The 121,500-nt window shown below is 55.1% G+C and overlaps 4 protein-coding genes across 14 annotated transcripts; 1 reads left to right on the top strand and 3 right to left on the bottom strand.

Moving 5' to 3' along the window:
- The first annotated feature begins 5,601 nt into the window (after positions 1-5,601).
- PICK1 (protein interacting with PRKCA 1) lies at positions 5,602-26,787 on the top strand. Of its 3 annotated transcripts, none has more exons than XM_047066184.1 (13): positions 5,602-5,796; positions 6,054-6,151; positions 6,847-6,958; positions 16,811-16,939; positions 18,440-18,506; positions 19,639-19,728; positions 21,621-21,674; positions 22,179-22,241; positions 23,026-23,159; positions 23,528-23,620; positions 24,456-24,506; positions 25,348-25,492; positions 25,956-26,787. In XM_047066184.1, exons 2-13 carry the CDS (start codon positions 6,111-6,113, stop codon positions 26,228-26,230), a joined length of 1,254 nt encoding a protein of 417 aa, XP_046922140.1. In that variant the 5' UTR covers positions 5,602-5,796; positions 6,054-6,110; the 3' UTR covers positions 26,231-26,787. The 3 variants fall into 3 exon arrangements, with proteins under 3 accessions (XP_046922140.1, XP_046922142.1, XP_046922141.1); XM_047066186.1 differs by having other exon boundaries at positions 5,602-5,743; XM_047066185.1 differs by lacking the exon at positions 5,602-5,796 and adding an exon at positions 5,804-5,894.
- A 1,832-nt stretch (positions 26,788-28,619) lies between these two features.
- Positions 28,620-33,130, bottom strand: SLC16A8 (solute carrier family 16 member 8). The gene is made up of 4 exons (XM_047066947.1): positions 32,917-33,130; positions 32,033-32,176; positions 30,919-31,746; positions 28,620-28,936 (listed from the first exon to the last, which is right to left on the bottom strand). Exons 1-4 carry the CDS (start codon positions 33,128-33,130, stop codon positions 28,620-28,622), a joined length of 1,503 nt encoding a protein of 500 aa, XP_046922903.1.
- Positions 33,131-35,477: 2,347 nt separating this feature from the next.
- BAIAP2L2 (BAR/IMD domain containing adaptor protein 2 like 2) lies at positions 35,478-61,947 on the bottom strand. The gene is made up of 14 exons (XM_047066288.1): positions 61,613-61,947; positions 60,337-60,412; positions 59,491-59,577; positions 58,974-59,035; positions 49,396-49,467; positions 49,107-49,223; positions 47,927-48,073; positions 39,263-39,415; positions 38,814-38,961; positions 38,455-38,689; positions 37,313-37,435; positions 36,772-36,979; positions 36,151-36,194; positions 35,478-35,919 (listed from the first exon to the last, which is right to left on the bottom strand). The coding sequence occupies exons 1-14, from the start codon at positions 61,661-61,663 to the stop codon at positions 35,844-35,846; spliced, it is 1,599 nt and encodes a 532-aa protein (XP_046922244.1). The 5' UTR covers positions 61,664-61,947; the 3' UTR covers positions 35,478-35,843.
- Positions 61,948-62,644: 697 nt separating this feature from the next.
- Positions 62,645-120,644, bottom strand: PLA2G6 (phospholipase A2 group VI). 9 transcript variants are annotated; one of them, XM_047064959.1, is made up of 18 exons: positions 113,626-113,926; positions 111,245-111,338; positions 109,694-110,077; positions 94,336-94,551; positions 93,221-93,404; positions 92,171-92,358; positions 89,730-89,826; positions 88,289-88,471; positions 83,963-84,071; positions 82,598-82,762; positions 80,639-80,717; positions 78,042-78,205; positions 76,311-76,461; positions 65,981-66,117; positions 65,436-65,590; positions 64,130-64,297; positions 63,630-63,703; positions 62,645-63,419 (listed from the first exon to the last, which is right to left on the bottom strand). In XM_047064959.1, exons 3-18 carry the CDS (start codon positions 109,900-109,902, stop codon positions 63,275-63,277), a joined length of 2,424 nt encoding a protein of 807 aa, XP_046920915.1. In that variant the 5' UTR covers positions 109,903-110,077; positions 111,245-111,338; positions 113,626-113,926; the 3' UTR covers positions 62,645-63,274. The 9 variants fall into 9 exon arrangements, with proteins under 9 accessions (XP_046920915.1, XP_046920916.1, XP_046920914.1 ...); XM_047064960.1 differs by having other exon boundaries at positions 109,694-109,947; positions 111,245-112,375; XM_047064958.1 differs by having other exon boundaries at positions 111,245-112,375.
- Positions 120,645-121,500: the final 856 nt, after the last annotated feature.

Consider the following 121,500-nt stretch of genomic DNA (forward strand, 5'->3'; position numbering starts at 1 on the left):
CCGGGGAAGAATGCTCCAGACAGAGGGAGCTGTAAGGGCAAAGGCCCTGAGGTGGAACCATTCCAACACGTCCCAGGAACAGCAAGAGGCGCTGGAACAGAATGCGGACGGAGAGGAAAGCTGGGCCATGTGCCGGAGAAGCAGTCAGGCCCAGATCTGGGAGGAGACCGCGTGTGTTGGAAAGATGGCGGAGGGGTTCGGGCGGGGGATTGTCCTGGTCCGACTTAGAACCAACACTCAGGTTCTCATGGTACCCATTTTACCCACGGAGACCAGGGCTCAGAGAGGTCAAGTGAGGTTTCCAGGGTCACATGGCCACCACTGAGCCAATGGTCTGTCCAGCCCCCCTCACCAGCTCCCTACAAATCTACGATCACGCCCCTTCCCACTGGGCTCCCCTTTTGACTCGGGGCCTCGCTCGACGCCCCGAAGTCGGAGGTGTTACCCTCCTTGTGCAGCTGAGGAGGCTGAGTTCGGAGAGGCCAGGTCACCCGTCCACACCCACACAGCCCGATCACAGAGCCGCTCCGGGTCAGACGCATCTGGCTTCAAACCCCGGCCTTACCCGCGATGACCTGAGAGGTGTCTAACCCTTCAGAGCCTTGTCCGGGAAACAGGGGTGCCAATAACATTGGCTCTGACCCCCCGCTGACCTCACTGACCGATTCCTGCGCTCCGCCCTACCCCTTCCAGCCACGCTGGCCTTTCTGTTCCTCGAAGATGTCCGCTCACATCTGCCACAGGAACATCCTGCCCCTCGGCTCCCTCTCGGGCGTCTCCGGCCGCCTCCGAGGACTGTAGTGACCTTACCTGGGCTAACGTACGGGGACTGTTTGGCACAGGGCCCGACGCAAAGGCCCAATGAGTGTCAGCTGCCAGGACTACTGTTATTATGTTCGATTCTCCAACCCACGCTCCAAATCTCTGTGCTGCTGCTCAACTGAACCAAAGTTCATCCCCTCACCCCCAGTTTCTTGGCCTCCACGGGGGTCTTTGAAGCCAGCGGTCGGTGAGGCGTCAGGCCTTGTGCTGGGGCCACAGTGGCGCTGAGGGGAGGGCACCTTGGTCACAGCCCGGCGTATGACCCTTCTCACTCAGGGCCCACAGGGTACAGGGCCTCCTGGTCTCCCCAGCCAGACCAGAGCCCGGCGGCGGGTGGTGGCAGCGACTGGATTGGAGAGGTGGGGACTCCCGCTAGGGCCCTGGCGCCCCAGGAGGTGTTTTTCCCCCATGGCCACTGGGTGGCAGCACTTCTCCAGGAATATGGGGGCAAGAGAGGCGCTTTTCCTAAGCGTTGGGAACACAGGGCGGGAATCTTGGGAGGGGACCCAGGCCCAGAGAGGAGTTGGGACTTTCCCAGGGTCACACAGCATTCAGGGGCAGGGCCTGGCCAGGTGAGGGGTCACCCGCCTGCCTGGAGGAAGCAGAGGGAAGGAAAAGGAGGAGGAGGAAGCTGGAGAGTGAGGGCCAGCCCGCACAGACACTGTACATCCTGAGCCTGTGACCCGGTGGTCCTCAAACTGCAGTAGGCTTCGAAGGGATGGGCGGAGCTTTGCCGAAGGGTAGCCTCCAAGATCCGCCCTCCCTCGGAGACTCTGATTGAATAGGTCTGAGACCGGGCCCCGGAATCTGCACGTAAGACACTTCCCGGATGAGGCCGGAGCATCCTAAGGCCCTTTAGTGTGCCCTTGGCTCTGCCCGCTGAGGCAGTTGGGCAAAATGATTGCAATGAGGCGCGATAAAAACCCCTGACATCTGAGTCACTTGCGAGGTACTTGCACACCGGCTTCTCCTCTTATTTATTTAGTTTTTAATAATTCTTTTAAGCTTATTGATTTTGAGAGAGAGGGAATGAGTGGGGGAGGGGCAGAGAGAAGGGGACAGAGGATCCAACGTGGGTTCTGTGCCGACAGCAGAGAGCCTGACCGCAGGGCTCCAACTCACCAACCAGAGCCGAAATGGACTGAGCCACCCACGCACCACCCCCCCCCACTCCCCACCCCCACCCCGCCCTGCTTCTCCTTTTAATCTTCATCTTTTTAACTACTCTCTTGGGAGGGATCATCATCCCCAATTCTAAAGACACCCGAGGCTCAGAGGCAAAGGGTGATGTGTCCAGGATCCCCCCCCCCCCCCCCTTCAAACAGCAGGGCTGAGCTCAGATCGGAGCTGGGACCGTCCTCGGGTGGGAGTCGGCAGTCTAATGGTCAAACCTCTGGGTTTGGAGGTTGCTCCGAACGTGCTCGTTTTTGCTAAAGACCAAAATTCCAAACTTCAGGACCTACAACTTGCTGTGCTGATCCCAGCCCCGTGGAGGAAGCTCGGGGCCACTGCCACTGTTCAGGTCCAGGTTCAGGCCCTCGTCATCGCTTCTCTCCACCTATCCGCATCCTCTCCTCCGGGGCCCAGAAAATGCCCCATCTCAGAAAAAGTCACAGCCATTTCTAGGGCATTTCATCCGCAGCCGGGTACCACGCCCGGCTCTGTGGGAGATGCGGGCAACCCCCCCCCCCCCCCGCCTTTACTGCACTTTGTAGATACCCGCGTCTCTTACAAATCGAAGGTCAATGGCAGTTGAGTCTGTCGGCGCCATTTTTCCAACAGCATTGGCTGACTTCGTGTCTCTGGGTCACGTGTTGGCAATTCTCACAATATTTCAGAATTTTTGATTATTATTATATTTTTTGCAGCGATCTGTGATGAAGGATGATGTCTCAGTGAAAGCTCGGATAATGGTCAGCATTTTTTTGTTAGCAATAGCGTATGTTTTAATTACGGTATTTACTTTGCTTTTTCAGATGTATGCTATTGCACACTTACTAGACTACACTGCCGTGTAAACATAACTTTTTTTTAAGGTATCTATTTTTTGTTTTGTTTTTTATTTTATATTTGAGAGGGAGAAACAGAGAGACGGAACACGAGCAGGGGAGAGGCAGAGAGATGGAGACAGAATCGGAAGCAGACTCCAGGCTCTGAGCTGTCAGCCCAGAGCCTGACGCTCAAACCCACCCACCCACCCACCGTGGGGCTCAAACCCACCCACCGTGAGATCGTGACCTGAGCCGAAGTCGGACGCTTCACCGACTGAGCCACGCAGGCGCCCCCCATAACTTGAAATTTTTTTTTAATTTAATTTATTTTTTAAATTTACATCCAAGTTAGTTAGCATCTAGTGCAACAATGATTTCAGGAGTAGATTCCTTAATGCCTTCAGGAGTAGATTCCTTAATGCCCCTTAATGCCCAGTTAGCCCATTTCCCCCTCCCACAACCCTTCCAGGGACCCTCTGTTTGTTTTCCATATTTAAGAGCTTATGTTTTGTCCCCCTCCCTGTTTTTATGTTATTTTTGCTTCCCTTCCCTTACGTTCATCTGTTTTGCCTCTTAAAGTCCTCATAGGAGTGAAGTCATATAAACATAACTTTTATAGGCACTAGGAAATCAGAAAGTTCATTTGACCTGCCTTATTGCTGTATTTGCTTTGTTGTGGTCCAGAATTGAGCCGGCAATATCTCTGAGTTATGCCTGTGCAGAGGACAAGATCTGCCCCCAGGGGCTTTCCGTCTGGCTGGGAAGACAAGAGGTGCTTACTTTGGTGATGGGACAAGTTACTTGAACTTTTTTTTCCCTTCAAATTCATGGTCCCAACCTTACTCCCTTACTGGAACAGGTTTCCCTGCTGCGTGGGCTGACCCAGGAGACCCCCCCTCACTGATAAAGTGGTTCATAGTATTTTCACACTACTAGGCATTACAGAGCAATCCGATTTTCTTTTTCTTGTTTGTCACGGTAATACCACCCATCGATGGATTCCTAGCGTCCTCTGGAAGGTGGGAATGCCAAGGATTATAACGTTGGTACAGAAAAGGAAATCAGGGAGAGGCAGTTCGCAATTTATCAAGATATGAGCTCTGAAGCCCCAATTTTAAAGGAGGAAAAACTTCCTCAGACAAAGCACCAGCACGATCTGAAGCCAGCTTGGTGCTGAGAGGAGAGAGCCCAGAGTGGGGCTCAAACTCACAAACTGAGAGATCACGAACTGACCCAAAGTCAGACGCTTAACCCACTGAGCCACCCAGGTGCTCCTGAAGGCTGTTGCTTTTTAAAAAAAAAATTTGGGGGCACCTGGGTGGCTCAGTGCGTTAAGCGTCCGACTTCGGCTCAGGTCACGATCTCACAGTTTGTGAGTTGGAGCCCCGCGTCGGGCTCCGTGCTGACAGCTCAGAGCCTGGAGCCTGCTTCCGATTCTGTGTCTCCCTCTCCCTCTGCCCCTCCCCTGCTCACGCTCTGACTCCCTCTGTCTTCCAATAATAAATAAACGCTAAAAAAATTAAAAAAAATTTTTTTTAATGATTTATTTATTTTTGAGAGAGACGCAGTGGGGGAGGGGCAGAGAGAGAGGGAGTCACAGAATCCGAAGCAGGCTCCAGGCTCTGAACTGTCGGCACCGAGCCTGATACAGGGCTCGAACTCACAAACAGTGAGATCGGGACTGAAGTCAGACACTTAACTGACTGAGCCACCCAGGCGCCCCATGGGGCTGCTGCTGCTTTTTAAAATTAAATCCTGGCCTGAACAGGGCTTGGAAGTTCCGGCCCTAGATCTGCCACCGACCATCTGTGAGGCCGAGAGAAGCTGCTTCTCTGAGCCTCAGTTTCCTTACTTGCACAGTTGTGGCTGACAATCCTTGTCCTCTTCCCACAGGGTCGTGCTGAACTTGGAAATCCCGTGAGTAACCTGAACTGCAGAGCAGTGGGAACACGGGGAGGTCGCCCCGTGTGGCATTCTGCACATTTGCTGAGGCTCAGATTATCTTCCTAAGGAGGGGGTGGCGTGGGGATCCCATCGGATGGTGGGATATTCGGATAATCATCCTTCTGTGTCTCTCCTTCCTCCGCTGCCCCTGGGAGGAAGCTGTGACCCTCCATGGGGCCCCAGCGGGGCTGCTCCTCAGGACTAAAGAGGGAGGTGAGGTGTGAGGAGCCTTTCGCCAAATACCGCAGAAGCATGTGCCTCAATGCTCTTAGTTTGCATATGGGGAAAGGGGCACACAAAAGCAAAGGAAGGTAACTTGTCCAATCTGTGGTCAATAACTGAGCCACTGAATACAAGTGTGCAAGCCTTAAAAGGGCGCTGAACCCGGTGGCAGGAATCTCAGGGTCAAGATCTACATCTTAATACCACCTGGGGGGGGTGGCTCCGGACCAAAAATCCCTTGCCTTCTCTGGCATTGAGTTTCCTGGTCGCAGAACTGGGATTAGGCTCCAGGGGTCCTAAAAGCTCGGAGACTGTCATTCTAGCACAGGAGAAACAAACAGCGCCCTAAGACGGGGTGCTGAAAATCTGAGAGGGTTTGTATTCCACTGAACTTCGCCGGAAGCCTCCGCGCCCAAGGATGCTTCCGTTGCCAGGCAACCGCCCGGCCGGCGTGGTCCCCCGCGTCCCGCTGAGGAAGCCGGGAAGAACCCTACCCTTATCAAGATGGCGGCGGCCACAGGGCGGGGGGCGGGGTCGGGCGCTGTCGGCCTGTCCAGACCTTTCCTGTGTTTCCGCTGTTTCATGCTAAGGGCGAGCTTCCGCCAATACTTGTTCTCTTTTCTGGTTCTCGGAGCCCAGGGAGCCCGGGAGGAAGGCTTGTCTGCAGGGATCGGGGCAGATACCCGGGTGGTGGAGAAGGCGGGACTTCCGCGTCTCGCCGGAAGTGACGCGACAGTCGCGGCCGCAGACAGGTGGAACGGCAGGTGGGTTCAGGTGCCAGCCTGGCCTGGACCCGGCGGAGGGACTGACGCTTCCGGTGAGCGACCGCGGTAGTTCCCAAGGGCCTGGAGACCCGTGGGGCGGCCTCTGGGGTCTGAGTCCACCGCCCTGGCCTGGACTTCCCCCCTGTACCTAGTAAGAACCCTTTACCTTCCCGCCCCCAAACCCCGGGGACTCCCCCCACCGGCCAGGGGGAAGGGGGAGGGTCCGGCTCTCCCGGATCGCCGCGGTGGAGGTTGACATCTGGGCACTGCGGGTCCCTAAACCCTACGCTCTTTTCTCTCCCTGATCCAGTTCCCCATTCCTCTGCCGAGCTGGGCACTTAGCCAGCCCCCCTCAACTCTCGGAACCATGTTTGCAGACTTGGATTATGACATCGAGGAGGACAAACTGTGAGTATTTTGTTCCCTTCAGGTCCCAGGGATGCACGAGCCCCAAGGGCCTCCAGATCCCCAGACTTCCCAGGTCCAGAGACCCTTGCCTCTCAGCCGGGGGTGGGGTGGGGGGGGGATTGGGTCTTGTCCTGTAGCAGAAATGGACCCTGCCCTAACAGGAGCTCACCCTCTGTAGGGGGCTGTGGACACATTAGCAGATGATATTCCAGGGCCACATGGGCACTAATGGAGAATGGCCTGGCGACAAGGAGAGATCAGATGGGCCAGGGCTTTTGCTGGGATGTTCAGGGAAGACTTCGAAAAGAGGTGGCCACTGAGCCAGGTTTTGAAGGTGAACAGGAATCTCGTAAACGTAGCTTGCTCCCCGGCACAGATGATGAGTGGGACAGATTTTTAAAAATTGTTCGCCTCCTTACCAAAATGTATCCCCCATCACTCCGCTGCCCGTGTCCTTAGTGCTTCGTATGGTGTTCGACGTCAATAGGTTGTTAGCCAACGTTTGCTGAACGAGGAAGTGAGCGAAGGCAAATATTTTTCCACAAAACATAAATAAGCCCAACCTTGTAGTGAAAGCTGAGAGGTAATTGAGCAGAGCGATTGAGAGATGGGTGACGGATAGTTTAACAGGAGCCTTCCCTGTGCCCTCGGTCATCCCTCCTCCGGGGAAGCAGTCTCATGTCTTTTCTTTCTAGCGGAATCCCTACTGTGCCTGGGAAGGTGACCCTCCAGAAGGATGCTCAGAACCTGATCGGGATCAGCATAGGAGGAGGGGCCCAGTACTGTCCCTGCCTCTACATCGTCCAGGTACTGGCTGCCTTGCAGGTGGGGGTGAGGTCCTGGAAGGGGCGAGCCACCTCCCTACTGGGGCATGACCAGGGCAGGTTCATCCTTCACTCTGCAGAGCTGATGGCTCCCCGTCGCTGAGGTCTGACCTCGTCAGAGAGGCCTTCCTGACCCCTCCCCCTCCAGCCAGCGTGCCCTGGTTTTCTTGTCATTTCAGCGTGTTCTTTTCCTTCTTAGCACTTGTCACCGTCTCTAATCACGGGTTTGCCCGTTAGTCGTTCTCTACCTAGCCGCTTCCCAGACTCCGCGCGTTGAGGACGGGAGCCGAGTTTGCTTTGTTACCGCAGTCAGCACCCAGTGGCGTTCCTGGTGCGGGGTCGACCTTCGGTAAAAATGCCTCTCATGAATCCACGAACCGAGTCCGCCCCGAGTCCTGGTGCAAGTCGAGTGTAGGGGGGAGTGTGCAAGTCCGTGAAGTAATAACGGTCTGAGTTCAAGTGTCACCTTCCCTGCTTAGCAGCCAGTTACGTAAGCTCTCTGGGCCTCAGTTTCCTCACCTGGAAGGTGATGGTGTAAAATGTGAAGGTCACGGTGGCGGTTAAACAGAATGCCCCAAACAGTGCCTGGCATTCAGTAAACACTCATGAAGTAGTAGCTGTTACTATGTTTATGGTGGCCATTCGTTTTCCCAGACGATCTCCCGGAGGTGCTGAACGATTTCGTGGTTCTTGTCAAAGAGACTGCCCTGGTGATACTCTGTCAGCCGTGACTCAGGAGTGGGGACGGTTTCCTTCACCCCGTGGCTGGTCAGGAGTGACTGGTTTTTCGGTAGCCTCGGGAGGAAACTTGCCACCTCAGACGTAAACTTGACCTGGCTTCTACCCTGATCTAACTTTCTCAGCTAGGTAGTCATTGATGGCAGATGGGAGACCGTAGTCTCCCAGGATCTTGCAAGAGTCGCTTCTGGGCCTTGGAGACCGAGATTCCCGGGATCTGGCCCGGCCTGCTCAGGCTCAGGGTGCTGCCTTCACGAGCAGTTTGGTCTCCTGTGACCCAGGAGGTGTTAGGGAGGCCTGGTCCAGGCCTGGCCTCCTTGCTATGTGCCTTTTGGGCCCCTGCCCCCTCCCCCTCCTCACCTGTTTGGAGTCAGGTTTGCTTAAAAGAAACTGGGATTATATACTCATAGACTTTGGTTTTTTAAAAATCGAATTGTGTTGGGTGCCTGCGTGGCTCAGTCGTTGAGCATCTGACTTCGGTTCAGGTCATGATCTCACGGTTTGTGAGTTCGAGTCCTACATCGGGTGAACGGGAGCCCCCACTGCAGGTAAAAAAAAAAAACAACAACAAAAATGAAAACAAAAACGTAAACCCCACTTTGGGTGAGACCTGCTTCTCTGTCTGTCTGTCTGTCTGTCTCTCTCTCTCTGCCCCTTGCTCACTTGTGCCCCCGCCCCCCACTCTCAACAGAAATTGAATTGTATTTTTATCAAAGCTTATCCGATTTGCTCTGGATAAGTCAAGAGCACCAGAAGGCCTGTGTCAAATAACAGCCCACCTCTTCCACCCCTTCTTACCACCCTTCCCCACCCCCACCCGCCCTTCCCCCACCCCATCCGGCAGCAGCACCGCTTTTTCTCCCTTGTAGCTGTTTCTTCCGGTGCGTTTCCATTTTTCTCACTTAGATGCTTATCTTGTTACTTCTTGGTCTGTCCCTTGTAAATATCTGTCACCTTTTCCCAGTCCCGTGGATGGGCACGTTAGCTGTCTTCCAGAACCACTCTGCTTTCTCTCACCCCAGCCCCCCAGCATAGTGATTTTGCAGTTTCTGCGAACCCACTGTCACCACCGTCAGCGCGGCGGGCCTGGCTCCAGGGTGGGCGCTAGGGATCGGGACGTGAAGAAAATAAAGAGCCCGTCCTCCCTAGCTCGTGTTGTAGGAGGACAGTAACGCGCTGTTCTGCATACTGAGCTTAGGGATCCTCCGTGGTTGTGCCTTTTAAAAAGATTATTTAAGGGGCGTCTGGATGGCTCAGTCAGTTCAGCGGCCAGCTCTTGATTTCGGCTCAGGTCACCATCTCACGGTTCACGAGTTCAAGCCCTACACTGGGCTCTGCCCAGACGCAGACGCACAAATTAGTGTCTGTGCTGGTTATTTTATTTTATTTAATTTTTTACAGTTTATTTATTTATTTTGAGAGAGAGCAAGCATTAGTGGGGTCGGGGGGGGCAGAGAGAGGGGGAGAGAGGGAATCCCGAACAGGCCCTGGGCTGTCAGTGCAGAGGCCGACGCGGGGCTGGATCTCACGAACCACGAGATCGTGACCCGAGCTGAAATCAGGAGCCGGACGCTTAACCAGCTGAGCTACCCAGGCACCCCATGTGCCGGTTATTTTCGATTGGTTGGCCATCTGGTTATTATAGAGGTTGTTTTTTTCTGGATATTTTATATAAAAAGAATCTGCACATGTCACCTTTCGTATCTTGCTTCTTTCACGTAGCATAATGTTTTTGAAATTCAGTCAAGCTGTGGCATATTTCAGTATTTCATTCTTTTCCCGGCTAATCTTCCATTTTGTGGATACCCCACAGTTTGTTTACCCGTTTGGTGGACATTTGGGTTGTCTGCACCTTCCGGCTGTTACGAACGACACCACCGCAAACATGCACGCGCAGTTTCTGTGGGGACACGCGCTTTCCTTTTTAGGGGGTGCGTACCTGGGAGTGGCAGCGGGATTGCTGGGCCCCCCGGTGCCTCTGTGTTTAACTTTTTGAGGAACCTCTGTCTCCATTCTTAACTCAGCTTTCTTTTTTGAAGTCGTTTCTTGGGGGGGCACCTGGGTGGCTCGGTCAGTTCAGTGCGCAACTCTTGATTTCAGCTCAGGTTGGGATCTCATGGTTTGTGAGTTCAAGCCCTCGTGCTGACAGCTCAGAGCCAGCTTGGGATTCTCTCTCTCCCTCTCCCTCTGCCCCTCCCCCGCTCATGCTCTCTCCGTCTCAAAATAAATAAACTTAAAAAAAATTAAAAAATGAAGTCATTTCCTGGGTTTTCTCCCTTCGCACTCTCCTCGCACATTCAGGGCCCTTTCCTCAGGCGGACTTTGCCCATCGTCTTTCTGTTCCCCCCACCTGCGCTGCAGCCGGTCCTCGCTGACCCTCCCCTTCCCTCCCCTGTGTTGGACTCCCCCGCCTCCAGGAGCCCCCTTTCTTTTCTAAAGTCTTTATTTTATTTTATGTATTTATTTTGAAGTTCATTTATTTAAGCGGTCTCTACACCCGGCATGGGGCCAAACGCTCAACCGCGAGATCGAGGGTTGTTTGCTCCTCCGACAGAGCCAGCCAGGCGCCCCTAAAGTGTTTATTTTAATTTTTTTTAATGTTTATTTATTTTTGAGACAGAGAGAGACAGAGCATGAATGGGGGAGGGTCAGAGAGAGAGGGAGACACAGAATCGGAAGCAGGCTCCAGGCTCTGAGCTGTCAGCACAGAGCCTGATGTGGGGCTCGAACTCACGGACCGCGAGATCATGACCTGAGCCGAAGTCGGCCGCTCAACCGACTGAGCCACCCAGGCGCCCCCTAAAGTGTTTATTTTAAATGCAGTTAGTTAACATGCGGTGTAATGCTCGTTGCAGGCGTACAATGTGGTGACACGGCACCTCCACGCCTCACCCAGTGCTCAAAACGGCAAGTGCCCTCCCTCGTCCCCATGCCTGTTTCACCCATCTGCCCCACCAGTGACCATCAAGGTGTTCTCTGTAGTTAAGAGTCTGTTTCTTTCTCTTTTCTTTTTTTTTTTTTTTTTGGCTCGGTCGGTTGAACATCTCTCTCTCTCTTTTTTTTTTTTTTTTATAATTTTTTAAAAAAATTTACATCCAAATGAATTTACATCCAAATATGTTAGTGGCTATGTATTCGTTAGCGTATGGCAACAATGAATTCAGGAGTAGATTCCTTAGTGCCCCTTCCCCATGTAGCCCCTCCCCCCCTCCCACAGCCCCTCCCGCAACCCTCAGTCTGTTCTCCATATTTAAGAGTCTCTTCTGTGTTGTCCCCCTCCCTGTTTTTGTATTATTTTTGCTTCCCTTCCCTTATGTGCATCTGTTTTGTCTCTTAAAGTCCTCATAGGAGTGAAGTCATAGGATGTTTGTCTTTCTCTGACTAATTTCGCTTAGCATAATACCCTCCGCTTCTAGCCACGTAGTTGCGAATGGCAAGATTTCATTCTTTTTGATTGCCCAGTAATACCCCATTGTCTAGATACACCACATCTTTATCCATTCGTCCGTCGATGGACTTTTGGGCTCTTTCCATACTTTGGCTATTGTTGATAGGGCTGCTGTAGACCTGGGGGTGCATGTGTCCCTTCGAAACAGCACCCCTGTATCCCGTGGATAAATGCCTAGTCGTGCGATTGCTGGGTCGTAGGGTAGTTCTATTTTTAATTTTTTGAGGAACCTCCATACTGTTTTCCAGAGTGGCTGCACCAGTTTGCATTCCCACCAACAATGCAAAAGACATCCTCTTTCTCCGCATCCTCGCCAACGTCTGTTGTTGCCTGAGTTGTTGATGTTAGCTGTTCTGACGGGTGTGAGGTGGTATCCATTGTTTTGATTTGTGTTTCCCTGATGATGAGTGATGTGGAGCATTTTTTCATGTGCCGGTTGGCCATCTGGATGCCTTCTTTGGAGAAGTGTCTATTCATGTCTTTTGCCCATTTCTTCACTGGATTATTTGGGTTTTGGGTGTTGAGTTTGATAAGTTCTTTATAGATTTTGGATACTAACCCTTTATCCGATATGTCATTTGCAAGTATCTACTCCCATTCTGTCGGTTGCCTTTTAGTTTTGCTGATTGTTTCCTTCGCTGTGCAGAAGCTTTTTATTTTGATGAGGTCCCAGTAGTTCATTTTTGCTTTTGTTTCCCTTGCCTCCGGAGACGTGTTGAGTAAGAAGTTGCTGCGGCCAAGATCGAAGAGGTTTTTGCCTGCTTTCTCCTCGAGGATTTTGATGGTTTCCTGTCTTACATTTAGGTCTTTCATCCATTTTGAGTTCGTTTTTGTGGATGGTGTAAGAAAGTGGTCCAGGTTCATTCTTCTGCATGTCGCTGTCCAGTTTTCCCAACACCACTTGCTGAAGAGACTGTCTTTATTCCATTGAATATTCTTTCCTGCTTTGTCAAAGAGTAGTTGCCCATACATTTGTGGGTCCATTTCTGGGTTCTCTGTTCTGTTCCATTGATCTGAGTGTCTTTTTGTGCCAGTGCCATACTGTCTTGATGATGACAGCTTTGTAGTATAGCTTGAAGTCTGGGATTGTGATGCCTCCTGCTTTGGTTTTCTTTTTCGAGATTGCTTTGGCTATTCGGGGTCTTTTCTGGTTCCATACAAACTTCAGGATTATTTGTTCTGGCTCTGTGAAGAATGCTGGTGTTATTTTGATAGGGAATGCATTGAACACGTAGATTACTTTGGGTAGTATCGACATTCTAACAATATTTGTTCTTCCTATCCGGGAGCATGGAATCTTTTTCCATTTTTTTGTGTCTTCAATTTCTTTCATAAGCTTTCTATAGTTTTCAGTGTATAGATTTTTCACCTCTTTGGTTAGATTTATTCCTAGGTATTTTATGGGTTTTGGTGCAACTGTAAATGGGATCAATTCCTTGATTTCTCTTTCTGTTGCTTCATTATTGGGGTCTAGGAATGCAACCAATTTCTGTGCATTGATTTTATATCCTGCAACTTTGCTGAATTCATGAATCAGTTCTAGCAGTTTTTTGGTAGAATCTTTTGGGTTTTCAATATAGAGTATCATGTCGCTGCAAAGAGTGAAAGCTTGACCTCCTCCTGGCTGATTTGGATGCCTTTTATTTCTTTGTGTTTTCTGATTACAGAAGCTAAGATTTCCAGGACTATGTTGAATAACAGTGGCAAGAGTGGACATCCCTGTCTTATTCCTGACCTTAGGAGGAAGCCCTCAGTTTTCCCCCTTTGAGGATGATATTAGCGTTGGGTCGTTCATATATGGCTTTTATGATCTCGAGGTATGAGCCTTCTATCCCTACTTTCTTGAGGGTTTTTATCAAGAAACGATGCTGTATTTTGTCAAATGCTTTCTCTGCACCTATTGAGAGGATCATATGGTTCTTGTCCTTTCTTTTATTGATGTGATGAATCACGTTAATTGTTTTGTGGATATTGAACCAGCCCTGCATCCCAGGTTTAAATCCCACTTAGTCGTGGTGAATAATTTTTTTAATGTATTGTTGGATCCGGTTGGCTAATAATCTTGTTGAGGATTTTTGCGTCCGTGTTCATCAGGGAAATTGGTCTGTAGTTCTCCTTTTTAGTGGGGTAAGAGTCTTTTTCTTCTTTTGTCTCTCTCTCTCTTTCTTCCCATTTGTACTTTTGTTTTTTTCTTAAATTCCACATACGAGTGAAAGCATATGGCATTTGTCTTTCTCTGACTTATTTCGCTCAGCCTCATCCTCTCTAGATCCATCTATGTCTTTGCAAATGGCAAGATTTCCTTCTTTTTTATGGCTTTGCATATTGTGTCTCTATACACCACATCTTCCTTATCCATTTATTGGCCGATGGACAGTTGGGCTGCTTCCATATCTTGGCTACTGTAAATAATGTTGCTCTAAACATAGGGGTGCACGTATGCCTGTGAATTAGTGTTTTTGTGGGGTGAGTGGGTAACTCAGTCAGTTCAGCGTTCAACTCTTGATATCAGCTCAGCTCGTGATCTCGCGTTTCGTGAGATCGAGCCCCACATCGGGCTCTGTGCTGTGCGTGGAGCCTGCTTGGCATTCTCTCTCCTCTCTCTGCCCCTCTTCCCCGTTCACACACTCTCTCTCTCTCTCTCTCTCTCTCTCTCAAAAAAATAAACATGAAAAAGAAAAGAGTTAGTGTTTTGTTTTCTTTGCGTAAATACTCAGTAGTGCGATTGCTGGATCATCAGATGGTTCTATTTTTAACTTTTTGAGGAACCTCCACACTGTTTTGCAGAGCAGCTGCACCAGTTTGCATCCCCACCAACGGTGCCAGAGGGTTCCTTTTGCTCCACGTCCCCGCCAGCCCCTGTTGTTTCTCGTGTTGTTGATTTTAGCCGTTCTGACAGGCGTGAGGTGGTATCTCATTGTGCTTTTGATTTGAATTTCTCTGACGGTGAGTGATGTTGAGCATCTTTTCATGTGCCTGGTGGTCCTCTGGATGTCTTCTTTGGAGAAATGTCTGTTCATGTCTTTTGCCAATTTGGTAATTCGGTTATTTGATTTTGGGGTATTGAGTTTTGTAAGTTCGTTATATATTTTGGATACTAGCCCTTTATCAGATCGGTCACTTGCAAATATCTTCTCCCATTCCATCGGTTGCCTTTGAGTTTTGTTGATTTTTTTCCTTTGCTGCCCAGGACAGGAGCCGCCTTCCTCAGCTTACTTCCTGATCATGGTGGAACACATCCTCCTGTAGCTTTCTGAGAAAGGCTGCCGGGGAGGTGAATATTTTGAGAGCTTGTGTCTCTGAAAATGCCGTTATCTTGTCTTTGTTGTGATTTTCATTTTCTTTCCATCTGATGCTTGGCCAGATCAAATTCAAGAATGGACAAGTTTGAGGGGCGCCTGAGTGGCTCAGTCGGTTAAGCGACCGACTTCGGCTCAGGTCATGATCTCGCGGTTTGTGAGTTCAAGCCCCGTGTCCGGCTCTGTGCTGACAGCTCAGAGCCTGGAGCCTGCTTCATATTCTGTGTCTCCCCCTCTCTCTGCCCCTCCCCTGCTCACGCTCTGTCTCTCTCTGTCTCTCGATAACAAATAAATGTTAAAAAAAAAAAAGAGTGACAAGTTTGAAAATAATTTTTCACTTAGAGATTCGATGGCATTTTATTATCTTTAGACGCGAGCACTGTTGTTATGTCTGATGCTTTTCTTTTTTTTTAATTTTTGTTTAACGTTTATTTATTTTTGAGACAGAGACAGAGCATGAACAGGGGAGGGGCAGAGAGAGAGGGAGACACAGAATCAGAAGCAGGCTCCAGGCTCTGAGCCATCAGCCCAGAGCCCAACGCGGGGCTCGAACTCATGGACCGCGAGATCATGACCTGAGCTGAAGTCGGACGCCCAACCGACTGAGCCACCCAGGCGCCCCTGTCTGATGCTTTTCTTATCTGTGACTCTTTATCTGTAATGCGTTCTGTCCTTGAAATGTCAAGACTCTTGGGAACTTCTTCTTGTCCTTGGCAACTTGAAGGGCCATGACGATGGCTCTTGGCACAGGCCTTTTTCTGTCTGTTGTGCCGGAGCCTCAGAGGGTGTGTTCCTCAGGGAGCCTCGTGTCTTTCTCTGCCGTGGGAGTCTCGAGTATTAGCTCTTTTCTTTTTTTTTTTTTTTTTCCAACGTTTATTTATTTTTGGGACAGAGAGAGACAGAGCATGAACGGGGGAGGGGCAGAGAGAGAGGGAGACACAGAATCGGAAACAGGCTCCAGGCTCTGAGCCATCAGCCCAGAGCCCGACGCGGGGCTCGAACTCCCGGACCGCGAGATCGTGACCTGGCTGAAGTCGGACGCTTAACCGACTGCGCCACCCAGGCGCCCCGAGTATTAGCTCTTTGATGAGATCCCGCTCTCTGGTTTCTGTTCCCTCTTGTGGGACCCCTCTTGGTTGGTGTTGGGCTTCCTGAATGGACCTTCTTATATTTTTCTTTCTCTTTTCTTCTGGCTGTGCAGTTTGTCAGTTTCCTCGGCTTGGTTTCCGTAGCTTCTTTGACATTGTACATTTCAATTAGATTTTGCATTGCTAAGAGATCTTTCCTATTTCCGAGTCGATCCTTTTACGTCATCCTGGTTTCCTTTTTCTGATCACCTTGAAGATGTTAATTATGGCTTTCCTTGTGTTTTTCTGTTACCTCTGCTTTGTCGCTGCTTTCTATGGCTCCTTTTCTTCTGTTTAAGTATTTTTCACGTGGGGCACCTTTCTCAAGTGCCCGTCCTTACATTAGGAGTGAACCATCACAGGCACCTACTACCATGAAGATCCGTGTGCAGGCCGTGTCGGGTGGGCTTCCCGTGGGGCGGTCGGGCATCAGGCAAGCTGTGGGGGGATCTCCCGGTGTCTACATCGACGGGCCGTTCAGGGCAGGGGCCTCCAGTCTCCCTCGGGGAAGGGCAGTAAGCCTGGCTGCTGGCATTCTGGGGCCCCAGTGGGGCTAGAGGACTTTGGGACTCGCTAAACCTGAATCTGTCTAGACTCGTGCCTCACTCCCACCTCCCTCGGTCCCTGGGCCTGAGTCGGGAGCTTCTCTGGGGAAGCCCATCTCCATCTTGCCCAGAGAAGGGGGAGTGGGCGGCTGTGTGGACAGGGAGGGAGCCCAGAGTTGAGTCAGTTCCCTACTTTCTACACCTTGCCTTCTACCCACCTGTGGCTGTTTCCAGAGGTCCGCTTCCCGACCCTCTGGCAATTTCCAGCAAAGATTAGATCCCTCTTACTAAAGCTCCTCTGCGGGCGCTTGGCTTTCCACTGTCCAGCTTCCAAGGACAGGTGGATCCTCTCGCTGGTGCGGTCTCCCTTATCAGTTTTTAAAAAATAATCCCCGGGGCGCCTGGGTGGCTCCGTCGGTTAAGCGTCCGATTTCGGCTCAGGTCATGATCTCGCGGTCCGTGAGTTCGAGCCCCGCTTCGGGCTCTGTGCTGACCGCTCGGAGCCCGGAGCCCGTTTCCGATTCTGTGTCTCCCTCTCTCCCTGCCCCTCCCCCGTTCACGCTCTGTCTCTCTCTCTCTGTCTCAAAAATAAATGAACGCTAAAAAAAATTGAAAAAGAAATAATCCCTGTGTTCTTAGCGTGATGCTCTGCCCACCTCCCCCACCCTGCCCCCACAGGTGTTTGACAACACCCCGGCAGCCCTGGACGGCACTGTGGCGGCTGGCGACGAGATCACCGGCGTCAACGGCAGGTCAATCAAAGGCAAAACGAAGGTGGAGGTGGCGAAGATGATTCAGGAGGTGAAGGTAAGCCTGCCGCGGGGGTGGGGACACAGGCACCCTTCTGGGACGCCCAGCCTCCCAGAGGCCCCGGCGGGCCTGCAAGGAGACGGGCCCTCTCTCGGCTACCTCCTTGGTGCGCCGGGGTCTGGGCCACACTCCAGCCTCCCTCGGTGGCCCCCACGTGTGGTCAGTAAATACCGCTCCTACTCGAGGACTGGCGCTGCCTTGGCGGGAGAGTGGGCACCTTTCGGTCCCCTGCCCTTCAGCTCCCAGGGGAGCTGTCGGACTCGAACCAGGGCCTCGGGGCAAGCCAGCGTGTCCCCCTCTCAGGGCTGGAGCTGGAGCTGGAAGTCCAAGGTGATCCCGCCGGGGTCAGTAGACCCTCGATAAATGTCAGTTGGGCCATGCTGGGCCTGGGAGGGGAAGGAGGAAAGAGAAGCCCCCCCTCCTCATCCCTGTAGGGACTTTCAGTCCCCTGGGTCCTCCTGGGCTCACAGACTGCCCCCCCCCATCCTCTGAGCCCCCCATGGTGCCCACGAGGACGAGAGCGGTTGTGTGTGCACAGCCTTGACATCAACGCAAGGACCTCCCGGCTCCCGTGTTTGGGTGCGGGCAGGGACTACCGTCCCCATTTCACTGGTGCCCAGAGAGAGGAAGGGATTGGCTTTGGTCACACGGCGGGACCAGAGCCCAGGTCTGACTCCCGCTGCTCTAGCCGCTGTCGGTCCTGGGGCCCCAGCATGCTCTGCCGCAGCCCGAGAGAGCCTCGTGCATCCGAGGGACTCTGGCGGCGTCAGGCCAGTGTGGTTCCCCTTCAGGACTCATTTTTGGAATCCTGTTTTGCGTTTGAATGGATCCTGCCCCAAGTTCAAGGGTCTTAGGATTGCGTGGATGAGAGTGCCTGTGGTGGCCTCACGTGGTTAGGGAAGGCTTCTCAGGAGAAGCCGGGCACTTCTCTTCCAGATGTAGAATGCGACGTGCGTCAGCCTCCCTGCTGCCTCGGTCCCTGGGAGGTTGGGGCCGCCCTGCACCTGCTCCTTTGAGCCCCAACACCGGGCACAGAGAAAGTATGCAGACATACTAGCTGAGTGAATGGAGGGACCCCTCAGGATGGGGTGGCTTCGAGCGCAGAAGACACTCCACGTGGGGCAAATGGCGTAGCGAAGGCTTGGAGCATGGCGTGCGTCGGGGAGGCGGGGCACCTGATCCGGCTGGAGCACGGGACATCAGGGACCGCCACGCCGTGAGCTCTGTGGCAGCAGGGACTGTGTCTGCCCTTGTCCCCGCTGGTTCCCCGGGGCCTGGCACATAGCAGGACAAGGAGGGACTGGAAACAAACCAGTTAAGGCAGGGCCGTGTCACAGCCCTTGGCCTGGCATGGCAGAATCCGTAGTTGGTCTGGGTCCTTCCCAGGGCTCAGGATTGTCTCGTGACCGCAGATTTGGGGGCAGACAGGCCTTCCCCAGGGAAGGGGCCTGGGACCCAGGAGACTCCATCTGAACTCTGCCTATCCTGCTTTTCTAGGGGGAGGTGACTATTCACTACAACAAGCTGCAGGCGGACCCCAAGCAGGGCATGTCCCTGGACATTGGTAAGCTGGACCAGAGCAGGGGCCCCGCAGGCACCTGGCCCCTCCTCTGCCTCTTTATGACAGTGTGTCAGGAGCTATGTGGCTTTTGACCAAGCCAGTGCAGAGGGCCTAGGAGGACCCACGATGCTCTCCTGCCTGCCACTGGCTCCCAAGAATCAGTCCTTGATTTTGCTCTGTCCCGTGTTTCAGCCCTCTCCCCTGGCCACCTCCTCTGGGACCTTGCTGCTGTAGGGTGGCCCCTTAGAGGCCAGCCCCTCACCCTTCCAAAAGGGAGGGCGGCTCACAATGAGGCGTGGTGCCCCATGACCACTCGCACGCCCCTGCTCGACCCTGGCCCCCTCTTCCGCCTCCCTACTCCCAGGAGGGCTCGAGGTCTGAACTGGACCTCAGGCCTCGGGCCTCGGGTCGCAGGCCAGCCCTTCCTCCCACGGCATTCCCTGGGACAGGTTGCCTCCTGCAAGGGGGGCTGGGTTTGGCTCTGTAGTAACTTCAGAACTCCAGAGCTGGACAGCAGCTTTGAAGTCCTCTGGACCAGCCGCCTCATCCCGCATCAAGGCCTGAGGCCCAGAGAGGGCTCTGCGTCCCCTGGGTGAATGCACACGCAGATCTCTGGGCTCTGGAGCCCGGCACGCTTCTCCTCCACCCTAGGGCCGCAGCCACCTCCTGTTGTTTTTAAAGGAAAGAGGCTGAGAGCAGGTCAAGTCTGTCCTGAAGGTTCTCCCTAGAAAAGCCCTGTGGTGCCATCCCGGTCCCCTTCCAGGGACTAAGTATACGAACACATATACGATACTTGAGTCCGGGGTCTGAGGCCACTCGTGGTTGAGGGCACCTCCGCTCCCAGATGCGGAAGGGACAAGAGGCTCTCCCTGGTTTGCCTCTTGGCATTACGTGCATTTGCCTCCTTCCAGCTCCCGACACTGCCCTCGTGTGGAGTGAATAGGGCAGGGGGCCCAGCACGCCCTCCTGGGGCTCTCCCCACTCCACGTTCACCCCCGCACTAAACATCAGCGCGGCCCCTCAGCCCCTGCCGTCGCTTGCAGTGAGAGATGAGCTGGGGCAGGGATGGCCTGAGGGCCCTGCTGTAGATTACCTGTCACTGAGTCCACTGAGACCCTTTCTCGCCTGGTCCCAGTGTTGAAGAAGGTAAAGCATCGGCTGGTAGAGAACATGAGTTCGGGGACCGCGGACGCCCTGGGCCTGAGCCGGGCCATCCTGTGCAATGGTGAGTCCTGCCCTCCCGCCCAGCCGCCCCGGGGACGAGGTCTCAGGCCCAGGCTTCCGGAGAGAGGGGCGCCTTGGCTGCCCACGTTGCTGATGTGGGTCCTGCTGCCTGTGGGGCTGACGGTCACCATCCACTCGCCCATGGGCCTCTCTGCCTCCCCAAGAGCGCCCGCAGCCGTCAGCCCAGGCGGCCATGGCCCCCACACCCCGGTGGGGATCCCGGGCCCGGGTCACAGATGAGAGCAACACACAGTATGGAGGTGCTTCCTTCCAGCAGCCCGAGCTGGCGCCTTCGCCACTGCCCCCGGCTGCTGTCACAGCGTTGGCGGCAGCCACCGCGTGCCCTCTTCTCCGGTGTGGCCCCGGCTCCCTGCTCCTGGACCGCCCACGTCGCGCCTACCTTTCTCCAGAAGGTGGCGCTGCTGCCCTCGTCTTGGTGGTTTCTGCCCGGGACTGGAGGTGGGGGCGGGGAGTCACGGACACGCGCGTTCACACCCACGCATGTGTGTGGCCAGCAAAACACTTGGTCCTGCTCCCACCGTCCCCAGCCCGGATTTATAAATAGCAGTTCTGCCGTATATATATGTGGGGGCGGATATAAATGCCTATATATATATATGGTAGGCTCAGCTGGGCCTCATTGGCTGGGACGTGGGGGTGGGGTCTGAGCCCGTTCCAAACGGCTACAAAAGTGGCAGCTGCTATTTTCAGCTTCTTGGTGTGTATAAATCCCGGTTACTGTAGTTACCATGCGTTGAGACGAAATTAGAGCTGGTTGTTGTGTTTTTCCCCCCAAACCTTGCAATTTCCCCAGCCTTAAATAGGGTTTCTAAAATTGAAGCTGTCATGATGTCCCATGACCCAGCTAAGAACAACAGCGCCGCCCTTACGTGGCTCCTTTCCTGCCAGGCTGGCCAGGTGCCAGGGCTCCGGGCAGCCAGCGCCTGGGGGCCGGCCGGTGGCCAAGCTCCTGAATGCCCCCAACCAGATGCCCTCCTCCCCCAGAGCCCACCCTCCCCCCGACACGCAGCCACTGTCTGTGCCCGGACTCCACTTCTGCTCCCCTCCTGTCACTCAACAGCCCTCAAGGTTACTCTGGTCATTTGTTGCCCCCCACCGCCCCCTCTGCTGGGCCGTGAGCCTCGGGGGCATGACTTGGAGCTCATGACTCCGGCACACGGAAGGTGCTTGAGAAACACAGGCGTTAAATGGGTGGAGATGTCCACCCAGGTCCGGTGCCAGGCCTGCCTCCAAGCCCCTCCCGAATTGGCCTTCCTGCCCCACACGGTTCTCCCTTCTGAGCCCGAACCTTCTGAGCCGTCGCGATGGTGATGGCGATGGCTTCTGCAGGAGGGGCTGCGCCGTGCCTGCGTGAGAGTTGTCAAAACAGCTCCTCTCTGGCTGCTGCCTTCCTCCTCGGCTGTCGGCAGGGTTTGTGTTAGACGCACGGGAGCCTTGACTGCTCGAGAGGGCCCGCCTTTGGCTGGCGGCGGGGAGCCACCCACGGGTTGGGCCTCGGGGAGGGCCCAGCCGGTTTGCGCTGGTGACTCGCGCTGGTGCCTCCATGGCCATCGCCTTTCTGGCCCTCTGATGTGCCCGTCCTGTGTGGGGCGTCGGGGGACAGCTCGTCTCGGGAGCCGCCCCGGGGGCGGCCCTGCCTGTCCCCTGCTCGCCCGTGGTTTGGGTGGCCCGGGTCGCTACGAAACACTTCCGGGACCGGCTGAGATGCCAGACCCCCCCCCCCTGCCCCTGGGACCCCAGCCGTGCCAGTCCTGCTTCTCCTCTGGGCGCTGCCTCTCCCCTCCCCAGCCTGGCTCAGGCCACCCCTGGCTCTCTCCTCGCCCCACGCTCGCCGAGACTCACTGGCCTCACCTTCTCCTCTGACCCCCGCAGACGGGCTTGTCAAGAGGCTGGAGGAGCTGGAACGGACCGCCGAGCTGTATAAAGGTGAGCGGGCGCACACTCTGGCCGCCGGCCGCGTGCCCGGAGGGAGGTGTGCCCGGCCGGGCGGTTAGTGCCCAGCATAGCCCCGCCCTGGGGTAGAGCTTTAGGGTCCTGCGGCCGTTAGGAACTCTTCAGAAAAAGAAGCCTCTCGTCACTTCCTTTTTCTGACTACGGAAGTAACACGCATCCACAAAAAGTCGAGCGGTGGCACGCGTAGACAAGGCGAGAGTCTCTCAGAGCCCCTCCGTCTCCTGGAGATGAAGCCCATAGAAGGCCTCGTTCACCTTCTGCCCCCGCCAAGTCCTGGCTCCCCTGTCTGACGGCGGCTCCTCTCGGGTGGCGCTGGGGGCTAAGCCTTCGACCCCAGGCCCTAGTGTGACTGTGGGAAAAGCCAGCGAACTCAGGAACAGTGAGGGCCTGGGGGTGGGGGTTGGAGGCCATGTCCCGGGGGGGCCTTGTGGTCTCACCACGTGCCCCCGTTCCCCTCTGGTTGGGTTTCTCCCGCAGGAATGACAGAACACGCCAAGAATCTCCTGCGGGCCTTTTATGAGCTGTCACAGACCCACCGGGGTAAGGGCACCCCCAAACCTGCCAAGTGGCCGCGGGAAGACCCTCACTCCCTCGTCAGCTCAGTCCTTCCCCGTACGGTGAGGGTGTGGCTGATCCCCTCCCCGGGACCTTCCTCACGCCCCCACTCGGGCGGACCCCACAGCACCTGACCTCAGGCCCTTTCCGGGCCGGGCCTTGCCTAGATGCTGGGATATAGCAATAATGGAGGCCAGTCGGGAACGTGTGGACCAGCCGGTCTTCTGTGGGGGCCCAGGCTCTCGTCTGGGCCCTGCCCAGTCTTACCTGTACTGCCTTACTGTGTACGGGGCCTTTTTTACTTGTGGTCTCATTTCCTACAAGGCTGTTAGCTGGGCAGGGCAGGGCAGCTGCAGTTAAGCCCCGTTTCCGGTTGGGAAAATGAAGGCCAGACAGAGGAAATAGTCACGCAGCTCCTTAGGGCAGAGCTGGCCTTAGGACCCAGGCATCCAGACTCCCAGACCAGTTCTCCGCTGTCAGGCAACCTTCTTCTCCCATGCGCTTCTTCCCCCGAGCCTTCTTCCCCCATGCGCTGGTCACTCTGGGGAACGAGGGCCACTCCCGTCAGGTACAGCCCCGGCTCCCTTAGGGGATACAGACCCAACTCGCTTCGGGCGTAGAACCACCTACCTGGGTTTGTAGACTTCATGCGGACCTTAGCCTTCAGCCTGCCGGGCCCCCCTGCCCTGCTTCTTCTCCCCATCAAATCCCGGGCTCCTCCACGAAGGGGTCAAGTAGGGGCAGCCTTCAGGGCAGACTTGTCCTGCAGCCTTTGGGGACGTGTTCTCTGTGATTGGGGTGCGGGAGCCCCAGCCAGCTGCGAGCGAGGCTTTTGTGAAGTTTGCCGACGCCCACCGCAGCATCGAGAAGTTCGGCATCCGGCTGCTGAAAACCATCAAGCCGGTAGGTCACGTCGAGCACGCGTGTGTCAGCCTGTGAGGGTAGAGAGGGGGCAGCGCGGCACGCAGAAAGGGTCCCGTACTGGAGTTGGAACCCTGGGGTGCGGGTCCGGCTTGGTCACCGACGTGGCCGACTGGGGGTAAGTCACTCTCCCCGGCCTCACTCGGCATTGACCGTCTCACTCGTTAAGTCTGCCCTTGGCCTGGCCTGGCCCCTCGCCCTTCAGTGGACAGAGCCGTCTGGGAGCGCCCTTTGGCTCTGACGCCTGAGTCCACTAGAAGGATTGACGGGTCGGTGTCATGCTTTGTCAGCTGGCCAGCCTGCCCCCTGCCCCTGGGGGACTGAGCATCCGCCCCCTCCATCCCTTCCAGATGCTGACAGACCTGAACACCTATCTCAACAAAGCCATCCCAGACACTCGCCTCACCATCAAGAAGTACCTGGACGTCAAGTTTGAGTACCTGGTGAGTGGAGTCTCCAGTCTCTGGGGAGGGAAGGGTCTGGCACCACGGGGAGAGAGCCCCCCTGGAAGTTTGCCCCTTAGTGGGCCACAGGGTGGCAAGCCGGATGGGGCCAGCCTCGGTCGTGTCTGATTGAGGGTGTGGGACCAGGGACCTGGGAGGTACTGGAATTGGGCAGCAGCCTGGACACTGGCCCCAACTGCTGAGAGGAGACTCTGGGAGGCTGGGAGCCTGGGGTAGGCAGAGGGCTTATTCTGGACCACTCTGACCTCTTGGGATTTTGGGGGCACTTTTACCAGTGGGTCAGTGGTTATAAAGTAGGTGCCAAGGGACATTATTGAGTTTTATGTTTACGTAATAATTCTCATGGTCAAAGGAGTTGACGGAAAATGCCCCGTGAAGCAAGCCAAGGTTCCTTTGCTGCAGGACTTCTCAAAGCCTTTGACAGGCCTATGTGTAGCATGAGTCTTCAAGGGCCTTCCCATGCTCTTTTGACCACGGAATCCCTTTTTTCCCAGAGCATCTTGAGTTTAGTAAACGCTGGGCTGTTTTCTCAGGCCCTTGCCAGCCTCCCGGATGCGTGCTCACGCCCGCATGCTCCCGCGTGCACCTCGCCCCGGGCCTCCCCGAGCAAGGGCCGGTCTGAGTGAGGTGCCAGCCTGCCCCCGACATGTCTCAGCCTATCCTCGTTGAGGATGCGCAGGGCCCAGGAGGCCTGGCGTGGCTGCTCCTTGGCGGGGGGCGTAGGGGTTCTGTGGCGTGAGAGGAAGTGGGGCACAGGGTGGCCAGCCCGAAGGTGCCGCCGCCCTGACATCGTGGCCTCGCCCGTCCCACACAGTCCTACTGCCTGAAGGTGAAGGAGATGGACGACGAGGAGTACAGCTGCATCGTGAGTCCTCAGGGGCTGTCGGGCGGCCCTGGTGTGGGAAAGGGGGCTGTACGCACCCCCGCTTGTCTCCCAGGCCCGAGAATGTCCTGGGTCTGCCAGGGGCACCGCGGGGGGGGTCAGGCCTACCTGGGAGAGGCTTGGGGTCTGGCCGGGCTTTTGTCTCTGCAGCTGTGGGGCTCTGCGCCCCAATCCTGGCCAGCTTGCCGTAGGACCTCCCCCCGAAACCAGCCCGTCTGGGCCCTGTGAGGCTCTTGCGGGGAAAAACTGACTTTCCTCCTTCCCAAGAGGCGTTTTTGATCTAAATTTTTCATTTTTTTTAAATTTTTTTTAAACTTTTTTTTTTAATTTATTTTTGAGACAGGGAGAGACAGAGCATGAACAGGGGAGGGTCAGAGAGAGAGGGAGACACAGAATCCGAAACAGGCCCCAGGCTCTGAGCTGTCAGCACAGAGCCCAACGCGGGGCTTGAACTCACGGACCGCGAGATCCTGACCTGAGCCGAAGTCGGCCGCCTAACCGACTGAGCCACCCAGGCGCCCCTAAATTTTTCATATTTTTGATGGCAGGATCCACCCTAGGACTAGATGTTCGTTATTTAATGTGGCGAGGGTTTGGTTTTTTGTCCCCCCCCCCCCCCCCCCCCCCCCGCCAAAGGTATGAGCAGGTGCTTCTGGCCATCCCTGGCGTCCTCAGAAGTGGTAGCTTTGACGAGTGCCCTGTGGTGCGGGGGAGTGAGCTGGCGGCTGGCCTCTGCAGCCTTCCTGCCCCCTGCCCCCATCTGTCCCAGAGCAGGCTCCGCCCGCCCCCTGCCAGGTCCCTGACGGTCACCTCCCTGCCCCAGGCCCTGGGGGAGCCCCTGTACCGCGTGAGCACTGGCAACTACGAGTATCGCCTGATCCTGCGCTGTCGCCAGGAGGCGCGTGCCCGCTTCTCCCAGATGCGCAAAGATGTGCTGGAGAAGGTGGAGTTGCTGGACCAGAAGCACGGTGAGGGGCGGAGGTGGGCGCTGGGGGCCTCGGGGGCATGCCCCGCCCCAGCCCTGTACCGCCCTCCGGGGTGGGGGCGGGGGGCGGGGCTACCGGCTTCTCCCCGTCTCAGAGCTGGGAAGACCGCGGCCCGGACAGGTAGGCACTTACGTGAGGTCCCACGGCCAGGCCATGGCGGAGCTTTGAGTCCGACCCAAGAGGGACAGTCCTGGCAGAAACGCAGCCCCCTTCCTGGGGTCTGGCCTGAGCGGGGCTGGTCCACGCCCTGTGGGCGCAGCGGGGTGCGGGCCCGGCTCCCCCTTTCCCTGACGCGGGAGCTGGGAGACCCGGCCTCGCCCGCTCCCAGGGCGCGAGGCCTCCGCGAGGCGCGGACGGGAAGCCCGGGGGGAGGGGCAGGGGGGTGCCCGGGCAGGCTTGGAGGGGCTTCTCCACCGGCGCCTGTCCGCTTGCCCTCCCTCCCCAGTCCAGGACATCGTGTTCCAGCTGCAGCGCTTCGTATCCACCATGTCCCAGTACTACAACGACTGCTACGCGGTGCTGCGCGACGCCGACGTCTTCCCCATCGAGGTGGACCTGGCCCACACCACGCTGGCCTACGGCCTCAGCCAGGATGAGTTCACCGACGGGGAGGACGAGGAGGACGAAGACGACGAGGACACGGCAGCTGGGGAGCCGTCCAGGGATGCGCGAGGGGCCGCCGGGCCCCTGGACCAGGGCGGGAGCTGGTGTGGCTCCTGAGTTGCCCCCGTGGGGTGCGGAGCTGGGGGGGCAGGGTGAGCGAGCGGGAGGACGGCGCCTGGAAGCGGGGGCGGGGCCGCCGCACGACAGGGCGGAGCCTAAAGGCCCTGCCGGCTTGGGGCGCCTGCCTCCCTGCTCCTCTGTCCTAGCTCAGCGAGCCCGGGCCCCGTCCGGGAAGAGGCCCGGGCCCCGGACACCGGCCCCCTCCCCCCTCCCTCCCCAGCCAGATGGAGAGCTTGGCCTCTGGAACTGCCTTAGGAAGGAGAGAGGGGGCAGAAAGGAGGAGTGGTGGGAGGCGGCAGGAAGTCCAGGACCCGTCCCCCCTGGGCGGCGCCGCTGTCCCCACCTGGAGCCTGCCGGAGCTGGGGGGCCGTGGGTGGACGGCCGAGGTTGAGGCCAGCGTCTCACGTACACCCGCACCTCGCCCGGGGCGGCCCCACCGCAGCCCACACTCACACCTCGGCGGCCTTTATTTATTTCGTGCCCCCGGCTCAGCCGCTTCCCCGGGTAGGGGCTGGGCGCCGGGCCTGTATCGAATAAACACGAACCCAGACGGAGCTGGGCTCTTTGCAGTGGCCTCAGACCCCCCTCCCCTCAACGCCCCGCCTGCTGCCTCCCCGGTCTCCGGGGAGGGTGGGCGACAGGATTTGTGGACGTTCCCTTCGAATGTGTCACTTCCTCTTCGCACTAGCTCTGTGACTGGCACTACCGTCCCCGTTGACAGACGGGAAACCGAGGCTAGAGACGTGTCTTGCTCAGGGCCACCCAGCGTACAGGGACAGGGTGGGCTTTGGACTTCAATCTGTCGGGTCCCCGAGGCTCTGGGGAGCCTTTCCTGTCCTCCCGTATCTCTGGTCTGTCAGTGCTTCCGGCCAGCAGCCCAGCCTTTATTTGGGGAAGGGCAGGACAGACACTGACTCAGGAGGCCCCGAGGCCCCACGTCGGGGAGAGAACGTAGGGTGCCCCCACCCTCCGGCCGTGCCTGTTCTGCCAGGGCCGTGGGAGAAGGGCAGTGGAGAAAGCCACCCTCGTACCCCGTGTCTTTGCAGGGTGGCCGTGTGTCCCGTGAGCCGCGCGTCAGTCTGTACCTGCGGTCCCGTGTAATTAATAGTGTCCCTGTTTGGACACTGAATTATACGGTCATCCTGACGAGGGAAGAGTCTGGGGGGGGGGGTGGGCAGAGGCTAACATGGGGCGGGGGGGAGAATGGCTTTCTGCTTATTAGCTGTGAGTTCACGGGTCACGGGCAACAGCCCGAATGGGACTGTCAAGCGTGGAGGGAGGGACGGGCTGTCGCTAGGGGTCCACGCAGGTCCCCCGGAGGTGCCAGACCAGACCGCCTCTCTGAAGGAACAGCCAGTGTGGAGGCCAAGGGCACAGACTGCAACCAACCACCTGGCTTCCAGTCACAGCCTCTCTAACCCTGAGCTCCTCCCTGACCTCTCTGTGCCTCGGTTTCCCCGTCTGTGATTGTGGCCAATAACCGTCCCTGCCTTAGTGGGCTATTTTGAGCATCCGAGGAGGTGACGCCTGGAAAGGACTTAGTGCCTGGCACAGTCTGGGCGCCGTGAGTGTTAGATCAAACGTAGTCCCTGCTCCAGTGACTCCGGGGGAACCTCAGACCTGTGTGAGCCAGCCAGGCACCTGGAGGGCTCCCCACATCCTGTGTAGGGCCTGGATGGAAAATGAGACCGACAGGAAGGTCGGGGGGGGGGGTGGTCACTGGGAGGATGGGCTCTCTGGAGCCCCTGGCTGGATAGTCCGGGTCTGTGGTGGGAAGGCTCTTCCTTCCCACGCTTGGGCCTGGTCCCCACACCCACGACTGGGAGGGAGAGAAGCGGAGAAAGTGGTGTCAGGTTTGTGGGAGGGCTCCCCGCACTTGGATCAAGTGCAAGAGGTCAAAAGTCAAAGTGCAAGAGAGACCTCTAGCGCCCCGAAGTCTGAGAACACCTCCCCCTCCACGCCCCACCCTTCCCCCTCTCTGCCACTCCCTCCCCCAACAGCTTCCAGGTCAGAGGGCCCTGAGCAGAGCCTCCCGGGCTCCTCCGGACCACCGCCCCCCACCCCCGACCCCCGGTGGGGTGGGGGGCAGCCAGAGCCGCCAAGACGCAGGAACAGGACTTGGTCTCGCAGCGGAGCTTTATGCACTTGAGTTTCACGCAGGCCCGGCCCCTGGCGGTGCGCAGCTGCTCCACCGAGCGAGGGCAGGGCCTGGCCGCGGCCTGCTGGGCAGACGAGGGAGGCGGCCCACCCAGGACCCCAGGGGCGACCTCTGCAGAGCAGCCTGCGGTGCTCCAGGCCCCCTCGGGACAGCCAGGGCTCTGAGAGGGTCAGCCCCGTTCCCAAGGTCACCGGCCACCTCGCCTAGTGCCCCCCCCCCCCCCCCGAGCTATACAGACTCGGGGTCCACGCCCGGCTCTGCCTCCTCCTTTGGTTCTCCCGGCCCAGCCCCGGGGCTTGGCGCCTCCAGGGCCTGGAGGCTGCCGGGCTCCTCAGCGCCGGCGGGCAGGGCCTCAGCGTCCTCTTGGGCCTCAGCGTCCTCAGTGTCGCTGGCCCCGCCCTGGGCGCCTTGGCTGGGCGGGGTGTCCTTAGAGCGGCGCAGGCAACACTTGGTGGCCACAGCCATGAAGATCCCAGCCAGGGCCACCTCAGAGCCGGCCAGGTAGAAGATGATCTCGTAGTTCTTCAGGGCGTCCACCAGGCGGCCTGGGGGGCGGGGAAGGGGAGGTAAGGGTCTGCCGGAGGGGGGGAAGGGGGGGACTCCACCCACTGCCCTTCCCTACAACCTCAGAAAAAGGGCAGTGCCCTCCCTGGAGTTGGTGGGTTTACATCTGAGGGACGCAGACACCCACCCCGGTCTTTGTTCCCGTTTTACCGACGCAAAACACCACCCGGGTTTTGCCATCCGAGACCTTAAAAATGTCACCACCTCCTGGGGCCTCCCTCAATTTCTTAAGTCGTGTGGACTCTTTGGGGAGGCAGCACCTTTCAGTTTACAGGGCACCCCCTCCACCCCCAGATCCAAGCCCCACACGTTCCCTGTGACTTGCCCAGCTAAGGAGTAGGGAGGGGACACTGCGCTTAGCCTCGCCCTCCTGGGGGTCCCTTGCTCTTTACACTCACCCCCCCCCCCAGTCTTCAGGGGCCTGGCCCAGCTTGCCCTCCAGCTCCCTCCTGAGCCCCCTCCTGCCTCTGCCAGGAGGCCCCGGTTCCCTCGACTGAGCTTCCCCAGACTCTGTGGGCTCCGTCCTCTCTCTCAGCATTTTTGTGGCTGACCGCCCCAGGCTGTGACCTCTTGGTCTACAGCTCTGTGACCTCGGGGAGGCTTCCTTGTGTCCCCCCCCACCCCCCACCCAGGCCGGCTGCCTACCTGAGTCCCTTTGAGCACCACTCCCAAACTTGCCTTCCTGCCCTGCCCAGCCAGCCGCCAGTCCTGTCCCTGCCCCTCCCACACTTGGCCCTGCAGTGTCCTTCAGTCTCACTCCCTATTAGCTCTACCCCCCAACCCAGGTCACATGAGAAAATGGAAGAGGGCTCCCTGAGCCTCTGCAGGTGGTGGGTGGGGGTGGGGGTTGTGGCTGTGGGTGGGGGGCTTGGAGGCCACCCTCACCCAGGTTAGATGACAGAGCTGGATGAGGCCACTCGGCCAGCCCAGCCCTGGAAGGAGGGGCAGCTCACTCCACCTCAGGGGCAGCCTGGGTCCCAGCAAAGGTGGCTCCCCTCCGTCCCGCAGACTGACCTCAGCGCTGCTCACAGGCAGGCCCCCTGCTGTCTCAGGGACGACCTGCCAACCCTGGAGAACCCTAATAGCCACCGCCCCGCCCCTTCCCAAGCTCAATTCCTGCCTCACTTGAGAACTGCCTCACAGTTTAGGAACACTGTCCCCTAAACGTGCCCTATGCTGTCCTGTGTCCTCTCCTGTGGGGTCTACCCTGCTCTGTGAGGCTGCCTTCATGCCAGCCTCTGCAAGAATCCTTTCCTGGCCTCTCATCATGGCAATTTCCAAGAGGCAATTGTGCCCAGGGGGCACGCACAGTGGAAGGCCCAGATCGTGTCGGGGCACAGCAGCTGCACCAAGCGAGGGCAGGGCCTGGCCGTGGCCCGCTGGACAGATGAGGAGGGAGCCCCTCCCTGGGCCCCTGGGTCACCACCCCATGTGCACACCGAGCACCCCCACTCTGCTCCTGGTCTCACGGCTGGTTCCTCAAACACACCGTCCCTATGTCCCTATCCTGGTCACCCTTAGAGGCTGGGGACGCTAAAGCACTCGGAGGCAGGGTTCCAAACTAAGGGCGTCTAGCACTGGGCAGGGCTCTGCTCAGTTTGGGGACTGCACCTGTACTAGACCTCTGTGCCTCAGTTCCCCCCATCTGCGAAAGGAGAATAAGCATTTGCACTTCACAAGGCCTTTGTGCCAACGCTTGAGATGACCCAGCGGGTCAGCAGCCGTCGATGGCGGGCTCTTCCTGGGCCTTCTTGGCCTCTCCGTCCCCACCCAGGGCTGGTAGTACTGGCTTGGAGGAGGGGTTAATTGGCCACGGGCAGCCCCACCCCCCGACTCCACCCCCAGGCTGTCTCGGCCAATGGGTCTCTTCCTTTCATCCCTGGAAGCTCCATCTGGGACAGAGAGGGCGCTTTCTTCCATCTAGAGACATTAGCCCGTCACCCCCTCCTCCCGAGGGGCGCACCGGCAGAGGGGGGTCCAATGAGCACAGCCACGGCCTCGACGAGCAGCACCAGGCCCAGAGCACTGGGAAAGCGGTGCGACCCCACGGCTGCCATGAGCACCTCGAACTGCAGCGCTCCCACCATGCCGTACGAGAGGCCGAAGGCGACGCAGAAGGCGACAAGGGCGCCGTAGGAGCGCGCGCGCGCGCTGCTCAGGTCCGTGAGGCCATTGGCCATCAGGGCCAGGCTGAAGAGGTAGGCGACGTGAGGTCGTAAGCGCGCCAGGCCCGCCAGGGCGCCGCACGCTGGCCGCGCCACGATGTCTACGAAGCCCACGATGGACAGCAGGAAGGCGGCGTCGGCGTCCGGCACGCCCGCGTCCTTGGCGTAGTTCACCAACAGGATGGCGGGCACGAAGAGGCCGAGGGCCATCAGGAACTTGGTGACGGCGTACACCCCGAAGGCGCGGTCGGCGCACACGGCCACGTCCAGCAGGCGGCGGCGGGTCCGGCCGCCAGGGGGCGCCTCGCGCAGGCGCAGCCCGGCGCGGTCCGCTTCCGCCTCCCCGGGAGCGTCGTCCGCGCTGTCCCCGCGCGGCCGCGGGCCGGGTCCCGGCGGCGGCCGCATGACGGCGCCGCAAGCGCAGCAGTGCAGCAGGAGGCCGCCGAGCAGCAAGAATCCGCCGCGCCAGCCGAAGTGCTCGAGCAGCTGTTGGCCGAGCGGCGACAGCGCCGACAGGAACACGGGGCTGCCCGCCGCCGCCAGCCCGTTGGCTAGGGGCCGCCGCCGCTCGAAGTACAGCCCCAGCATGATGAGCGACGGCTGGAAGTTGAGGGCCAGGCCCAGGCCTGCGGGGCGAGGCGGCGCTGTGCCGGGGTCCCCGAGGGCGCCCCCACCCCAGCCCCGGGCAGGAGGGAGGGGGGGAGGGGGAGGCCCCGACGGGGCACGCAGACCCCCGGGGGAAACTGAGCCGAGGGACGTCGAGGACCGCCTTTGGAGGGGAAACTGAGGACAGAAGGCCTTGCGGGGAAACTGAGGATAGAAGGCGTTGCCACAAGGACTCCCGACCCCCCCCCCCCCACCTCACGGCCGGGCCCCGTCCGCGTAGGGGAGGTGAGCAGTGGCCGCCCTCACCTGTGAGCACCCCAGCCGTCAGGTATAGCTCCAGGAGGCGCGTGGCGAAGGATGCTAGCACCATGCCCGCCGAGGCCAATAGCCCACCCACCAGCATCACCGGGCGACAGCCAAAGCGGGTCACGAGGATGCTGGAGACCGGACCTGTGGGCCGGGCACGGTCACCGCTCCGGTCGGACTAACCTCCTTTCCCCGTGGACACTCCGGGCTTTGCGCCTCCCGGCCCCAGAAAATGGCTCAAAGGGATAAGGTCACCAGCGGTTCAGAGAGGGCAGCGTCCGGCCAAGGTCACACTGCTTGGCTGGGCCAGACCGAGGCAGGCCGAGGACTCACGCGAGGGACCCGTCTTGGGCCAGAGCCCCCATCCATCCCCAGTCCTCCTGAGAACAGGGAACCCCAAGCAGAAGAGGTGGACCCCACTCCCTTTTTTTTTTTATCTGCACAGCTGGAATCGCCCCTTGGGCTGCCCAGGCTCTTTCCAGAAGAAAGAGGAAAGCCTCCTCTTTTCCGCGAGGCTTGGTCAGGATAACGCCAGCATTTCCCCCACCGCAACAGGTGGTTAGGGCTCAGGGGAGCGGGGAGCCGGAATCTTATTTAGAACGATTTCCCCACCTGTAACGTAGGCGGGCCTTTTGGCAGAACTGGAGAGGTCCTGCCGGCTGGCCAAGCTTGCCAGGTGTGTGGGCTCTTCCTCGAGCCACTGTTCCCTTCCTGCCCTTTCGTCCCCTCTCTCTGGTGCCAGTGTTCACAGGAAGAAAGTGGTTCCCGCGCCCTCCCCCGAGGGGTCTGGGGAAGGCTCACGGGGTCCGTGTCTCCTAGTCCCTGATCCCTGCTCTCAATCCTGGGCCCGGGGTTGGGGGAGGGACCCGCGAGGGGGCGCTGACCCGTGCCGTAGAGCATGGCGAGCATGATGGAGGACACCCAGGCCGTGTCGCTGTAGCCCGCGCCGAAGTCGCGCATAAGGGCGCGGAAGAAGACGCTCACCGCCTTGGGGAAGCCGTAGGCGAAACCGGTGATCACGAAGCAGGCGCCCAGCACCGCCCAGCCCCAGCCGCCGTCTGGGGGGCCCGCGCCCCGCCGGGGGCCGCCAGCGCCCATCGCGGCTGCCTCTGCTGGCGGAGGGGGACGAGAGGGAGCAGCGAAGGTCTGTAGCCCAGGCCAGAAAGGGGGATGGAGACCCAGCGTGGGGGAATCCGAGGCACGGGGCTACCCCTGCTCAGGGAATGAGCCAAGAAGGGAAACCCAGGCAAAACCTCACCCCAAGTCTCCCCTCCTCCAAGGGACCCATGAAAGATGAAGGGGGGGGGGTGCGGTAATGGAATCGCTCCCACCTGAGCCTGAACTTCAGGAAGACTCCCTCTGGAAGACTCCTTGCCCAGGGACCTGGTGGTGGCAGGAGAGGGGGTGCTGGTGAATGGGAGAGCTGGGCGGCCAGCGTGTGCCCCATGTGCTTGGGAATCCCCAGTGTCCCCAGTGTGCAGGTGTGAGGGTCTCAGCACAGAGGGACTAACCCCACGTGTGGGACAGAGAAGCAGGTGCCAGCTGCAAAATGGGTGGGGCTTATTTTCTTCCTTGGCCTTGCCGTATGTTCCTAATTTTTCTCAATGATCAGAAATGACTATTGTCATTTAGGGGAAAAAGAAGAAGAAGAAGAAGAAGAAGAAGAAGAAGAAGAAGAAGAAAAGAAAAACCCAAGAACATGTAAGAACATCAGCCTTGCTTCAGGAGCAAGGGAGCCGAGTTCCGGTTCACCCCGGCTCAGCCATGGATTTGCTCTGTGACTTGGGCAGTTCCCCTTCCCTCGCTGAGCCTCAGTTTTGCCACCTGTACGATGGGTGACGGATTATCCCAGGCCAACCAGGAGTCTTGGTACCGGCGGGGGGGCGGTGATCAGATCTCTGGTTCCACTGGGCAGATAGGGACCTCTGAGGGGGCACCAAGAAAGAGAGCTTCTGCTCTCCAAATCCCTAGCAGCCTGCCCCCCCCCAACCCTACACAAGCAAAAAACAGCTCTAAGGCCTCTCACACTCTTGGCTCTCCACCCAGGGGCCCACACAGCAGCCTCATGCACCCCCGTAACAGACGAGGCTGGTAGGCCTCCCCAGTAGGGGGGACCAGCCCACAGCTGGGCAGAAGCCTCCTTCCCTCCCACCGCCCCTCTGCATGTGGGGTCTCCTTCCCGGCACTGGGGAACACCAAGATACCCGTGGGAATCTGGGACTCTGACCCTCTCTCACCGGGACGGGGTCCTGGCTTTTCCTGCCTGTTGTCCCCTCACCGTGGCCGCAGCCACTTGGAGGCCAGGACAAGGGGGTGGTCCTGGCAGCCCTTGCCCCACACTCACCTGAGCCGTCCTGTGGGTTTGGGCGTCCAGCCTCACATCTCCCGAGGAACCTCCCCGGTTCCCCCTTGAAGCCTAGCCTGAGGGGGGCGCACAGCCGAAGACCCCCCCCCCCCCAGGCTTGCCTACAGATCAGCCGCTGGCCCGACTCACCCACGGCTCACTCCCTCAGGCCTGGAGCTCAGAGTGTTCCCCACCCCCACCCCGCTAAGAGGCTTTTGCCTGGAAAGGGAGAAGGGACGGGGCAGTGACCGCTGCACAGGGCCAGGCTGGACCCCACGGTGGGGGTCCCTGTCTCAGGCCCTCCCAGCAGAGCTAGAGAGATAATGAGGCCCCTCCACTGGGCAGAGGACACACAGAGAGCCCTGCTCTGGTGGTGATGGGGGAGGAGGATCCTACTGGTGCTGGGGGCGCAGCCCTGCCCTGGAGAGACCCCACCAGCCCTACTCACCTCAGCGCCTCGCCTGCCCCCCACCCCCAGACCACATTCCAGGAGGGGCCTCCGAGGCTTTCCCTCGGATCAGGCTAATCTAGGTCGGAGAGCCTGGGACCGAGGGGGGGGGGAGTGGAGGGGCCAGAACAAAGGGCGCTGTGTCCCAGGCTGTGGCAGGGTGACTGCTGGTGGTCCTGGACCTTGGCCACTGCCACCCCTCCGCCTCTGGAGAGGCCACCACAGCAGCAAAGGGACTGGGCCAGAGCTGGGTGGATAGACGCTGAGGGCTTCAGGGCAGACCTAAAGATTTGCTTAAAATGAGGGATGTGACAGGTGCCCCGGGCGGGGGCTCAGTCTGCTGAGCGGCCGATTCTTGGTTCAGGACACGATCTCACGTTTCGTGGGTTCAAGCCCCGCATCGGGCTCTGCGCTGGGATTCTCTATCTCCCTCTCTCTTTGCCCCTCCCTCACTCGCTCTCTCACAAAATAAATAAATAAACTTAAAAAAAAAAAAAGAGGGATGTAAAGGGCTGTGAGTGAGCGAGTCCTCTCGGGGAACTCCTAGTGACCTTCAGGACCTCCTGGACACCGTCCTCCAGTGGGAGGCTTCCATGCCCCACCCCCCACCTGTCCCCCCAGTTCGACACCGCCAGTCCTGCTGCTGTGTCTCCTTGCTTTATTTCTCCCCGTTTACAAAAGTTAAACAGGAGGACGTATGGGGGGGGTGGGGAAGGGGGTGTGCGGGGCTCCTCCCTCCTGGGGCAGAGAAGGGGAAAGGGGGTGGGGTGCACGAGGCAGGCCCCCAGGGAGAGTCCTGGGGCCCTTGGAGGGGAAGAGACTGTCCTGTCCCCCATTCTGCCTGCTTTACTTTGAAGGTCCCAGACCCCAGGTCAGTCCCCCGGGAGGGGCAGCCACTCCCAGTTCCAGGGCCCCGGCTTCTTGGGTCCACCGCTGTCGCTTCTGCTGCTGCCCCCAGCTCCCGACAGCCCCTGGGCAGGTGTGGGGACGAGCTCAGACCCCGGATGGAGGAGGGCGCCTCAGCGGATGAGGGGCGCTGAGCGGTCGTTGGTGACTGTGGGCCGCAGCTTTACGGTGGCAAAGGGGTTTGTGCCCCTGCGAGGGGAGAGGTCGGGGTGAGAGGGGCCCAGGTTCCCTCCCCACCCCCCACCCCCGCCGTCCAGCTGGCTCTGGCTCCAAGGAAGGTCGCCAGGTGCCTGAGCCATGTCCGCCCCGACCTCCTGCCCCCACTGGTCACCGCTCACCCCTGCCTCATCTCCCCCCTCCCCAGGACCCCTGCCGAGCCCCCACCCCCACGCCGCCCCCAACTCCTGTCCTAGGACTCACCGAGGGAAGAGCTCTGGAGGGTGCTGTTCCGAGGACATAAGTTTCTGCAGTGAGGGTGGAGGAAAGGCCAGGTTTAGGGGGGGAAAGGGGCAAGTGAGCCCCCACCCCTGCAACTCCCCATTCCAGGAAGGCAGACGACTAGACCAGAGGCCCCTGCAGGCCAGGCTTCGGGGAAATCAGGCCCGGGCATTCCGAAGCTCAGAATTCTGTGGGTTTCAGACTTGAGAAGCCTCTGGGCCAGGGCACCAGCTGCTCTCCCTGCACCCCCACCCCCCACCCCCGGTCCTGCCCAGCCAGCCCCAGCCCAGGCTCCGTCCGACCCAGGACCCTGGTCTTGCCTCTCCCGGGAGGTGGGAAGGACGGGCCTTTTCCAGTGCTCCCAGCAGGACCACGGGGGCTGCAGTCCCTGAGAGGAATGTTTTCCCCCCACCCTCTGCCCCAGGCTCAGAAGTCCATCCCACACCTCCCTGCAGATTAGGCAAACTGAGGCTGGGGAGGGAGGGCCCCACCTCCAGCCAGCCAGTGGCAAAGCAGGGAGGGTCACCCGGTCTCCAGTCTCCCAGCCTGCTGGATGAGCCCAGGCCTGGGGACTGGCTGGGGGGGAGGGGGGAGGGGGCTCACCTTGACGTCACTCGCCACCCCCATGCTGCCCACGCTGCTTCGGCGGCTACTAGGCAAGGGCGGAGGTGCAGGGCTGGGGGCGCGGCTCGGTATCCGGCTCGGGGTTCGGGAGCGGGATTGGCCGTCCCAGTACTCCGAGGGTACTGTAGAGTTGCCCGGCCGGCCCAGGAGGTCATCAAGGCTGTGGCTGCCCCGGAGGGGGTAGGATCTGAGTCCAGAGCAAGGAGGGACAGGCAGGGGGTCAGGCGTCAGGCCCCTGCTGCTTCCCCCACCCCCGATCTTGCTGGGCCCCTCAGCATCCTACAGCTTCTTCCCTTGCAGGGGGTGGGGGGAAGGCCACAGGGCTTGGAGGCAGTCCTCCGAGGAGGCAGAGGGACGGACGCAGTGACCCTGGCATGTGGAGAGGTGAGGGTCCCCTTCCTCCGGGGACCGAAGGAGGCTGGGTGCACTCAGGACTGCCACTCACAGATGTCCCCCTGGGGGGGTGGGGCCGCTCCCCCTGAAGTCCCCACCCCCGCCCCACCTCCCACCACCCAGGTACCTGGAAGGTAGCTCATTCATAGGGTTCATCAGGTTCATGGAGGTCACTGGGGTCAAGGGGTTCGTGGGGTTCACAGGCACCTCCTCCAAAGGCTTCACATAGGCCTCGGGGAACCAGCCGCTCCTGCGGGGTGGAGGCAGAGGGTCCCATAGGCAGAAGGCCCAACAACCGTGCCCAAGAGAACGCTTCCGAGGGCAGTTACCGAGCAGCGCTGTGTGCCAGGCCTTGCTCGAAAGGCTGTGCCCAGAGTAACTCGTTGAATCCCCCCCGGGAGACCTTTCTCCACCTTCAAGCCCAACTGTCCAGCTTCATGTCCCGCCAGGGGCTAGGTCACCTTGGGGGGAGCTGCAAGTCCAAGGAGGAGAGCGACGTGTCCAAGGACATATGGTGACCGGCTTCATCGGCTACTCGCCGAGTACCCACCACGCGAGGGCCCACAGAGAGCCCGACACACTTCCTGCTCCCCGGAGGCCCCCGGCCTGGCCGACAGGCCCACAGACGGATGATTGCCAGGGGACAGGGGACAGGGTGGGGGGCCCGGGGATCCAGTAGTCCCCGGGCCTCCACCCCTCCCTCCGTCCATCATCCCACCCTGCCTCCCGCATCCGGGATCCACGTGGGCAGCCACCCACGGACCGCCAGTCCCTAATCCGTCTCCACCTGCCTGCCCTTCTGCCAGCCCGTTCACATGCTTCCCCACTCACCCCTCAGTCTACGTAGGCACCCCACATCCGTGCATCCTCTTGCAAGCACCTTGACGTGCACCTGCTGACTCCTCCCTCTAAGCCTCCATTCACTCAGGCCACTACTCTTGCCCTCCTTCCTCCCTTCTCTCCCTCGCATGAGTGCGAGTGGGCACCACACCGTCTCCGGCCGTAAGGCCCCGTGGGGGGTCACTGCCTGGCTCCAGCAAGCCCCCACCTTCCCGTTCGTTCCTCTCGAGGGCCACCGCCCTGTACTCGGCAGGGAGGCTCTTCCTACCCCCTTGGACTGGATGAGGACACCGAGCGCCGCGCGGGAGAAGGGGAGAGCCGTCTACCGCCCTGGGGCTGGAGGTTGCGGGGCGAGGAAGCCTGCGGGGTCGGGGTGGGGGGGGGGCTCCTTCCACCCCCCTCCCCTGCGCCCCGGGGGCGCCCACTCACGTGGACGAGCCCTCCAGCTTGCCGTAGAGCCAGCCGTTCTGGGCCTCTGGCACTAACACCTCCACGACGTCTCCGGCCGAGAAGCGCAGCAGCGTGTGGTTGGCGCCCTCCGAGTGGGAGACGAGGGCGCGGACTCTCCGGGCGCCCCCGCCGCCGCCGCCGCCGCCCCCGCCGCCCGGGCGCTCGCCGAAGGAGTTGGAGCGCGAGCGCTGGGTGCCGCCGGCGTAGAGCGAGGCTGCCGGGGGCGGGGAGAGCGCGGCGGCGCGTGGGTGGCGGGCTCTCCCCCGCGATCTGGGCCCCTTCGCGGCCCCCGCGTCCCCGGCCCTCCCTCTGCGCTCCGGGGCGCCGGGGCCACTCACAGGCGGACGGCGTCCGGGGCAGCGACCGGCGGTCTGGCTCCAGCTGGGACGCGGACCTCGCCTCGGCGGCGGGCTCGGGGCCGGGGCCGTAGGAGCCGGAGCCGTGCCGGCTGCGCGGGGAGCTGAACTCCGCGAGCGGCCGCTGGGGCTGCGAGGGGAGACGGGCAGGGGAGGGTGGGGCGGGGAGGGGAGGGGTGGGCCGCGGCGCCCTAGTCCAGCCCCCACCCCCAGTCCCAGACGTCGGCGTAGGGGTTCTGGGGCCTGCGGCCCAGCCACCACGGGGGCGCCGAGGCCGCGCCGGGGAGGAAAGGCCGGCCCAGGGGCGCTGCGTAGACGGGGAGCCTGGGGGGCAGGAGGCTCCATGGGGGGGGCCTCGGGCCCCAGGGCGCCGTGGCGGGTGCGGGGATCGGCGGGGGCGCGAACAGCGGCGGGGGCGCCCAGGGCCTCACCATGTCCAGGCGGGTGGGCGTCAGGCGGCCCGAGGGGTAGGGCGGCCCCAGCACGGGACCCAGCAGGCCGGGGGAGTGGGCGCGCGACGGGCTGCGGCTGGCCTCCGACTGCTCCTTCCACAGCAGCACGCGGTTCTGGAGCGTACTCCGGGCCTGGCCGCGTGCGGGGCGGGGGGGGGGGGGGGACACCGGGGTCAGCCAGATCGGAGCTGGGGACTCAAAAGTGACACCCTAGGCCTGGGAACTCGGGCCCTGCAAGCTGTGGATGACGGGATCGTCAAGCCGGAAGGAGCCAGAGATGGCCGCGGGGTCACCTCGTAGGGTTCGCTAAATAGAGTGAAGCCAACCCAGGAAACTACAACTAAGGTAAACGTGGCAAATTTCCAATCACACGTGTGCTCCTAGATCCAGCCATACCTGAACGCCTTGAACTAAAGGGATAAACTAACCAAAGGGATAAATACCTCTCCTGGGTAAGCCAGTTTGAGTGGTTTTCTAAAAAGAGGCCCTTCAAATACAGTTTTTCCAGTCTATTCCTTTTAGTCTACGTAAGCACCCCTAGTGCCCCTGGTACATAGGCATCTAACTGTTTGAATACTTTCAAGGACAGGAAACTCAGCAGTTGACCCCGCAATTCATAACAACCTGGGGTGAGAGGACTTTAAATGTCAGACCTGCTGTGTGCATTAATCATTTTTTTAGGGGGCGCTTGGGTGGCTCAGTTGGTTGAGCGACCGACTTCAGCTCGGGTCATGATCTCACGGTTGGTGAGTTCGAGCCCTGCATCGAGCTCTGTGCTGACAGCTCGGAGCCTGGAGCCTGCGTAGGATTCGGTGTCTCCCTCTCTCTCTGCCCCTCCCCCACTCATGCTCTGTCTCTGTCTCAGAAATAAGTAAACATTAAAAAAACATCATTTTGTTAATTTTCTGTATTTTATGGGTCGACATCCCCGGGGCTTTGTTAATCCTGCCCAGATTGTCCCTCCCGGGGCCCGATAATTCCTAGAGATAGTAAGCAACTTGTCAGTAAGCACGTATGCAAAACAACCGGTCCAAAACCCACATCCCTAACCACCTCCCTTATCTAACACACACCAAGCCAGTATTTCCCCTGACCTCAATCACCCCAGAGCCAGGTGCCAGACAGTTAGAACCAACCCCTAGAGCCCAGAGCCCAGAGCCCAGTGAAATTATTCAAACCATCCCGTCTTTCAATGGCCTTGACCTCTCTGTGCTGTCACTCAGTCACTTCTATAAATTAAATCCCAGGTATGATCAAAACACCGTGCTCTCTTCCGTTACAAAGGTCTCCCCCTGGGAATGCAAGCTGGTGCAGCCGCTCTGGAAAACAGTATGGAGGTTCCTCAAAAAACTAAAAATAGAACTACCCTGCGACCCAGCAATTGCACTACTAGGCATTTATCCACGGGATACAGGGGGGCTGTTTCGAAGGGACACATGCACCCCCAGGTCTATAGCAGCACTATCGACAATAGCCAAAGTATGGAAAGAGCCCAAATGTCCATCGATGGATGAATGGATAAAGAAGATGTGGTGTATACACACACACACACACACACACACAATGGAGTATTACTCAGCAATCCAAAAGAATGAAATCTTGCCATTTGCAACTACGTGGATGGAACGGGAGGGTATTATGCTAAGTGAAATTAGTCAGAGAAAGACAAAAATCCTATGACTTCACTCCTATGAGGGCTTTAAGAGACCAAACAGATGAACATAAGGGAAGGGAAACAAAAATAATATAAAAACACGGAGGGGGACCAAACAGAAGAGACTCAATAAATATGGAGAACAAACTGAGGGTTCCTGGAGGGGTCGTGGGAGGGGGGAGGGGCCCCATGGGGAAGGGGCACTAAGGAATCCGCTCCTGAAATCATTGTTGCACTAGATGCTAACTAACTTGGATGTAAATTTAAAAACTAAATATATAAGTTAACAAACATTAAAAAATAAATAAACAAAGGCCTCTCCCTTTTCCAGTCAAGCATCTCCTCCCCCAAGGCCAAGCTCAAGACCGTCACCTTAGGAATAAGCAAAGCTTCCCTTTGTCGAGCATTTACTCTGCGCCAGGCCCAGTGTTCAAGCCTCACCCGTATCGTCTTATTTGATTCTCGCAATAGCCCTGGGAATTAGATGTCACTATTACCACCGTCTTATCGAAGAAGATACTGAGGGTCAGAGTAGTTAATGACTGGCCCCAGGTCTCACAGCCAGTGAGCCTCGGCGTGGCCTGCACTAGTCCATCTTGAGGCAACTTCCTGGGACGGCACCTTTGGACGCTTCCTCCCTTCAGTCTGGGCCAGCTGCTGAAAACCTCATGGGGATCTCGGGCAGCCAAACAGCAGCGACTCCGTCACAGGAGCAAGTGGCCAGCGGGTCACTAGGGTGGACAGCCCCTCCGTTGTCTTGTCACGGGTGCTAGGGCGTTCTGGGAGGAAAGGCCCCGGCACCAAGTCCCAGCCTGGACAGCGCAGAATTTTACTGGCTTTCGTCAGCCCTGCCTCCGGGCGGCGTAGCCAGGGGTCGGGAAGAAACACCGCACAGGCTTTCAAAACCATAAAGAGACCGTGGGGGGATTTCCAAAACAGGGATGGAGTGGGAGAGGCAGTCTAAGTATGATACGGAGCCCCCTATGCTAGAAAAGACGGATACATTTGGTTAAGTCAAGATAATTTTTTTAAGCACGGCAAAACCTACAATAAGCAAAGTCAAGCGATAAATGACAAACTGGGAAGATACGTGCCTCTCATCACCAAGGAAGCTCTAATCTCAGTAACATATAAAGAGCTCCGAGAAACTAATAAGAAAAGTGGAGGAAACGATGCTGATAGCACAGTGAAGGGCGTCCGATGGCTCTGAAACATGAAAAGGTATCAGTCTCACTTGTAAGACGAGGATAAAATGAAACCACGTCTGGAGAGACCATTTTTACCTCGCTGGCTGGCAAAGAGGGACAAGCTTGCCGTCACGCTGTCATCGAGGAAAAGAGGATCTCCTAGTTTGCTGGCAGAAGGGTAAACTGGCACAACGAATGCCTACATCCCTGGGCTTGCCAATTCCATTCCTAGGAACGTATCCTGGAGATACGCTCGCACAACTGCAACGAGCCCGGAGAAGCTGAGGGCGAGGTGGGCCGAGAGGCATGCTATTGACCAGACGCAGACTCAGCCAGGGTTGGTCACGGGAGGTGCGTGAGAATGACCGCTTGCTGAGCTCAGGCCCTCATCATTCTTTCTTTAAAAAAAAAAAAAATTTTTTTTTATGTGTATTCATTTTTGAAAGACAGAGAGAGACAGAGCAGAAGCAGGGGTGGGGCGGAGAGAGAGGGAGGGGACGCAGAATCCGAAGCAGGCTCCAGGCTCCGAGCTGTCAGCACAGAGCCCGACGCGGGGCTCGAACCCGCGACCGGTGAGATCGTGACCTGAGCCGAAGCCGGATGCTCAACCGACTGAGCCACCCGGGGGGCCCCCTCATCATTCTTTCAATCTTGTTCCAAATCTTGTGCGTTCTGTTTATAGACAGAGTGACAGGTAAACACGTATGTTTGACTATCTTCGGGAGTTAGATCTTGTGTGTCCTAAAAACCAGCTGGATAGAGCAACACGATACCTACCCCACATCCTTAGCAAATCTATCCCCTAGAGCCACGAGGAGTGAAAACATGTCCACGCAAAAACTTTCACTTACATCCCCGCTGGCATTATTTCTAATAGCCGCAAAGTAGAAACGACCCAGATATCCATCCACGGATGAATGGGTAAATAAAATGTGGTCTATCCAGACCGTGAAATGTTATTTGGCAATAAAAAGGAATGATGTACCGGGGCGCCTGGGTGGCTCCGTCGGCGGAGCGTCCGACTCTTGATTTCGGCTCAGGTCACGATCTCACGGTTTGTGAGTTCGAGCCCCCGTGTGGGGCTCTGTGCGGACAGCGCGGAGCCTGCTCGGGATTCTCTCTTTCCTTCTCTCTCTCTGCCCTTCCCTGTTCGTGTTTTCTCTCTCCCTCTCTCTTTCTTTCTCTCTCAAAATAAATAGATGAACTTTTTAAAAAAAAAAATCGTAAAAAAGGAATGATGTACTGATTCCGGCCACAACCTTGATGAATCTCAAAAGCGCGAAGCTTCGTGAGAGGAGCCCGTCACAGGGGACCCCGTATCGCATGATTCGTCAATTACGTGCTGTGTGGGTTAGGTCTCAAGAAGACCATTTAAAAGAAGGTAAAACAGTTCTGGAATGCAGCCCCAGTCCGTGGGAGAGAGGAGGGGCAGGGGGAGAAGGCTGAGCCCTGAGCTTGGGGCTGGCTGTGGGGACAGCGTCTCCCACCTCTGCTCAGCACCAGGGGGTCCCTGGGTTCAGAGACTGGGGAAGGGGCTTGGCTGAGGCGGGGAGGCCGGAGTCTGCTGCTGGCTGTCCGGGGGGCAGCCGACTGCAAGCAGACAGATCTCCTGAAGGGTAGCTTTTGTTTTCATCTTTGGGGGGGGTGGGGAAGAGAGCAGGGGCCGGGAGAACCTAATTCCACTGGGCTCCTTCGCATGAAACTTACATCATTACATCAACCTTGTGAAGAGGGGATTATTTCCTTCTTTTGCCAGAGAACAAATGAGACTCAGAGAAGTGAAATCACTTGCTAGGTCTGCAGCCGGGGCGCAGAGGCTGGGAAACTGAACAAGAATACGAAGAAAGAGAAATAGAAACGAAATAAGAATGCAGAGAAATCGGAAGCATTGGACAGAGGGATGAGGCTGGGGCGGGGGGGGGGGTGCGGGGGGAGGAGCCCTGTTGGGGGCATCAGGAATAGAGAAGCTGCCTGGGTGGGTGGGTCAGGGACCCAGATGGAAATAGAGACAGAGCCTCTATTTCATAGACACAGCGGGGCTTTAAAAATATTTATTAAATACGTGAGTGAGGGGCACCCGGGTGGCTCAGTCGGTTAAGCGTCCGGCTTCAGCTCAGGCCATGATCTCGTGGTTTGTGAGTTCGAGCCCTGCATCAGGTTCCGCACTGGCGGCTCAGAGCCTTCTTGGGATTCTCTCTCTCTCCCTCTCTCTCTCTCTGCTCCTTCCCCACTTAAAAAAAAAATAAATACGTAAATGAGAGAACAAACGATATTGGAAAACGCAGGGACAAGGTCACCAATTTATGAAGGCACGGTGGAAAGATCATGTCCCAGTGTCCTTGGCACCTCCTTCTGTACATCCCACCAGCCACCCCCCGCCCCCCAGAGGGGTCAATAGCTAGACCAGGCCAGGTGGGTAGGAACTGTGAGGCATCAGCCCCTGTTGGACCTAGAGAAGACAGCAGGACAGAACTTTGACCAGTGCTGGGCTGGCAGGGGCCTGAAGTGCTCCCGGACAAAACACAAGAGGCTCTTAAATATGGAGAACAAACAGAGGGTTACTGGAGGGGTTGTTGGGGGGGGGCTAAATGAGTAAGGGGAATTAAGGAATCTACTCCTGAAATCATTGTTGCTGACCAATTTGGATGTAAGTTAAAAAAAATAAAATTAAATACAAAATAAAAATAAAATAAAATAAAAATGTCAAGAAAGAAAGAAAGAAAGAAAGAAATGCTCCTTTCTCCAGGAAAACACAGTCTGCACGAGTGTGTTGACTTTTGAGGGTAAAGCATAGCTCCTACTCTCAACCAGTTACCCTTGTGCAGTGCACGACCTGCGCAACCTTCCCCGGCAGCCCTGTCTGCGGGGGTTCTCCACATGGGTAGGCTACATTAATCCCTATTCCTGAGGCTGAGTGAGAGCTGATATGCAGCAGGAAGACCTGAGTTAGAGATGGGGTCCCACTGGGGCCGAGATGGCTCCACTGCCCCCTCCCCCCACATTTGTCAGTACCTCTGCCTGAGCCCTTGCAGCTCACCTCAGAATGGGAAGAGGACCATGAGGAGGCAAAGGAAAGAAACAAGGTACCTAAGAGGACCCAGTGGTCAGGGAGGAGAACCCAGCAGACCACCCAGGCAGCTGAAAGAAGGGGTGACAAGCTTAACAAGATCTTGACCAGAGCCTTTGCTGCATAGCAGACACCTTCCTACCCAGACAAAGGTCAGGACTGTAAGCTTTAAAATTCAACGGATGAACGGGGGCGCCTGGGGGGCTCAGTCAGTGAAGCGTCCGACTCTTGACTTCGGCTCAGGTCACGGTCTCACGGTTGTGAGATCAAGCCCCGCGTCAGGCTCAGCTCGGAGCGTGGCGCCTGCTTGGAATTCTCTTCCTCTCCTTCTCTCTCTGCCCCTCCCCCGCTCATTCATCCTCTCTCTCTCCCTCAATAAACGAATAAACCTAAAAAAAATAACACAGTGAACAGATGAACTCTAAGAGAGAGTAGTCCTGTTGAGGACACCATCAGTTGCCTGACAAGTCAAGGGGAGAGAGATCTCAAAATACAGACCAAGAAGAGACGAACACATGGGGGGGGGGTCGTAGATGTGGAGTTCCAGAAGGAGGAAAAGGAATGACGGCAGAGAGCTAATAATTTAGGAACCAGAAGAGCAAATAGCTCCCCTGACCTGGATATAGGCCTGAGCCCGCAGAGGGAGGGGCCCGGACAGGCCCTTGTCTATGGGTAACCAGACAAGTTTCTGAGTCCCAAGGACACCAAGAAAATCTCCAAGCATCCAGAGAAACAGCCAGTTGCATAACTAATAACAGGACACAGACCGGCACCCGACTTAGCATCCGCAACACGGAGCGCTAGAAGCCGGAGGAACATCATCTTGGGCCACAGGAGAAAAGGGCCACAGCTCTGGAGTCCTGTAACCAGCTAATGTGCCACCCGGCAGTCAGGGTAAAAGTGGGACATTTGCAGCTGTGCACGGATTCAGACGATGTGTCTGCAGAACATGTTCAGTTAATCGGGACAGAAACCTCAAGACAGTGGGAACGGAAAGGAATGAAAACAGTGGCGAGCGGTGTATCTGGTCACGTGGGTCATGATGCAAAGAAATGACGAGTGAGAGCCTGGAACTAAAATTCCCGAAGTTTTTGGGCAAAACCAAGAGCCGGAGTTGGGGAGGATGAAGGGAGGCATCAGGCCACATCTTAGAGTGCCGGGGAGGGCAGGAAAATTCTTCCCAAGGCCTTATCTTAAGGGCTGGGGAGGGTGCTCGATGGACAGAGTAGTGTCGGCGGGGGGGGGGGGTGTCCGTATATTTTGGAAAAGATAATAGATGAATATCGATTACCATGAGGATCACAAAGTGAGGTCATCGTGAGTAGAGATGAAAAGGACAGTAGGATTTGCAAACTAATAAAGGGGAAAAGGAGGGGCGCCTGGGTGGCTCAGTCGGTTAAGTGGCCGACTTCGGCTCAGGTCACGATCTCGCGGTCCGTGAGTTCGAGCCCCGCGTCGGGCTCTGTGCTGACAGCTCAGGGCCTGGAGCCTGTTTCAGATCCTGTGTCTCCCTCTCTCTGACCCTCCCCCGTTCATGCTCTGTCTCTCTCTGTCTCAAAAATAAATGTTAAAAAAAATTAAAAAAAAAATAAAGGGGAAAAGGAAATGTATAGTGACACAGCCACAGCGGCAAGAACGAGCATGGAAGAAAAAGAGGCAACAAACATAAAAAGGAAATGCACTTGACTCAAGTTATACAGAAAGAATAAAACAGGTGTATCACTTGGGTTCAAGGGGAACGAACTGAATTCTGCTATTGGAAGACGTGGACTGTCACTGGTAAAAAAAATCAAACTGAGCTGTATGTTAGTAACAGAAAACACACTTAAAGAGATAACAGAAGAGAAAGGAGGGTAATTTTAATCTCAGGCAAAGTGAAATGAAAAGCATCAGACTGGATTCTGAGAGGCCTTAAATACATTACTGGTAATATTTACAGAGAAGATTAGATAGTTATAAACCCAACAGCACTAATCAACAGGGCAGCTGAATATGGAAAGCAAAATCCATTAGAAATCCAACGAAAGGGGCGCCTGGGTGGCTCGGTCGGTTGGTTAAGCGTCTGACTCCCGCTCAGGTCATGACCTTACGGTTTGTGAGTTCAAGCCCCGCAGCGGGCTCGGTGCTGACAGCTTAGAGCCTGGAGCCTGCTTCGGACTCTGTGTCTCCCTCTCTCCTGCCCCTCCCCTGCTCATGCTCTGTCTCTCTCTGTCTCAGACATAAATCAACATGAATTTTTTTTTAAAAAAGAAGAAATAAACATTAAAATAAATAAGTAAATATTTTTTAAAAAAGAAATCCGGTGAAAAACGAAAGACTCTCTGACCGGTCTAGCAGACAGAAGAGAGCAAGAGCACAGAGGATTTAAATAATACGATAAAATTATAGGCAATAACTCAATACGCCCATGAATTAATGAATTTGCAAATAGTATCTGCAAGCAGGAATGGGAAAGTAAACGGTTCCTACGTGAACGAAGAAAGGCGTGAATTAGTGAATGAGTGTGAGAATAAGCAAAGTCATGAACGAAGGAATCAGTGAATGAATAGCTGATGACACAAATCAACATAGAAAAAAAGAAATAGATGGGGGGAGTAAACGAATAAAATAAATATCTACAGAGGGGAAGGAAGGAAGGAAGGCAAAGGCAGGGGACTCTCTGGGGGTAGCCAGCTCACAGAGAGCACAGACCCGAGGAAGGCCCCCCGTTAAGCCCGGCCCCGGCCCCCGCTCACCCGGCCAAAAAAATGCAGGAAGGTGTTGGAAAGCAGCAGGTGCTTCTCGGCCAGGAAACGATAACGCCGCTTCTCTTCCAGCTCAGCTGCCCGCTGGCTCTCGGACATGAAGGCCTGCATCTGTGCGTGCAGCCGGTTCACGCTCTCCTGGGGGAGAAGCGGGTTCTAGCAGGAGGCAGCGGGTGGGTGTCTACCACATCCCACCTCCCCCCAGTGCCAGCTGTCCGAAGCCCCCCTGTCCTTCCTGAACCACCTCCTCCTGGAGGCCCTCCCTGGAGCGCCCAGCCCATCCTGGCTCCCAGGCCCACCTCTCATGGGCTTCCTCGTGCTCTGTGTCCGCCCGGCCCGGGGAACTCCTCACGGCCATGCCTCTTTCCCCAGCTCCAGGCACGGGGCCAAGCATGGAGTGGGGCCCGGGGAGGTTGGTTTAAGAAAATGTGAATGAGTTGATTCATAAGCCCTTCCTTGGGAGGGAAGATTCTGAAGAGGAGAGGTAAGAGCTTATTGAAGGAGCCAGAAGACTGGGGGCGCCTGGGTGGCTCAGTGGGATGAGCGTCCAGCTCTTGATTTCCCCTCAGGTCATGATCCCGGGGTCGTGGGATCGAGCCCCGCGCTGGACTCTGTGCTGACTTTGCAGAGCCTGCTTGAGATTCTCGCTCTCCCTTTCTCTCTGCCCCTCCCCTGCTTGCTCTGTGTCTCTCTCGAAACATAAATAAATAAACATTACAAGAAAAAATAAAGGAGATAGAAGAGGAGACAGGAAAGGAGATAGAGGTCTTGGAGACAGAGGGCCAGGGCCAGGGCCCCCGAGCTGGGGAGGAGGGCCGGTCCTAGCCGGGGGCAGGAGGGAGGAGAGGATGGCAGGGACCTGCGCTACCGTGATCAAGGAGCAGCATGGTTGAGGGCCTTCGGTTTTCTCAGTGAAGTGGAAGGCGGGAGGCCTGGGGAGGGCCAGGAAGTGACAGCACAGGGAGCAGCGCTGAGGGTGGCCCCGGAGGGCCGGTGGTGCCCAGCCGCCAGGGGCTGGCTGAGCGCTCTGGCTTTGCTCACGGCAGAGGGCATGGCAAGTGGCCCTCCTAGAGTTGGGCTGATGCTGGGCGGGGGACCTGGGTGGCGGGGGGGAAGGGGGATTGTCAGGGCGTCCCCCCCAGAGCCCGGCTTGGCCCCCCAGCCCACGCACCTTCATCTCCCGCGCATTCTTGTCCCTCTTGCGCTCCATGCGCCACAGCTCAGACATGTACTTCTCCAGGTTGGCGGCTCGGTGGCGGTATTCGATCTCATAGTGCTGGCGGCTGTCCTTGGGTGGCGTGGAGAGAGGGGGGGCAGGGGCTCAGCTGGGAACACATACAGCCTGGGGCCAGTCGATACCCAGCGCAGGCCTCGGTGTGCTCATCCATCAAATGGGGAGAGGCGGTCTTGCCTGTGATGGGCTGAGGGGGGGGGGGGCCAAGGTGGGTGGCCAGACTTACTTTGATGAACTGCACGTCCAGCTTCGTGTTCTTTTCCATGTGTTGCAGCAGATCTCCGTGGAACGTCTGCACCTGTGTGGAGTACAGGGTGGGGGTGGGCAGGGTGGCCCGGATCCTTCTAGACCCCAGCATCCCTCGCACCGCCCAGTCTAATACAGCCCACCGCGTTCCTCACACCCCAGGCACCTGCCCAATCGTCAGAGACACGGTCATAATAAAAGCACCCGGAGGGAGGGAGGATTGAATGGTTAAAAATGCGAAACACTTAGTGCGGTAACTGGGTCGCAACACACGGTCCGATACGCGTAGTAACGTCTTCTGGTTCTTAGACTCAGTCTGTGCTTTGGTCATGCGGTACCCTCTGCCTGGAATGTGCTATCCAACTTGAAATACCAGCTTCCCTGCCCCCTCTGCCAGGAGGCCTTCCCGACTTCCCCAGCGGAATCCACCGCTCTCCCGTTTTCTTTCTGGAACGTGTATACGTTTGTTCGTTTACTTTTCATTCTTCGAGCCATAGGCCAGATTTCTTCCTGCGCCCCTGGTCGCAGCCCCTTTGGAGATGCAGCGAGCCGCTGTGGGCACGAACGTCGTCTGACCCATCTCCGTGTCCCCAGCACCGTGGGCAGGGCCCAACCCAGGGAAAGCGCTCACAGCTGTTGAGAGGTCTTCACTGAGGGGTGGCCGGTTCGCGTGACAGGTGGGACGGAGGCGGCTGACCGCCTGCGTGGCCAGGAAAGCTACTGGGCTCAGGCTCAGAAAACCTGCATTCTAGTAGATCAGCCTCCAGTTTGCTCTGTAACTTTGGACAAGATGCTGCCCCTCTCTGGGCCTGTTTCCCTATCTATAACAGGGAAGTTTCGGCCAGATGCTCTTGAAGGTTGAGCTTTATGAACCTGAAGAGCTTTGACGCTATGGGCCTTGGTGGTCACCCGGCACATTCCCCCACCCTGCAGCCACTCCCGTCTCTGCTCAGCCTTGTCTGCACACCCTCTCCCCTCAGCAGCACCTGCTCAAGAACCCTCAGTGGATGCCGCCTGCTGCCACAGGGGTCCCCACGCTGTGCTGTGGGCGCTCTGTCCCTTGGGGCAGGGCACTGCCCAGAAAGAGAATGCTGGTAATCTTCTCCTCGTATGCGGGGAAAACCAGCCAAGCATGAAAGTTGCAAGTTTTACGGGCCCCTGGGTGGCTCAGTCGTTTAAATGTCTGACTCATGATTTCGTGGTTCGTGAGTTCGAGCCCTGCGTCGGGCTCTGCGCTGACAGTGCGGAGCCTGCTTGGGATTCTCTCTCTCTCTCCCTTTCTCTCTGCCCCTCCCCCGCTCTCGCTCTCTCTCTCTCAAAATAAATAGATAAACCAACTTTTTTTTTCAAGTTGCAAAATTTACATTTTTTTTCCCTCCCATAATTGTTTCTGAAACCCTGGTAACGGCTGGTCTGTAGGGGAGCTTGAGTGTGGCCCCCTCGGGACTGGCCACACCTTGAACCCTGAGTTGTGGCTGCTGGTGTGTGTGACGGGGGGGAGGGGGTCAGTGTTATGAGTGGCACCAAGTCCACGTTTCTGCCCTTATCTGCTGGACCCAGGAAGTAAGGAAGTGAGCCACCTCAACCTGCACTGCGGGACCTCCCAGTGGAGCCCTCGGGGCGCCTCACTTGCCCCTCCCCGGGCTCTGCTTCCCCCTGACCGGGCAGTCTAAGACTTGTGCTTGAACTCCGAGCGTATGTTCTTGAAAATCTGCACAAATCACCCAAAATAAACAACGGGGCTTGGGGGAGATGAGGGGTTGGAGCAGACCTTCAAAAAGCCCGGCAACTTTGTAAGCAGAGCACTAATAAAGTGGATGAGTGGTACCTGGAGACGAACTTGAACCACGCCGAAGGCCACAGAAAATATCTGCAATGCGCAAACCCAACAGAATGGACGCGGCAGCTCCCCTGAATTACCTCAGCGCTGGCAGGCTGAGCCGTGCAGGGGGGTAGGGGACGGGGGGGGGGGAAGTAGGACTGTCACAAAGGTAGGCAAGGGAGGCTGTGCAGCCTGCCCCCAGCTGAGGGCCCTGGGTGGCTGGGAGCGGTCTCCCCAAGGAGGCCTGAGTGCAGGAGCTCTTTTAAAATGTTCTTAAAATACAGATCAAAGGGCTCTTGCTGTCAGTGCAGGAGACAAGTTGGGGGCCTTTCCCCGCCTCCTAATTCTGTTTGCCTTTTCCCACTCTCACCTGGGAGATGTCGCTGTGAATAAGCTAACCTTGCATGTGATCAGATGTCACTCCTGCCACATATGAACGGAGTCACACCGTGGATATGTGTGTTAGAACAGGGCGGCTGGATTGTAATTCTTCCCATTGCCACAGTTTGGTTGTGATCGCCAAAGGGGTAGAGGGCACAGACCCAGGATGTCCCATTAAGATGGGGCCCGAGCACCAATGGGTTAATGGAAAGTCTTTGTCAGGCTCCAGAAGAAACGAATCTATTAAGAGGTTGATAACTGATGTGAACTTTGAGCTCTTGTTATGGGGAAACCATAGGACTATTAGCAGGTGGCTTCTGAAACAAGGAAGTCATCAACCCCGGGCAGGTCAGATTCCCAGCAGGTCAGAAAAGAGACTGCCCTTCCCAGGGTTTCCTCTCCCAGCGTATCCTTCATTACCGGGTCCTGTGAGCACCTCAGTACAGAAGCTGAGAGCAGACCCACTGTAGAAAACACGCACTGTAAGCTCTATGTATTGACTTCTTTCAGTGACTTACAAGAGATCTTTTTGTCGCCTACACAGGAAAACCCCCTGAAAGAATTGTCCCTGTGAGCTGATCCCACTCCTGCCCTCTCGTTTGCTCGGGAAGCCCCTCCAGTCAGTCTGTGCCCCACCATGCCAACAACAATGTCCTTGTTGAAATCACTGACACTCCACAGTGCAAAGCCAGCTGTCAGGACTCATCTGACTCGTCCTGTGGTCATCATCTGACACAGTTGACCATTCCCTCCTCCCGAAACACCTTCCTTCCTTGGCTTCCGGCCCACCGCCCTCTCCTGGTTTTCCTCACACTCCCTAACCTCCACTCCCACTCGCCACCCTCACTGCCTCTTGTCTGTCCCGCTGATTCCCCCTCATCTCCTGATCTCCCAGGGCCTCTTCCCTTCCCTTCCTACACCCACTACCTCCATGAGCTCATCTGTGCATGTGCTCACGACTCCCAGACGAACAACCGAACCTAGACCTTGACCCCAAACTCATACATACAACTGATGTCCACATCTCCATTTGGTTTTCTGATAAGCATCGCAAACTTATCATATCTGATCTCTCCCCTCCACCCAAACTGCTTGCTCCACACTCAATATTTCCCACATTGGCTAATGGCGACTCCACTTTCCAGTTGATCAGGACAACACCTTGAAGTTACTCTGACATTCCCTTTTCTTTTACAACTGACGTCTACTCCATCAGAAAGTCTTATTAGCTCTACATTCAATCTGATTTCTTCTCAACACTACCAGTGCTGCCACTTTCCCAAGTTATTTCAATCCTCCCCTAGATTATTGCAACAGCCTCCAAACTGGTCTTCCTGCTTTTGCTTTTGTCCTCCACTGCTGATAATTTTTTTTAATGTTTTTATTTTATTTTTTGAGATAGAGAGAGACAGAGCATGAGCGGGGGAGGGGCAGAGAGAGGGGGAGGCACAGAATCTGAAGCAGGCGCCAGGCTCCGAGCTGTCGGCACAGAGCCCGACGCGGGGCTCGAACCCACGGACCGCGAGATCGTGACCTGAGCCGAAGTCGGTCGCTCAACCGACGCCCCGATATTTTATTCTTAGTACGGGAGCCAGAGCGATCCTACTAAAATAATGTCAAACAATGAACAACTGGAGACTGAAATTGAAAAATTCCAACTGTAGGAATGCCTGGGTGGCTCAGTCAGTTAAATGTCTGACTCTTGCTTTCAGCTCAGGTCATGATCTCAAGGTTCATGAGATCGAGCCGCACATCAGGCTCTGTGCTGACAGTGAGGAGCCTACTTGGGATTCTCCCTCCCCTCTTTCTGCCCCTCCCCCACTGATGTGTGTGCATGCACATGCTCTTGCCCCCTCAAAATAAATAAGTAAACGTTAAAAATTCCAATTATAATGGCTAAAAAATCAAATACATAGGAATAAATCTATCAAAAGATGTGAAAGACTGCTACCCTGAAAATGACAGGGTGTTGCTATGAGAAATGAATAAATGGAGAAGTATACCATGTTCATGGATCAGAAGTCTCAATATTAAGATGACCATTAATTTATGGATTAATGCAATCCCTCTCAAAATTCCAGCAGACTTTCTTGAATTGACAAGCTGATTCTAAATATGTAAATGCAAACATTGTTGAATGTCCAAAATAATTTTGAGAAAGAAGAACAAAATTCTTAGACTACTTGATTTTTAAGACTCACTATAAAGCAATAACAATTAGTACAGTGTGGTATGGTTGTAAGGATAGACAAATATATATCAGCGGAACAGAGTAGAGAGCTCAGAAATACACCCACACATATATAACAAAAAATTTTTTGACTAAGACACCAAGTGACTTCAATGGGAAAGCAAAGTCTTTTTGAAACGGTGCTGGAACAATCGAATGTCTATACAGGGGGAAAAAGAACCCTGACTCTATGTCACTTCATACACAAAAGCAAATTTAGGGTGGGTCATAGAAATAAACGTAAAGCCCAGAACATACAGCTTCTACAAGAATACTTAGAATATCTTTGCCAAAGGGGTAGGCAACGATTTCTTGAATAAGATATGAGCACAAGCCATTTCTTAAAATTGTCAAGTTAGTAGAGACAGGTGTTCTTTTTGGTGTTTGCTGTTGCCATAGCATTGACTCATGAACTGTAAGGTAGTTTACTGAGTTTAAACAGATTCCACCTTTTATAAAATGAAAAACATAAAATAGCTAAATTGGGTTTCCTAAAAGTCTAACTTTCTGTTCATCAAAGACACTATTTAGAAAATGAATAGACAAGCTATAGGTTGGGCAAAAAACTACGCACCATGCATATACCTGACAAAGGACTCATATCTTGACTATACAAAGAACTCCTATAAGTCAACAGTATTACCTGATAAATGGGCAAAGTACTAATCAAACACTTCATGAGACAAGATATGCAAATATCTGGTAAGCCTGTTAAAAGTCTTCAGTCACTGGCAAATGCAAAATGAAACCACAATAAAGTACCATTCCATACCATCTAGAATGGCTAAAATAAAAAAGGCTGACAACATCCAATGCTGGCGAATGCATAGAACAGCAGCAGCTTTCAAACATTGCTGGCAGGGGTGCGGCTTAGCACAAGAGGTTGGGAGAGCTCTTTGACGATTTCTTATTAGAGCTAAATATATGTCAACCCTGAAACCCACAGGTTTTGCCCCCAGGTTTTTTCCCAAGAGGAATGAAAATGTATATCCACAAAAGACTTGTATAAGAGTGTTCGCAGCAGCCCTCTTCACAATAATCGCAAACTGGAAACAACCCCAACAACCATCAACGGAAAAACCAGATAAACACATTGTGGTATATTCGTTCAGTGGAATACTAAGCAATCAAACAACAAAGCAGCGATGCCCGTGAAATTCACCGAGGGAACGAGGTGGGACGCAGAGGGATACTCATGTATGATTCCCTTCGTATGAAGTCCAACAACAGGCAAAATGAAATCTCTAGAGATAGAAATCAGAAAGTGGTTGCCAAAGAGGAGGAAGACTTTTTTAAATTCTTTAAAAAAGCTTATTTCTTTATTTTGAGAGAGAGAGAGAGAGAGAGAGGCAGAGAGAGAGGGAGAAAGGGAAAATCCTAAGCGGGCTTCACATTGAAGCGTGGAGGCTGACGCCTCAGGACTCGATCTCACAAACCCGTGAGATCATGACCTGAGCTGAAATCAAGTCAGATGCTTAACCGATGGAGCCACCCAGAAACCTTTTTTTTTTTTTTAAGGAAAAGTGAAGAAATGAGAGTGACTGCCAATGGGAATGGTGTTTTGGGGGAGGGGGTGACAATGTCCTAAAATTAGGTAGTGGGGATGGTTTCAAAACTCCGTGAGTACATTAAAATCTTCTAAATCGTGCACTTTAAGGGGTGAATTTTGGGGTGCCTAGGTGGGTCAGTTGGTTAAGCGTCTGATTCTTGGCTTTGGCTCAGGCCATTATCTCATGGTTCATCAGTTCAAGCCCAGCATGGGGCTCTGTGCTGACAGTGCAGAGCCTGCTTGGGATTTTCTCTCTCTCTCCCTCTCTCTCTGCCCCTCCCCTGCTCGTTCTCTCTCTCTCAAAATATATAAATAAACTTTAAAAAAAGGTGAATTTCAAGCTGATATTATATATTTAACATATATTATACCATATATAATATATTTATATTCATATGTACAATAACATATAATATATATTATATTATATATGATAATATATATTATTGTGTATACATATACAACTATGATAGGACTTCTATTACGGACTCCATTCGGGGTCTAGGTATTAAATCATAATATCTGGAAGTGGAGGAGAAAAAAAAGAAATGAAGAAAGAAGTAAAAATAGCCAAGAGGAAGAAACAGATATTGAAGATAAGCTATGGAGATCCAACATACAGATAATAGGAGTCCCTGAAGAAGAAAGGCAAAGACAGAGAACAAAAATATTCTAAAAACTGGGATTCAAGACAACTGCCTAAAATTTAAAAAAACGATGCCTAAAATTTAAAATATATATATTTAAAACTTCATATTGAAAAAGCATATCATATAACTGATCATATTGACCCAGACTGATCAACATCAAGGCACATCTAGACAAATTACTGAACTTAAGAAACAGAAAAGAAATCTTTCGGGCATCTAGGTTAAAAAAGTAAGTGATTTACGATGGGAAAAAATAGACGATCAGACCTTTCAACAGCAACACTCAACATTCCATGCCAGAAGGCAACTGGGATATTTGAATGCTTTCCTTCTCTGGATCCTTGAGAATCAGGATTTTTTTTTTTTTAATGTTAATTTTTGAAAGAGAGAGAGGCAGACCGACAGATAGACAGAGGATCAGAAGTGGGCTCCGAGCTGACAGCAGAGAGCCCGACGCGGGGCTGGAACTCACAAACCGTGAGATCATGACCTGAGCCATGGTAGGACGCTCAACCGACCGAGCCAGCCAGGCGCCCCGAGAATCAGGATTCTTGATGAAGACCAGGAACAAAGGAGATGCTGGTGTAATACCAGAAGAGGCTGAGCAAAGCAAGACACCCAGCAAGCTATCAAAACCAGTAGGGTTGTGCCCAAAAGAGTCAGGAGCCAGACTGAAGAAGCTTCTACTGGCCAAAGAGGGGACGTTTTCAACTTTGCCAAAGCCAATAATCACAGAGGACTAAAATACATCAAATGTGTTGAAGTCTATGATACTGGGGGTGCCTGGGTGGCTCAGTCAGTTGAGCGTCTGACTTCAGCTCAGGTCATGATCTCAAGGTTCGTGGGTTCGAGCCCCGCGTCGGGCTCTGTGCTGACAGCTCGGAGCCTGGAGCCTGCTTCTGATTCTGTGATTCTGTGTCTCCCTCTCCCTCTCTGCCCTTCCCCCACTCATGCGCGCGCTCTCTCTCTCTCTCTCTCTGTCATAAACATTAAAAAAAATTTTTTTTTAATTGGAGCCCTCCAACACTTGCTATCCGCCTTCCCTGCTCTTTCCTCCAGAGCACATTTTGCATCTAAGCTGTCACTTGCTAGTCTAGGGTTTTGTCCGTCTCCTCTCTTGGGGAAGGCAAGGGTCTCCCCAGTGCCTGAACAGTGCCTGGCACCCGGCAGCAAATGGCTGTCGAGTGAATGAGCCTGAGGGGGAGGCGGCCTCTGGCGTCCTGGGTCTGGTACGGTTCTGGCCGAAGGCCCTGCCTGGCTGTCACAGCCAAGACACTGGTACCCAGAGAGGGCAGCTCTCCTTACAGAGAGGCCCTGGATGACACTTGTCCCTAGCCAGCCCAGATGTGCCACAAGTGACACGGAGAGCCATCAAACCCGAGAATCGGAAGTCACCGGCTCCCCGCACGAGGTGTGCTCCGTAACTCCCGTCCTGAGCCCCAGGAAGAGGCACGGCTGGGCTCCCAGCCTGCGGGTGGCCGCCAGACGGGCGCCCAGGACCAGGGTTTCCTCCTGTGCAGGATGCGTGTTCTCTGCTCGTGACGTCGTTCCCCATTTTGACATAGTGACCAAACTGCTGAGTGTTTTTACGGCGTTCCCCCAAAGAGCACCCTGACTTCCAGCGGTTCCCGGCCCCCACCCCACATTTGAGAGCCACGTGCTGTGGCAATGAGCTGACACTTCCTCCCGAGCTTTCCGAGACCCCTCACCATCAGGTCCTCTCTTGCTCCGCCCCGGCTCCCCATCGTTGGCTCACTTCTGCCCACCACACACGCGCCTAGCCCGCCGGCCCCCTCTGGGAATGCCCTCTCGCCTCCTCTCCCTGCGGCCAGGCCGCACCCCCTTTTCAAAGCTCGCTCTTTCTGTCCAGACTGGGCAAAGCCCTGCTTGGTGCCACGCTCCGGCCCAGCCCTTGCAGGGATCCGAGTCCCCGCAGAGATAGAGACGGGGTGATAGATTCTGCCTCTAATCGTCACAGCGGAGACGCACAGAGGGCTACAGGTGGGTGCCGGGCCATAGGATGTCGCTTAGGCCTCACAAGAATCCTGCCAGCGGTTTTTACGGTCGTTTTCGTTTCACACACAGATAAGCCCAAGTGCAGAGAGTCTTGTCCAAGGTCACGAGCCAATGATGGGTGGCGCTGGGCTTTGAACCCAGGTGCTCCGGCTGCAGAGCTCGCTTTCTTAACCACCACGTGCTAAGAACGGATAGAAGCAGCGTTGGGAGTCCAGAGGGGGAAGTGACGAACGCGCCCAGGGGTCAAGGGAGGCTCAGGAAGGTGCCGGCCGGCAAGGGTAGGGGTGGTTCTAGGCTGACAGACCAGCACGAAGATAGCCCCGCGGTGAGGGCACCACGCCGCGTCTGCAGAGGGCAGCTCTTTGGGGTGCTGGGCTGTGATGGGGGGGCGCCACGGGGAGACTGCTGGCTCAGCAGGGCCTGGAATCCCTCACCGAGAAGACTGGGTTTGGTTCTGTGGGTGGCCGGGGGTGGAAGGGCTGTCCTCGTGGGCATGACGAGGTCAAGTGCCTGGCTACCCTCTTGGGGGCGTGGAGGGAGGGGCCGCGGAGCCAGGGAGGGGGCAGGGCCTGGCCGGATGCACCCGGGCAGTGGTCCTTTCTCTCCCCAGCTCCTCCACTCGCTCTGGAATTTGGGGCAAGGGACTGGATCTCCGAGACTCAGTTTCCTCCTTTGTAAAATAGAGATAGAAGTACTTCCTGCCTCCCAGGGCTGCTGGAGGCTTGCACAATATATGGCAGATAAACACGCCCAGCACAGCCTGGCGCTGGCGGGTGCCCAGAAGGGCAGTGCTCGTGTGTCGCTAAGGGTCCCAGGGAGTCCTCCCTGAGAAAGGATGTGGGAGGTCGGGGCCCCGGTCTTCCTTGGAACACAGCCCAGTCTCCTCCAGGCCGAGCAGCCTGATACTCACCACCACCTCCAGGTCGGAGTTCAAGTGCCGCTGGGTATCTGACATCTGCACCAGGATCTCCCCTGGAGGCAGGGGGAGCAGCAGCTTCAGTGGGGCGGCCGGCCCCGCCCACCCCTCCTCCTGCGAGAAGCTGCTACGGGGGGCTGCCAGAGGCTGGATTTGGGGACCAAAGTCCAGGGAGTTCCCAGATGGCTCTGGGAGGGTGGCAGTGCCTGTCCCAGCCCCGGAACAGCCCTGCAGGGAGTGGTGGGGAGGGGCTTGGGCTCCAAGGAGTCTGGGCCGTGGCCGCAAGGCCTGCGTCTTGGGGAGATTTCCTGGAAGGGCAAGAATATAGCGGGCACGCTCCCCGGGATCTCAGGACGATGGGCGAGGCAGGCCTCGGGCCTGAGGGATGGCAGGAGGGAGACAGAGGGGCCTGGACGGCAGGAGGAGGCCTGGGGTGGAGGCAGGGCTAGGAGGAGAGCACCCCCAGGCCCAAGCGAGAGTGGGGGGTGTAGTGGGAGGGGGAGCGCCTCACCCAGAATCTGCGAGGTGGAGCTCTGCAAGGCCTGCTCCCCGATCTTCTGGATGGCGTTGAAGTATACCTCAGCCGCCTCGGACAGAGCTGCGTGGGGATGGGGGATGGGTCCGGATCCAGCCCCCCCCCCCCCCGCCCCCCGATCTCCATCCTCTGGAGACCTCTCTTGACAGGGCACGTGGAGGGGACACTGTGGGGTCTGCCACAGGCGTCCGTGACAGGGAGGGGTGTCCTGGGTGGTGCGTGAGGACAGGCGGCGTCGGCCAGGGGAGAAAGCGGGTGTGGAGCGGGGGGTGGGCTTCCCCCCCACCCCCCGCGGAGGCAGGGCCCAGGGCGGATGCACCGAGCACAGGGATCGGTGCTGAGCTGGACATCCGGGGGTTTGTCATGGGCAGGGGCGTAGGCACCTGCGTGTACCCGTGTGGAAGACCAGTTCTGATGCGCAGGGTAGGGGTGGGCTGAGGTTGCTGGGGGTGGGGGCGGGGGGGAAGCAGGCTTTGACTCTGAGGTCCGAAAGGGCAGGGAGGGCTTGGGTGTAGCAGCGGGCTCCATGGATAGCATCAAGGCGACCTATAGCATCACTGTGTGTGTGGCTGGGGCTGTGTCGGCCACCAGGGCCTGGCTCCGCGTCTCTGGAAGCATCCTGAGGGCACTTAAGAAGTGGGCAGAGGAGGGTGTGGGGGTGTGTGGGTGAGGGTGGTGGACAGGAGTGTGTAGGGCTGAGCCTGAGCTGAGTGTGTGCTGTGGGGTGCAGAGAATATGGGTGGGGACACCAGTGCACGGAGGGACCGGGTGGGTGCGGGCAGTGACGGCCGAGGGGCTGGGTGCCCTGGGCTGGGCACTTACCGTGGAAGGCCCGGAGGTAGTTGTTCCCGAGGTACACCAGGTTCTCCAGGGCAGGGTTAAACTGCTCCATGATACTCTGGAGCCGGAGGGCAAGGGGTGATGGGGGATAGATTGGAAGAGGAAGAAACGTTGATGGGCAGGGAGGCAAGTCACGGGGCCTCAGAAGCAGGGCACCCCCGGACCCAGAGAGAAGCCCGACCCTACGGGAACCCATCTAGAAATGCGGAGTCACCCAGGATCCTGACTCTGCTGCAGGGGCCTCGGAGGCCATCCCTTGGGCTCACACGCCTGCCCCGGCAGGAACTTGTTCCCAGGACAATGCGCCTGGAAGGTTCTCCTCCTCCCACTGGGTTGAAGGCTGTGGTCCATTGTGGGCCCCCAGCTGGGTGTGGCTCAACCCTGCCCTGGGTCCAGGCCCCGCTGGGCTGAACACACAGGCGGCCGACAGTCACCTCAGGGGCAAGGGCAGATCTTGCCCTTCCCAAAGAAGAGCCCCTCGGGAACAAGGCTGTGGCTGGGTCATAGGCCACCTCAGGCCATGGCCGGCAGGAGAGTACCCTCCATGGTGGAAAGGGCGCTGGGCATGGACTTAAGACTTGGGTCTTGGTTCAAATCCCAGCAGCCTCTTTGGGATCTCTGGTGACCTTGAACAAGCTGTTTAACCCTGCTGGCCTCGGTTTTCTCATCTATCATTTGGGGTGATTATTTTCTATCCTACAGGCAGGGTGCCATGAGGCTTATCTGCGAAAGGGTCTTGTACACAGTAGGTGCTCAATAAAAGTCTATGCAGACTACAGTAACCTCTCTGGAGTGAAGCAGAAAATTTGAGTGAGGGGTTCAGAAAGGAGAGACAGACAGAGACGGGAAGATAGAGACAGACAGAGAGGGACTCTCCAGTCGTGGGCCAGGTGGCTCTCCGGCCCCCCTGTCCCACCTCTGGCCACCCTGGGTCCTGTCCTGCCTTGTCCGGCATCTAGGAGTGCTGTCTCAGCAGGCCTGTCGCTCCCTGGGTAACTGTGTGGACAAACCCCCGCCCTGCGAGCCTCAGGTTGGGGCTGGGGTGGGGGCCTTCGGTCTGCATGTGCCCAGACCCTGATGGCCGGTGGGCCGCGTCTGGGGAAGAGGTGAGAAGGCTGGCTGCGCCCAGTGATCCCCATGTCATGCCCACAAGCCACACTGGTTCACAGACCATGCTGCGCCCACGCACACCCTCCACCCTCCAGCCCTGGGAACGGATGTTCGGGCCCCGGGCCCCCAGCCACACACACACGCTCACCTTGTAGATGGCCATGGTGGACCTGTAGAACTGGTCCATCTCGGGGGCCATGGAGTGGGCTTCGACCCAGGTGCTGAGCAGGAGGCTGGGGGTGCTGGCAGGGTCGGGAGCGCCGAGGGTCAGTCCCCTCCAGTGCCCACTGCTCTAAGGGAGTGAAGAATCCTGCAGGGTAGCACGGAGGTGAGGGCCTGCCGGCGGTGGCCGGGGAGGTGGCAGCTTAATTATTCACCAGCCAGGGATGTCAGAATGTGATCTGGGGCGTAACCAGACCCGGGGGGAAGGCATCCTGTGACGCGGGCAGGTTCGTGTGACCTGCCCTTCAATTATTTACCCCTGTGAGCCGTGGGCTGGTGGGCACGCGTGGATGGACCGTTCTCTTAGGTCACCTCCTCCTCCAGGCCGAGCTTTCCCCAGGCCCCGCAGGGACCCCTGGCTATGGGGGGACCCCCGCCCTCCCGCCTGCCCACATTGGGCCCCGTCCAAGTTAGAGGGGCCGGAGCTGCGGGGGTGCCCTCCCCCAGAACCCTCCCCGACAGACCCAGCCCCTGAGGCCAAACGTACCACTGGGCATCGCCGTTCTCTGGCCTCTTCTCTACCCCAAGCCGCTCACACCCGCACTTCAAGGGCTGAGGATCCCACATCTGCCAAAGCCTGCCCAGCCCCTCTCATGCTGGAGAGGCGGTACCACAAGCCCCAGAGCCACACAGACCCGGGCCAGACCTTGTCCCTCCGCACTGGCCGTGTGACCGTGCCCAAGCCCCCTGCCCTTTCTGGGTCTCATCCCCTGCCTGCCCCGGCAACTGGGGCTCGTCCTCACCCCTCACCGTGGGCAAGTGGACTTAGCTGCCGCCTCTGAACACCCTCACGGCCTGATTTGGGGGGGCCTGGAGCAGAGAAGTAGTATCCCCAGGGGAGCCCGGGAAACAGCATTCATCCAAGGGGGCACAGGAAGAGGACAGTCAAGGCTGAAGGGAGCTGGTGGGTGCGGGGCCCTGGGGGACTCTGAGCACAGTGCACATGACACAGGTGAGCTTGAATCAAACCGTTTATTTCAGTTAAGGGCAGGCTCTGGATCCCCGCCCCACCCATCAACCACCTCGGGTCGGGAGGAATAACCGAAGTCACAGAAGTGACCTTTGAGAGCTGAGGGGAGCTCGCAGGGTGGGGCAGTTCTGAGGGGTGCAGGCGGCTGCATGTGTGTTGAGGGCAGAGTCGGCGGGGCTTGGGTTTCCCCTGCTGATGGGTGGGCAAAGGCCTGTTTCTCCAAGCCCCCCACCCCAGGGAAGAGGACAGAGAGTGGAAGGGGTCTTGGCATCCCCCCTCCGCCAGGGGACCTAGGAGAACGCCTGGTGTCTGAGCTAACAGGGCTGGGGGCCCAAGCGTCAGTTGTCCTTGGCCATCAGGGAGAGGGCCCCAGTGAGGCTCTAGGATTTCTAAGCCTGGAATGACAAAAAGTGCCAGAAGGCGGGGACGGTGTGGGCAGGACCCAGGACCAGCCTCAGGCAGGAAGCCCAGTGCCCTCTGAGGCCTGGTCTGTCTGGTCTGGAGATGCAGAGCCGCCGAGGCCCAGCTCTGCCCAGTGGCGCGCTGGTTAGATGTCACCTGGCCTCTCCATCAAGGGCTGGGTGGGTGGGATGGGGTGGCGGGGGGTGCCCAGCGGCCTCACGGTGACAGCAGCAGCTGAATGAGCTTCTGGAACTGTTCTCGGTGCTCATAAATATAGACCTCCGTCTCCCACAGGGCATTGACCAGCACTGTGTCGCTGACCTCATCCAGCATGATGTCAGTCCCCAGCTGGGGGTTCAATCTGTCCGGGTCAAGGAGGAGGGGGTCACCCCACGAGGCTCGGCTTGGGTTGGGGACGAGAGCTAGGACTGGGGAGGGCTTGGGGCATGGAGCAGCCGCGTGGGGAGAGGGGACATCCACACCAAGGGCTGGGTGGGTTAGTTCACTGGGTCTGGCCAGGCCGGGACACGGGGCTGGGGCCTAGGTTCAGGAGCCGAAGCTGAGGCCTCACCTGAAGTACTGGATGCCGACCATCTCACACCAGGCCCGGGCCCGGTCCACGGCCCGCCCATCCGGATCCGTGCACTGGCAAGAAGCAGTCTCTGTGAGCGTCCTACACAAGCTGTACCCACAGCACCTGCCCAGGGACCCCCAGGTTCTAGTCTGGCTTAGCCGTTCCTCGGCAGAGTCCCCCTGCCTGGGCCGCAGTGACTGTCCCAGCTGTGTCACACAGGGGCGCGGTCTGAGGTTTTCTCAGGTGGTTCAGCAGCCCCTGACCGGGGTCAGGGGAACAGGCTTTTGTCCGTCTGATATCCTGGGCTTCCGCACGGGGCTGTGTTTGAAAGCCCCAGGTGTAGGTGGCCACTAAGGGTCCCTGCCAGCACTGAGACTGAATCAGGAACCCCCTCCCCTGGGCCGGCTAAAGAGGTTCAACGGAGCCTCCCTGACGCCCCGGGTCCCAGGGGGCTGAGATCCAGAGGGGAGAGGACACGGGGAGGGGCCCATACTCACACAGTCCACCACCATCTTGCCCAGTTCCTTGGCCCCAAAAACAGTCTTGGCCAGTTCCCAGGGGTTGCTGGGACGGAATACGTCCACACAGGTCACGGGCACCTGTGGGGACCTCCCTGTCCCCAGAGAGACCACGATGGAGAGCTTCTTCACCTTGCCTTCCTGGCCCTGTTGGGGACAGGACAGGGGTAGTTGGAGGGGATCTGCCCACCGGCGGACCCTTCCCCAGGTGGCAGAACCAGAGCCTGTGCTGTCCTCTCTTCTGCTCCCCAACAAGCTCCGCTTCCAACATGCTGGGCAACCTTGACAAGTCTCCCCGCCATCCAAGGTCCTCATCTGCAGTAGGAGGCGACTCAGACAGAGGATGACCCATGACCCTCCCCATCCAAATCTTTGAGCCCTTCCTCCTCCAAGGAAGCCTGCCCTGCCCGGTCTGGCCGCTAGAGGGCGCCTGCCTCTCGGACCACCACCCCTGTTGTGTCACCCAGGGGCTGCGTCCTGGGCTTCCTGATGACCACAGTGAGAACCACAGCCGGCAAGGATATGGCACACTAGGGGTCAGGCACCGTCCTAAACATTTTACACAAAAGCACACGGACGCCTCATGACAGTCCCCATGCCGGTACCACCCATCCCCCATGCAGTGGCCGGAGCGAAGACAGGCAGAGCCAGCGCCCAGACCCTGAGGCCATCTGGCTCCGAGGCCTGAGCCCACGTCTCAGCACCTCTGCTGGTAACACACGGGCCTAGCCCCGCCTCTGCGCTAAGGGCTAAGGCCCACTTCTGTTCCTCTGGGTCACGGACTCTGCACGGTCTCCTCCCTAGAGGTCTCCTCCACGGGCCCTTTGCAAGCCCCCAGGTCTCCCAGCACAGGCTATCCTCCTCCTGGGCTCCTGCGTGGTCCGCTATCTCAGCACCCCAAACCCCTGGAGGGGCGTATCCTTGTTTATAGATAGCCCTGCTTACACAGGGCAAGCGCGTGTCCCCAGGCTGGGCAGGGCAGCCAGCACCACGGCAGGCATGGACCACTCTGCCTGCTGCCCACTAGCCGCCCTTCACCACTCGGTGCAGATTGGGCCTCAGAATCCCTCTGATTAGCACAGAGCTCTGGGCAGACACGGCCCATCAAGCAAGTTCGAGCGTGAGATCAAGCAAGTTCGAGCGTGAGATGAAGGGCACCCACGAATGAGCACGAAAATAAGTGCCATCTGGTCTCCTAGGAGTCCGTCCTTAGTAAGATTTGCTGAAACAGGGGTGGCTACGGTGGACGGTCACGTCCAGCCCCTCTGACCCGCGGCGCTCTCACCTTGCGGATCATGTCCTGGTTGTACTCATGGATCTCGGTCATGGCGTCCAGTGTGGGATTGTTGGCCAGCAGCCCGCCGTCCAGGAAGCGCCCGTTGGGCCGGAAGTAGGTGGGGGCCGCCCCACTGCTCCGGGCAGCTCGCCACACCAGCTGCTCTGGGGGTGAGGGAAGAGGGTGGCCCAGTGGCACGAGGGACCGGTACAAACCCATGCAGTCCCAGGGTGCACGTGCCTGTGCGTGTGCGGGTCTGTAGGGAGAGGTGGAGAGGCTGGGGACTCTTCTGAAGCAGGACCCGCAGGCCATGCTCTCTGGCCCCGCCGTCCCGGTGCAAGGCAGGGTGCAGCTGAGGACCTCCGGGGGCCTCCTCCAGCCTGAGACTGGAGAGCGCCCCGGTGCGGCCTGGCCTCAGCCGATAAAGACTCGGGGCAGTGTGAGGGATGGTGGTGGGCTGGGGGTGCCCAGCAGCAAGCCTACGACTCCCACCCACCACCCCGCGGCCTCTCGGGCCGACTGTTTCCCACGGATGCAGCCAACATGGTTTTCACCTGAGGGCTGAGTCGGAGGCTTCAGGTTAATATTCTGGCTGAAACGAGGTTCCCGTACACACTCCGGAGCCTCGTAATTCCGGAAGAGGTGAAGCTCAGCAGGCTGCCGGTCAGACAGCGTCCCCGTCAGCATCACCCTGGAGAGACACGAAGGGCAAGACGGCTGAAGTCCCTGACTTACCCACCCCCTGAAAACCCACGTTGGCCGTCTGCGTCCGAATCACTGAAGGCCTTATCCTTGGACCCATCGGTCCTAGTTCTGGGAGCTCGTCCTAAGACATTCTCACGGACACACGCAAAGCGGTCAACAGCGGCATCGGTGGACAGAGTAAACCACTGGAAGCAGCTGAAAGGTCCACCAACGGGATGGGCCGATGCATCGCGGCTCCCCTACTCCGTGGGGTCTGTGTCACTGCAGAACGACTGAGGAAGCACTTGATGCGCTGACAGGCCGTGAGCATCAAGGTTGACAGTTAAGGGCGAAAAGTAAGGGTTAGACCAGTGTGCGTCCTATGCCACCATTTATTTGAAAACGAAACCCCCCAAATTGATGGGCCTATTGGCTTGGTCAGAAGGACCCATGAGCGGAACCTAGGAGCGATGAGCTGCCTCTAGGGCCGGGGACAGCTCGGTGGCTACAGCTCACAGACAGTAGTGGGAGGAGACTTCTCACCGTGTCACCTTTGATAACCTCTTCAACGTTCCACCGTGTGAGTCTATAATCTATTAAAGAAGACTCTTACTTGTGTCAGACAAGACAAGCATCCTTAAATAGTGCAGGGAGTGCGGACTGGCATAGCCCCCTGGGAAGCTAATGTGTACTAAGATCTTACAAATATCCTGGCTCTTTGATCTGAGAATTCCATTTTGGAAAATCTATCCCAAAGGAATAATCTGAGCTACAGTGAGAGCTTCTTGCAAAAAGCCACTGGTTGCAGTGTAATTATTACAGTAAAAAATGGCCCGGTCGGAGGCACCTGGCTGGCTCAGCCGGAGGACCGTGCAGCTTTTGATCTCAGGGTCATGAGTTCGAGCCCCATGTTGGGCATAGTGATTACTAAAAAAAAAAATAAACTTGGGCGCCTGGGTGGCTCAGTCGGTTGAGCGTCCGACTTCGGCTCAGGTCATAATCTCACAGTCAGTGAGTTCGAGCCCCGTATCGGGCTCTGTGCTGATGGCTCGGAGCCTGGAGCCTGCTTCCGATTCTGTGTCTCCCTCTCTCTCTGCCCCTTCCCTGCTCATGCTCTGTCTCTCTCTGTCTCAAAAATAAATAAAAACATTAAGAAAAAAAAATTAAAAAAAAAATAAACTTAAAAAAAATAAACAGTAGCAAGAGAAGGGGTAAGTAAATGTTTTGCACCCACTCCAAATCGTGCCAGCCGACTAACAAAGAAATACGTTTGTTATGCTGTAAAAACAACAACAACAACACACAGGAAAGGGAACAAAAACTCTGCCTCTGCATAGGAAAAATATACTAGTTTTTCATTTCTGGGAATACTGTGGAAAGCTTATTTGAACAACCTCCCCACTGAGCAAAAAGTGAAATGCTGGAAAAATTACTTTTAAAAATCCCCTTAGGGGTTCCTGGGTGGCTCAGTCGGCTGAGCATCTGACTTCGACTCAGGTCATGATCTTGCCGCTCCCGGGTTCAAGCCCTGCATTGGGCTGTCTGTTGTCAGCACGGAGCCCACTTTAGATCCTCTGTCCCTGTCTCTCTGTCCCTCCCCATGCTCTCTCTCTCAAAAATAAACATTAAAAAAAAGAGTAAAAATAAAACACAGGAGACCTGACAAGACAGAAAGGAAATACCAGGGTAAGCTCTGAGGATAAGCAAAAATCCAGAGAGGTAAGTGAAGCCTAGACCTAGGTTTGACCTGAGGCAGATACCAAACTCAGTACATTTGAGTTTCAGTTTTGATGGCTTCATGGGACTTGGGAGACAAAAGTCAAAGCCCAGGGCTCACCAAAATTTCAGGGTCTAATGGGAGACCCCCACATTAGGCTGGGACCCCAAAGGACTACACTCTTGGGTAGGGGTGAGCCAGAAATAAATCTGCCCCTTTCCCACCCCAGAGCCTGTGAAGAAAGTTGCTTTGGCATTGGATAAGAGAGAGAGAGAGAGAAAAAAAAAAAATTCCTGAAAATGTATAACCACAAGCTAATCCTCCTGCAGATTTGTGGTTTAAATTCATATCACCTCGGGGAAGTCCCCAAACTTTATGTCAAGAATTTAGTTATAGTGGCATTAGATGGTAGGGTACCTAGTACCTGGAAGAGACAACACAAAACAATCTGGAGGGAGATACTTGCATTCTAGGCCTCATAGAATCTAGTCATATTATATTTCAACACTAAGGAACACCACACAGTAAAAAAGGGAGGGGAGGACACACAATGAAATAAAACATCATAAATGAAAACCAGTATAAACCAACATAAACAGTAAAATATACCTATAAAGACTGCAGATATTTGAGTCCTTGAACACAGATGATAAAACAGCTATGCCTACAATGTTTAAAAACATCAAAGGCAAGTGTGATAAAATCACCAAGGAATAGGAAACTATCAGTAATGACCCAGAAGAACTGAAGAAGAACCAAAGAGAACTTCTAGAATTAAAAAATAAAAAAGCAATAGAATTTTAAAAAATCAATGGATAGGTTAAATGGAAAATTAGATAAAGCTACAGAGAGAATTAGTGAATTGGAAAACAGGTAAGAAGAAATTGCCTGGGATGTAACACAGAGAGACAGAATGACAGAATATACAGGAGAAATTAATAGAAACAGAAGACAGAAAAGGTCTAGCACATGTTTAATTGTAGTTCCACAAGGAGAGGAGAGAGAACATTAGGAAGAGGCAAGGGTTGAAGAGATAACAACTCAGGATTCCAGAACTGAAGAAAGGAAACAATCCAAAGATTCAAGCCTAATAAATACCATGCAGGTTAAACTGGAAGTAATTCATATCAGGCAGAAGGAAAGTGGTCACAGATGGAAGTTTGAGATGCAAGAAACACTGTAGAGCAAAGATGTAATACACACACACATATGCATACACACACACACACACACACACACACACACACACACACATACAGAGCCAATGGTGTGCAGAAGCCAGCTCATACTGGCTTGTAAGAACCTATTGCTAAATCCCACAAGGTGGTTATTAAATGGTTGGTAAGTTGAAATTGGCCATGGTGGGAGTGTTCATGCCATGGGAATTAGCGAACACTATAAATCAGGACTTTTTCCCCCCAGAGATCTGGTTTACCAGCACACTACTGGGTAAGTCTAAAGGGTAAATCTAAATGAAAACCAACTTCAAAAACTAATCATAATGTCTTGTGATGCTTAAAAAAAACAAGATGGAATTAAATTATTTTAAAATCCTTGATTATCTGAGGGGAGGGTAATGGTATCAATTAAATTTAGGCTTTCATAAGTAAAGTATTCACTAACAAAAAAAGAAATGAGTTCACAAACTTGAAACTATGGGGGGGAGGAATATAATGATCAAAATTATCAGCAATTCTAAAAGAAGGTAAGAAAGAGAAAAGAAATGGAGAACAAAATAGGATGGCACATATCATCCCAAATATATCAGTAATCATATAAATAAAAATGGACCAGCCATATAAACTATTAGATTAACCACATGAACTTTCTGATAGTCAAGTCAATCAACTAAATCAGACTTAACTAGTTGACTTAAATCAATATATTACTATGCATTTAAAGCCTATAAATGGACTAAATGCTCTAGATAAGAACAAAGAGTAAAAGATTACAAGTAAAAGTACAAAAGATATCTCTAAAACAGAAGGATTCAAAGAAATTTGAATTAGAGGGTGAGTACAGATCTACCACACAAATATAACCAAAGAAAGCTGATGTCACTGTATTAGTATCAGGACAAAACAGGCTTTAAAGCAAAAAGCATTCCTAGAGGTAAAGAGAGCTGCTCCATAATAATAAAAGATCCCAGTCACTAGAAAAATACACAAAAATTTAAATATACATGCACTTAATAGCATTGTGTCAAAATATTAAAAGAAAAATTGACAGCACTAAAGGGCAAAAGGGCAAGTTCCCAGAGTAGGAGATTTCAACATGTCTCTCTCAATAATCGATAAAAGAAGTGGACAAAGAATTCTTAAGGATATGGCAGATTTGGACACTTATTTCATTTTATTTTATTATTATTATTTTTTATTTTAGAGACAGAGTGCACATGTGAGTGGGAAAGAGGGGCAGAGGGAGAGAGAAAGAGAATCTTTTTTTTTTAATGTTTATTTATTTTTGAGACAGAGAGAGACAGAGCATGAACAGGTGAGAGTCAGAGAAAGAGGGAGACACAGAATCCGAAGCAGGCTCCAGGCTCTGAGCTGTCAGCACAGAGCCCGACGCGGGGCTCGAACTCACAGACCACAAGATCATGACCTGAGCCGAAGTTGGACGCTCAACCGACTGAGCCACCCAGGCGCCCCAAGAGAGAGAATCTTAAACAGGCTCCATGCTCAATGTGGAGTCTGACACAGGGACTGATCCCACAACCCTGGGATCATGACCTGAGCCAAAATCAAGAGTCAGACACTCAATCGACTGAGCTACCCAGACGCCCCTGGAAATTTTCAGCAACATTTCTAGCCAATATGACTTGATCGATTTGTGCAGTACTTGGTGCCCAATGCAGAATCCATATTCTTTCAAATTAGATGTGGGACATTTATAAGAATTGACTGTACAAGTAAGTCCACAAAGCAAGTAATAACAAAAATACAACCGGAGAATTCCCTAAGTTTAGAAATTGAGAAATGTAGTTTTAAGAACAGAAGGTTAAAAATCAAGGAGTTAAAAAATAACACTGAAATAAAACCAAAGACAGTGCAAGGAATAAAAACAAAAGCAGAAATAAATGAAACCAAAAAGCACACACAAGAGAGAACCAATAAATATCCAAGAATTGGTTTTCTGAAGGACCAGTCCAATGGAAAAGCCTGTGACAGAACTGGTAAAGACGAGAGAAGGTGTACATAATTGGGACTGAAGGGCCCATCACAGCAGATGCTGCAGACATTAAAAAGATAATAAGAGAATATTCTAAACAACTCTAGGCCAATGAATTTGAAGATCTGATGAAATGGACATATAGAAAAACATAACCAAAACGAACTCAAGAAAACATTTAGAAATTCTACCACTAAAGGAATGAATCCCATCATCAAATATCTTCCCCGAAGCAAACTCCAGGCCTTGGTGACTTCCCTGGCAAAGTCTACCAAATACTCAAGGAAGAATTAAGTCTTTCTTAGACCAACTTTTCCAGAAAATAGAAAATGAGAAACACTCTCTCAAAACCAAAACCCAGCAGCCCCCAAATGGGAAAACACACGTCCCGCTCACTCATGAACATGGGATGCAAAATCTAAACAAAATATTATTAGCCAACGGAGCCCCCCAGAATTCTCTCTGTCCAAGGCACCAGGCATTGAGAGCGGGATCTAGGAAAGGTACCTGTACACCCCTGTGGATAGCAGCGTTATCCACAATGCTCAAAAGATGCAAACAGCCCAAAAGGCCATCGACAGATGAATGGATAAACGCAGTGTGGTGTATCCAGACAGCGGCGTGTTATTCGGTCTTAAAAAGGAAGGAAACTCTGACACGTGCTACAACACGGATGAAACTCCAGGATGTTATGCTCCGTGGAAGGGGTCAGCCGCAAAAGGACAAATATTGTACGGTCCCCTTACAGGAGATCCCTAGAGTCATCAAAATCATAGAGGCAGAAAGTTGAACGGCAGTTGCCACGGATTGGGGGAGAGGCCAATGGAGAGGTGTTTAACGGGAACAGAGTTTCAGTTTTGCGGGATTAAAAAGTCTGGGAGGCCAGCTGCATACCAGTGTGAGTCTGCTGGACACTTAGTCAACTGTACCTCGGACGGTTCAGATGACACGTTTTATGTTATGTATATTTTACCACAATTCAACACTGTAAAATAAATACGCGGAATCCCTAAAAATGGGTAATTTACAGTAGCACAAAACACATGAAGTACCTGAAACAGATACAAACACCCCACGTGCTAGATCTCGACAGAGAAAATTATAAAACCACGTGGAGAAACTTCAAACAAGCGGAATGCTTTCCTATATCCTCTGATTGGAAGGCTCCGCGTTTTCAGATGTCATTTCTCCCCCCACCCCAGATAAACGTACCGATTCAATGTGCTCGTAATCAAAATCCCAGTAGGAGGTGATATTCTGTAGAATTTGACGATCGGATGCTACCATTTCCGAAAGCACAAAGCAACCCTTGAACCGCGCATTGTGTGCCGCATGCTTTTACATAGTAACTTTTTTCCTCCTCCTGGAAACCCCACGAGGCAGGTCTACATTATTTCTATTTTTGAGAAGAAACTTCAGGGCATTTGCTCTGCTGCTGCTTCTTCTTCTTTTTTAGTTTTATTTATTTATTTATTTTGAGGGAGAGAGAGTGGGGAAAGGGTAGAGAGAGAGGGAGAGAAAGAATCCCAAGCAGGCTCCGCGCTGTCAGCAAAGAACCCGACGTGGGGCTCGATCTCACGTACGTGAGATCATGACCTGAGCTGAAATCAAGAGTCAGATGCTTAACCAACTGAGCCACCCAGGAGCTCAAAGCACGCGCTCTTAACTACTTCTCTATGGTGTCTCTAAGAACAGGCATGATACCCTTGGGGACGGACAAGGTGGGAGGCCTTGCTCTCCCAGATACCGGGAAAGTTGAACAACGGGAAAGTCAGGGCATGGGCACAGGGACCCAGCCCACGGAACAGAACACAGAAACAACCAAGCAAGGACCTCCGAGCCACCTCTGTGGAAGCATGCCTGCAGAAATGGAGGGAAAGACGGGCTTCTTCACAGGTGAGGCTGGGGAAACTGGTTGTTCATGTGGGAAACGTGAAATTGGGTCTCCCCTGATACAAAACCCAGTTCCAGGTTGATAAAGCCCTAAACGTGAAAGGCAGATATTGAGAGATTTCTGAGCTGACAAGAAAATCGCTCCCTGCCTCAAGGTTAAGGAAGGGTTCTTTTTTTTTTAATTTTCTTTAACATTTATTTATTTTTGAGACAGAGAGAGAGAGAGCATGAACAGGGGAGGGTCAGAGAAAGAGGGAGACACAGAATCCGAAACAGGCTCCAGGCTCTGAGCTGTCAGCACAGAGCCGGCGCGGGGCTCGAACCCACGGACCGCGAGATCATGACCTGAGCCGAAGTCGGACGCTCAACCGACTGAGCCACCCAGGCGCCCCAAGGAAGGGTTCTTGAACAGACATAAAAAGCACTAGCCATAAAAAGAAAAACATTTATAAATTCTACCACATTACGAACATCCATTCATCAGGGGCACCAGGGTGGCTCAGTTAAGCGTCCAACTCTTGATTTGGGCTCAGGTCATGATCTCGTGGTTTGTGAGTTTGACTCCTGCATCAGGCTCAGCCCTGGCCGCTCAGATTCTGCTTGAAATTCTCTCTCTCTCTCTCTCTCTCTCTCAGCCCCTCCCCTGCTCATGCTCTCCCTCTCTCTCTCAAAATAAACAAATAAACTTAAAAAAAAATCCACTCATCAACAAAACGCTGTAAAGAGAATGAAAGGTCAAGCCACAGAGTGGGAGAAAAGATTTCAAATCTATATACAAGATTTCACATCTATATACCCATCAAAGGACTAGTTTTTAGGATATAAATATCACTGGGACACCTAGGTGGCTTAGTCGGTTGAGTGTCCCACTCTTGATTTTGGCTCAGGTCATGATCCCAGGGTCACGGGATCGAGCCCCGCCATCAGGCTCCACACTGAGCGTGGAGCCTGCAATTCTTTCTCTTTCCTTTTGCCCGTCTCCCCTGCTCATGTTCTCTCTCTAAAATAAATCATTAAGAAGCTTCTTAACCCCTCAGGGATGTGAGTTTGAGTCCCACATTGGGAGTAGAGATTACTTAAAAATAGATAGATAGATAGATAGATAGATAGATAGATACATACATACATACATACATACATAGAAGCCTGTTAACCCCCAAATCCCACAACCCCATTTTACCAAAAATAGGCAAAACATCTGAACAGGAACTTTACAAAAGAGGAACGCAAACAACCTCTAAACATATACAAACGTGTTCAATCTCTGCAGTAAATCAGGAAAATGAAAATTCAGGCCACATGGAGACACCACCTTTCACCACCCCCCCCCCCCCGGATTTGTAAAGATAAAAACGTTTGATAACAACCAAACATAAACAAGAATGCAGAGCAACAGAAACTCCCAAACATGGCTTAATGAGAGAGAAAACAGAAACCGCACTTTGAAAAAAAGAGTTGGTCCGAATCTATGAGCTGAAGCCATGCATTTTCTGACAGGTGGAGACATGCACAGTTGTGGGTCAGAAGTCAGGTCCGGAGGTGTTCGCTGCAGGACTCCTCCCCAGAGGTCCAAAGTGGAAACAACCGAAATGTTGATGGAAGGTACTGGGAGAAGCAAACTGGGCATCGCCACCCAGGGGAGTCCCCCACGGCAATGGAAATGAATGCAACACAGTTTCGCCCAGCAGCGGGGGCCACGCTGACAAAATGCGGCATGGACGGAGGGAAACGAGAACATAAAATGCGTCCGTCCAAGCCCAGAGACAGGCAAGACGGAAACCACGCTGTTCAGGGCTGCAGTCACAGGCGGTGAAATTGTACAGAAAATCCACATGACAGCAGTCAGGAGGACAGCGCCCCCAAGCGGCAGGGCAGGGGTTGTGATGGGGCTGGGGACGTGCTCAAAGGGCTTTTGGACTTGGCTGGTGGTTACGTGGGTGTTTGCTTTGTAATTATTCACTGAACTGGTTTATGTACTTTTCTAAATGTTCTATTTCACCATAAGAAAAAAGGGCAAAAATGTCTAGGATAAAATATATAAAAATGTTTTAAAAAGTTATCTTTGGGGAGACTGAGTGGCTTAGTCGGTTAAGCGTCTGACTTCAGCTCAGGTCGTGATCTCACGGTTTGTGAGTTCGAGCCCCGCGGCCGGCTCTGTACTGACGGCTCAGAGCCTGGAGCCTGCTTCGGATTCTGAGTCTCCCTCTCTCTCTGCCCCTCCCCTGCTCGTGCTCTGTCTCTCTCTGTCTCAAAAATAAATAAAAACATTAAAAAAATTTTTTTTTAAAAACCAGTTATCTTTAAGGGGCGCCTGGGTGGCTCAGTCGGTTAACTGCCTGACTCTTGGTCTTGGCTCAGGTCATGATCTCACAGTTGGTGAGATGGAGCCCTGCATCAGGCTCCGCGCTGACAGCACAGAGCCTGCCTGGGATTTTCTCTCTCCCCCTCTCTCTCTGCCCCTCCTCTGCTCTGTCTCTCAAACTAAGATTTAAAATAAATAAATAAATAAATAAATAAATAAATAAATAAATAAACAAAAACAGTTATCTTTTGGGTTTTACTACGTGGATGAGATTTTCCTCCTTCTTACTTTCTGTATTTGCCAGATTTTGTTAAAAGACTAGGTATTATTCTTAAGTGGAAAAAAAGAAAAAGAAAAAAGAAAAAAAAGCTTTATTATGAAAAGAAATCCTCCCTAAATTTCTAGGGCCTTGCTGATATGTTACTTCCTCCAGGAAGCCCCCCGTGACCACCTTGCCCTCAGGCCCTCAGTTCGTTGTCTCTCTCTCTCTCTCTCTCTGTCTCTCTCTCTCTCTCTCTGACAGTCAGTCAGCTCATGAACACTTCTCAATGCCCTGCTCTGGGGCAGGCACTGTGCCAGATGCTGGGGGTGCAGAAGAAACACACGGCCATGTTTCCGCCTCAGGGAGCTCTAGCCTGGCGGGGAGACAGGCAAGAAACGGACGAGAAAGTAATTCTGGGGTGGGGAGTACTACAAAGAAAGAGCTGTGCTGCAGGCTCTTCTGGAACTTCGCAAGCACGGGCGGCCCTGCGTGGCTGTCACTTTTCAGGTCAGTTACCTCCCAACCAGCCTGCAAATGGCGCACCAGCCTTTCCGCCCGGTGGTTGCACCTTTCACCCCCCAACCGCGCACATGCGATGCCTGGGGCAGAGCCCTGCTCAGCAAAAAGGTCCTGAGTGTATGGTGGACCAGACGCGACCCCCTCCCACCTGGGGTGAGGGTGTCCGCAATGTCCTCCAGAAGCCCCCGGTTCACTTGGGAAGAAGCGTCTCGCCTCCCCGGCCCCTCAGCTTTAACCAGACCAGGACAGGGAGCCCGCGGCCCCGCGGGGGAACAGCCGAACGAACGGCTGCCTAGCCGGGGCCACGGCCACGGCGCTCCCGCTGAGGAGCCTTACTTGGGTTTCTTGACGTCGGTCATCTTGGTGTGCTCCCCAAACTCGCGCTTCAGGAACTCCTCCAGGGGCCCCGACTCGTAGGGCCGCGAGCCTCGGAACACCTCATCCTTCATGCGAAAGTACACGCTCCGCATGTAGGCCATGGACTTGCCTAGAACAACATCGGGGAGACACGAGGGCCGCGCCCGGACAGCCGCAGGACCACGGTGGCCGGCAGGGGATGGCAGGAGGGGACCGGACTGGCTCAGGCACTACCCAGGCTTGGGCTCCTGGGCCTCTCCTGGGAAACTTCCCGCAGAGGCAGAAACCTCCTTCAGCAGCCCCGCGGCTCTGGGCCTAATTCTGTGTTCCCAACTTTGTATTATTTTCCTTAGAGAGGGCCCCGAGAGTGTGAGAGCTTGTAAACTGAATCTAGAGCCACCTCATGTGGCTCAGAACAGAAGGGCCAGCCCTGTCCTGCGGGCCTCTGAGGACAGCCAGAAGGAGCAGGCCGCACCTGGGCTGTGCGCGCAGAGGGAGCTGCGGAGAGCAGGGGGTCTGCCCGTATGAGACTTCTCAAATCTCTCCCATAGCCCCTGGGAGTCTAAAGAAGGAAGTGACCCTTTCTGGAGGAGGCCAGAACCTCCGCCGCGGACCTCCTGCCCCACCGAGCAGAGGCAGATCCGAGATGGCTCTGCTCTCATGGGAGGCAGAACTGGAGACCAGAGAGGGGATGTGGGCCCCCTGACGCTAGCAGTTTACTGACTGATAATCCTCCTCGTCCCGGAGGACCTCGATGGGACGCTGCTCTCAGCCACCGGCTGAGCAGGCTGCCCCATGTCCCTGACACTCTGAACTGCTGGCCCGTGGCCTCTTCACACAGTGAATACCCAGGTACCTGTGGTTCCCCCAGGGGACTGGGGCTCCCCGAGCTGGAGCCTGCACCTGACCCACAGGCCCTGCCTGGGGACAAGAAGGTCCTCTCCTGGTGCCTTCAAGACATGGGCGGGGGGCAGGGGGCCTGGAGAGCCTGGAATCCGCCGGGCACTGGGGCAAGGATGTCAGGTTAGGGATGCCAAGGCAGAGGACAATTGCCTGGCTGGTTGCTGGCTCTGGGAGGGCCCCCCACAGGCAGCCCAGCTTGAGTGGAGACAAGAACTACCCAGAAGCCTGTCTGGTATGCAGGGCGCTGCAGTGCAAGGCCCTGTGGCCTTGGGAAGTGCTGGGCTGAGAGTCTAGGGAACCGTCCTAGCCCCAGTAACCCCATGGGTGGGCTATGTGACTTTGAGTCACCTCTCCCACCGGGGCCTTCACGTCTCTGGGGGTAAAATGAGACGTGCAGGCCGGGGCTCCGGCATTCTGTGGCCCTGTGGCTCCTCCTCCCTGAGACCATCCACCATCAGGATGGTTTTCCTTACTTTCAGCAGGTTTTGAGGCCCTGAGGTGCCTGCCTCACAAGGCTATGGGCAGGAGTGGTGGAGGCAATTGACATAAAAATGGTTCCTACACTGAAAGGCAACCAGTTCTGTCCCCCGTGGAGGGCAGGGCACCATGCCCCTAGCCTGCCTCCAAGCCCTTCTCTTTCGAGCCTCAGACCCCAACACCCTTACCCGCCCCACAAAGGGCTTACAGGCCTTCCCGTCCCCAGTGACTCTCTTTGCAAAGCTCTGAAAAGAAGCTGAGCCCAATTCGAGGGCGGATCCCAACCGCCCCCCCACACCCTGCCCCCACCGCCCCCGGGGCCGCCCTCACTGTGCAGAATGGCCAAGGCCAGGATGCCTCCAGTGCTGGTCCCCGCCACCCAGTCAAAGAGATCCTTGGTGGCGACGCCCGAGGCCTTCTCGATGGCAATGAGGAGCTGGATGATGACGAGGCCCTTCACGCCCCCTCCGTCCAGGCAGAGCAGGTGGTCGTGGCTGTGGTGGGGACAGCAGCGGGAGAGAAGAGGGCCCGTTAGAGCCCAGCTCCTTACGTGGGCCCGTGTCCCTGAGCATCTGTGACTGTGTGAGACAAGGCCCTGTGGAGCTCGTGCTACTGGGCTTTTAGGGGTGTGTGTGGGGGCGGGGGGCAGGTAGGGGGAGCACAGTCAGTAAGGAAATAAACATATAGTATTTCAGGAGGGGGAAAGTGCAGGAACAATGAAGGGAGCGGCCAGGTGTCACCTCAGCAGACACCTGGGTCTGTCTCTCCCACTGGGTTTTGGTCAGGCCTAGATTCCCAGTCGGGGGCCTGACCGGAAGCAGGTGCCTGAGAAAAGTCTGTCTGAATTAAACGAGGCTGGGGGAAGGGCTCTCCTGCAGCCAGGAACGGTGGTGGAGAGGGAGGAGGGGGGCAGGGAGGAAGCACCATCTCTGTGCCAGGAGCTGTGAGGGGCTTTCACCCGCATGAATTCACTTAGATGTCCCACACCCCTTGGAGGCAGACGCTCCCTGCTACCCCTGTGCACGTCTGGGAAGGAGTGAAGCTCAGAGGTTAGGTGACCACCCAAAGTCACGAGATGGGGAAGCGATGTGGCCGGACCCAGACAGGGATGGGGGAAGGGGAGGGTCTGCTGACTCCCGAGTCACCTGCTGGGCAACACGACCCGACACGTCTCCCTCGGTCCTGCCGTGCCCAGCTCCCTGCCCTAAGGCTTCCACTGTCTGTGCTCAGACTAGGAAGCTTCCGTCTGGTCTCCTCATCCTTCCGTCTCAGCGTAAATGTCACCGCCCGGAGAAGCCTGCTCTGATGCCATTGGCACCCTCCGGCTCAGCCGGCTCCTTCTCCACCCACTTTCTTGCTCCCTCCCATAAGCAGGTGGTCTTCCCTCGTTCACTTTCTCCCCCAGTGGGTGGGACAGAAGCTTCCAAGGGCAGGGACTGCCCTGCTCCGCGCAGCGCTGCCTTTCCAGTGCACTCCGGAGGCGTCCGATGGACTAGCTGGTGAACGAAGGAGGCCCGGGTGGCCCTCCTCTAGGGTCCTTCTTCTGGACAAGCCGCCCAGCCCCGCAGCAAGCCCAGAGTGTGGCAGGGGATGCTGGGCCGTCACTGGAGGCCTGCAGGGCCCGTGACCAGGGGGCCAGAGCAAAAACGCAAGAGACCCTTCTGAGGATGTGGGGCTTACAACGGAGACGTCAGCCCACAGGGAGCAAGGCTGAGCTACGAGGCTCGCAGCCTTTCGTGGGAAGGTCCCCACGGGGGTGTCCTGATTGTCGCCTCAGTCCCACCTCCAGGGAGAGTACTCAGGCTGCTGCAAACCATCTGAGTCCTGCTGGAGAATCTGCCTCCTCTGGTCTTACTGGTCGGGACGTTACCCTCCTCAGCCCCTGTGCAGCTGTGTGTGTGTGTGTGTGTGTGTGTGTGTGTGTGCGCGCGCGCGCGTACATGCAGGAAGTTCAGTGGGAGCAGAGAACTACAATGCTGATGTGGCAGGTGCACCCCCACGGGGCATGTTACAGGGTGGCCTTGGAAACAAGTAGGACTTCCCAAGGGGAAGCCAACCCTTCAGGCAAGGGGAGGCAGAACCACTTGCCACTGCCTGGCCCTAGGAGCAGGGGCTGTGTCTGCGGACTGAGAGCTTGCCCTGCGGGGGCCGGCACTACTGAGGCAGCCGGGAGAGTGCCTGCGGCAGCAGAAAGGGCAGGAACTCGGGAGACGGGGGGCTAGAGTCTCTGCTCCGACACTCATGGTGTGAGCTTGAGCAAGGCACTTCGCCTCCCGGGGACTCAGGTTCTGTCTGCGCGAAACAAGGATCCTAATCCCTCCCTAGGAAAGCTGTTAGGGACGTGGGACAGTCGCAAACGGGGAACAAGAAAGCAACTCTATCACGGAAAGGAAGACAGAGCGCCGTCGAGCCCACGGACGTTTGCGCCGGGAACTTGCCGTGCTGGCAGGCACCGCTTCTGAGGCCCCAGGGACCGCCCTCAAGGACAAAGGCCTCTGCTCTTTGTGCCCATCACGCAGGCCTGCCTCCAAGAACGGGCCTGGACGTACAGCAGGTGCTCGGGAAGTCCGCCCGGCCCACCAGCTCTGTGGAGGGAAGCAGGGCAGGGGCCAGAATGGAGCCAGAGGGAAGGAGGCTCAGCATCGCAGTGGGGATGTGGGTGACCTTCCCCAACAAACCAACACAAGGTCAGGAGGGACGGGACAGGCTTGCAGCCAGCTCTATCGTGTAACCCACAGCCTGCACGGTCCCTGATGAGAGAGCAGACCCAGGCTCTCCGAACACCCAGTCTCTTGGCTGTGAACTACAGAGGACACAAGCCACCTCACAGGGCTGTGGTATGCACTAGACAACAGCCCCGAGCCTGCCGGAGGGCACCAAACAGAGGCCTGGTGCATGCGGTCCCCCTCCCTCCCTCCCGCACTTACGTCCGCTTCTCGTCCCTCATGGAGCTCAGGATGAACGCCGGCTTCCGGGCCCGGGAGATATGCATGATGTCCTGCAGTTCTGCGAGGCACAGGGCAGAGTGGGCTGGGGCCAGGCAGGTGCCAAGCCCCCCCCCCCCATCCCACGGGCCCTGAGCAAATCTGGAGCTGAGCCCTCACCCTGCTGGCCCTAGGAAGGTTCCACCAGGAAGGGCCCTTTGTCCCAAGACACAGCTGGGCCAGAGGCCACGGGCCCCTTGGGGTGAAACGGGCTCGAGTGCAGAGGGTGGCCCCCTGCCCTGGGAAGCATCCCTCACCCCCGCCCGGCCACCTCCCAGATTCTCCGAGGTGCCTTCCTCCCAAAGCCCCAGAGCACAAGCACCCCTTCCGTGGCCGGTGTTTCCAGCTCACAGAGCACTTTTTCATGCATCGGGCAAGTGGAGTTGCTGACAGCCGCCGTCACCAGAATCCTTATTCCCAATTTACAGATGAGGCTCAAAGAGGCTACATAAACTCGTCCAAGGTCATTTAGCCAAAAGGAGTGAGTCAGGACACTCCTTTCGGTTTAAACCCATGAGCAAAGGGAGATAACCGACCACTCTTCAGAGGCTGCTCGTCCTGACCCCAGGTCTGGAACTTTCCTCAGCGGCCTCTCAGACCAGCCGCACCCACCCTCTGCCCATGTTCTCCTCTGGGCCCGAGCCCGCCCCCCCCCCCCCCCCGGATGGACTGGCTGCCCTCCTGACCAGCAGCCCGGCCCCAGGGGCCTGGCCCAGCACCGCCATGCCATCGGATTCTGACTGCCCTCCCCACCACTATGCAGAGTCTAGAAGCAGCAAAGCAGGAAGGCAGGCTGCAAGGCAGTGTATCTACCCTCACCAGAGCGGGTGGCCAGAGGGTGGGCGAATCAAGCGGAGACCGGCCAGGAGAGGCAGCGGCCAGAGTGCCAGGGGGAGGGTGGCAAGGATGGCTCATGTGTTCGGGCAGGCAGCTGAGAAGAGGCCACTAGAGCTACAGCTAACTCGGGGCTGGGCAGGCTCTGCAGCCCCTCCAGGCCCAGGGCATTACCCACCGGACGCTGCGCCCCAGGCCCACCATCCAGCCTGGCGTGGGTGACTGCCTGCCTGTAAAATTGAGAGATAAAGATGGGGTTGGGAGGGGGGGCAGGTCCCAGACGGGGACGGGCAGGGGAGCGGAGAGGAGGAGCCAGAAGGACAAACTGTGGCCGCGGGCTCTGCTCTCCTGACTCCTGGCTAGGCTGGGCCATCCAGGCTACAGGTGCTGGTGTCTGCTTCCACAGCAGCGGGGAGAAAGGCCAGCTTGCCGAGGACTGCTTGCCGACAGCCCTATCCAGGGGACCCGGCTCTCACACGGTCTAGGCCGTGGCTGGGTCAGCCCACAGAAAGCCCAGAGACGGGACCCCATCTCCTTGGGGGCCATCGCCACGGGCGCCAAGGTCACTTAGGGGCAGATGCAGGTTGCCTGGCCCTGTTCAAAAGCCTGTAGGTCACCAAAGGGCCAGCAGGGGACAGACACACAGGCCCCAGGCCTGACAGAGATACAGCAGCATGGCAGACACACTCCTCATTGAAGCCAGAGGGCCAGGGGTGCCGGACCCCAACAGCACTCCTCACCGCCCACCCTGAGCTCCCAGGGCACAAGAGGCCGAGACAGTCCTCACCCCAAAGGTGCCACGGGGACGCCCAGACCGGAGACCATGTTCAGGACATTGTCTCAGGAGAAATGGACTGCAGGCCATTAGCCAGGGGCCCCTCTCCCCCCAGGCCTCTGGGCTCCATGGGTGCTGGCTGCCTCCAGAGGCTGACGAATCCTGCCCCAACCTCCCTCGTTCCTTTCAACAACTTCTACCCTGGGCCCCGTTTCCTTCAGATCAGGACTGCTCCGATCCCAGTGCCTGGGGACCAGCTGGAGAGGAGGGAGTGTGGCAGGAAAGAGGCCTACCTAGGTTGTTTAAGCTGATCGGTGGGGGCTGAGATCTTTCCTGGGAGCACAAGGAGTGATGTGTCGCAGTGGAACACTGCTCCGAGGGGGCCCCTTGGGTGAGTGGGAGGCGGTGGTCGGCCCCTACGTTTTTCAGCAGAGTTAAGAGCGTCTTCCTGGTGACAACTAGTAAGGTTTGGGGGAGGGGAGATCGCACAGGATCACAAATGATGTCAACAAGCAAGTGAGAGGCCCCTCCTTTCCACACACGGTCCCCTCTCTCATCTACCAGGCGGCCTGGGTATGTGGGGGAACCGGGCGCCCGGGAGGTCTGACCCCACCCTGACAGGGCGTGCTGACTCCAGTCACCTGTAGCCCAATAGCTTCCTGGGGCCCAGGGCAGGTGCCGAGGTTGACCACAGAATCTGGAAAGGGGTCGAGGTTACCCGGTCTGGGTATTTGGGGTCCCCCTCTTTCCCTTCACTTCTGGTCAAGAAAACAGGACTCCCCCCTCCATACACACATCTCTACAAACTACCATGAACAGTCAGAAATCAAAAATTTAAAAACAGTAAAAAACAAAACAAACAAAAAAAAACCACGACAATGGGGCGCCTGGGTGGCTCAGTCAGTTAAGAGTCCAACTCGTGATTTGGGCCCATGTCATGATCTTGTGGTTTGTGGGATCGCGCCCCGTGTCGGGGCTGCACGTACGGCAATTCTCAAAACTGCCGAATGCCGAGTCCCTCCCAGGGCTCGAAAGGGACGAGCCAGTCTGTGGGCATCTACCCTCATCTAACAGACAGGGTAACTAAAAAGGATGTTTTTAGGAAGTAGCACACACACACGTGCGCACACACAGTCACCTGCGCGCCCACGGCAGCCTCCACGGCTCCCTGAAACCCCCCGAGGGGGCCCGGGCTTCTGCTGAGGATGATCTTTCTCCAGCCCTGATGCCAGGGCTCACCAAGCGAGCATGCAGTGTGTGCCTCAAGCCCGCGTGCACACACACTCGTGTAGCGGGCATGCATCCACCCACCGTTCTTCCTGCGAGTGGCTCCATCCGGGAATTACTTACTGCCTCCCCCACCTGCCACCCCCCGAGTCCCGGCATCCGGAGGTGGGATGAGGGCGGCACAGAAGAGGACGCTGGCTTGGCAAGCCCCTTGGAGGGTCCCACCTACTGGGTATGGCCCTTGTGCTCGGGCACAGGAAGCTTCCCCTCTCTGCCTCCCAGGTGCTCCTGGAAACCCCACGCAGGGAGCAAGTGGGGTGGGTACGGACAGGATGCTGGTGCCGGGCTGCTGGGACCACCCCTCCTCCCCAGTGCATGCGTCACCACCACCACCCCCGCCCAACTCTGGGACCGGAGTGCAGGGCACTTACGTTTGCTGATCTTGGAAGCTATGAAAGCAGGAGTCTCTCCGAGGTCATTTGGGGTATCCACCTCTGCCCCAAACACAATGAGGGCCTTGATCATCTCCACGTTGTCTTTCTGTTGGGGATGAAGTGAGGGGAAAATCCAACGGCTCAGGGAAAGGAAGAGAAAAAGGACGCCAGCTTCTTCCGCTCTGCCTACCGACTCGGCGGGCCTCTCACGGCACGGCAGAAGGTGCTAGAACCCTTCAGGTCCCCCACCCGTTTAATAACCCAGGCAGAAGCTGGAAGTGACTCACCCCAGGTACCAGCCCCACCAGCTCCTGGAAGGAAGCAGTGCATCTATGACCCCCGCCCCAGGGGCCACAGGGCCACCGAAGGGTCAGCTGCTGATCACTTCCAGAAGCAGCAGCAAAGGGTGAGCGGGGAAAGGGAAGGCTGTCTTGTCCATCAGGTGTAGGGTGCCACTTCTGAGGGGGTAACTGGGTACACGTCCTCCCTGACGGCAACCTCCAAGGGCAGCTTGCCTCCAAAGCGCATTGTGCATTTAACATCGGAGGCTGGGCGGGGCAGGGCGGGGCGTGGTTTCCCAGAACAAGCCAATCAACTGGCTGCCTGCAGACCGCGCTCTGGTCTTATCACCTCCCTCTTCCTGGGGCCTGATCTCCTGGCCTGGAGAATGAAGACTTGTGTCTAGAATGCAGTTTTCCAAATAGTGGCTCATGCACTTTAGGATTTATATGGGCACTGGTGATTATGCATGCTTGAGTCATTAGTTATGCATTTCTATCTTGGTTTCCTTCTTTTCGTGTCACTGGTTTACCCCTTACGGTGGCGACAGACCATCTCCTTTGAAATAAATTTAAGTAAGATTGAAAAGCAGGCCAACTTAGGGGCGCCTGGGCGGCTCAGCGGGTTAAGCGGCCGACTCTTGATTTCAGCTCAGGTCATGGTCTCACGGTTTGTGAGATCGAGCCCAGCATTGGGCTCTGCACTGACAGCGTTAAGCCTGCTCGGGATTCTCTCCCTCTTTCTCTCTCTGCCCCTTCCTGGCCGGTGCACACACGTGCTCTCACTCTCTCAAAAAATAAATAAATAACAACTTTATAAAAATAAGTTAATAAAAGCAAACCAACTTAAAGAAATGATTGAGCACTAATTGTGCAAGTGACACATCAACGTGCCAAAAAATGTGAGGCCGGTCTGCAAGTTCCTGAGGTATGGGAACCAGTGAATGTCAGCAGTCCTCAAAGTGACACGTGTGCCCCCCCCCGCCCCCCACCGAACGTGTGAGACCCTCTAGAGGGTTTGTGAGGTTCAAACTGTTTTCACAGGGGCCTCTGGCTGGCTCAGTTGGAAGAGTGTGTGGCTCTTGATCTTGGGGTTGTGAGTTTGAGCCCCAGGTTGGGCGTAGAGATTACTAAAAATAAATTTTAAAAAAACCCTGCTTTCATAAGACTATCAAGATGGTGTTTGCTTCTTGCATCGTGTTAACTTTAGCACTGATGGCATAAAAACAATGATGGATAAAGCTCCTAGTGCCATACCAAGACGGTGACACCGTTGTGGTGTTCTTCTTTGCCACTCACTAGCAGTAAAAAATCAACCAATTAACAGGCGCCTGGGTGGCTCAATAGGTTAAGCATCTCAGATCACGATCTCATGGTCCCTGAGTTCGAGCCCCGTGTTGGGCTCTGTGCTGACAGCTCAGAACCTGGAGACTGCTTTGGATTCTGTATCTCCATTTCTCTGTGCCCCTCCCCTGCTTGCACTCTGTCTCTCTCTCTCTCTCTCTCTCTCAAAGATAAAGACATTTTTAAAAATCAGCCAATTAAGGGAATGCCCTTCATGAAGCAGTAAGAATGAATTTTATTACAATTTGACATCGCGTCCTTGTGTTGTAAGATAGAGAGAAAGCCTGGGCATTTCTGTGGCATACCAGAGTACAACTGTTATCTTGAGGAAAAGCACGTTGGCAATTTGCTGGAGTTGTGAGCAGAAGCGCACGTTTTTTTCCCCGGGAACACCATTTTTATTTGAGACCATGACTGACAAACTACGATTGTTCAGCCTTGGGTATCCAGAAGACGTGTTCTCAAAAATGAACGCAGTGAGCCTGGCACTTCAAGAAAAACATCTGACGATATTTTGTGCCAACGACAAAATTCAAGCTTGCAAACAAAAATGGCAATTCCAGAAAACTTGTATATGCCACAAGTGGGCTTGACAGCTTTGACGGCTTCCCCAAACTGAAAGGTTTTTCTGATGAGATCAGTGGGGATATTTACAAATGTGGGGTTTTGATAGCGTCTGATGAAATGGGTCGCTGTTTCTACGCATACATGGCGAACCGGTATTTTCCAAGGAAATTACACATGGGTAAGAGATCCATGCCAAGTGCAAGAGATACCAGTGGAATAAAGTGTTTAATGTAACAAAGTGTGAAAAGCTCCTGGAGATGGCTGCTCTGCCCACTGCAACTGACTTGTCAGAAACTACCCTTGTCCAGTTTTGGTGCAACATCAAAGAATATCCATGATTCTCTGAAAAGGTGCAACTGTGTATCTTTTCCAACATAGCATAGGGAGGCCAGATTTTCTTCTTATCCCCCAACATATATTCAACAACATATTGCAAGAGAATAAATGTAGCAGAAGATAGGAGGCTCAGTATGTCTTCTCTGAGGCCAGGCATTAAAAAGATTCACAAAGATGTAAAAGGATGCCAACTCTTCTGGATTGTTTTTTGTTTTGAAAAATAAAGTTGTTTTGCATAAAAATGTTATTTAATTTGGCTAGCTTGTGATTGGTGAATTGTTATTTTTTAATGAATCAATATTTTGAGGGGGACCTGGGTGGCTCAGTCCAGTAAGCGTCTGACTTCGGCTCAGGTCATGATCTCACAGTTCGTGAGTTCGAACCCTGTGTTGGGCCCTGTGCTGACAGCTCAGAGCCTGGAGCCTGCTTGGGATTCTGTGCCTCCCCCTCTTTCTCTGTCCTTCTCCCACTCATGCTCTGTCCCTCTCTCAAAAATAAACATTAAAAAAAAATTTTTAGTAAGTGAATTAATATTTTGAAAATGTCTTATGATTAAACTCCAATCTAATAAATATAGATAGATAAAATCCATATAAACAAAAAAATCTTTGGGATCTTCAATAATTAATTTTTAACACTATAAAGGGACCACATAGACCCAAAATTTTGAGAACTGATGGACTAGATCATTCTAATGGCTCATTCAGTGCTGAAAATGGCCATGGTTTTATTTACAGTTTCCACCTCCCAGGGTAACAGTGTCTCTACCACAGTGATGGCCTTTGCTATAAAACAGGATGTCTTTGAGTTTGCCCTAAATCTACATCTTTAAATTTTTTTTTAACATTTACTTATTTTTGAGAGACTGAGAGAGACAGAGCATGAGCAGGGGAGGGGCAGAGAGACAGGGAGACACAGAATCCGAAGCAGGCTCCAGGCTCTGAGCTGTCAGCACGGAGCCCGACGCGGGGCTCGAACCCACGAACCGTGAGATCATGACCTGAGCCGAAGTCGGATGCTTTACCATCTGAGCCCCCCAGGTGCCCCAAATCTACTTTTAGAGTCCCAGATGCCTCTCCAACTCCATCACTTGGAAATCTGTTGAACATACTTATGTATACACGGTATTGCTACGGAATGGGAACACACACACATCCGTAACGTAGTAAGAGTCCCTTCCCTGTATTCCTTATGTTCATACTCTAGTTGTCTATCCAGACTGGAGGGGGGAACTCTGCTCTATAATAAACCAAAAGCCGTGGCCAACACCTACCATGGGCCACGGAGATGTACAAGCAGACCCTGCCTCCCAGGAGCTTACAGCCCCCCCAAGGAGATAGAAACAGTATGCAGACGGGTATTTTTCCCTGATGCAGGAAAGGAGAAGTGACATCTGAGGGTTGCCCACTGGTGCCAGGTACCACATGTGTCGTCTGGACATTCCTCCTGGGGTTACCGAGCATCCACCGCTCACTCCACAGCCAGTACCGACACCCCGGTTTCCGGATGAGGAAATCGAGGCTGACAGGCGTGACGTGACTTGCCCAAGGCCACAGCGGGTAGCCAGAGCCATCGCACCATGCACTCGTCACATGGGGGACGCGGGAGCCAGAGGGACAGGGGCATAGAGGAAGGAGACGACACTCTGGGCTGAAAGGGGGACACGGAAGGTTCCTAAGGGGGAAGGCAGGTCTGAATGGAGTGTAGGCAGGTAAGAAGATTCTGAGGGGCGGGGAAAGGAAGAGGGTGTCAAGGGAGGGAGCGACGGGTAGCCCCCCCCCCACCCCTGCAGGCTCACCGACATGGCCAAGTGCAGCGGCGTGTTGCCGTGCTCTCCGCGGGCGTTGGCGTTGGCCCCGTAGGTCAGCAAGGCCATGACACAGTCCAAGCGGTTGCGCATCACGGCCACATGCAGGGCTGTGTTCCCCGAGCTGCTGGTGCCGTTCACGTCGCAGCCCCGCTTCAGCAGCATGCGGGCCATCTGCGGGAGAAAGGGTCCGCGCCCAAGGAGGCGGTCACTAAGGGCAGCAGGGGCCGGCGACACCTGGGGGCTGCCACTGCCGCCCTGAGCGGCGTCAGGTATCGGGCCTCCGGAAAGCACTAGCAACAAGAACTCAGGTGGCAGGCCCCAGTTCTGGGGGTGGCCCTACATCTTGGCTCCCACATCATCAGCAGGACGCTAGAGGACAAAGAGCTGATTTGTGCTGGCTGATTTAAGGAGCTCCCGGGTCCTTTCCTGGAACTAACGGGACCCCACGCATCTCAGCAAAGTCCCACAACTTGCCCTGCTCCCTGTGACCTTCCCTGGGATCCTGCCAAAGTCTGGCCACTCCCTGGGCCTTGGCGACACCCGCCCCTGCACGCCCCACAGCCCTGGGGAGCCTGGGACGCGGGGAAGGGCGTGGCCTTTGGAGCCTGGGACGGGGGCGAGGGGCGTGGCCTTGGGAGACTGGGACCTGGGGAGGAGGGGCGTGGCCTTGGGAGCCTGGGACCTGGGGAGGGGCGTGGCCTTGGGAGCCTGGGACGGGGCGAGGGGCGTGGCCTTTGGAACCGGTCAGTCCTGAGCCCACAGCTCAGCCTTACTTCCTCCCAGTCCTGGGAGCTTGGGTAGGCCGTCACACCCTCTGGACCTCAGTTTTCTGTGGCAATAGAAATGCAAGTCCCTACCTCACAGAGGGGTGACAACGAATGACAACTCGTACACTCGAACACGAAAGGCCGGACTTGGCATCTAGCTCAGGGCAGGAAGGAGGTACCCTGCAGAAGTTGGCAATCTCCTCCCTCCTGGCCCGTCACAACGGACCACAATCTCTGGGGCATCCAGGGCCCTGTTGAGCTGTACTTCCTGGAGGTGAGGGACCAGAGGCCTCCACCCTCCCAGGGGCATGGAGCTTGGCTTAGGGGCGGCCCGTGGAATCGCTGCCCCACCAGGCTCTCTGTGGGCACAGCCAGTACCAGCACCAACTTCTGTTTGGCACTTTATGAAGCCTTTTCTCACACGTCACCTCGCTGATTTCACGCCTCCAAAGCCAGGCCATACGACCCCCAATTCATACACAAAGAACCCACAGACAGGACCCTGAGCCTACGAGCTGCAAGCCTGCGGGACCACTATGAGATCAACCCCCCAGAATCATCTCAGGGACCTCCTTCCCGCAGGCAGCTGAGGAACATGGGGCCCTGGGACCCTGCCCCCTGCCCCCTCCCCCCCCCCCCACTGACCCTCAGACTCTGCCTACCTCTGCGTTCTTGGCCCAGTGGAGGGGGCTGGCTCCATAGCGAGGGTCTTTGCTGTGGATCTGGCTGCTGTCCATGCTGATGATCATTTCAGCACACCTAGGGGGAAAAGGAGCCAAGGGGCAGTATAGAAGGCCATGGGATGGTGGGAGGTGGCCTGGGGACGGCTGGAAAAGGCCACGACTTGGGGGCTTCAACCACTGGGGAAGAAGAGTTTCTGCAAATAAAGTTGCGACAAAACCAACCAGCACGTGTACTGTGGTATGTCCAGGGTATCCTGAGCCCCTAGACACAGCTCAAGCCCCCGCCTCCAGGAAGCCTTCCCTGATAGCAGCAATCGGCCATGATCACTCTCACTGGTGCTGGCTTTAGGGTCAAGCCCCAGCCTCCTCCCTGGTGATCTCTGGAAAGTGGCTGAGGCCGTCTGCAATACGGGCGCGGTCCTAGTCGGACTCGTGGGGGTTGAGGGAGAGAAGACATTTCATTTCTGCGCCTGGCACGCGGTCGCCTCCATCCCCTGGCCCTCCCTCCGCTCCTGCTGTTTCACACAGTGACCTGCGTCCTGCGGGAAGTACAGGCACAGCAATTAAGGCTGCAGCGACTCCCCACTCCCGGGCGTACAGCCAAAGGAACGGAAAGCAGGGACTCAGACAGATACTCGTTCCCCCACATTCCTAGCAACACTGGCCAAAAGGGGAGACAACCCAAGTGCCCGTCAACAGATGGAGGGAAAAACAAAATGTGGTCCGTCCGTATATTACTCTGCCTTAAAAGGGCAGGGAATTCTGATATGTGCTACAACACTAACGACCCTTGAAGACAGCTGGCAAAGTGAAAAGTCGAGTCCCTGGCCCCAACCTGGCTCTGTGAAGGTCAGCCGAGTTGACGCTAACAGCGGAGGGGCTCCCAGATGGGAGCGGGGACGGAACCCCTCTCTGTGGCCCTGACACCTGTGATCGCTGCCACCAGCTGCCGCACGGTGGCAGAGGGATGGCCCCGCCGGGGCCCTGGGAGGACGCGGCTGTGGCAGGAGTCGGGCACGCCCGAGGTGTGAGGCTCGCTGCGTCGTCTAATGTGCGAAGACCCCTTGCGATCTCTGCCAGCCCCACAGGGGAGGCCTGGCAGGGGAGAGAGGAATGCGGCTAGGGGTGTCCAAGAAAGGCACAACGTGGGCAGTTCCAGGCCCCTGGACAGCAAGGCTTGGGGAGGCTGAGCTGAGCAAGAGGGAGGCCGCCATGCTACGTCTCAGCTATGACACGGCATCACCCACCACCCATGCCCGTTCCAGATGCAACCTGCCCCCGGGGAACCTGACCCCTGGGGGTGAGGTGTCAGTACTGTCTCCAACCGTTTGGTCAGGTCGTTCTGAAAGTTCTCCATCTTGGCTGTGCTGGGGAGGACATGGCAAGGGGGGCTGGCCCAAGCTTGGACCAGACCTTTGAGGGGATGGCGTCGCCAGAGGGGCTGGCACGGTGGGGGCAGACTCCAGAAGAGGAAGAACCTGAGGGACAGCCAGGCTTGCCCCCGCCCCCATGTGCGTGCAGCCCTCTCTCCTCTTCCCCCTGCCTATTTAGCACAGCCCAGAAGGACCGGGTGACCTCTGTGTCTCCTGTCCCAGAGCTGCTTTCTTTTCCGTCTAAGGCCAGCGCCTAGCACAGTGTCCGGACTGCGGGACCGACTGCCTCGTTCATTCATTCGGTCAGCCATTCCAGACAGCGTTCCCACTGGGCCACATTTTAAGATATTCCTCTCTTTTCTCACCGCCCCCCCCCCACGCATACACACATACCCACACTCCACATGGAGAATCTTCCCGAGAACAGGGTTTCCCAGGTCTCGGGAGAAGGGAAGAAGCCCCAGATTGGTCTGGGGCTCCCCACGGCATGCGCCTGGTACCTGCCTCCCAACGGTGCCACCAGCCAGGAAAGATGGGGCAGATGGGGCTCTGGGCCACCCTGCCAAGCATTCCTGGGCCTCGAGCCAGGAAGCTGCAGAAGCCACAGGGCAGCACTGTAGCCAGGAAGGGGTTCGGATCGGGCTGGTGGGCTTGGGTGCGAGAGGACCCAGGTCGGGTGGGCCCCTCCCCGGGGCTGCGTGTGACTCCAGCCCAGGAGGACCACCTGGGGGAGGTGGAAAGGGGAGGAGCCCCGGGGAGGATTTGGATCGTTCTTCTCCAGTTTGGGAGAGGGAGGTTCGTGGCCAGAAATTAAGGTGCGTTACAGAAAACATCTGAAAGCTCTGCTCTTTGCACAGCTGACTTTCCGGATGGAGATTCACACCTGCTACACGTTCATCGAGCACTCTGTTCGTGCCAGGCCGGCCCTGGGCACCAGCATCTGATACACATCTAATGAGCCTGGGGAAGCCACTGCTCACTTGGGCGTGAGGACAAGAGATGTCAGAGCTAGAGAGCCAGCCAACGGGGCGGGGGGGGCGGTCTTACCCCTTATGGGAGAACTTCATGGCTGCGTGGATGGGGTAGCCACTGGGCCCCACGATGTTGCACCGAGCGTTACAGAGTAACAGTACTCGGACCATCTCTTCCTTCCCCATCTGGCAGGCCAGGTGCAGTGGGGTCTGCCCTTGGTTGTTCACCCGGTTCAGGCCGGCCGATGCGTTCTTCCCTAGGAGCTGACAGAGGGACACTGGGGTGGGCTGGGGCCTGACAGAGGCAAGCCCCCTGCGTGACCCTCCCCAACACCCTCCGGGCCAACCCCCTCCGCCGAGACTTGAGGGGAAGGGAAGTCTGCCGATGAGATAACACGGGTAGGATTATAACCCGGGTAGGAACGTTAAGGGAAGCCCCGGAGAAAGGAGGTTTGGAGGCAAACAGGAAGCTGTCTGTGCCAGCCGGCTGGGGGGCTGGGCCGCCATTGCTGTGGCTCGTGGGAAAAATTCCTGGGGGTGCCTGGGTGGCTCAATTGGCTGGGTGTCCGACTTCGGCTCAGGTCACGATCTCACGGTTCGTGGGTTCGAGCCCCGCGTCGGGCTCCGTGCTGACGGCTCGGAGACTGGAGCCTGCTTCGGATTCTGTGTCTCCCTCTCTCTCTGCCCCTCCCCTGCTTGCACTCTGTCTCTGTCTCTCTCTCTCTGTCTCTCAAAAGTCAATGAACATTAAAAAAAATTAAATAAAAAAATTTTTCTGAATTAAGAAACTTAAAAGGGGGTTGTTCCCAGGGATGGGCACTGGAGATCTGGTCCCACCGGACCATGAGCCCCTCCAGGAAAGGCTGAAATGAATTCACCCAGCCCAGGGTCAGGCTCGGTGGGTGCTTGGGACAAGCTGAACTAAACTGACTGGCTGGACTGGACCTCTGATTTCATTTCCTGGGTTGGAGGACCTCCCGAGGGTGGTCAGAGTACAGTGACCAAGGATGTGTCTCTCCTTGGCGAGCAGGAGGAGGGAAGGGAGGAGAGGGTACACCCTCCAGGAAGGAGCTCGGGGCCAAGTGGGGACAGTGGGGTGTGGCCAGCACCGATCACCCCTGCTCACCTGCAGCACCTGGGAATTGTCCCCCTGGACAGCGTAATGAAAGGCAGTCTCTCCGTTGTTGTCCGTGACGTCCATCTGGGCATGGCAGTACTGTACCAGCTCCGCCAGGATCTCCCCGTCGCCCTTGCGGCAGGCCAGGTGCAGGGGGGTACAGCCCTCCTCATTCTCCCTGCTATTGGCACAGCTGTGGGGGGGGGGGCGGGGGGGGAGGGAAGGAGGGAGGGGTGCTGAGAAACTCAAGTCCAGAAGAGGGAAGTGGGTTTGGAGCTCAGGGGCATTCACGCCATGCTCAGGCTGCCTGGTTCAAACCACTTATTTGTGGCTGATGTGATCTTATCAGTTGTTCAGTGGCACATCCGTATGAGACATGCGTCCTAGGCCCACGCCAGCCTGAAGTGGGAGGCAGGCAGGGTGGGGTAGAGAGGGTCGGAAGGCAGAAATCTCATTAACCTCGGGCAACTGGCTTAATCTCTCGGGGCTTCAATATCCTTATCTATGAAAAGATAACAATAATAGCAGCTGTGCCCGCCCTAGGAAATGGACAGAAGCACTGGGAAGTGAAACACCATGATGGTGTGCAAGAACAGGTCCGTAGGCTATAAAGGGCAGTGAGGAGTTTTGAGCCTAGGGCCTGGGAGCTGAAACGAGCTGCGGTCACCTCAGGGCAAGCAGGCGAGCCGGAGTCCTGCGGCGGGGCCCACATGGTCCCTCTCGGGGGGCACTTCCACTGACGGAAGTGTTGGCTGAGGGGCCATATGCAAGAAAGCGGTCCAGCCACCAGGAGGGCACCCGGATCCTTGGAAGGAGATGCAAGGATCTGAGGCCTCTTCGGCCGTCTCCAGCGGACTGACCTTGCACAGGCCACATAGTCTCTTGGGGGGCTGATGACCCTTCATGCGGGTATTGGAAGGATTCAAGTTCATGGTGGGTATAACACACCAGGTGGGCCCTACGTTTCTCCTTCTGGCTTCAGTCCGGCGTTCCTATACTCCCCACTCAGAGGCAACACTGGCCCACAGAGGGGAACTGAGGCAGGGCTGAGAGACTCCCCGGACCCGCCCGTCCACACACACAGACCCGGGGACCTTCCTGAGGGTCCGGCCCTCCTGGCCCACCTGATGATGTGGCTGTGATGGAAGCACTCTCGGATGCCCAACTCCACCGCCAAATGGGCCGCCGACCAGCTGGGATGGTTGCGGATGAGGTCGGTCAGCTGTTGCAGGGCCTCGACGTGCAGGACTTGGCTGGAGCTCTCGTAGAAGGGCGGCAGCTGGATAGAATAGTGCTGGAAGTTCACAAGGGCGTCCGTCTCCCTCTCCAGCTGGAAGAGTCTGTGGAGCCAGGGCACAGGAGGACGACACAGAAATGAGCCAGCCTCAGCCCACACCCTCGCTGGAGTCAGAAGCCCTGGGTCCCCACGGACGGCTCACTGCCTGCCTCTGGCTGTGCACTGACCTGTTCCAGCTGGACTCCCCTCTCCACCACGCACACGTGCACACGCATGCACGCACACACCTCTAAATGGAGTCAGGATTTTCTTCTTTCTTTCTTTCTCTCTCTCTTTCTTTTCTTTCTTTCTTTCTTTCTTTCTTTCTTTGTTTTATTCATTTTTTTTTTCAACGTTTATTTATTTTTGGGACAGAGAGAGACAGAGCATGAACGGGGGAGGGGCAGAGAGAGAGGGAGACACAGAATCGGAAACAGGCTCCAGGCTCTGAGCCGTCAGCACAGAGCCCGACGCGGGGCTCGAACTCGCGGACCGCGAGATCGTGACCTGGCTGAAGTCAGACGCTTAACCGACTGCGCCACCCAGGCGCCCCAGTTTTATTCATTTTTGAGACAGAGAGAGACAGAGCATGAGCAGGGGAGGGGCAGAGACAGAGGGAGACGCAGAATCCAAAGCAGGCTCCAGGCTCTGAACTGTCCGCACAGAGCCCGACACGGGGCTCGATCTCACGAACCGCGAGATCATGACCTGAGCTGAATTCAGACACTTACCCGACTGAGCCACCCGAGCGCCCCAAACCCCTGCCACTGTTCTAAATGGAGGGGTAAGTTAATGAACGAAACAGATGACATGGCCTGCCTTCTCGGAGCCCATGTTTTTGCGGGCGAGATCAACACAATGAGTAAGGTAAAAATCAAAATAAGGAAGTACATTAAACAAACTGCCGCGGAATGAGCGCTATAGAAAAAACAAAGAAGAGAGGACAAGGAAGGAAGTTATTCCTCATTCTCCTCGGCTCCCCTTCGTTTCGTCCTGCCAACCTCTTAACATCAGCGTGCTCCACGTTAAATGCTGTTGCTCTGTCGGGTATAATCACACGAAATGACAACTAGAAATGACACTGAAAATTGGGGTGCCTGGGTGGCTCAGTCGGTGAAGCGTCCGACTTCAGCTCAGGTCATGATCTCGCGGTCCGTGAGTTCGAGCCCCGCGTCGGGCTCTGGGCTGACGGCTCAGAGCCTGGAGCCTGTTTCAGATTCTGTGTCGCCCTCTCTCTGCCCCTCCCCTGTTCATGCTCTGTCTCTCCCTGTCTCAAAAATAAATTAAAATGTTAAAAAAAAAAAAAAGAAAAGAAATGACACTGAAAATTGATCATTGGGCTTAGCATCCACTGACGACTTTGACAAGACACTTTAGGTGGAAAGCAGAGCCTGAATCGAGTGGTTTAAGAAGGAATGGAATGGAAGAAACTGGAGAAGTACAGACAGTATGTTGGAGGGGTTTTGCTGTAGAGGGGAGCAAGCAGAGGTAGCTAACGGGGAAGGTGGAAGCAGGCATTTGAATTCCAGTGAGAAGAACCCAAAAGAAAACAGGATCTCTCTGAGGCCTTCCACTCCCACGGCAGACTAGGTCATGTGAACGGGAGCGCCTCCTCGGGACAACCAGAAATGCGCGACAAAATATAAAAGGCCATCTGCTTGAGGCGCTGGATACCTAAGTAGACTGGGATGAAGTGCCAGGCTGGACGGATTACGGAAATCTAGGAAGTGAGCCTGGTGTTGAAGGCTGCTGTCACTTGAGAGGCCAGAGGGATACACCGTAGCATTGACAACCTTGTGGGCTCGGGGGACAGGGACCGGAGGCCAGGGGCGAGCCACCTCTTACCGTGGGTGGGCACCCTGAAGGGCTAATGCTACCAGGTACCTGGGAGAAGCAAACATAAAAGAAACAGAAGGCCAGGTTTCAGGGCACCTCGGTGGCTCAGTTGGTTAGGTGTCCGACTTCGGCTCAGGTCATGATCTCATGGGTTCGAGCCCCGTGTCGGGCTCTGTGCTGACAGCTCGGAGCCTGGAGCCTGCTTTGGAATCTGTGGCTCCCTCTCTCTCTCTGTCCCTCCCCCACTCATGCTCTCTCTCTGTCTCTCAAAAAAATAAACGTTAAAAAAATTAAAAATACATCAATAAAAATAAAATCTTAATAAATAAGTGAATACATACATCCAATTGGCAACAGTAAGAACCCAGTGGCCAAATATAAAAGCGGACTGGATGTGGCCTGAGTGGCTCAGTTGGTTAAGTGTCTGACTTTGGCTCAGGACATGACCTCATGGTTCGAGAGTTCGAGACCTGCATCAAGCACTTGGCTGTCAGCACAGGGCCCACTTCAGGTCCCCCGTCTCCCTCTCTCTCTGCCTCTCCTCTGCTCGCACTCTCTCTCTCTCTCTCAAAAATAAACATTAAAAAAAAAAAAAGCAGACTGGGAAATGCTGAAGAGAAACCAGTGAATAGGAACATAGGCCAGAAAAGAGTAAACAGAATAAAGCCTGAAGAGCCTAAGGATGAAAAGGCAGGACAGGAGAAAAAGGACACAGAATATATAACGAAAAGATCGACCATACATATAAGTGGCACTACAGAAACAGAACAGAAAAAGAACCGCACAGAAGCCATGTTTGAAGAGTTTATGTCTGTGAACTTTTCAAAATTGATGAAACCTTTTTTTAGACTGACTGAAAATATCTACGCGCCCTCCCACACAAACACAAAAATAGAAATTCACACTTAGGGACCTCGTGCAGGGTTTTAAAACATGGCCCCCAAATTCTTTGACACTGCTCCCATTGAGTAGTGGTGCCTTACGGCTCTTTACCCTTTAATTTGACTCTGTAACTGTTTTGCCAATAGAATATGGCAGAGGTGATGCCACTTTAGTTTCTGGAGCAAGGTCTTGAGAGACTGGAAGTTTCCACCTCTTTTTTCTGGGGACCCAGTTATCATGCTATGGGAAAACTGACACAACCCACAGGGATGACTCTTGACCTTGGACCCTCAGCTCTGGACGAACTTCCAGGCAACAGCCAGCTCCAACCTGCCAGTTGTGAGTGAGTCATCTTAGAATTGGACACTGCAGTCAAGCCACCCTGGCTAACACCATGCAAAGTAGAAGAGAGCTTTGCCCACTGAGCTCGGCTCAAATTGCATATTTGTGTGGGCTACACAATTGATTGTTGTTTTAAGGCAAGTCCTGGGGTAGTTTGTTACACAGCAGTAACAGAGGACGACGCACATCCGTCAACATACTGAAACACAGCAGCAACTGACAGGTACCATATTACAACGGCTGTACACAAAACGTGGAGAAAAATACTAAAAATAGCAGAGGAAAAAGTTGTCTTCAAACACTGGCGGCTGGCTTCTCAGCAGTGGAAGCCAGAGACAGTGGAATGACATCTTAAAGAGCTAAAAGAAAATAAATGTCAATGAGAATTCTATACCAGCACGCTTCCCTTTAAGTAGGAAGCTGATATTAAAACATTTCACTCGTCACACAAACAAAGAGAAAGAGAGAGAGGCTTTGTCATTAGCAGACCTACACAAAAGAAAACAGAAACGGATTTTCTCCAGATAGAAGGAACCTGATCCCATATCAATGGCCTAAGATACGGGCGGGGGGGGGGGGGGATGAAGTACCAGGAAAATGGCATTTTTGTGGGTGAAACTAAATAAGTGTTGGTGGCATCATGTCTTGTGTTTAAAATAAAAATAGAATTAAAAAAACAAATGGTATAGAAGCCTAGAGAGGAACAAATGGGGTTAAAAAGTTCTAGGACCCGTTTGTTGTTCTGGGAGACACTAACGTATCAATTGTACTTCAGTCAGTCCAAGGATGTGTGTTCCGATCTCTAGGGTTCTATCAAGAACTGGGAAGGGTTTCCGATTTTGCCCTACTTGCAAACTAACAAGTTAGCCTGACATAGTTTCATGGATGCTGGCAGAAGACACAAGATTCCTGGATCCAAGACAAAGGCCAAATTGTTACTCCCAGCAACAGCAGTAGCCAGAGTATCAGCGTGTGCGCCAGTTCCCTGGGATCCAGTTCCCACAGGGTGACATGAAGAGGGCCAGGTGACACCTGCTCACGTTGCATTAGAAGAGAGAAACCCTGAGTGTAGGGAACTTGAATCTTTTACCATTGTGAATAAGCAAATCTGTCTCAGCTTTGCCCTGGAGGATGATATGATTTTTATTCCACAAGAGAGTAAGCAAATGTCCCCTCTGCTCTAGGGAAAGACCCAATCTCTATTTTCTAAGGCTGTTCGCTGTATTAACCTCCTTGTAAAGATAACCTGAAACAGAGGAAGTCAGTGTCTCTGCTTGAGAGACACATGAGAGACCCACAAAGAACTGTCCCCCAACAGTTATCACTGAAAGAGAATGACAAAAAAAAGAGAGAGAGAGAGAGTGAATGACAGAATGCATAACTTTCAGACTGACAGAGAGGGGACAAATGGAATAATAAGAAAACGATCATGAATTGCAAAACCATTACACTAAGTGGAAAAAAAAGTCTTAAGACTACATGCTGTATGATTAGAAGGCAAAACCTTAGTGACAGAAAGCGTATCGGTGTTTGCCAGGGGCTGTGGTGGGTGCCGGGGGCTTACCACAAAGGAGCATGGAGGGAATTTTGGAGACCACAGAAATGTTCTGTATCTTAACTGTGGTGATGGCACATGGGTGTCACCGAAACTCACCAAATGCTACACTTCCAGTTGGTAAATTTCTCATTTTTGTAAATCGCATCTCAGTAAAGCTAACTAAAACAAAACAAAAATAAAACTGTGTAAGAAGACAAGAAAGAAAGGAATAAAGAAAATAGGTAGAACAACAACAAAGAAAATAACAAGATGACAGATTTAGACCCAAATATATCAGAATTGTATGAAGTAGAAAGAGACTTAATGTTCCAAATAAATGTAAGGAATAACAGACAAAGATAATATGGGAAAAAAGTCAACTCTATACTCTTAACAAGATTAAAAATATAAGGAAAATGTGTGTGTGTGTGTGTGTGTATATATATACACACACACACACACATATATGATGTATATATATAAATGTATATATAATGTATATATAAACATATATATGTATATATATATATACACACACACATATATAATGTATATATATAAATGTATATATAATGTATATATACACATATATATGTATATATATAATGTATATATACACATATATATATAATGTATATATATACACACACACACACACATATATAATGTATATATATAAATGTATATATAATGTATATATATAAATGTATATATATAAAGAGAATATTTATACATTTTTATATTTATTTTATATTTATATGTTATATTATGTTATATATTATATATTATACAATATAATACTAACCTAAAAGATCTGGTGAAGCTATAATGATAAGAGACAAAATAGAGTTTCAGGTAAAAAGCCTTACTGGAAACAAAGAGGGACAATTCATAATGATGACAGTTTCAACCCACCAGGAAAATATGACAATTAAGCTAATATGCACTTCATAATAAATCTCCAGGACAAAGTCAAACTTGATAGAATTTTTAAAACTAGACATTTCTAAAAACAATGAAATCATCCATAATTCCAGCAAAAAAGAGAAAAAACGAGACAAATCCACAATCACACTGAAATATTTTAGTAACTTTTACCACTCATAAAACAATCAAACCAAAAAAAATCCCTATTGGATCTAGAATGATTAGTAAACCTGACCTGGCCGACATAGATGAAACACTGTCAGCTACAGAATAAGCTTTCTTTCCAAGCATGTGCAAACAAAAGTTAGAAATACTAGGCGTAAGCTGGGCCGTAAAGAACATCTGAACAAATTTCAAAGGTTTTAAAATATTTATTGTTTTAAAATGTTTATTTATTTATTTTTGAGAGAGAGAGAGAGAGAGAGAGAGAGAGAGAGAGAGAGAACACGTGCACACAAGTGGGGGAGGGGCAGAGACAGGGAGACAAAAAATCCCAAGCAGGCTCCATGATAATCCTCACAGAGCCCCACATTGGGTTTGAACTCACAAACTGTGAGATCGTGACCTGAGCTGAAACCAAGAGTCGGACATTCAACACATTGAGCCACCCAGGTATTCCTCAAAAGCTTTAAAATATTTAGACCATGTTCTCTGACCACAGTGAAACTAAGCAAGAGACCAAGAACAAAAAGGGAACGAAAAGTCTCCCATACGTTTGAAAATTAAACAAGATACATACAAACTATCTATGGTTCAAATAAACCTAAAAAAAATTTTTTTTGTTTTTTTAATGGGGCGCCTGGGTGTCTTAGTCAGTTGAGGATCCAGCTCTTGATTTTGGCTCAGGTCATGATCTCATGGTCTGTGGGTCTGGGCCCCGTGTAGGGCTCGGTGCTGACAGCTCAGAGCCTGGAGCCTGCCTTGGATTCTCTGTCTCCCTCTCTCTCTGCCCCTCCCCCACTCACACTTGGTGTCTCTCTCTCTCTCTCTCTCTCTCTCAAAAATAAGTAAACATTAAAAAATTGTTTTAATAAATAAATAAACTTAAAAAAATTTTTTTAACTATCTATGGTTCAAACAAGAAGTCATGGGGAAATCTGGCAAACATCCTGACTCAGTGATAATGTAAACATTCTCTATCAAATTTGGGGAGGAACCTCTACCTCTGGATAGGACAGAGGAGCTTATACCAAACTAGCCTTCCTGCTGAAAACAAATAGAAAACCAGGACTTAATGCAAATGAGTACAGGAAGGAGTTGGAGGGAGCCCAAGGCAGACGAGAATACAGGCCAAGGTTGTAGAGAAGAGGAAAGCACACTGAGGTACGCCCCACATTTTTACTCAGGGCACTCTGGGACCTGTGATGCAGGATATAAAGGATACAAAGGCTGGGAGGCAGCCAGACGCTGCAAAGAGAAGCCAGTGTTCAGAGTTTTCCAAGAAGGCCAGAACTTGAGGGAATTACAGGGAAGTAAGCCCAAAATTCTGCAAGCAATTCTCCCTCCTAAGCTAGGCGGAGCAAGATGTCAAGAAACCACAGTGTCACCGGGGTGGCTCAGTCAGTGGAAGATCCAACTTCGGCTCAGGTCATAATCTCACAGCTCATGAATTCGAGCCCTCGCATAGGGCTTGCTGCTGTCGGCACAGAGCTGGCTTTGGATCCTCTGTCCCCCTCTCTTTCTGCCCCTTCACTGCTCATGCTCACTCTCTCTCTCAAAAATAAATAAACATTTAAAAAAAAAAAGAAGAGGAAGAAGAAAGAAACCAAACAGAAAACAGCAGCAGAGAGGTTACAGAGCCAAGCGGAAACTGGGGCAGTTTTTCAGTAGTTAGAAAACAGAGATTAAAGTTCGAGGCCTACCAGGTGGAAGGAGCCTGGTGAAACCAAGGCCTTCAGCTGAGGCCTCAGAGCTTCTACGCCCTGAGAGTAGACATTATGACCTAGGAATCAGTTCCAGGTAGATAATGAATCTAGTTACAAAGGGCAAAATAATAAAGCTTCGGGAAGATACTACAGAACTACAGAAAAATATCCTCAACTCCTCATGGGAGAGAAGAACTTTCCTATACGGTACATGAAAGCAAACAATAAAAGAGATCAGAGATTCTGACTTCCTTGAGACTAAGAATTCTTTCTTGTCAACAGATAGCATTAAGAAAGTGCAAGGGTTGGGGCACCTGGGCGGCTCAGTCGGTTAAGCGTCCGACTTCAGCTCAGGTCATGATCTCACTCACGGCTCGGTCCATGAGTTCGAGCCCCATGTCGGGCTCTGTGCTGACAGCTCAGAGCCTGGAGCCTGCTTCAGATTCTGTGTCTCCCTCTCTCTCTGCCCATCCCCCACTCATGCTCTGTCTCTCTGTCTCTCAAAAACAAATAAATGTTAAAAATTTAAAACGTTAGGCGTCCGACTTCAGCTCAGGCCATGATCTCACAGTTCCTGAGTTAGAGCCCTGCATCAGGCTCTGCGCTAACAGCTCAGGGCCTGGAACCTGCTTCGGATTCTGTGTCTCCCTCTCTCTCTGCCCCTCCCCTAGTTGTGCTCTCTCTCTAAAATAAACAAATAAACATTAAAAACAAAAAGAAGAAGAAAGTACAAGGGTAAGCCATGAGGGGATGGCTGCAACACGCATAACCAACAAAAGGTGTGTGTTTGAATATAGATGCTAAAACTGTAAGAAAAAGAACTTTATTTTTTAAGTGTTCAAGAGCATGGAGCAGGTACTTCACTGAAGGGAGTGCCAAATGGTTCATCACCTTATCCAAAGGTGCTCAAACTCGTATGTAATCAGGCAAAGGCAAATGAAAGCCACAACGAGACACTACTACACATCCAACAGAATAATTTTTTTTTTAAGTTGTCAACACTATACATCAGAAGTAACAGGAATCTCTTTCACCGCTGACAGGAAACCAGATGGGCATTATCCACTGAAGCTCAGGATGTGTATGGCCTCAGCTCGGGAGCTGGTTCCACTCCCCGATAGACGCCCACCACAAATGCACACGTATACACACCAAGAAAACCAGAAGCAGCCCAAATTCCCACCAACACACAAATGAGTAAGTGAGCTGTGATGCAGTTAACACAGCAGAATTGTACTGCACAGAAGCCGGACCCAGTTCCATGCAAAAACATGTGGAAACCTCACTAACAAAAGGCTGCGCAAACAAGGCAGGCACAGAAGCAATAACCAGTAAGTTGGGTTAATGGTTACCCTTAGGGGGACAAGGGAGCAAAAGGGGGGCTTCCGGGGTGCTGCAATGTTCTATCTTTTGACATGGGTGCTGGTTACAGAGGTATTTGTGATCATTGAGCTGCACGTACTTTTCCGTGTGTGGTGTATTTCACTATCTGTAACAAGTTTAAAGAGAGAGAACAGGAGGAGGGAATTGGGGACGGCTGAATAGAGGCAGTGCCTGAGGGGAAATGAAGTCAAGGATGAAATTTTTTTTAAAAAAGGAACAAAGAAGAAACAGCACATTTGTATAGCCATGGAAAATACCTGGTCAAGAGGAGAAATTACCCAGGAGAGAGGAAAGAATTGCTGAAGTGATGTCCTGAGGTGGCTGAGGGGATGTTGACCTTGACGGGGACTGGCCTCTGCAGTGACAACAGGGAAGGCCCAGAATGCCGGAGCAGGTGTGGGCAGACAGGGTGGAGGCACAACCAGCTGCAGGTGAGCATGAAGGGGTGGGGAGGGAAGGAGGTGGAGGACAGGGTCAGACATACCTGCTGGCCCTTTGGGGTGAGGACAATCGGCAGGGAGGGGAGCTCTTCAGGCCATGGTGGAGAACTGGAATTAACCGGCATTAGGGTTTTGCCAAGCAAATATGACAAAGAAAGAGAAGCAAGAAAGAAGAGAGGGTATGGTATGCAAGGTGTGATCATAATGACAGTTTCAGCAGGGCAGGAAGTGAAGTCCATGAAGGGGACGGGGACCCTAGCAGGGTGACACCTCGGTCTGTGTCTGCAGGGGGAGAACTTGGCATTGAGAGGACTAGGGAGAAGGAGCGGGAAAGACAGGAGCAAGGGCGGCAAGTGGGGGGCTTGTATTTGCAGAAGAGCCGCGGTTACTGGTGACGACAAGATCCAGGGAATGGCCATGTGGGCTGAGGGAGGTCTGGCACCAAGAGCCGTGGGTGTAAGGGGGGGAGGGCGCCCTGCAAATTTCACAGTCACCGAGCATCAAAACAGGTAGTGATGGTGACAGGGCACTCTGGGCCAGGGGCACATGTCCCCAAGGGTGTGGGGAACCCCGGGACAGAGTGTGGATAGTACAGGATGATGATTTCAAGGCTGGGGGGCAAGGGGCACCCTGTCCCTCCTCCAGGCCCAGTAGGGGAAAGACCGGGAGAGAAAACTCTTGAGGCTTTCGAGGGAGAGCCAGCCGTGGGTTAGGGCCAGGGGCACAAGATTCAGAGAGAAGACTGAACACCGAGAGGGCTCGTGGGGCTGTCTTTTCCCTCTCTTCTGGAACTGAGCCCCCAGACAAAAACCACCTGGCATCAGCTCCGGGAAGCCTCAGCCTTGGCTGCGAGTGAGCTGTAGATGTGCCTCAGGGGCTCCGTGAACTTCAGGAAATCGCATGCCGTGCATTTGGCGGGGGGGGGGGGGGGAGAGAGAAAGAGAGAGAGAGAGAGAGAGAGAGAGAGAGTGAGAGAGATGGAGAGGTCCCCTGGGACTTTCAAGGGCGTCCTAGACCAAAACATGGGCAAGAACCATTAGGCTAGAGTGGTATCTAACTCTCCAGTTTCAAAGCTGAGCACGAGCCCTTCGGCACCGAGGAGAAACTCTCTGCACGTGACGTGCCTCTCTCTCTGCAGAGCCCTCTCTCGGCGCCTCCTCCAGGTGAAATCTTCCTCCTCCCCCTTTTAGGCCCATCTCTCCCCCAACTGCCCCCAAGAGGCCTTTTCCAACCCCTCCTGTTAAAATTTTTTTTTTCAACGTTTATTTATTTTTGAGAGAGAGAGAGACAGACAGAGCATGAACGGGGGAGGGGCAGAGAGAGAGGGAGACACAGAATCGGAAGAAGGCTCCAGGCTCTGGGCCATCAGCCCAGAGCCCGACGCGGGGCTCGAACCCACGGACCGCGAGATCGTGACCTGAGCTGAAGTCGGACGCTCAACCGACTGAGCCACCCGGGCGCCCCTAACCCCTCCTGTTGAAGACACATCTACCTTCAGTGGACGCGGGGGGCAACCACACTCACGACAAATACTCCTCACGCACCTGAGTGCCTGCCTGGCACTACCACAGGCATTCGGGGAGATGACTCTGACCCAGGCGCTGTCCCTCGGGACCTCTGCGGTCTGCTGGGGAGACACAGGTGCAAACAGACACATAGCGATCCCAGGCAAGAGGGGTAGACAGAAGCATGGACAGTGCCGAGGGAGAAGAGAGTGGGGGAGGACCCGCCCACAGAGCAGGGAGCCAAGGGTCGGGCAAATGGGGTGGGGAAGAGCGGCGGCAGTGAGGACAGAGAAGGAAGGGGCAAAGGGGGAGGTCTGTTTGGGGAACATAAGAGCTTTCCTCGTTCCTATTGTAACATATTTCCCGCTGCATGCTGGGTACGGATCTACCTTTCCTTGCTACTGTGTGAGCTCCTGAAGGTGTGCTGTGTTCAGAGAGGGTGGGCTGTGGGCTGGATGAATAGGGAGGGAGCAAGCCAGGATACAGGCCACTCAGCTTGTCTGAGGTCCCAGTGTTGCGGGGGGGGGGGGCTGCCTCGAAGATCAGTCCCCTTTCAAGAAGCAAAGATCACATGTCACAAGCAAGGGGCAGGAGTAGGTGATGAGTTCGCAGCAGGAACTTAAGTCTGGATGTTATCAGGATGCGCACGCAAGGCTCCCAGAGACTACCAGAAGAGCCAGGGCTCTGGACCGACCGTACGTCAGGCCCGGGGTGCCCAGGACGGGCCCAGGCGAGCGGAGTCCCGCCCAGCTCTCCACACTGCTCGGTGGCCCGGTGGGGGGGAGGGGAAGGAAGACCTGGGTCCCGGAGCCAGAATGCTGGGTCTGGACCCCAGCTCTACGACTGACCAGCCTCCCTGGCTACCTGTAACGGGGTTGTGTGCTGTGGGGCAGTCGGAGCCCTTTGGGCGAGCAAAGGCGGGGGAGGCCTTTCAAAGGCAGGACGTCAGCACCCCGGAGAAGTCTAGAACACCACACCTTCCTTCTACGAACTGCAGGGGATTGGGAGCAGCGGGGGAGACCCCACGATGACTACCTCTAGGAGAACCCCTGGGCTCTGGCCCTCACACACACCCCCCAGGCCTCGGCATGGCCATTTCTGCACCTCTTCATAACCTCCACCCTGCTTCCCAGCTCACCTCCCCGACTGCCTTGAATCCGACGGTCCCCAGTCCCGGACAGAGGGCATGGCGCACGGCGAGCCCTCCGTAAATACCGCCGAAGCTGCGTCGCTACACGGTGCTCATCTCACAAGGCCGGGTGCTGGGGACTGTACTGGGCTGAACAAGACACACACGGCTGCTCCCCCTCACGGGCTCTGTGGTCCACCAGGAAGGCAGTCTACTGAGCGCAGGGATGGGGTGCTATGGGGCCACACGGCAGCAGCCCCTGCTCTAGCCTGAAGGTCAGGGAAGGGCAAGCAGAAGTGAGGCGGGCCAAGAAAAGGAAAGCATTCTAGGCCGACGGAAGAGTCTGGGCGAACGCCAGGAGCACAGGGTGGCAAGAGCTGAGACCAGAGGGAGGAGCAAGGCTTGACCACGCTGGTCCTTTCAAGCCAGGCTAAGCAGCTGATGAGTTAAGGACATAGGGAGTTCTTGAAGAGTGAAGCAGGGAAGGGAGGGATCAGATTTGTGCTCTGGAAAGCTCTGCTCTGACAGCAGCTTGGAAGAGGATGGGAGGAGAACCAGAGGCTGGGGGGCGGGGGGTGCAGCTGGAGTCTGTGTGTACAATGACCATGGCCTGGAAAGAGAGGCGGCAGCAAAATGGAGAATAACAGAGCCCCGGATTTTGGATTGGCACGCGGCTGGAATACAAGGCTCGGCTTCCCAGCCTCCCTCGCGGTTAGTTGTGGCCACGTGACCACCACGTCCGGGCCAAAGGGATTCAGGTGAAAGGCTTCTGTGCAACTTCCGGGAAGCCCCTAAGAAGGAAGGGTGCCTTTTTTCACCCTGTGCTTCACTTTTCTGCCGACTGGGAAGACGGCCGTGATGGCTGAATCTGGCATGGCCCACCTGGGACCAGGTGGTGACCTAGAGAATGAAGGCCACCCACGGTAGAACAAGACAGCAAGAGCCCGGGCCCCTGGGGTCTCTGCAGAGCAGAGCTGTCTGCCGTGGCTGTCACTTGGGAGAAATCACTCAGGCCAAACCTAAGCATGACGGACGGAGAAGCAGCGGCAGACTCAACGTGTGCTTGGGAGGGGCACCCGACAGAACTCAGTCGTGACCCGGATCTGGGGGTGACGGAGCCCGAGGAACCAAGGATCACTCCTGGGTTTCTGGATTGCACAACCACGCAGATGGATGGCGATGCCATCTGCTGAGACAGAAACGTTTGGGTGGGAGCAGGTCAGAAGAAGAGGAGAAAGAGTCCAGGGCCAGGTGAGGGAGGTCAGGAATTCTGAGAGGAGACGCGCCGCGCTTGGCTCGAAACCACACCCGACGCTCCCTATTCCGTCTAAAGGCTCGGAAAAACACAACGGCGCAGGGAGAGAAAAGGCTTAGGAACCAGAGGACACAGGTTCCGTTTCTTCGCTGCTTCCCGTGCAACCTTGAATGACTCCCTTATCTTCCCGAGCCTCAGTTTTCCTACCCATAAAATGGGATACCGCTTTCCTTGCTTCCTTCTAAAGGTCATTGGAGGATGTGCTCATGTACCATATGTGAAAATAGTATAAAGTGGCCCCCTAATTAAAGGTAGTAAATAAACACGTAGTTGGGGCGCCTGGGTGGCTCAGTCGGTTAAGCATCCGACTTCGGCGCAGGTCATGAACTCACAGTTCACGAGTTCGAGCCCCGCGTCGGGCTCTGTGCTGACAGCTCGGAGCCCGGAGCCTGCTTCCGATTCTGTGTCTCCCTCTCTCCGCCCCTCCCCTGCTTGTAAATAAATTATTTGTTAAACAAATAAATAAACATTAAAAATAAAATACATGAGAAAAATAAACATGCAGTTAATAAGCTGTTGGCAAAGGGCTGAACCCCCTGGATGGAAGTGGGGCTCGAGCTTGCTGAGTCGGATCTGGAACCCTGTCAAAGGACATTTGTAGCGGACAGGACCTGGGTGAGGGGGGGGGCTGGTAGAGCTCCCGGGGCTGGGTGCCCCAAAAGCAAAGCTGAGTGGTGCTCCAAAGAGGGGACCCGCCGCCTGCTCAGCTGTGCGTTCCCCACCGGCCGCCCTCAGCTGCGGGTCTGGGGAGGAGAGTTCTGGAGCCACAGGAAGCCTGCCTGCCCTGTCCTGACCAAGGCCAGCAGGATGGCCATCCGCTCAGGCCCATCTGTGCCCGGCGTGTGGACTAGCTCTGCCGTTTAAAACTGGTGTCCCCACTGGCTGCTGAGCTGTGTTCTTTGCCCACTGTGGGGGCCTCTGCCTCAGTTTCTCTGTAGAGCCAGACTTGGATTCTCCCCTGATAGGCCGCCTCCACTTTCCTCCTGTTGGCTGGACACTGACCCCCCCAGCTCGCCGCTGAGATCCTGCTGGCACGCCTCCTCGATCGGCACGGCCCCGGAGGCTCCCTCCGGCCTCACTTCTCACCAAAGCCTCGCACGCACCGGGGATCCGACCCGGCCTGTCAGCCTGCAGGCGCCCCCCACCTCCACGCCTCTGCTCGTCTGGAATGACCTTATCCACTCTCCTCTGCCGGGCACGTTCCTACCCACTCTAGGCTCGGAGTAGCCCATCGGGAAGCGATCACCTCCCGCGTCCCCACTGTCCGCCCCTGCCACGGCTCTCCGCACGTGGCTGTTACGGTGCCTGGCTGTGCACGTGGCCTCCCCCGAAGACCGCACATTCCGTAAGGACACGAAGCGTGTCTCACAGCGCCAGCTGGGCCTGGCCCAGGGCCCGGGACTCCCGAGCCACCGGAGACGCCCGGTGTGTGGTGAAGGGGTGGACGGTGGGCCGGCCAGATGGATGAACGGATGGAAAAAGGCCCATCAGCACTAGCCCAGTGCCAGTCTGCCAGGCTCCTCTGGACCCTGCGTGGCGGGTGCTCGGCCACTTCTCCCCCCCTGCGCCACTCGGCTCGGCAGCTGGCTCAGTTCTCTTGGCCCTGTCCTGGCTTCCCACCCTTTCCTTCCAGCCCACGGGAGACCCAGCATGCCCTGAAAAGTGAGCGCTGTCCACCCCTTACACATTCTCCCGCACCTTGGCCGGCCCCTACAAGGACAGTCACGCCTTTAAAGATCCAGGGCTACAGGTGATCCCTCGACCTGACCCGATTTGGCCCTTCTCGGCTTTCCTGTCCCTCCTCCTTCCCTCCCGCAGCATGGGTCCAGCCTGAAGGCAGGACGAAGCCTAGGCTTCTATCCCCACGCCCCTGCTGCGGGGCCCCTGACAGGCCAGAAGGTGCAGAGACTAGGAGGTGCCCTCCCCCCCCCCCCCACTCCAGAGCCCTCAGATGTTAGGCCCAAAGAAGCTGCTTTTTGCCCAAGGGACCTCCAGTGCGAGGAGTCAAAGGAAAGAGGTGCGTGTGGGAGCCCGTCGTCACCCACCGGAATCCGTTCTGTGAGTTCCTGGGGTTGACCAGGACGCAGTCCCATGTGCGGCTGGGAAAGTTCTGGAACAGAACCAGCTGCCCTTCCTCCCGAATCCGGCCACTCGAGACGTAGTCCGCCACAGCCACCTCCTTCACCCGGAACGGGTTCGAGAACAAGTTGGTGACGCTATTGAGGGTGTTGACCAGGCGCCCAAAGAACTGCATCTTCCGCGGGGCAGGTGGGGAGGCCCTGCCACCTGCCCCCTCGGTCTGGAAGAAAACGGGGTCTCTGGTCAGCTGGGCTCAGTCTCCCTTGCCCACCTCACCAAGGGTAGCAGTTTCCTGCACAGGCTCCCAGATCGCTCCCCACCAGTGCTGCTGGTTCTGGGCCTGGAGGGACCTGGAAAGGAGGGAGAGAAAGAGAAATGACACTGGGTAGGGGGTCAGAAGGCCTGATGGGAAGCTGCCACCATACCCAGGGGACCAGACCCCTCCTGCTTCCTGACCAGTTTCCCCAACGGAGCCTCAGTTTCCTCGTCTGTAGTGTGGAGCCGTATCACTCAACCAGGCGGCAGACAAAGGGGCGCCTGGGTGGCTCAGTCGGTTAAGTGTCCGACTCTTGATGTCGGCTCGGGTCATGATCTCACAGTTCACGAGTTCGAGCCCCATGTCGGGCTCTGCACTGACAGCATGGAGTCGGTTTGGGATATTCTCTCTCTCTCTCTCTCTCTCTCTCAAAATAAATAAATAAACTTAAAAAAAAAAAAAAAAAGAAGATGGCAGACATGAATACACATAGACGATACTGCTCTGTCCAGATGGAGGGGTTCTTGCTACCTGAGGTTCAGAGTCAGGATTTTAGCATTCAGAAAGCTTGCCATGAGTCATTTCAATTCTGCAAACGAAGCCAGTGTCCCGTCTCTACAAGAAGCCGCAAGGGGACCAGGATCGTCCCACACTCCATCGGGGGCGGGGGGGACTGGAAGCGTTTGTCTCCAATTTTTGGTGCCTGCTACCACCGGCTTCCCAAGTGCCTCGGCAATGAACGTGAACATCAAGACTTAGACACCACAAACGTGTGTTTGGATGGAAACACATTTACGTGTCAGATTCAAAGGGTCACGGTTTCTGCCGTGGAAACTGTTCCCAGTTGGGACGACAGAATCAGACGTCTCACTGTTGCCTAGGCTCCCAGAAAGCATACTGCGTTCCTGAGGCAGGGCCACCAAAGCTGGGTGACATTTAGCTACAGGCTGCCCTCTGGCTCCGGGTCGGGAGTGTGGGCACCCCGGGGGAGGGTGGACATGTGAACGGACACTGGCCACACTCTGGCCCAGCTCTTGAGGAGAGGATCGAGCTTGGGGATAAAAAGAACAAGAAGCCTACGAAGAACCACCTAGGAAGGGAACAAGGGTCGATGACGATAATTACACCAGGGGACGTTTACTGAGCCCTGACTGACTGGGCAACAGGCCCTGAGCCAAGCATCTTACGTGACTGTCTCATTCCATTCTGAGAAAACCACACGACGCAGGGTGCCGGAGCAAAACTGTGTTCAAATCCTTACCAGCTGTGTGTCCTCGGGCAAGTCACTTAACCTCTCTGTGTCTCAGTGTCCTTATGTGCACCGTAAGAACCGTAACGGTGCCCAGTAACAGAACCTGCAGACAGCGAACGTTCAATAAACATTATTAGTCCTCTTTACTCCGATCGCCCTCCCTCTGACAGATAAGGAAACTGAGGCTCGGAGACCGTGCTTGCAGAGTTTTGAAAGTGCTCTGCAGCTGTGCAGCACCCTTCCTCTTGTGATCTAAGAATGTTTAGACCTGTGCCAAGGTCCTTCTTTCTCCTGCCCTTGGGAGCGGAAAGGACAGAGGTGCTGGGGGGGGGGACCTGCGCCCCTCCCCATAGCCAGAGGAGACGGGAGGGACCCCAAAAGACGGCATGGGAAATTGTCCCCGGAAAAGACGCCTCCGAGACAGAAGGCGTGGCACACGCATCAGTGTGCGCGGCAACAATGTTTGTTTTCACCCAGAAACGGAAGTAACTTCTACACCCAACATTACAGGAGTTGTAAATTCCGCCGTGTTTACTCCAGAGAGCCCCTGGAGTCACGAGAGACAGTGACGGTGACCGTTACAGCTCAGGAAGCACGCGGTGGTGTTACAGGCTCTGTGGCGTCGAGTCCTCGACGCTCCCTGTGCTGTCTGTGAACTGCAAACTTGACCGCAAGGCCCCTGCCTCTCCGCGCCGCCTCTCCCGGTCGGTCCCACCCACTGGGCTCCAAACCTCACAAGGTTCCAGAAAGCAGGGCTGTCTCGCACCGCCTTGCCTGTCCACTGTTGAGCTGTCTATCTGCTATGTCCTTCCTCTCCTTGATCCTCCTGCCTGACGTCACACCAGCCAGACCAAACACTCATGCGCCTCTCTGTGCTCTCTGGCCCTGGGCCAAGAACTTGACATATATTCATCTTTAATCTGCACCACCACCCTATGAAATTGTTACCGTTATCATCCTCGTTGCACCTATGAGAAAATCAAGGAACAGAGAGGTAAAGCAACGGGCCCAAGGTCACACAGCGAGTGGGTGAAGGACAAGAGTTAGAGCCTAGAGAGAGTCTGAGCTTCTTAAGGACAGGTGCTTGGTCTTTTCACCAACGTGCACTCAGCCCTGGCACAGGCGTGGCCCACAGCAAGCCTGTGAAAACATAATTTAACTGAGTAAAAATTATGCAACAACCACGACGGAAGGGATAGAAAAATACCAAAATACGAAGGGGAGATGAGGATATTGGGTTCATGGGCCATTTTGTCCCCCTTTTTCCTATTTGTCAAATGGAATGGAAAAGGATTTTGTGTGTGTGATGATTCTATTTTTTTAAAGAAAGTAGGAGTAAAGGCTGAGCCCCTGGGACCCACAGCTGGGGACATGGGGACCCACGGGGGTCAGGCCTGGCTTAGAAAATCAACACAGGGGCGCCTGGGTGGTTCAGTCAGTTAAGCCTCTGATTTCGGCTCAGGTCACGATCTCGCGGTTCGTGAGTTCGAGCCCCACGTCGAGCTCTGTGCGGACAGCTCAGAGCCTGGAGCCTGCTTTGGGTGCTGTGTCTCCCTCTCTCTCTGCCCCTCCCCTACTCATGCTCTGTCGCTCCCTCTCTCTCAAAAATAAATAAACACTTTTTAAAAAGAGAAAAAAAAAAAAAGAAAAAAGAAAAGCAGCACAGAGGCTTCCCAGAGAGCAGGTGGGTGGCACCAGGAGAGGGGCTCAGAGGCAGTGGGTACAGTCCAGAGCACCAGCGCCCATGAGCCCACTGGAGGTTGAGGGGAGAGTCACCACGGGCGACCAGCTGGATGGAAAAGCAGACATCCGGCCCCAGAGGAGAAGACGCCTTCCTCAGGGTCCTGGGGCTGGTGGCCGGGCTGCCTCCCACATGCTGACGACAGCCTGGCCACAGAAAGGACAGGTCTGGCCATCACCCGGAGGCTTCCAGGGTGGGCGTGAGGGTGAAATGACACAATGGAGGGAAAGCGTCCCAGACGCTGGCCGACCGTGGGCACACAAACAGGGGCCATTGTTATCACAAGGTAGAAGAAAGGAAATGAAACCCCTGGGCCACATCCTGGAACAATCATAACAGACCAGCCCGGAAAGCAGCGAGTGAGAAGCAGACAGAGCGCATGCCTGTGCTTCCCTCTTGCTTCGCTTCTGCGCTCTCCCTCCCATCCTGCCCCTGACCTTGGAGCCCACGTTGTTTCCAGCGAGGCTGCAGGGGGGAGCACGCGGGGCTGGGCAGCAGGCTGCCATGGGAACAGCGCCCCCCCCCCAACCCCCTCACCCCTGCCTTCCTCCCCGCTCTGGCTTCTCACAGCTACTTGCCCTTGACCTCCCTCCCCAGATCATCAACACTCGCTTTCATCTGCTGACACCCGGTCTCTATGGCTCCTCACCTGGGCTTGCTCCCCGCACCACGTAGGTGGTGGCGCAGGGGACACCAAGGTCATCTGGCAGGGACTGTCCGCTCCTGGGCACCTAAGGCTTTGAGCAGCTCTCAGATGCCACAGGCAGAAAAGCAAGAGCTTTTGTGGTGAGGGGGACGCTGACAGTCCCGCCTCTGCACTCCTGCGATTTCCGGGTGTCACCTACGTCTTCCCTTCAGTGAGGCCGGATTTCTCTGGCCTCTTATCCTTATTTTTGCTGACCCATCCCCTGTCAAAGGCCCAGCCCGCCTGCTTGGTTTCTTCAGGGAAGACTCAGAAAGTCTTCTTCTGCTGGGTGAGGCGCCCCTAGGGGAGAGGACCTGTCAGGCAGGAAGGACGCGTCCTAGTGTCCCCATTTTAGAGATAAAGTAACTGAGGCCCGAGGAGGCCTCAGACTGTGGGTGTGGGAAGGGCAAGTTCAAGTGGGACATACCGATGTCCACCAAAAAAGAAAACAAAACAAAAAAAGAAACAGTACTGGGGTCACAGGCAGATTGGAACCAACGGGCGGCGTCTCTGGTGAGTTCCCCGGAAGCGGCCGGTTGGGTTCATAAAATGAGTAGCCCCGGGGGGACCCAAGCCCAGTCTCTGTCCCCTGGTGGGGGGTGGGGGGGGGAAGAGTCAGGAAAGGAGGACTGCACGACGTGATTCTTGAGCTGAACTTTGCAGTGGGGTCCCGGGTGAAAGGCCACCCCACAGACGGAGCACAAGAGGACCTGTGGGAAGACAGGGAGACGGCCCGTATGACGTGTCCGGGGACGAGCACCTTCACGGGGCCTGGGCGGCGTGGATGGGCACCACGGGCACTGCTGGATCAACATGAAGACTGGTCGCCACGGAGCCGCTCTGCCAGCGTCTAATTTAAAGCCGTGCTCGGGGGACGCCTGGGGCGGGGGGGGGCAGGCTCAGTGGGTTGAGCCTCCGACTCTTGGTTTCGACTCGGGTCACCATCTCATGGTTTAGGAGTTTGAGCCCCACGTCAGGCTCCCCGCTGTCAGCGCAGAGCCTGCTTGGGATTCTCCCTCCCTCTCTCTGCCCCTACCCTGCTCGCTCTCTTCTCTCTAAATTAATGAATTAGCTTGCAGACGACACAGCTGAAGAAGTGCCATAAGGAACAGGGAGCACGTGGGCTGGTTACAGCGGTGGTTGTGGAGAACTCCGTCCCCGAATGTCTGGTTCCACCTCTGCCGGGAAGTCCCCGAGGGACCCCAGGCAGGGGTCAAGCAAGGGAGGAAGTGCAAAGCCGCCAGGTCCTGGGCCCCGTCCCCCGTCCTCCTCCTTGGGACAGTTTTCTCTTTCAGCGACAGGGGTGGCCCCGCGTTTTCAAACTGTCTGCCTGTCCTACCTGGATCGTCCTCTCCCTGCCCCCGCCACCACTGTCATCTCTGTCACAGCTTCTGCTTGTCCTTCAAGGCCCAGCTGCCCCCTGTGGAGACTCAGGGTGCCACACGGGTCCCCCCTGCCACACTCCCAGCTTGCACTATATCCTGTCGGTGCCCGTGCGACACGAAAGCCAGGTCGGCCTGTCCAGCCCTACAGCCCCTCTGTGCCTACCGCAGGATGCAGATCGGATGCCCCCACCTGCCCACAGACTTCCCACCACCTTCCAGAGGCAGCCCAAGCTCCGGGCCAGGGAGGCAAGCGCCCACAGGAGCTGGCCGAGCCCACCTCCTGCACCCCTCCTCCAGCCACGCTGCACCAGAGACCTCCTGGAACATGCCCCCCCCCCCAGGCCTCCCCGCACCTGCACACACACCCCCGCCTAGACTGTGTTCCCCTGCTTTCCTCCTCTGCCTCATGGTACGCTCGCACCGTCAGACAAACGAAAAAACCCTCCGCGTCCTTCAAGAACCGGCTCACAGGACACCGCATCTGAAAGTCCTACCCTAAGCCTCCCCTACTCTCAGCCCTGCGGACACCCTCACACAGCCCAGCGGCTCCCCCAAAGGAGCGTTTCTCCCGTGATGATGACGGTGCATCTGTTGGCTTGGGTTGCTATCCTCTATTTTTTTTACCCAAGCACATGGCACGCTGCTCCCAATGAATAGTGGATCTTTAATACATGTTTCGGGGCGCCTGGGTGGCTCAGTCGGCTGGGCGTCCGACTTCGGCTCAGGTCACGAGCACGGGCACCTGCTGGGCCTCCCGAGTGGCACCGAGCTCTGGTCTGGAAAGTCTGGCTTTATACACCTGAAGCTGAGCTCATTCCGAGTCTAAGCAGGGGACCTCTTTAAGCCCTCTGCTTCCTTCTGGACGAAGCCCAGCCAGAGGCCCGGGACAGCTGCCCGGGAGAGGTGCGTGACAGGATCCCACAGGCAGCCGGGTCAGGAAGCTGACCTCACAGGCCTGGCCTCGTGGGGGATCCTGGGAGCACACACAGGACCGCTCGAGTTGTAAATCAGGCTTCCCGAGCCCCGGCTGCTTAGGACAGGATGTCCCATGATTGGAACAATTGGCACGGGCCAGCGATCCCTCCTGTGCGGCTGATGTGTCCCCCCGGTCCACTGCCCGGGCAGGGTGGTCAGGGCACCGAGCCCAGGCCGAGCACCGCCTTCCTTCCTTCGGCCCCGCCGGCCGCACCTCTCAACACGTGAGCGCACCGCCTCATGAGGCCCTCTCACGAGACCACCCCATTTTATGGCTGGCAAACATGTCCCACCTCTGTTGGCTGTCCCAAAGCCCACAAACACCCGTGAAGGAAGGAAGGTGCGGGTGCTGTCCCTGTCTGCCACACAGGGAAACCGAGGCCCAGAGAAAAGAAGTGGGAGGTACTGCCTGGTGGCTGGACTCATGGCTTCTTCTCCTTTTATTTAATTTTTTTAATTTTAAAGTAGGCTTCACGCCCCAGGCGGAGCCCAACACGGGGCTTGAACTCACGACCCTGAGATCCACACCCGAGCTGAGATCAAGAGTCGGGAGCTTAACCGCCTGAGCCACCCAGGCAGGTGGCCCTTGGTGGCTTCTTCTTTGGACTCCTGAACTGCGGTACGCACAGGGCCTGCAAACAGTCGGTGCTCCATTAGTGCATGAGACAAGACTGGATGAAAGTAGGGGTAGGTCAAATGTCCTTTCTTTCCATCCCCCCTCCAGGCTCTGGACCGCCAAAGCTGCCTCCAAACCAAAAGGTTCCTTCAGATGTTCTCTTTGATCCCAGCGCATCCCGAACTCCTGATGTGAGTGAGGAACGAGGAGAGCTGGCTCCCGTCCCTGTACCCAGGAAACAACACTGCCACGTGCACTCAGCACCCACGGGGCACCCAGCACCTCACCATGTGGCTGAGGCAATTATCGCATCTAATCTTCACGACTCTCCTAAGAGAAGGTGTACTTCTATCCACGTTGCACACGGGAAACTGAGGCACAGGACGTTATGTAACTTGCCAGGCTCTGCACCCAAGGGGTCGGCCGCTGGCATGCCATCTCGTCATCCTCAAACTGCCTTCAAGGAGAAAGCCTGAACGGAAAGTGGCCGAGTGGCTCGACGGTCAACCTCTTGTCCTCCGAAAGCTAAGGCTCACGTCTGAAAACACAGTGCCATTCACACGCGCCAGAGGCAAACGCCCTTCAAGGGAGGAGAAGGTTTCTTTTTTCATTTGCTCTGCTTGGCTGGACCACAGCTGACAGCGGGCTGCCCCAGATGTGTTGCTGGGGCTCCCAAGGACGGGAGACACCGATCGCCTGAAGAGATCTTTGGGCTCGTGCCTAGGTACAGGGTGGCCCATTTTATGAATCACTCTATAAATATTTATCGAGGCCCTACTCTGTGGCGGGCATTGTTCTAACAGCAGAGATTCCGCTGGTGTGAGCAACATAGACAAAAACCCCTGCCGTCCTAGAACTTCTATTTTAGAGAGAGCTATAAAAAAAAAAAAAAAAAAAAGATAAATGGGCAACACAGATACGTTGGTTTTAGGTGCTACTTAGATGCTGAGAAGAAAAGTCAACCAAAGGAGAGGGATAGGAAGTGTGGAGGTAGAGACTGAAATTTTGGACAGGGTGACCGGGGAAGTCCTGACGAAGGACGTGACCTTGAATAAAGACTAAAAGGAAATGAGGGCAGAAATGGTACGGATACCCAGGTGCAGAGTTTTCCAAGCAGAAGGAAGAGCGAGTGCAAAGGCCCTGGGGCTGCAGCATGCCTGATGAGTTCCGGGCACAGCAAGAGAGCCAATGAGGTCAGGGGGGTAATGGAGCGCCAGGCATGTACAAGTGAGAGAAGCCACTGCAAGGCCTGGAGTAAAGGAGCAACATTAACAGATCACTGGCTGGACGGCAGGGTGTAGAGAGGCTTCAAGGATAACCTGACAGCCCTGGTCTAAGCAACTGAAGAAGAACACTGCCATTTTCTGGGGCCCCTGGGTGGCTCGTTTGGTTCAGTGTCCCCCTTCGGCTTAGGTCGTGATTTCGCGGTCTGTGAATTCGAGCCCCGCGTCGGACTCTGTGCTGACAGCTCAGAGCCTGGAGCCTGCTTCGGATTCTGTGTCTCCTACTCTCTCTGTCCCTCCCCCACTCCTGCTCTGTCTCTCTCGGTCTCAAAAATAAATTTAGAAAAAAACAAAAAACAAAAAACAAAACAAAACAATATCGTTAAAAAAGAAAGAAGGGGCACCTGGGTGGCTCAGTGGGTTAAGCGTCCGACTTCGGCTCAGGTCATGATCTCACAGTATGTGGGTTTGAGCCCCGTGTCGGGCTCTGTGCTGACAGGGTGGAAGCCTGCTCGGGATTCTCTCTCTCTTCCTAGCTCTCTGCCCCTCCCCTGCTCACACTGTCTCTGTCTCTCTCAAAATAAATAAATAAACTTAAATTTAAAAAAAAGAAAAGAAAAGAAAAGAAAAGAAAAGAAAAGAAAAGAAAAGAAAAAAGAATACTGCCATTTCCTAAAGATGGGAAAGTAAGGGGCGGGGAGGAAGGGAAGATTTTGGGGGAAGGTGGGGCAGGGCCGAAGGGGACGCAGGAGATGAATGTCAGGAGCTTAATTCTGAATGCTTTTAACTTGGAAAGGCCTCCATTTGAGGTGCTGAGCAAGCCAGGTGAGTCTATCATCCAGGGGAAAGACCTAGACTGGACTGGAGACATAAATTTGGGAGTTGTCAGAGTAGAGATGGTGCTTAAAGCAATGAGACAGGATGAGATCGCCCGCAAAAATGAAGACGGATCAAAAAAGACAAGAGGCATTTAAGGCACGGGTCTATTAAAATGTTCTCCCAGGAGCCACCCTCTATGAAGTGAAGCTCGTAACACAGTCCCTTCACTACACCCCCTCACCCCGTTCATACACACCCAGCACATGTTTGCAGACCCACACACAGCACTTCCTCTCTCTTGGTGACATCATTCTGCTGAGTGAAAAGGAAATTCTCCTTTGAGGATGCTATCCCTTAACGAGAAAGCAATCCACAGAAGGGAGAAAAAGTGCCCTGGGCCCTGAGACAACACTAGTGACCCTTGCCCAGCAGGGCAATCACACGGGCCCACACGGGTGTTATAAAGTACGGTATTCAGGGTGGGACTCCAGTCTCCTCTCAACATCTGGTGCCTCTCTTCCTTACGTGAAATAGGAATGACATTGGCTACGTCAAGAGGAGCCCAGAACGTAATAAACAGTCCATAAATAGTTGTTCAATAAATGAGGAATGAACGGATGGTAAAAGCAGCAACACACAAAAGAGCCTAACTCACAGCAGATGAGCCATAAATATGGCCAAATGCTAAATGAAAGACAACGTTCCTTCTACTTGCCTTTCCCTCCTTGCTTTTTGTCCTTTTATGCCTTTCCCTTTCCCGCCTATGACACAATAGCAAACCCATGCGTTTGCACAGGACCGTGCCGATTACGAAGCTTCATCTGCTACATTTTCTCAAAATTTCAACCTCAATCCCCCTTTCACAGATAAGGAAACTGAGACTTGGGACAGAAAACAGCCTCCATGCTCCAGGAACATTTTAAAGCAGAGACAATAACAGAAACACTGCATTCAGCACAAGGGTGGGGCATCTGTGTTGCCAACCCAAACCTGCCTAACATCCTGTTGGGTGGGTGAAAGGGCAGGTGAGGGAAAGACCCAGAAGCTCAGGGGAAGGGAAGGTATTTGTTTATGCGTAGTCCACTAAAAAAAAAAAAAAAAATGGGCACAGATCCCTGAGCCCTGTGCCCTCCTTGTCCCACACCCACGGGCCTGCCCATCTCAGTTGCATGGTCACACAGGTCATGCACTCCCTGTCACCAGATGTCAGGGCATCTCTGGGAGCAGGAGCTGGACACGGACTGGTGGGTTGGGAGACCCTGGGTGAGGAAGCTACGGGGAACGTGGTGGGGAGCAGGGACAGATGAAATCTGGAGACACATGAGAGACAACAAGCAAGGAGAAGCGAGTCAGAAATGGGGGAGAGTAAAATGGACAACAAGGGAGGCACAAATGGAGAAAGTCAGAAAAGAGGTGAAATGAGGGATCAAGTGGGAATACAGAGGCAGAAAAGTGGGGAGCACTGACAAAGGCACAGGAAGGAAACGGGTCAATCAACGCGGCCCAGAGTGAAAGCTGAGGGCATTGAGAGGCACCGGAGCTGGAGGGAGACGGGGAAGGCCTCACTAAGGAAGCCAGGATAGAGGAGAGACACATCAAGGAGACCGGGGTACTAAGGACGGACCCAGGGTCGAAGGTGGCGACCCAGGGGGTGGGGGTGTCACAAGCTCGAGATGAGACAAGAGCTGTCACAGATGGAAGTTGGGGACGCTGGGGGATCAAAGGGCGGAAGTTGCGGGCACTCAGGGGGTCACACGAGGGCCAATGGAGGACACGACTAAAAACCGGGGAACACAAAAGAGGTCCGAAGGAGGGTCCGGGTGGAGACCACCGAAATTGGGGCGCGGAGGAGGTTTGGGAAGGGCCCTCAAGGCCCGCCTCCCCTGGGCCGTCACTCACCTCGGCTTACTCAGCACATCTACTTCCTCCTACTTCCGCAAACAAACGTGCCCGAGGCCACGTGACGGTCCGGCCACGGCCCTCCGCCAATCACCGAAACCCTTACCGCGGCCGCCGCTGCGGCCCCGCCCCCGCGCCGCGAGGGAGTGGTGCGAGGAAGGCGGGGGCGGGGCTCCGCCATGTTTTATAACTGCCCAATGGAAGGGGCTCCCAGCGCCAAGGAAGGCCGGGCTCTGGGTTGGAGCCAATCCTCCGCGGCGCGGCGCGGCCACGTCTGTGCGGGGCGGAAGGTCCTCGCGCCGGCTCGTTGGTGGACATGTTGATGAGGGGCAGGAGTCTCCGCCTTCTCCGCCTTCCGCCTCCGGAAAGGGTCCGGAGGTCTGGAGTCTGAACTAGTGTCAGGGAGACGTAGGGCGTCGCGGGGAGGAACTTGCTTTGGTTTTGCCGGGGGACCCCCAGATTGAGCAAATAAAAATATGAGACGTTCAGTTAAATTTGAATTTTGGCTCAACCACCAATACTTTTTCAGTTTAAATAAAAAAACACTAAGTGCATTTGTGCTAAAAAAATATACATATATATACGAATATATATATGTATATGTATATATGTGTGTGTGTGTGTGTGTGTGTGTATATATATACATATACATATATATACATATATACATATACATATATATACATATATATACATATACATATATATACATATATACATATATACATATACATATATATACATATATATACATATATATATATATATATATATTCGTTGTTATCTGGCAGCCCTATAGCAAGCTAATCTCGGGAAATATCTTTTAGTAGAAACTTGAGCAAATGACTTGGTCTCTGTGGACTCCTCATCCTTAATAAGGATGTTGTGACCTGGAGATAAATTAATCTCTGTGCCTGCACAT

The sequence above is a fragment of the Lynx rufus genome, unplaced genomic scaffold (assembly GCF_022079265.1).
Source record: "Lynx rufus isolate CCGP_SWC_20201006 ecotype Redwood Valley unplaced genomic scaffold, mLynRuf1.p SCAF_7, whole genome shotgun sequence".
Lineage (NCBI taxonomy): Eukaryota > Metazoa > Chordata > Mammalia > Carnivora > Felidae > Lynx > Lynx rufus.

What these genes read in the sequence shown, in the direction of transcription:
- PICK1 (XM_047066184.1), top strand. Translation starts at nt 6,111, where the DNA reads ATGTTTGCAGACTTGGATTATGACATCGAGGAGGACAAACT. An exon ending in CCTGCCTCTACATCGTCCAG is followed by an intron (nt 6,959 to 16,810) that starts GTACTGGCTGCC and finishes CTGCCCCCACAG; the next exon opens with GTGTTTGACAACACCCCGGC. An exon ending in GACCGCCGAGCTGTATAAAG is followed by an intron (nt 21,675 to 22,178) that starts GTGAGCGGGCGC and finishes TTTCTCCCGCAG; the next exon opens with GAATGACAGAACACGCCAAG.
- SLC16A8 (XM_047066947.1), bottom strand. Translation starts at nt 33,130, where the DNA reads ATGGGCGCTGGCGGCCCCCGGCGGGGCGCGGGCCCCCCAGACGGCGGC. An exon ending in CGCCATGCTCTACGGCACGG is followed by an intron (nt 32,177 to 32,916) that starts GTCAGCGCCCCC and finishes CCCGGCCCACAG; the next exon opens with GTCCGGTCTCCAGCATCCTC. An exon ending in CATTGGACCCCCCTCTGCCG is followed by an intron (nt 28,937 to 30,918) that starts GTGCGCCCCTCG and finishes CCCGCCCCCCAG; the next exon opens with GCCGCCTGGTGGACGCCCTG.
- BAIAP2L2 (XM_047066288.1), bottom strand. Translation starts at nt 61,663, where the DNA reads ATGGCCCCCGAGATGGACCAGTTCTACAGGTCCACCATGGCCATCTAC. An exon ending in CTACCTCCGGGCCTTCCACG is followed by an intron (nt 59,578 to 60,336) that starts GTAAGTGCCCAG and finishes ATCCCCACGCAG; the next exon opens with CTCTGTCCGAGGCGGCTGAG. An exon ending in GGGTGGCGAGTGACGTCAAG is followed by an intron (nt 36,195 to 36,771) that starts GTGAGCCCCCTC and finishes CCCTCACTGCAG; the next exon opens with AAACTTATGTCCTCGGAACA.
- PLA2G6 (XM_047064956.1), bottom strand. Translation starts at nt 113,679, where the DNA reads ATGACCTTGGTGTCCCCTGCGCCACCACCTACGTGGTGCGGGGAGCAA. An exon ending in CGCTGCACTTGGCCATGTCG is followed by an intron (nt 84,072 to 88,288) that starts GTGAGCCTGCAG and finishes CATCCCCAACAG; the next exon opens with AAAGACAACGTGGAGATGAT. An exon ending in GTCGGCATCCAGTACTTCAG is followed by an intron (nt 63,420 to 63,629) that starts GTGAGGCCTCAG and finishes TGACCCGGACAG; the next exon opens with ATTGAACCCCCAGCTGGGGA.